The 140,445-nt window shown below is 51.5% G+C and overlaps 2 protein-coding genes and 1 long non-coding RNA gene across 7 annotated transcripts; 1 reads left to right on the top strand and 2 right to left on the bottom strand.

Moving 5' to 3' along the window:
• Window positions 1-26,103: 26,103 nt before the first annotated feature.
• fignl2 (fidgetin like 2) lies at window positions 26,104-60,511 on the top strand. 3 transcript variants are annotated; one of them, XM_069187069.1, is made up of 3 exons: window positions 26,104-27,162; window positions 40,915-41,067; window positions 58,455-60,511. In XM_069187069.1, exons 2-3 carry the CDS (start codon window positions 41,043-41,045, stop codon window positions 60,509-60,511), a joined length of 2,082 nt encoding a protein of 693 aa, XP_069043170.1. In that variant the 5' UTR covers window positions 26,104-27,162; window positions 40,915-41,042. The 3 variants fall into 3 exon arrangements, with proteins under 3 accessions (XP_069043170.1, XP_069043173.1, XP_069043169.1); XM_069187072.1 differs by lacking the exon at window positions 26,104-27,162 and adding an exon at window positions 27,169-27,412; XM_069187068.1 differs by lacking the exon at window positions 26,104-27,162 and adding an exon at window positions 39,178-39,781.
• A 4,594-nt stretch (window positions 60,512-65,105) lies between these two features.
• LOC107077036 (uncharacterized) lies at window positions 65,106-70,297 on the bottom strand. Its single transcript, XR_001478168.2, has 5 exons — window positions 69,928-70,297; window positions 69,501-69,723; window positions 68,293-68,410; window positions 67,683-67,915; window positions 65,106-65,252 (listed from the first exon to the last, which is right to left on the bottom strand). It is a non-coding gene; the product is annotated as an uncharacterized lncRNA (long non-coding RNA).
• Window positions 70,298-74,979: 4,682 nt separating this feature from the next.
• Window positions 74,980-127,763, bottom strand: slc4a8 (solute carrier family 4 member 8). 3 transcript variants are annotated; one of them, XM_069187058.1, is made up of 24 exons: window positions 127,467-127,763; window positions 109,449-109,530; window positions 108,320-108,454; window positions 105,979-106,114; window positions 104,868-105,028; window positions 103,344-103,526; window positions 100,398-100,486; window positions 97,205-97,362; window positions 96,481-96,568; window positions 94,818-94,964; window positions 93,943-94,043; window positions 93,168-93,342; window positions 92,045-92,178; window positions 91,468-91,713; window positions 91,180-91,285; window positions 90,933-91,094; window positions 90,109-90,222; window positions 88,960-89,121; window positions 88,303-88,554; window positions 87,775-87,843; window positions 86,062-86,373; window positions 84,742-84,845; window positions 83,168-83,285; window positions 74,980-81,043 (listed from the first exon to the last, which is right to left on the bottom strand). In XM_069187058.1, the coding sequence occupies exons 1-24, from the start codon at window positions 127,509-127,511 to the stop codon at window positions 81,038-81,040; spliced, it is 3,285 nt and encodes a 1,094-aa protein (XP_069043159.1). In that variant the 5' UTR covers window positions 127,512-127,763; the 3' UTR covers window positions 74,980-81,037. The 3 variants fall into 3 exon arrangements, with proteins under 3 accessions (XP_069043159.1, XP_069043161.1, XP_069043162.1); XM_069187060.1 differs by lacking the exon at window positions 83,168-83,285 and having other exon boundaries at window positions 127,467-127,762; XM_069187061.1 differs by lacking the exons at window positions 100,398-100,486; window positions 103,344-103,526; window positions 104,868-105,028; ... (2 more) ...; window positions 109,449-109,530; window positions 127,467-127,763 and adding an exon at window positions 98,551-99,284.
• Window positions 127,764-140,445: the final 12,682 nt, after the last annotated feature.

The following is a 140,445-nucleotide window of genomic DNA, read 5'->3' as shown; positions in this document are numbered from 1 at the left end:
AATGAAGTGAGGATCTTCATGAAAAAGCAGAATACATTCTTCAACCACATGGTTGGGTAGTCTCTTCCAAACTTCCACAACTTGTATTTGTACTTCCTGATCTTAGTTTTACGTACATTTCCAAATACAGTAGGTTTCATTTATGTCATGTGGTTTCAACTGGGATGTCAGAGCCTGTGAGGGTTTTGAATGTTTGAATACGTTATAGTGCCATCTTTTAGCCTTTATTATGTTGGACATTCCTAGTTTGCTAATATATCTTACTTGTGCCTGGCTATCAGGGACACAGATATGGAAAGACGGACAGGGTGTCTATGGTACCCCAGTGTTTGTTAGCTTATTGGAGAAGGCTGGACAGGACCAGCCTCTCATTTTGGGGGAAAGACTCCTACAGCCACAGACAAGATAGGACAGACCCCACACCCTCCATAGTGCCTCCCAAGTGGAAATCCTGTTAGCCTCTGACCTTGCACTTCACCCTGAAAGCCTTCAGAGAAGTGCAGGGGTGCTCCCTGACTCCCCCTTTTTAGGAAAAAATAAACTCTTTCCAAAAGCACAGTGCTACTCACTGGATCACTTTGTTCAAGCATGAATGGCTCATTAAACTAAGAAGAGGCTCCCTGATAAGTCTAACAAGCAATAGCTATTGCACATCCAGACACAGTGAGTGATTAGTTTCCTTTAAAAGGTGGCTGAGCTGAAACGTCCACTGTCTTGGAAGGTGCCACATGTGCCCTGTTTCCTAATCTCTGTCCCACACGATGCATATACAGGGAGAGGGGTGCCCCTTCTCCTCGAGCCACAGCTACGCGCTGACCCTGACATCACGGCTCCTCCTGTGCAGTGAGAAGCATCCTCTGTGTGGCTCTGAGGATCGATTTGATTACAAGAGTGCCGCTGTGCCTCCCAGCTGGGATGGAAGCGAAGTTAATGGGATTGCAAATGTCTGGGAAAGAGCAGTAATAAAATTAGTGCACAAGCTGTCACCACAAGGAGGAACCGACTGACAGGTGGCACAGATGAGTGGCCATGCTACAGCAAAGGCATCACAGGCCAGTGAACCATTCACCATTCCAGGAGGATTTCTGATTCTGTGGGATGATGATTTATTCTGTGGCAGTAATGTTGCATCTGAAAAATGGTTTTTGGGGGAGAGATTTACATAAGTACATAAGTATTTGAGGAATAAAAAAGTAGTTCAGTACAGTGCTACACAAGCCTTCAAGGGCACTGCGCACTTCGCGAGCTGTACGTACAGGAAATGTTACTCCGTAAAGCCATGAGCCCCAGAGATGCCATTCAGATCCTCCTGCTTCTACAGTACATCTGCTTTCTATCTAATTTATCCAGTATAAGATCATAGGGGAACAGGAGCTTATCCTGGCAAGCAACGGGTGCAAGGCAGGGTACACCTTGGATGGGACACAGACACAAACGCATATTCTAAATGAATTAGGCCATACTAGTGCATTGTAACATTTGTACTATATATAATTGTATATCCTATCATTTTGTTAGCCTTTCTAATTGCTAATCCACTATAATTGTCTATAAAATGTAAGTGATGTGCTATAATTAGATTATTAACACTTAACACTTTTTTATAAGTAGCCTCTTCAGGATCAGTATTTCTCATTATTATGTAGAGTTTAAGTTTTTGCTCCCTGCTTGCAACACCCTGCACTAGTCTGAAGTAAGAAAGGTTTGCTGGTATCTCCTAAAATGGATTAGTCTCTGTAGGCCCTCTCCTTGCTCTGCCAGCAGCTCCGATCCTCTGCATGGCCATGGCGTGAGGAAGGGTGGAAGCAGGCGCTTGGGGCAATGGCCTTGTGATGTTTTCTCCCAGCTTCCTTGCAGCTCCTGCCGACGTGGAGTGCTCATCCTCTGTTTCCTGCTGGGAGTTGCATCGCCCTGTTTATAGGGGAGTACGGGTTATAGGATTGCTTTTGAAGGTGTTTCTGAGCACCTTTCAGAAACGCAAGGAGCAAGAAAACTTTGGTCGCAGTTGAGCACGGAGGTATCAGCTCCCACAGAGCAAAAGCAGGAAACCCTCCCCCCCCTCCACTGGGCTGCTTTTTTTCTAAGCTAAAAGCATTTAGTTTCTGCATTCAATCCTCTTTGCTTCTTTTTCTTCTAAAGCAAACCAGTCATTAACCTATGCTTCTTTGACCAGGTGCTTGTGCTGCACCAGACTGACCCAGAAGGCTTTTGCAAATCTTCAGCCGCAAAAAACGGATTTTAATAACACCACAAACGATGACTACTAATTCTGCCCCTACAAAAACATCCCATTGAGATTTAAACAAAAAATCCACAAAACAAAATGGCAGATTAGGCTTTAAACCCCAAGTAGATAATCCACTCATCGCAAAACTTAATGCGCTCCAGTATCCCCCCGTGATTACAGCCCCGTGATGCAGGATCTCGAGCTCCAGGCTTAAACAGGAGAAGAAAGGCAGGGAAGATGGAACAATGGCTTTAGGAAATCCCTTTCCTCAAATTCAAGGCCACGCATTAACGGACAAGCTGACCCTGCTCTCCCTCTGCGTTGGTCCCTCTTTGTAGGAGCCTGATTGATGATGACTGGGGTCACTGAAGCCCATGTGGAGGATTGGGGTGTCTTGCGTATGTGCTAAACGCTGGCATGTGTGCGTTTTACTGTCATGAGATGGCTGGAAAAGGGGTCCTGCAGTGGACCTTTTCATGTATTTTTCTGTCTCTCCTGGTGTATCGGTTGAGCCCCATGTTCTGGGACTGGCACTGGGGGATTTTCGGTGAGCAATGAAATACAGGCATCCCAGGGAGAGGCTTGGCCTTGACAGAGGTGGCGTCACACTGCTAATGACCTACTGCAGAGCCGATTCCCTGTGACCACAGGTGGAGGCGGTTTTGGTCCTGATGCCCTCAGTGATGTGAAGCTAAAATTTTTCAGTCCTGAACCCTGCCCTATCCCTCATTCTGGTCCTGATCGCTCCCTATCCCCCTAAATCTCATCCTGCAGCTAACTCTGTCTCATACACTAGCCCTCACATTAACCCGAAATCTAGCAGGGATACTCTTCCTGAACATACTGTAAGTCTGACCCTAGTCAGGGCTTGAACTCTAAGAAAATGTTGTTAAAAACTAAGCGTCTCACCTTTGCAGAGACAGGTGCTGAATGCTTTTGCCCAGGAAAAGCGTTCAGCTGTTCACTGCTCTTGGTGTGAAATACTCATTTTGTATGGAAGTGTTATTGAGTGTTGGGTTTCACACACATTCTTTTCTTAACAAAAGCTAAATTGTCTTTTGTAATTTGTTATGACCAAATTGTGAAAAACAAAAACAACAAAAAAATAACACAAATGTTTACAATATAACATTTCATGATCACTGCTGGGTGATTCATCAACAGTACTCAGGAGTTTTGGTGCAATTTAACATTTAGTGTCATTCCACTAAGGCCAATTTTAAAATTAGATCCCATGTGTCAGAGTGTTGTGACACATGGTCTTACTACCCTGTGCTCTTTGGCCGGCCTTGAGCCTAGTTTTGTCTCCAGTCACATACTTGAGAGCTCACTAGATCTGCGTTTTTTCACCTTTACTGCAGACTGCACCCCTTTAATTCTCATAATATGTTCTCAGGCCCCTGATCACAAATTGTTGAAGCAGGTTTGTTCCTTAAATCTTAGATATATCATAACTAAAGAATGAAAGATAATCATTATTTTAATTTTATGCTGAAATTGAGAATCCATGAAAAATGACGCACTCTTTTTAAGTTTACCTTAGAATACCTAGGTTTGATGAAACAAAGTAGTTATACTTACAGTACGTGCCTGAGCTTCATTTGTGTTTTCGATGATTTACCTTCCAAGAAAATCAGAAATCTCGCTCCCCCACGGCCCTGGGGGGGGTGTGCGCCCCAGGTTCAGAACCACTGCACTAGCTGTAGCGCGTTGCAGAAAAGCTTTGCCATACTGGAATAAGAGGCTGGAGCAGCCCGGTGCTGCCCTTCTGAACGGTGGTGCTGAGAAAGCCAGGTGGAGGTCAGTGCTATTCCGATCGCTCCCCATGTCCTTCGGAAAGACACCAGATACCGGCCGGCCACTCGCCCTCCAGGACCCCTGCCTTGCTTTACAAATTAAAAGTACAAATGAGGTTCCTGCACTGGGCAGCCACCCCGAACAGCCCCAGCCCGTGCACCTCGGGTATTTATTTAAGGAATTGACTTTATTGATCTGGAGTCGATGGAGAAAAAATCATTGCAGGAGCCGTCCGATCTTTCTCCTTGAGGAGTTGCATTTTTCGGAAGAAAAGGTCTCAAAGTGAATGTCACCAAATTACAAGCTGTGCCTGTTTGATGAAAGACCTGAAGTGTTAAAATACAATACACCCATTCCAGAGACCATTCACATCAAGATTTTTTGTCTGACAAGGCATTCAGTTGTTTTGTGCTTAGGTCCTTGAACTCCAGGATTGCTTTAGGGATAGTTGATTGAAAGAACTTATTGCATCTGCCCGCAGGTGTGTTCCTGGAACTGGATTCAAACACAGTTCCCGAAAAGAATTACAAGAAAGACGAGAGGCTCCTCTGACTCTTCTGCGTGTAATATAGTTCAGAACAATCCAATAAAATCCAATCCAATAAATTAAATCCCATGCTTTAATTGAATTTAAGTTGCACTAAATACAGCATTCCTCAACAGGAGAACAGTAATTGTTTTGGTAATGGGCTGTGATGTAAAGAGGCAATCTTGCAGTCTAAGCAAATACATCCCAGCCACTGAGTGCCACAGTTAACAGCTGTAATTCCTCTGGAGCCACTGTGTATATGCACAAGAGTTGCAGAGTCTTCTGATGTTGTGTACAGGGAGAGATTGATGGAGATAAAGTGCACTGAGCAGCAGACAGCACAGAGCTCTGCCTGTGCGTACTGTATGTGGGCTTTGGCCAAGTTCTTAACAGAAAACCATCTGATTCACTCCTGTGGGATGTTAAATACCTGGGAGGAAGAACAAATATTGGTCGCCCGTAATAGTGCACACTTGGAAGTAAATGCTTTATTTTAACATCTTGTGCAATTGTAGTCCATTCATGTCGTCTCATGTGCAGCTTCTGGCACTAAGTAAATGAGCCAAGGTTCCAGAGCAGCTTGATTATAGCCACTGGAAATTATTGTTTTCATTAAGAAGAGGTTCTGTTGACTACAGCTCAGCAAAATTAGATTCAAGACACTTAATAAACAAACAAATAACCAAACTAAGTCGTCTTGTTTGGCAGTGAGTGGGGCTCTGATGTTCAGGTCTGCAGCGGAGCATCGTTCCAGTGTCCTGAAGGCAAGTGGGGGTGAGAGAGAGGGAAGCGGGCGTGGATCTGTCTTCGGGTTATTTTCTGGCCCGGTTTGCTTTCTGTGGCTCAAGGGGAGTTTTCATGAGGGCAGTGGGGCTGATACTGCCAAACCAGGTTGGGGAACTCCTCGCACAGGATGAGGAGGCCCAATTCACGTTTCTTCTTCCAGGAGAAAGGAAAAAACGCCTTTTAGTTTAATAGAGAAAAAGAGGCAACAGTAAAGGATTCCGTACACTGTTAAAGCAGAAGCACTCTGTTTTTAGTTAACTGATAACTCGGTTGTTGGGCCACATCCTAGTGAATGCAGTAGAGGACCATATATTTTAGAGCTTGTTTGTCGTAAAGGTGAGAGGAGGGCAGCCTGGCTGTAAGGAGAAGGCTGACTGAATCCCTCTTATTCTGTGAGGAATGAGCCAGGGAGCTGCTGCAAGGGAGCAGGAGGGATGTAGAAGAAATACGAAAAGGGATACCCAGGACATGAGATGTACATGTACGGTACATAAAAGAGCAGAATTAGGTGAGATTATGACCTAACCTTCCACCTGAACTTCTGCATATGAAGTCAGGTGCATGGTGGAGGCATATCTTTCTCTGGAAGTGTAAACTTATCAACATTTACTGTCCATCCTTATCTTACAGCTTGTAAATATAATCCACCCAGTTTTCCTTGGGAGGAGGGTAGCAGCATGCCACTTGTCAAAGAGCCCAAGGCAGGACCCTGAGAGCAGGACGCCAATTTAAATTGATCAATCAAGTCTACCCAGCATGCCTTTTGCCGTGCCCACAGAAACCGTTTTGAGCATGGGGGCAATACTTAGTCTCCAAACTTGGAAATGCGTTTAAAACTAAGAACAAGAGGAAAGTCTTTATCCAAAGGATGGTGGGAGTGTGAACCAAGCAACCCAGCCATGTTATTGAAGCCAATATCCTGGGTTCTTTAAAGAAACAGCTGGATGAGAATCTCACATTAATTAACTACAACTTTAACAAATGGGCAAGATGGTTAGAATGGGCTCCTCATTTGTGACCTATCTTTCGCTCTTATGTGATGGAATATGAGCATGTTTTGTGTTCTCTTTCCCAGTGTCAGGGACTCCTCTCCTCTCGAACGCCCTGTCCTGTCCATCTGGAGTGTGGTCTCTCTTACAGAAGATTCAGCAGCGAGTGTTTTTTCTGCTTGTGCACACAAGGACGGGTGAAGAGGGCAGCTTTTAAATTGGTCTTTACCCTGCAGCCTTTCCAAACATGAACCCCAGGATCCCAGGCATGCAGCTGGCCCATGATTAACAACTAGTGGACTGCTTTCTTACTGTCTTGGGGACTTCATCCGGTAGTGAAGAATGGAGAATTCCGGCTTTGTAGTAATGATTAGAGAATGCTCTGCTTGATGTGTTACAGGAATAAAATTTGCTTAAAATAAAAAAGCTGATGACTTAAGACTGCGGATAACAGTGGTTGTCTTATCATTACGACTATGAAACAATTTGCTGTTACTCTGACATTGACCTGTTTGTTACTTAAATGGGTTACATAAATGTTTAAAAAGTCTTTAGTGTAAAAATAAATGTCACTTTCTGCTTGGCCAAGGCATGGGAGCAGGAGTCAGTGTCGCCACTCCCGCACGGTTTTCAAGGCACAAAAAAAAGCCACTCTTCCCAGCTTCAACACAAAGAATATTTCCTTTCTCTCCAAGCTGTCTCCAGATGTCAAAGCATCCTTGCCGTGATTGTACTGGCACGTCTTCCAACAAATGAGCAAAAGAAAGTGAGCTTAAGCCCTTTGTTTCAGAGGTTAATGTTGTGTTTCTGTGTGTTAAAGAAGGGTGTGTGTGTGGCAGGCTGGCATTTGGTGGTGTCATGCTGCCGTGCTGTCAGCGCCTATCTGGGATGCCCCCCCTTGTTACCCCTCACAAGTGGGTGGAGTGGGTGGGGGGGTGGCCACTTTGCTGCCCCGGCTGCACGGCGCTCCTGGGAACAGGCGACCGGGAGAGAATGCCGTCTCTGGAGAGGTGGAGGGACGCTGTCAAGGAATGCCAGGCTGTGGCAGGACACAGAAAGGGCTGATGAAAGGACAATGGAGCGGGGGACATCTGTCACACGCCGCCGCACTCCCCTCCTCACACAATAGGGGCAGGGGGGACTGGCCAGCGGCAGCCTCCTTTCTCTTCTCCTTTTCTTGCCTCTCTCCGGCCCCCCTCCTCGATCCCTCTTAGGCGACTCCTGCTGCACACAATGTGTCTTTTGTCGCACGCCCTCCTGCCCCCCCCCAACCCCCCAACAGCATCAGCAATATTTAACCCTTCAAAGGCTGGCTTGCCTCTTTTTTCTTCCCTTGAAAGCAAAACAAAAAGTTCCAAACCCCAGTTTGTATATTAACAACACGGTCTCATCTGCGCTTACAGTATCTAATCTGCGCTTACAGTATCGTTCGTATTTATGAAGCAGCAAACAGAAGGACCCCCTATGTATGGAAACAGGGTTGGAATTTACTATTTACTCAGCGTGATGAAATACTCTAAATCTTTCTTAAGTGCTCCCTTCCAAGTGATGTCTCTTCTTGTTTCTTGTTTTGATGAACACACATTCAGTCTCTCAAGCAGCAGTTACTGCTTGAGGAGACAATCCATTTGTGTTGGAACCGTGCTCTCCTTTGCCAAAGACTGATTAAGTCACTACTCTTTAAACCAGTGGAGGGCATGTTTCGGTATAGGGTTCTGAATTAGGGTTTCTGTAGTATCATTTAATTTTATTTGTCGGAAAGGTTTCTCCCACAAGAACTGTCTGAAGAAAAAACTAGAAGGGCACTCCTACACGGTCAGACCAGCTGAGCCGCTCTACTGGCTGTGCTTCACAAGCATTTCAGGGCTCTCTAAATGTGGGATGTGTCCAGGAGTGGGGGAGACTTGTAGTGGGCTCACTGCCCCACTTGTGGACCCGCGTTTGGATCTCCGTATCGTGGGGCTGTGGCTCCACGTTTGGCGTGTGTGTGTGTGCGTGCGCCTGCCGATCAAGCGAGCAGCCCAAGCGTGCTACAGAAAATCGCTCCCACTGGTTTTGTACCTGTAAGCATATTGACGTGTCCGAGGACATGGAAACGACAAGCCGGCGGATATATGGATCTGCATCGAGCGCCATTGATGAACCTGTCCGGAACTCTCAGTAACAGGAGGGCGCCTGGAGGAGTGTAATTAGAGCTAGGTTCCTGATGAGCTGGGTCAATTTCCCTCCTTTCAGATTTTGTTCTTTCCATGTGATAGTCAGAGATTGCAAATTGACCATGTGTCGGTTAAGACTTCAAAAGGCCAACGAGTCCATCCAAAGTCGATTAAAGTGAGATCTCTCTCTCCTTCTGCCTGTTCGGGGAGCGGGCAGAGATCCAGGAGGTCTTCTTTCAAAGGACATGCTTGTATAATGTGAATTCTTACTGGTGGTTCAAATCTTCCCTGCTGTGCCTGATCTAGCATGTGTTCCCAAGCAATCTTTCAATTGCAACAAAGTTTCTGATCCTTTCCATCGCACAATACTGAGCATGCTGTGCTGAGAAAGGTCTGCCTCAGTTCGAACCTCTGATCTTTCTTCCTCTTTCCAGTACACTTTCCTCTCTCTTTCTCAGCCATTTATTGTGCACACACCTCTTCCCCCTTTCTTTCTTCCACTCTTCCTCTCCTTGATTGTATATCATCTCATTCTAGGGTGACGACAGAGCTTGATTACAATGTGGCTGGTTGTGCAGAGTAGCACTTGCTGATTTATATGTCTGACTGTTTTGTCCAAAGGAATATACATTTGCATGCATTTAAACAGCCGGATGTTTTACTTGGGCAATTCAGGTGAAGTATTTTGCACATAGGAACAACAGCACCTGTCTCACCTGGGATTTGAACCCAAAACCTTCCGGTTACAAGTCCAGAACTTTGACCACTGAAGCCCCTAAGTGCTTCGGTCTTCGATCTCCTCACTTGGATTGTGCGGGGTCAAATCCCACGTGGGAACTCTGCTGCTGATCTCCTGAGATACCGCACTCAGGTTACTCTGCACCACTACTCTATGAAATTCATCTTTGCAGATGGGTACCACAGAGCATACATCTCTACAGATACAGGTAATGGTATCCCTTTTACATCACTTGAGGCTGAAGTACCAGCCACATCAATTCCTGCATTTTTAACTCAGGCTTTTTTACAAACGTGCCGCCGAAAGCTCCGCATTATGATGTAGCACTGTGGGTTTATAAGACTCCTTTGTGCTGTCAGTCATTACAAAAACAAACATTTTTCCCCCCTCTGTTTCCCAAAGCAGCTTTGACCAATGACTGTTCACCCTGTCAAGCCTGGGGCCGAGCGGCAGCTCTGTTACAGGCTGTGATGAATCCTGAGGGGACACGACGCGGAGACGGCATAATTTACGGCTCCCAGCGCCAGAATTCCTCCTCCCATGCTTGGCTAGGCTCCGGAATGCTCTGAGTGGCAACAGTAACGCGGCATCTTTGCGGCTAATTGCTACCAGCTGTCAGAGCTCCAGGAACAAAGGCACTTTTGAGAAAGGTGACCCCCCGCGATCTGAAGGGAGCCGGGCCTGTGTGCAGTGCAGGGAGGACTGCGCCGTGTGTTTTTGTGTGCAAGTCCCCCAATCAAGCGCCCAGTATGGAGTTTTTACATAGAGTCCCAGTTTGAGAATCACCAGTTATGCTTGTTACACTACCTCTCTTCGTTTGGAAACTCCAGCTGTTCGGCAGATGAGCTCCTTGTTCAAACCCTAGGTGGAGAAGTGAGGATGATGATGACGACAACATACACGCGTCGTCTGAAATGCACAGTGGCCAGAGGGCACCGGAGCTGAAACCAGGAGAAGCTCTCCCTGACGATGCTGCACACGGACGCTGGCAGGGATCAGGCACATCTTCTCCTCACTGCAGAAGCCTGCCTGTGCTCACTGATTTGGACTGAGGTGACAAACTAATCCAGCACCTTCAGCACAGGCCTGCAGAACTGAATACGCTGGAATACGCTGCGCAGTGGGGCTGTGCCATTGTTTCCTGTAGCTCTATTGCAAAAACGTAGAATAATTGCAGTGCAGACTATACCTTGCATCTCATAGCAAACCTGTTGTATTGGATGATTCAGTTCACTTGGCACTTTGTGTATGTGTGTCCCTTCTGCTTCTCTGAGTGTCTCCATGTTAAGTCAAGTTTGCAGTGCAGGCACCAAAGGAATTTTTTACCAGTTTGTTAAACTCATCTTGTTCTTTTCTGATGGGGGTCCCTGTGTGTGCTTGGTCAGTTTTGTCTCAGGATTTTGTAGGGGCCATTTAAGTGCTGGGTACAAGTGCCTGCACTTTGAAATTTCTTTCCTGGAGTTAGACTTATAAAATTGCAAAATAGCCCACATTTTTTTGCATGGTGCTGCAGTATTTGTGCTCTAATCGTGAAGGGCATGAATGCAGCCTTGTGTAAGATGATTGTAGTGGAGGCCTCAGCCTGCAACTCTGAGCATGTTAAAGAGGGGCCAGTGCGTGCAAGCGCATGTGTAATCTTTACATAAATTATAGTTTTATCACTGTGCCAGGAGCGCAGCATGCACAGAGCGGACCTGTGGAAAAGATGGAAAAAGGAATTTCTGTTTGACCCATTTGTCATGAGACAAATGCAGACGCAGTCACAGACACCTGCCTAAAATGAGATAAGATTCCCTACTTCCCAGTTTAAATAATCTCAAGTCATAAATATTTAAGTAAGCCTGTCATCCTGTGCATATATTGTGTTATCTCTGGAGGAAAAGGCAAGGATTGCAGTCCAGTCTGCAAAAACATTGGAATTTCTGCTCTCAGCAATGATAAGCACGGTGTGAGTGTGAAACCTCAGGTGCACAAATGTTATAGCCACTTTAGTCTCACATTTACGTTTGTTCATATGTACGGTACAGTATGTGTTAGGCATATCCTCTAAATGTCTCTGTGCACAAGCCCTGTAGGTGTTGATGCAGTATCCAGTTTGTGTTTTGCATGGTTGTAAGCTAAAAGGTACTATGTGGAAAGGTCCAGATAAGATACTTTGCATTGTGCAGTTCTGCTCAGCAGGTAGAGAAGTCAGACTCCCATTGCACTGCAGTTTGTTCCCATCCAAGCTGCAGGACTCTTGTACATAGGCTAGCATCAGGTCCTGGACATTTCATGCTCATGTCTCATTTCTTTAGAGGAAATTTGCACATTTCAAATGTCATGCTAAAATTGTATTCAAGAAAGTGCTCACTGTTGCTCTTCTGTTTCTTCAGTACAAGTAAAAAGTGCCACACAGCTGGGAAAAAGAGACGGTTCAAACTACTGCACAGTGGGTAATAGATGTTCATTCTCCCTCTGTATGAAATAGAATGTTTCCATTTCATTCCTGCAAGTTCCAAGCGCTGTGCAGTTACCTCTCTAAGAGCTTACTTAAAGCAAAAATAACCCAGTTTACTAATAAGGTGAAAGCATATATGATGGGGAGAAGGGATTAAATACTATGCATAATTCTGAAGTCCATTTATGTGGAAGTGGAGGTGAGACAGTGAACAGAAGACACTTCTCTACACTGAGGTTTGTGGGAGCCGATATCCAGGTGTCTTTGAAGAAACAGCTGGATGAGATCCTCCAATCATGATAGGAGACATTACATTACACAAAGAGTGGTGGAAGTATGGACAAAGCTACTTCGCTATTTTGCTAAAGCTTCCTTTAAGAAACAGCTGGATGAGATCCTCCAAGCAAGACAAGAGACGTTACTTTACACAAAGGGTGGTGGGAGTATGGAAAAAGTTACCCTGCCATGTTGTAGCTAATAGCCTGCCACCTTTCAAGAAGTACTGGGATTGAATCCATGTATCAGTTACCCACTGTACTGCTATAAATACCAAACAAGCTGGAAGGGTTTCTGTCATTCATAGTTGTTCTTATGTTATTCTCTTACGCCCTTATTTATGAAGCATCTGTGCACTGGAACAAGCACCTACAGTATGCATCTTTGAAACATGGTCCCTACGGAGTCTGAAGAGAGCAACCTTCAGGACCAGCTGCTGCTGGAATAGCAATGCTAATGTGGGAGAGAGAGAAAACGGGTAGAGAGATACATCAGTAGAGAGATACAAATCCATCAAGAGTTAGAGTAACAGAAAAGAGGAGAAGTTGAAAGCTAGCTTTCACAAGTGAGGAGAAGAAAAGCTGGCTCTGCTGTGATGGACAGAGAGCACAAATGAGAGAGAGGCTGTGGTGGTTGTCCTTGACTGTGATGAGTCTTGATACACTTAATAGAGCAACTGGCACCATCTGCGGCAGCAGGAACGCAATTATCCCTAAAACGTTCCTGCCGCACTTCAGAGTTGAACAGCGCAAGTTAATAAACGCGGCACACCTGGGGTCTGCTAGACCCCAGCGCCCCCTCCTCCCTCCTCCTTCTCTTTCTCCTTTCATGTTCTGCTTGGCCACTTGGTGGGGAGCCGACCTGTATCCAGTGTGAGGATGGGACAGAGAGGGTCGCAGGCTTTCCTGTGTTGAGCGCAGCGGTGAAGGGAGCCAATGACGATGAGCTTGATAATTAACGCTCAGTTAATGAATCTTGATAATTAATCTTCAGCTAATGAGAAGATTAGCTCATGATGAATAATTTATTGAGCGGGAGCAAGGGAGAGAAGGAAAGGTCACTTTACATTTCCAGACAGATCTCCCAGAGAGGGAATAAAACAATGGTGTAATGCCTAGAGGTCTTTGCATCCTGCTGCCTCCCAGCAAGACAGAAGAGGATGGCCACAAATCCGGAGTTCTGTTATCACAAATAACTCACTGACCTGGACTTGGATTGGCGCTGAGAGCCCAGGCTGGGGCGTGCTTGTGGAAATTAATTTTTTTTTAAAAGAGGAGGCCCTACAGTGATCTTTGATTGGATGGCTGACCTGGAGAGAGAAGCGGATGTTTTTATCCTGATTGACAGGACAGGCTGAGACCCCCACCAGCACCACTATGCTCCTGTTCTTCCCGTGCCCTCCTGGCGCTTGTGGTTTCCAGTAAACCGTGACTTTGCAACCCTTGGCATTTCAGCTGCTGTGGGCACTGGAGTCGCTGCATGGTTTTACATTGCTATCCTTCTGATAGAGGGGAGAGGTCATGGACATGAGTGTCACATGTCTGTGGAAGGTGTGAATGTGTTGTCCCCTCTCACTCTCTCTCTCCCTGGCTTTATCCCCCACCTTCCATCTCAGCCTCTCCCTGACCTTCGCACCCTGTTTGGCGCACCTGTCCGTGCTTCCCTGTCCCTGATGGTGGGGGTCGCTGGTGACGTGGGCTGGCCCTGGATGTCTCTTGAGCATAATGTATCAAGTTAATTCCAGCAACTTGATCCAAAGGCACTGTCATGAGACAATAAGACAATTTAGACTTTAATTAAGAAAGTGGCACTCCCAGGGACCCCTTCAGCTGTAAAAATAAAGAATGTGTGAGCTGCAGCTCAGGAGGATGCTGTTTATATGCACGTTTTGGGGTGCATGTGGGTGCTGTGATTTACTGGAGGTGTGCTGGGGTTGATGAGCAGGGGATAGCTGAAGGCTTCATCCAGCTGAGCACAGGCTGAGGGTGTCAGGGAGCTTCCTTCAGTGCAGAGAGTGAAGTGTGTGTTGGTGAATGAGCAAGACCCTACAGCACACTAAGAGATCTTCCAGTGCAATAAGACACCTGTCTTGCTCATATGACCTTTCTGAGTTATGGTGCTTTAAAGAGCAAGAAGGATTATGGGATACATTCACCATGCTAGAAAGCAGAGTCGACTAAGTGTGAGTGTACCCAACTGTGGAGCTCTAATGAGGGAGAAGCAGCTATCCATGGCTGCTGACGTTGAGTTTATACCAGCCAAGTAGAACTGGAGTCTCTGTGAAATGGTCAGAGATAATTAATAGTTGCATCCTCCAAGATATAAAAAATTAAACAAATGCTATTGTTTCACATATTACCTGTTTTAGAATTATAATAATTTGCATTTGCATAGTGCTCTACATCCCAAAGGATTCCAAAGAGCTTTGCATATACAAGGGGACCCATTTCATCCTGCACTTGGTGACAACCAGCAGCCCCGCTGGACAGCAGATCATGGGGGGGATGTGTGAAAAACTGCTGTGCCAGGTAAACTAAGAGTTTCAAATTAACACTCCTACTCTTATGAACCACGTCAAGGAATGTTTAATGACCACAAATGGTTGGAACATCAGATTCTCCTTTAAAGGGCAATATGGATTTTATTTGGCCAGGAAACAGACACATCACATTAGATATAATTTTAGCTTTTTTGGTCACAGAACAGCATAACGTTTTTTTGGTCTCTGAGATCTGTCGCCAATATCTCATGCATCTCTCATCCCAACCTATTAAAGGTATTTACAGGTTTAAGTGATAGCAGGTCTTGCAACCCAGGCCTGAAGTAAATTAGTTACTTTTGGAAAATGATTCCACATCTTTTTTTCCACTGTTTTTTTTTTGCACAGGGGGTCATTAAGCTATCAGAGATGTGGTCTGTGAAAGTGAAACACTGTCCAGATACAATGAATTCCTCTGACCTGGGGGAGTGGAGAGAGAGAGAGAAGGCAGGAGGGAGGGAGAGGGGGGAGGGAAGGAGAGGGAATGGGAGATCAAAAAATAAAATAACATTCGCTCCAAACAACAAGAATCCAGTCCCGCTTGTTCTATTTTGAGTTAATGCTGCTTTATCGGATGTGCTGGCTGTTCTCAAGACCATAGCCCACTGGGTTCTCAGGAGAGGACAGTGATGAGCACGGAGGGGTTAAGTCACCTTTGGGACGTCCTATAAACCATGTTATTGGCTATGATCACTGTCAGGAATTCTGAAAGGGGTGAGTAGTTGGACCCCTGTGCGAGGCCGTGAGGAAGGGAGTTCGAGCAAAGTAAATCCAAGATTCCAAATCCAAGTCGTTAGGCAAGAGCGAAGTCAAAAGTAGGAGAACCAGGTCCCGTAATGAAGGAGTCAGGTCGAGAGTATTAGAGTGCACAAGAGAAAGCTGTGGAAGACTTCTCAATAGTGAGCGTAGGTCAGCCAGTGAAGAGTGTTTAAATATTGGAGACAGAGAGATGTGGTTGGATAATTAATTCCTGGATGAGCATGTGTGGAGTTTAGTACACATGGGAACGCCAGGGCGCTAACGGGAGAAGGTACGAGTCGTGACAAGTCACCAGACCTGTGCCTGGATATCTCCACTCTGCTGTGTGGTATAATTACTGGTGGCTTTCCAGGTGCATCCGTGAGGCTGAAATCCAACATCTGGGATGTGATTCCCGACAAAAGACTGATTTCCCTCCGTTTCCTGAACATCCTTAACCCAGACCTCTGGAGGAGCAGAGTAGGCGACAAATATGTCATAATTGGTAGGGTGGAGCAACCGCAGCCCCAGAGTCCTGGGTTCGATTCTGGCCCCCATGCGCGTGTCTGTGTGGAGTTTGCAGGTTCTATTCACATTCACATGGGTTTCCACTGGGCTACTCTGCACTGTATCCTCCCCTTCTGTTTATTCCAAGGAGCAAGGTGGCCAGGCTCCCTGCTGTTGCCTGGCAATGAGAGGAGGGGCTGTGGCACTGTAGCCAGCTCAGGGTAAGCGACCAGACAGAACTCACACCGGACTCGCACCAGGGGTGATCACCGAGCCCTCTGTGTTATGTTCTGGCTGAGCTTTATTAACAATTTAATTGAAGTGCCTAATTGGTGAACCATTAACATACTTCTCCAGGCTTTTGGATAGTAATGGAGTTAAGACACTTGGTGCACAGCTTCGATCTGCAAGATCTCTCTAAATCACTGACAGCAGCTGAAGACCTTTGGAGTGTTAAATCGGTCCATTTAAGCTTGTAATGAATCCACTTAACTAACGAGCACCTTGGATGGGAATGAACAGGACCCACCAATGACGCTGGGGGGGCCTGTCAGGACAACAGGCCAGAAGATGGAGAGACTGGATTCAAGAGAAGGCATGGACCAGTTCTTAGTCCACTCTGTTTTTCAGGATTTTAGAGACAAAGCAGGACCACAAACCCATTAGGATTCTGGCTTTTACTATTTATTCCACATTCTCTTTATTTGGGTATGACATCACTCTCCCTAGACATATCAAGGTATCTGTTACTCATAGCAGGTGAAGTCCTGAGCCCAGAAACATGGCTAATTGTGGAAAAGCCCTGAGAATTTGTGTGCGTATGTCCTGGGGTGCTGGTACAGGACATTAATTCATCAGGTCTGGGATTTACAGTATCTCAAGGATCATGCTTCCCAGTGTGCTGGAGAGCTGGGGTACCAGACCTCTGCAGAAACCCCACCAGCTTCTTTGCTGTGTTACTGAGCTCCAGGATGCAGCTGCTCAGCTAACAAATTGATTGCATTCTGATTAATGATTTTTTTTTCTTTATAGGAAGGGATCAACAGGCTGTCCTTTGCAGTCATGTTCATTCTCCAAAACATGGCAGGCCACTTCCATTCACCTTTAGCCCTGGGGAAAGCTGTGACACACACAGGCTGCCCTTGACCAGGTGCAACACTTGTGCGCAACATCAACAAGTAGCGGAGCAGCAACCCATTGCATGACTGTGAGTCTGTCGTGAAATCGGGCCTCTTGCTAAGAAAAGCAAACTTGAATTGGCAAAACAAGTTATGTTACAGCACATTTGAAACCAAGCTGTTTCGGACATATTTTAAACAGTTTCCGCTTCATTAGTCAATACAGCTGCTGATGGTTTAGAGGAACGCTGGGCTGCTTCAGTCCTCATGGGCCTGGCTAGGGTCCTGTAGGTTTTAGAGCTGCAATTAGAAACCAATAAAGATCTCAACAAGCCAGTGATTTGACTTCTTGACCGGATAATTAGTTCCCACTAGAAACTAATGGGATGTGGCTCAAGGGAAACCTGAGTGTGCCTCCACAGAATATTTTTCTTCAATGATTTTAAAGGCTTGGATACTCTTGACCTTGCTTACATACATAGAGCTGCTTGCTATAACATATATACTGTATATACAGTATATCATTGCCTGGGTGGTGCAGGCTCCTGTTCTGAGGCTGGTTGAGACAAAGGTCTGCTTATCGGGATGCTCCCAGCTGATGTTCCCCCCATCTCTGCTGCTGCTTCCCTCCCTTTGTCACCCAGCACAGCAGCACTTGATCTCCAGAGGCTCTTGGCAGCTGCACCAGATTTTAACATGTCTACTTCAAGCGCCACAGACAGTAAAGGCACTTGCTGCAGGTGCAGGCTGAGCTCTGCAGCGCAGATGTTGCCGTTTCGAGTCTTGGTCACCTTACGTGCTGGCTGTAACAGGGGTCCTTGAGGTGGAGGAGCATGACTGCCTGGGTTCAGGGTGAGTGCCAGTGGCCCCTGGGCTGCCTCCAGTAGCCACAAGCCCTCTAGACAGGCGCTGTGGGGCTCATGGGGTGTTGAGAGATGGGCAGCTCTGAAGGACAGGGGGCGTGGGAGCAGCTCGTCTACCCTTATCACTGCCGAATGTCAGCGGCGGGCCGCAGTCGAAAGACAACTGTTGTCGCTTCCAAATCGGGTGAGTAGAAGATAAAAGGTGTCCGGGAAGAATCCAATTAAAAGGAAAATCTGGTTAGGAAGAGGTCATCTCCACTGGTTTGGACACAGCTGTGCTGGTCTGAGCAGCTCAGGGCTGCCTGTAAGCACACTTCCAGTAATTGCCCAGTGGGTGAGGAAGGGTAGCAGCTGCAATTGTTAGTTTTACTGGGATTTTTCTTTTTCTTTTTTGGGAAAAGAGGGCGGCGGGGGTTGGAAACATTCAATAATTATCGATCGGGAGACAGACGACTTTTACTGGATAACCCATTTAATCTCAAAAGCTGATTTATTGTAGCTTCTCCAACAATCCCATTAAATCCCCGTCTAGCTAATCAACTCCACTCTCTCCTGGCGGCCTAATCTTCTGTAGGGGTTTGCAGTGCAAATCCCCGAGTAACTGGATTAGACGGGTGCCGGAAAGGGAGAAGTTTGTCTCAGCTGAGTAAAGTAAGCATTGGACTGGACCTTAGCTTGCTAGCTGACTTGTTTCTGTTCTCAGAGGGAGACCTCGAACTGCGGTTATGCTTGTAGTGGAAACTCTGCCATCTGCAAGGCCAGACAGTGCTCCAATAGGAATTAGGAATCCTGACGTGAGGGTCTGGGGATTCCTTTGGCTACTCTGACATGGTCCAGTCAGTGGCTCCCAAATTAATAATCTGTCCATCCATCCATTTTCTAACCACATTTTCCAATTCAGGGTTCGTGAGGGAACCACAGTCTATCCCAGCAAGCAACAGGCGCAAGGCTGGGTACAGCCTGAACAGGACACCAGTCCATCACGGGACACACTCACACCAGTGTAAGTCAGTTAACTTACCAGCATATCTTTGGACTGTGGGAGGAAACCGGAGCAGCCAAAGGAAATACAATGAACACAGGGGAACATACAGACTCCACACAGACAGCACCCCTGGAATTGAACCCAGAGCCTCAGCGCTGCGAGGCAGTAGTGCGTACCCCTGCACCACAGTGCTACCAACTGTAGGAATTATGTACTGCACAATGAATAATATTTATTGCTAATGCAGGCAGTCAAATTATTAAAGCAGTGTCCCTTTTCTGTTTCACTCTCAGGACTTTTTTTCCTGTTGCTTCAATCTGTCTATCCCCTTTCTTTTTCTTTACTATCTCTTGCTCTCTCTGTCGCTTCACTTTCTGTGTCCCTCTGTCCATTGGCTCTGTCCTTTCTCTCTTAGTCTCTCTTTTCATTCTTTTACATTCAAGCACCTATAAAAAAAACCCATCTCCAAAAGGTTCATAAAGCACTTGAGACCTCCGGGTTCCGTTGTCCTCCAAGGGCTCTAATGATTTGATCCTGTGAAAAGCTGTTTGGCACAAGTGAAGCGTGGCCACAGCGAGCCCTAGCCGAAATCCACTCGTAATGAAATTGAACTCGTAAAATCTGGGCGGTTTTGTCATTCCAGCTGGTTTATTGGTGTTTTTCTCAGTACTGTCATATCCCGCTCATTCTGCCAAACCTTTATAGATCCAGAATCATTCCAGTTGCTTTTGTTGCCACTGTTCTAAATGATCGTGGCTCCATTTTTTATTTTCTGTTGTGAAGGAAATCGTTAATGAATTTCGGGTGACTTGAGAAATTTGGTCAATTTGGTGTAATAATGGGACTGGTGTAAAATGAGGTTTAGACCTTTTCAGTTTTTTTTTTTCATGATTGGATAAAACTCGTAAAGAGAACCTGATCTTTTAGACTTGATCGGGATTCATTTTCCCAGGAGTAGTCGTTTTCTTCCTTGTGACCCCGGGTCAAAGCGTTTGTCTCTGGGAAGGGTACAAAACAGTGCCCTTGAATTCATTTCTAAATTCTGTCCCAGCATCACATTCCAGTGTGTGTTTGTGTTCGAACTGGTGGGGCATGCATGCATTTTGAAAGTAGCATGTCTTGGTTGGGGTGAAGGTCTAAGACCTTGCCTAGTGTGTTCATTTCTTAGCAGTCAGGAGGCTCTGCTAGCACCCCATCCACCTCTGTTAATTAAACTGAGAGCTTGTGATTGACTGGTGGCATCAGACGGAAACAGGATTCTGGTTACGTCAAGAGAACCTCCCTGCATTTTTCCCTTGGTCCTCTTTGCCTCTGTGCGCATTACAGTACATGTGCTGAACACCCAATTTTCTGTGAAGAAACAGACGTTTTTCCAAGAAAGAAAAAAACAAGTTCTCAGTATCGGCAGTGCAGTAACCTGCTCCTGCCACTTCTGCAGATCTTCCTTTGCTGGCAACCTGTTGGTGTTATCCGAGTGATCCCGGAGCGGCGGAGGCCATCTGATTGCTCTGCGAGGATCAATGCCAGCTTTTCCAAGAGGAATTGATCTCTCACCCTGCGATGGGACGTGGCCTCTTTGCTCCCTAGTTGCTCCCTGGGGACAGGCAGGTCTATAACTCCTGTAACTCAGGAGTCATTTGGCTTCCTGAGGTTCCTAAACCCATCAATACTAATCGGCAGACCCTTCGCTGCTGATGGTCTGTCTCCACTGGCTTCTGTCCTCTGCTGTATCTTTGATTGCAAGAAGCTTTGCCAGGAATTTAACCTGGGATTTTCCCCAACCAGGAGCACAAGATCTACAACAAAATTGATTCGGCCACCAGTCAGCCAGCTCGATTGCCAAGGAACAGCTGCAGGAATACAGAGTGCCACCCTCTTAACGATTGTTTTTTAAAGCTTTCTCAAGAAGGTTCTTTTCTGATTGCCAGTTAAAATAAGCCAGCTCAGGAGATCTCCCAACATCAGTGTCAGGATGTCATCCTGCATCTGATCTGGCATTTGAACCATGTTTCCTTGCAGAAATTGTGAGTTTGATGCCTTAGAGATAAGTGCAGATACAAATTCCATTTATCGTCTTAATTGCTTTATCTAATTCAGAGTCACAGGGGAGCAGGAACCTATCCCAGAAAGCAATAGGCACCCTAGATGGGACACAGACACAAACACACTCACACCAATTTTCCCAGAAGTCGATTAACCTATAAACATGTCTCTGGACTGTGGGAGACAACCAGAACAACCAGAGAGAACCCACACAAACACAGGAAGAACATGCAAGCTGCATTAAATAGCACCTCAGGAACTGAACCCAGGCAGCAATGTTAACCACTGTGCCCCTGATGCAAAATCCCTTTTTTAATTAGTTCAGACAATTTCACCCTCTCCCAGCTGCCTTTATGTAGATGTGTTCAGGTTTCACTTAAAGCCACTAATTTAGAGTGGTCAGGTAGAGCACTTCTTCTATTGACTGCCCAAACAATTGAAGTTGTGATTCCCTGGCCACTGGAAGCCTGGTTTCTTTTCATTCCAGTTGACTGGACGGGTGCTGGATTGAGGATTGACAAGCGCTGACAGGATATCGGTTCATGCAAAGGAAGCGGTGGACTTATTGGCAGGCCCTGTCACCCTGATGGGCAGAAAAATGAGCCAAGACAGAGATCTCTCTCTTAACAGCAGCAACCCCTGCATCGTACACAGGCAACCACAAGCAACTGGCTGCAGAGCTCTGCACTCTCATGCCCAATGGGGCAATGCAGGCAATCTGTAGATGTGGTGGAGACCTGGAAGGCTATAGGAAGTGTCATCAAGGTTTTTATGAGCCTAAACCTGGCAGCTTATTTATTACTGTGTGTGATTAACTGAGGATCAGGCATCTTTTGGTTTTGAGAAATGTTTAAACTGCCTCAAATCATGCAGCTGATTTGAACCATGTCTTTAACATGCAACATGCAGCTTGAGACGAGAGCAAAGGTTTTGGCACCGTACTGTAGATTCCAACCAGATAGGTTGGATGTTAATAAATTGCACAAAAAAACAATCAAGCAATGCATGTGTTTCATTAAAAAAGTCTGCAGTGTCCTAATTATTGCAGACAAGTGCCGTTAAATGGAATCGGAGCGCAGGAGGACCATGCTGGGATAGTATCGTTCTGACTAGGGTTAAAAACTGGGGGAAACGTAATTGCAGGACTGGACTTCGTAATTAAGATTGATCACCCCCGCTGGTGCTGAAGCTTGGTACAGTAGGCCTGTCTGGGCCCTGCCCTGCCCTGGAGGTGAGGGAAAGGGAGAGTGGTCTGGCTGCCTTTCTGAGCCAAGAGAGGCTTGGCTGGTCAGGGACTCTGTCTCCCCAGGGATTTGTGAACATTGTTTCAGAGAGTGTGGAGGAGTGTTGGTGAGTGTAGGAGTGACAGTGGGAGTGTGTCTGTGGGTGTGTAGGAGTGTTAGTGGAGGAGTGACAGTGGGAGTGTGTCTGTGGGTGTGTAGGAGTGTTAGTGGAGGAGTGACAGTGGGAGTGTGTCAGTGGGTGTGTAGGAGTGTTAGTGGAGGAGTGACAGTGTGAGTGTGTCAGTGTGTGTGTAGGAGTGTTAGTGGAGGAGTGACAGTGGGAGTGTGTCTGTGGGTGTGTAGGAGTGTTAGTGGAGGAGTGACAGTGGGAGTGTGTCAGTGGGTGTGTAGGAGTGTTAGTGGAGGAGTGACAGTGTGAGTGTGTCAGTGTGTGTGTAGGAGTGTTAGTGGAGGAGTGACAGTGGGAGTGTGTCAGTGGGTGTGTAGGAGTGTTAATGGAGGAGTGACAGTGGGAGTGTGTCTGTGGGTGTGTAGGAGTGTTAGTGGAGGAGTGACAGTGGGAGTGTGTCTGTGGGTGTGTAGGAGTGTTAGTGAGTGCTGGAGTGACAGTGTGTGTGTAGGAGTGTTAGTGGAGGAGTGACAGTGTGAGTGTGTCAGTGGGTGTGTAGGAGTGTTAGTGGAGGAGTGACAGTGTGAGTGTGTCTGTGGGTGTGTAGGAGTGTTAGTGGAGGAGTGACAGTGTGAGTGTGTCTGTGGGTGTGTAGGAGTGTTAGTGGAGGAGTGACAGTGTGAGTGTGTCTGTGGGTGTGTAGGAGTGTTAGTGGAGGAGTGACAGTGGGAGTGTGTCAGTGGGTGTGTAGGAGTGTTAGTGGAGGAGTGACAGTGGGAGTGTGTCAGTGGGTGTGTAGGAGTGTTAGTGGAGGAGTGACAGTGTGAGTGTGTCAGTGGGTGTGTAGGAGTGTTAGTGGAGGAGTGACAGTGGGAGTGTGTCAGTGGGTGTGTAGGAGTGTTAGTGAGTGCTGGAGTGACAGTGTGTGTGTAGGAGTGTTAGTGGAGGAGTGACAGTGGGAGTGTGTCTGTGGGTGTGTAGGAGTGTTAGTGGAGGAGTGACAGTGTGAGTGTGTCAGTGGGTGTGTAGGAGTGTTAGTGTAGGAGTGACAGTGTGAGTGTGTCAGTGGGTGTGTAGGAGTGTTAATGGAGGAGTGACAGTGTGAGTGTGACAGTGTGAGTGTAGGAGTGTTAGTGGAGGAGTGACAGTGGGAGTGTGTCAGTGGGTGTGTAGGTGTGTTAGTGGAGGAGTGACAGTGTGAGTGTGTCAGTGGGTGTGTAGGAGTGTTAATGGAGGAGTGACAGTGGGAGTGTGTCTGTGGGTGTGTAGGAGTGTTAGTGAGTGCTGGAGTGACAGTGTGTGTGTAGGAGTGTTAGTGGAGGAGTGACAGTGTGAGTGTGTCAGTGGGTGTGTAGGAGTGTTAGTGGAGGAGTGACAGTGTGAGTGTGTCTCTGGGTGTGTAGGAGTGTTGGTGAGTGTAGGAGTGACAGTGTGAGTGTGTCTGTGGGTGTGTAGGAGTGTTAGTGGAGGAGTGACAGTGGGAGTGTGTCAGTGGGTGTGTAGGAGTGTTAGTGGAGGAGTGACAGTGGGAGTGTGTCAGTGGGTGTGTAGGAGTGTTAGTGGAGGAGTGACAGTGGGAGTGTGTCTGTGGGTGTGTAGGAGTGTTAGTGGAGGAGTGACAGTGGGAGTGTGTCTGTGGGTGTGTAGGAGTGTTAGTGAGTGCTGGAGTGACAGTGTGTGTGTAGGAGTGTTAGTGGAGGAGTGACAGTGGGAGTGTGTCAGTGGGTGTGTGGGAGTGTTAGTGTGTGGAGGAGGCACTGACGTGTGGCTTTTTGCCAGTGTGTTGGCTGAGGCCTCAAAAGCTCAGCCACATGACCAGGTAAGAACCGATTTGCTGCACTGCAAGGCGCCTTTACAGCCAAGTGCGCATATTCTCTTTATTTTCCCCCCTGTGAGCGTCGCCTTCGTTGTCACGCACCTGTAGCTGCTCTGTGAACCCCCTGGCCCTGCACTCTCCCTGTGTGCCCCCCCACCTTGATTGTCCCCCACCAAGAGAATTCCCGAACCTCCTTGTCCTCCACCCTGCAGAAGGGACGCAGCCCGAGGTCCTGATGTCAGTGACTCTCCAGAGGGAGGCAGATGCCATCGCTCAATCCACGCTGCTTCGGATTAAAGAGCCGGCTGCCTGATTTCTCAGCACAGGGTAATAAACACCCATCCGTCGATTAGACCTCAATAAACTGGAACCGGTTTGTCCGTGATTATCCATCCCTCCACCATCTCTGCGTTCACTCACTAAAGAACTATGGCACTGCAGTGCGGGCTGAGCCACGCAACAGGCGGCAGGTTATAAATCGGGTTTCTAAAGATCTCATTAGTTAAAATATCAATATTGTTTCTCTTACCTCATCCACACAGGCCCGACCACTCCACTAAAAAGACTGTCAATCTCCGATCGGTCGGTGGCGCCGTCAGCCCCCCTATAAAAAGTTGGTGCAGATGTTTGTCATTACCTTTATTGATAAGCGCAGGATCAATAGTGTGATTTATCCTGCAGGGAGGGGCTAAGCTTTAGTCACTGGCTGAACGTGGCCCCTGATCAATTAGGCATGATGGCAGCACTAGAGAATAGTGAGACCCTGACGATTTTAACCAAATTTCATCAGCACTGCAAGAATATCAGGTTTGTTTTATTTAGAGATTGCACATGGAATAGCACGTGACCTGCATGCATGCCCAAAGCCAGCTGACTCTCACACTCTGGGCTTTCATCCTTTTCTTTTTCGCAAGCGTCCTGCTTTTAAAGAAACCTTCGCTGTAAAGTACTGCATAATACTGCATGATCCCTCCACCGACTCCTGGATCTGCCGCGGGGTCTCTCCCCAGTGGGCCGTGCCTGGTACCCCTGGGGGGAATCCCCCCCTGGTACCCCGGGGGGCATCCTCACCAGAGTCCCGAGCCACCTCGACTGGTTCCTCTGAGGTATTACATTTCGGACAGACCCTCCACGTGTGGGCCGCAGGCGGGACAGCGACAGGTGGGAAGCTCCAGGACTCCTGGCAGGGGGGCGGTCAGTGTGGGTACGGGGAGCAGCGTGGACTTTCCCCCAGATCGCAAAAGCCTGTGTTTCCCCTAAAGGACAGGGCACCCCGGCTGTGCAGTACCCCTGTTACCCCATCATCTCCCACCCCTTGGGAATCCATCTGCATGAACCTTGTGGAATCGGATGTGGTTTCTTTTCAAGTTCTCTTTGGGAGAGCAGCTCCACTGTACTGTAGGTTTTATGAATGAGTTCCTAGCTTGCAGTAGTGCTTGTGAGAGTCACGGATCACAGCCCAGGGAACCTATGTACTCCCAGCACGCTGGGCTGAGGGCAACAGGTTGCAGGCTGAAACCTGATAGAGCTTCACCGCTCGATCTCTTCGTCTTCTGCTGCAAAGTGATTCACTGCCTGTGACCGGGGCTCATTAGACACAGGCTGGTAATCGGGGACGTGGGGTGAAGAGGAGACCGGCGGGGGCTCGAGCTACCTGTCAGCAGCCAGCTTTCCGAAACGAGCCGGAGAAAAAGCTCGGAGCTCCCAAACCGGGAGACAGCGGGAACAGAGTTCTCGTTTGACGTGACACATCTGCGCCGCGCTCGATTGCACTCCCCTCGCGTGACTGCTGCCTCGACCCCAGAAGACATCTGAAGACTCGCCTCTTCAGTGAGCAAGCCTGCAAGGCAAAGGCACGCAGCTCTCCTCTGCGGCACGCTGGGCCCTCAAGCCCTCATCGGTAACTCACTCAGCTCATGCCTTCCCACAGGGTGACTTTATACAGAGCACATCTGGAGAGAGCGGGCAGCAGAAAGTGAGGAATTTAAAACGGGGGATCAGGTTAAGAACAACGCACTTCGAAGGGCGCAAAGAGCCGGGATCGAGGGTGGACCCTGAGCAGGCAGGGCTACAGGAGCCAAACCCTGGTGCCCTTGGGTATCACTGTGGGAGATGATCTCTGCAGCAGTGGAGTGGGGGAAGACTGGCCTGGGGGGCAGACTGAGAGGGGAGTGGGGTATCACAGAGACTGAAGGAGCTGAGTCTCTTTAGTCTGAAGGGAGTGTCCCGCACTGACAGGGTGGAGGAACTGAGTCTCTTTTGTCTGAAGGGAGAGTCCCACACTAACAGACAGGAGGAACTGAGTCTCTTTAGTCTAAAGGGACTATCCTACACTGACAGCTGAGGGAACTCGGTCTCTTTGCTCTTGAACTTATGAAAGAGAACTACAAGAGGACCTGATCAATGTTTTAAAAATCCTCAAAGGCAACAACAAGGTCTACCCAGCAGATTTCTTCAGAATCAGCAGTGAGACACAGGAATAAACTAAATAAAGAGCAGGAGGCACGTCTCCAAGCAAAGCCTGGTGGGAGTGTGGGACAAGGAGCCCAGCCAAGCTGTCAATGTGGATACTCTGGCTTCTTTCAAGAAACAGCAGGATGAGGACCTCAAGTCAGTTAGCTACTAACTACCAAGCCGAATAACTTATTGTAATAAAACACTGAAAATAAGAATAATATTTAATAGCCTGTTTTATAGTCATTATTAGACTTATAATTAGACGTTACCATTGTAGACGTATTAGTGCTGATCGTTGTTTTCAGTTTCGGATGTGTTCAGTTGCCTGTCTTTGACTTTAGCTCTTCGTGCCCGGGAAACAAGAGTAACGCATGTAATATTTCAGAAAGAAAATTACAACAGTGGGGAAGAACGATACACATACTGTACACGGAGACGTGATGATTACGGGAAACAGCATTGACACCAGCAGTGTCCCATCAGAAGCCTACACCTTTAAGAGCGGCTGGAGGCAGCGGGGGACGCATGCGCTGTGGGGGCGCGCGTGTGACTTGACCGGGGCTGGTGATTGACGTGACCGCGTGCCCCGAGCCCCGCGGGATGCTCTTTCCGTAATGGCTGCGTTCCAAGAAAACATTCCCTGAAAATAACAAACTTGGATTCAGTTCAGAAATGTGTCAACGGCTTTGAGGTTTTCAGGAGCGCAGATAACGCCGCACAACTTCCTTGTGTCGCTCTGAACCGCTGGAAACACGACCCGAGGGGCTTTAGGAATCCAATGAGGTCACTTTAGAAGGCGAACAGGTAATAATCTGGTTTTGAATTTCTCTCCGTCTCCTATTTTTTTTGGGGGAAAGGATGAATCGTGCCACCCCCCCAGAAATATACTGAGTGAACCTTCGGTGTGTCAGCTTGCATGTGCTTTTCATTTATTCCATTCTGAACAGAATTTAGTTCTCGTATGTCTTCGCTGATGGGAAATGAGCATCGCATACAGAGAGTGCATTTTTGACGAATGACTAAAAGGTGCTTCTGGAAGATCTTGGGGGATGAGGTATCTTATTATTTCTTTATAATTCGAGACAAAAAATGCCTGAATGTTTTGCTGCATGAGAATTCCTGTGTGCTTTGCCCGCTGCTGGTTACTTGGGTAACGGGCTCGGCCGGGAAGCGTGAAACGTGTGCCGTTCTCGGGCTGGACTGGTCACTCGGCCGCTGCGTCCCTCCCTGGGTCGGAGGCGACGTCGACAGCGGTGTGGCCCGTCCGCGGCGGGGGAAAGGCGCCGGACGCCGGGTCTGGACCACCGGATCGCTGCCAGAATGTGGCGCCTACAGGACGGGACCTGCTCGTTCACTGACACCCGAGTTTTTGCGCCGTAGAGTAACTTCTGCAGCCCCGTAAATAATCCAGCCTGAGTCGATGTTTTTATCCCCCCAGGTGGTTTAGTTGAGCTCTGCGGTGCCCGGGAGGGACGTGTCGGCGTGCGAATGACCTGTTGTGTGATCGCGCAGCTCACTAGCTCGGGTGATGAGAATGAAGGGAGTCGAGACCTGTCTGTTCACGGCGCGAAGGCTGGGCTGTCACTGTGCAGGGCTTTCCCGCTGGTGTTGAAATATTACCGGGGTAATCTTCAGGGTGTAATATAGTAAATCAGGATTAACTACCGTATGGATTATCCCGCCACCCCCCTACCCCCGTAATATACAGTACAGCGGTGATGGTGGCAGTAACTTTTCAGATCGCAGATCAGTTACAACAACGCTATTGTGTTACGTGAAATCGTGGTGTTGCCTTGGGACTGCCGGTAGACCACGCAGTTTGTCCCGGTGTGTCTCCGGTCGTGCTGTCCGCCTGTCCCGTGGGCTCGGGAGAGCTCATCAATTTCAACAGCGGGAGGCGGTCGATAGCGCAGTCCTGCGCTTTTATTACTGTATAATGTCATCAATTAAGACCCCCCATCGCCCTCTCCCGTATACACACAGAACAAGTGGAATCACTGTTGGAGACGTCTCCGTTGCCCCTGTCCGCTTTTACTTTTCCGTCGCGTTTCGTCGATGAGAATCGTTATTCCGGTGAATGTCACCGGTTTCCTTAAAGGAGACCCAAAGTACCTGCTCTGCTGAGCTCTCCAGAAAGAGGCTGAGCAAATTAAGCACTAAGCAAATTTATTTAACAAACGACACAAAACCTGTTTAGAGGTGGAAAGGAAAAACTGAGGTCGCCCCCCCACGGGCCCGGGAGGGGAGAGCCTGCGGTCCTGTGGGCTGTACACGCAGTGCCCTTCCGTGATCCTGTTACTGTCCAGCACCTGGGCGGCTGGGCTGGACTGGGCTGGCTGGACATTCCAGCTCACCTCCATCAGCCCTCCCAGCCGTCTTCAATCCACTTCGGCCAGTTCGGGGTCATGGAGGAGGGGGGGTCCAGGAGTCTATACACACTGGACAGGACAGCAGTCCATCACACACACACACACACACACACACACACACACCGGGGCCAGTTTCCCCAGAAGCCCATTAACCCGCCAGCATGTCTCTGGACCGTGGGAGGAGACCCACTCAGACGCAGTGTGAACACACACACTCCTCACAGACAGCCCCGCGGGAACTGAACCCCGGGCCCCAGCTCTCCGTGGCCGCAGTGCTGACCGCTGCTACTGTGCGTCTGCTTGAATAATCTCCAATGAAAATGCCAGCGATGGAGGGGCAGATAGGCTTCAGATGTTGCCTGAGCCCCTCCGTGCGTGTGGGCAGTCTCCGACTGGGGTCTTGTGACATTCCTGTGAAGGCCGCTGGGAGCCGGGAGAGCACGGCTCCACAGCTGTTCTTTCCTCTGTGGAATAAAGGGAGGAGATGCACCAGGCTCCTTGTCACGTGTGCCGAGAGGTGCCGCAGCAGGCTGATGAGGTTGTGGGGCGCCCGGGAGCTCCCCGAGTCTGCTTCTGGAGGGCGGCAGGTGTTGTGGGTGTCCTGACACTCGGGGGGGGGGGGGGGGCTCAGTCAGGCGACCCGGCTCCGCCCTGATTGAGGCTCGTTTCGGGAGCTGGCCGACGACTGGGCACCCCTGGGGGCAGGATTTGGGGAGCCCTCCTGTATCACCAAGGGGTTTGACATTGAGGTACACTATTTCGCAAACGGACTCCCAGGCTTTCGTTTGAAAAGCCGGTGTCCGGCTGCGTCCAGACCGCCAGCAGCGGCCGGAGAGGAAGGGCAGAACAAGGGCGGTCATCCTCATCAGCCTCTTGAGCTATAGCATTAATAAAGGTGAGCGAAGATGAGATCTGTGCTGGGAGGACAGGTGGAAAATTAAACCCATCAATCAATCCCACTGGTGTCCAGCGCTGTCAGCTGCCCAGGGGCCGTCTGAGCCGCTGTCCCCCCCTGCCAAGCCTCCGGAGCAGGGAGTGGGATTTCTAGAGCCGCTGGGCCGCTGTGGGCTGCAGTCCGGCATGCAGACACCCGCCCCTCTTGTTGCGTCTATCCTGACCGTCTCAGCGGAGGAGAGGCCTGGTCTCCTGATCGGACAGCTCCGGTCGGTCACGCCCAGCCCTGCCGTCTGCTCTGAATGCACACGTGCAGTTGTGAGCTCTGTGAGCCAGCTGTCACTGGTTCGAGGCTGGCCATGGACATCTGGGATTCGTCGGCTGCTGGCGGCAGAGCAACCCCTGCGGCTTGCTGGCTGTCTCGCGGTGATGATGTCACCGAGAGGCGCCGAAAGGTGAATGGGTGGGGAGCCTGCGTGGACTTCCTCATTCTCGTCACGTGGCCCAGAGGTCATCACAGCCATCCCAAGATACATGTGTGATTCCAGATCTACTGGGCATTTAGGCAGAACATTAATAGAGCAGCACAGTACTGGGGCCCTGGGTTCAATTCCAGACCTGGGGTGCTATCTGTGTGGAGTTTGCATGTTCTCCCATGATCATGTGGGTTTCCTCCAGGTCCAAAGACCGGCTGGTAGGTTAACTGGTCTCTGGGAAAATTGGCCCAGGCATGAGTCTGTGTCTGTGTGTGTCCTGTGATGGACTGGCATCCTGCCCAGGGTGTGCCTTGCCTTGCCTTGCGCCTGTTTCTCGCTGTTTCTCCTCCGTCACCTGCCCTCTCCCTCCATCGCCCTCTCCCTCTTCCTCCATAACCCGCCCTCTCCCTCCATCACCCTCCCTCTTCCTCCATCACCATCTGCCATTCCCCTCTCCCCATCTATTCTTTCACGCGCCTTCCTCTCCCTCCATCTTTCTCATCTCCCTCTTTCTCTTCCCTCCTTTCTGTCCCCTCTCCTCCCTCCCTCCCTCTTCTCCTACCCTTCTCCCAAAAAGCCCCGCTGCTCCAGGCGAGTGAGCGGGGGCCGGCGTGATTAATCACTGTCATAAAGCCGTCGCGGAGAGAAAGAGGCCGCTGAATAAATGTGTGTCAGCAATTAATCTAACTCTCATTAACAGCGTGGCAGCTCCGCGCGCTGGGCCGCGGAGTGCGTAGCGCCTCGGACCAGCCAAGCCTGGGAATGGGCGTCCTTTTTTGGTGTTGGGGGGTGGGGGTGGGGGTCTGTTCTGGCTTGAGATCATCTACCCTGAAACCACTCCCCCCGACAGCCCTTTCATCCTCAGCGACGGCTGAAGGTGGAAAACACTAGAGGAGGAGGAGGATCCAGCAAAAGACACAGAGAGGTTCTCCTGATTTCCTGATCTTTGCAATCCCATCCATCTATCTTCTAATCCAGTTATCCAGTACAGGCTTGCTGGGCGGCCAGAGCCTTTCCCTCCATGCAGTGGGCACAAGGCAGGGTACAACCTGGACAGGACGCCTAGGCACACACACAGACACGGATACACACATTTGCACCAGGACCTTTTTCCCCAAAAAGCCAGTTAACCCACTGGCTCGTCTTTGGACTCTGGGAGGAAACAAGCACCTGGAGGAAGCCCACATGAACCTGGTGAGAACATGCAAACTCCACACAGACAGCATCCCCAGGATCTGAACCCAGGAGCCCAGCCCTGCAAGGCAGCAATGCTGACCACTGTGCCACTGTGCCGCCTTCTTTCCAATTCTTGTTCTTTAATATAACCCAAAGTCCTGCCGGTTCCACAGCAACTAGCGTCTGAGGCGCTGTGCAGTTAAGATCGGAGGTGGACTGCTCTCCAGAGGCAGCGCGGCTCTCCAGGATCAGACCCGCTCATGCCTGTTTGAGACGCAGAGCCAGGGCGTCGCGCTGTCACGCAGAGGAAACTAATGTCCGCCCCTGGCTGGGCTGCCATCGCCTTCTGAATGAATGGCTGGCCTGCAGAAATCAGCCCACCTGTATCAATTCCTGCCTGCCAAACAAATCTATACCCCCCTCCCTGCCCTAATCTGTCTTGCTCCTGTGTGTCAGGCGGGGGGGGGCTGGGGCTGGAGGGTGTGCTGGCACACCCACGGTCAGTCCTGCTTCCTCACGGACTTCGCTGGTGAGGGCAAGGCGGCACACTGCTGGCTGCTGCTCATGCTCGTGGGCCTGTTGTTCAGGAACCTGGAGAGCCCCAGTCCTGTAGGTCATCCTGAAACAGGGAGCCCCAGTCCTGTAGGCCATCCTGAAACAGGGAGCCCCAGTCCTGTAGGCCATCGTGAAACAGGGAGCCCCAGTCCTGTAGGTCATCCTGAAACAGGGAGCCCCAGTTCTGTAGGCCATCCTGAAACAGGGAGCCCCAGTCCTGTAGGCCATCGTGAAACAGGGAGCCCCAGTCCTGTAGGTCATCCTGAAACAGGGAGCCCCAGTCCTGTAGGTCATCCTGAAACAGGGAGCCCCAGTCCTCTTAATTGAAAGGATTTATTGCCTGTTTCATCAGCAGCTTACAGGTGTTACCATTTGTTGGGAAAGCAGGTGACCTGTAAGACTAACTGGACAGCAGCTCTTGCTCCTCCTCCCCCTGTCAGGGTCCCTGTGCCCCTTACCACAGCGCTCCCTCCCACACTGTGGGAGCTCTGGGGGAAAGGCTGTAGTGCTTCTTGTCTGTGGATCTCTGTTTCCATGGAGAGCGTGCTCTTAGGACCTGGCCACCTAATGGTCTCATCTATCCATCCATTCTTCTCCCCGCCTCTTCCAATCACAGGGCACACAGACACTGACACGCACACACTCACACCAGGGCCACTCTCCCTAGAAGCACATTAACCTTCCAGCATGTACTGGGACTGCAAGTGGAAACTGGAGCACCCTTGAGGAAACCTATGTAAATGCAGGGATTTCATGCAGACTCCACACAGATTGAAGCCCAGGTCTGGAATTGAACAGTGTGCCACCCTGGACATAATCCTTTCCACTTTAGTAGGGTACTGAGGGCGGGGTATTCTGCTCCGTGTGCAGGATAGAGCAGAAAAGATCCCTGAGGTAGAGTCGGGCTGGAGTGCCTGTCGTGTGAGGGGATTCTGGGACACGAAGAGGCAGAGGGTAAATCCAGGTGTGTCTGGACACGGCCTGTGGGTCACTGCCCAGTTGTCGGGGTACAGCTCCCTCAGCCTGCAGCCCTAGCAGGAGGGCTGATTTACCTTTTGGATTTACCAGCAGGGCTGCCTAGCGCTTCCAGTCTAATGGCTCGGTCTGCTGTTGGGGGAGGGGGGTTAATTATTAATAGATTCCAGTGCGTGGAAACTCAATTACCGGCAGATTACTTGGGGAGGTGTGGAGAACCGGCGCGATCTGTCACACAGATTGAATAAGGGAGAGAGAGTGTGTGTCCTCCCTTGCCTGATGACCGGGGAATCGGAGGTCTTTAAAGCGTTTTTTTTTTCCTAGTCTCGCCTTGAACGTTCCCTCTTCATCTCTCGGTCTTGATTGATCAGGGAGACGCGGAGTAAGAATGCTGGGAAGTGCAGAGTGTCGTGGATTGCTTACGAGACAGAGAGCCCTGCCTGTCCCTCCACCTGTCTCTCTTCACTGTCCTTGTGTCTTTGTCCACCTGGTTGTACTGTCCATCCACACAGCTGTCTGTCTGATCTAACCTCCCTGGCCATCTGTCTGGCAGGCAGGAAACAGCCAGTGAGGCCTCCCCTGGCATGTGTCTCAGGCTGGACACTTCTGTCCTGTTGTGTTAGTGCTTCCACAGTCTGGCTCCCTGTAAAATGCTACACATCAGGGCAGCTTGTGAAAGAGGCTGTTCTTCGCACCGCGAGCCAAGAGCTGAAGAAAGAGGGCCTCCATAAATCCCTGCCCTTTTACACTGATATTCACAGGGCTCGCTTCCAGCTCTGTCGCTTTTGATCGTCCCGGGGGATGAATCCCTGCAGTGTTGTAGAGGGGTCTGAAGGCTGTGAATGGCCGAATCAATCAGGACTGAAGAGTTTTAATAGTCGGAGTCAGACAAGTGGCTATTGTGCCTCCTCTGCTCTTCTGCACCGGCCAGGAGGAAGTGTGTGTGTGCGTGCCAGAGCTCTGCACGGCTCCCCCTCGTGAAAAGGGTGCAATATCAGAAACAGGCCCCTGTTCCAGTGCCGAAGTGGACTGCCGCCCCCAGAATGAGGTGGGGTAGGCTAATCCGAGTTTGAACCCTGACCCCAGCACCCCCAGAATGAGGTGGGGTGGGGTAATCCGAGCTTGAACCCTGACCCCAGCACCCCCAGAATGAGATGCGGTGAGGTAATCTGATCTTGAACCCTGACCCTAGCACCCCCAGAATGAGATGGCGGTGGGGTAATCTGAGCTTGAACCCTGACCCCAGCACCCCCAGAATGAGATGCAGTGGGGTAATCTGAGCTTGAACCCTGACCCCAGCACCCCCAGAATGAGATGCGGTGGGGTAATCTGAGCTTGAACCCTGACCCCAGCACCCCCAGAATGAGATGCGGTGGGGTAATCTGAGCTTGAACCTTGACCCCAGCACCCCCAGAATGAGATGCGATGGGGTAATCTGATCTTGAACCCTGACCCCAGCACCCCCAGAATGAGATGCGGTGGGGTAATCCGTGTTTGACCCCAGCACCAGTCCTCTCTCTATCCCTGCTCCTCATCTACTCCCAACATCCATTGCTGCCAGGTCAGTTGCTTTCACGTCTCCCGTCTTTCCCCCTGCCACACGGAGCAGCCGGCTTCATCTTGGATCTTGTGCTGCGGCCCAGCACTGCTCCTGCCCCAGCCCGGGCCCTGTCAGAGGGACAGGAAAGCTGGGATGTTTTCCAGAGGCACTGCCAAGTGTGTTGGCGAAGCGGGCTAGTTCACCTCTGCAGCACACTGTGATCCCGTCTACACTCCATGGAGCTGATTAAGGCTAAGTAGTGCTCGCTGGGGAAGTGGCACACGTGACAGTGTTTATTGAAAATCGAGCTAGAACATAAGAATGGTTATATTCAATTCAGTTCACTTTTATGTGTATAGCGCTTTTTACAATGGACATCGTCACAGAGCAGCTTTACAGATTTCCAGGCCTGAGCCCCCCAGTGAGCAAGCCTGAGGCGAGTGTGACGAGGAAACACTCCCTCAGACTGAAGTCCCCATCTGGCCGGCTCCGGGTTCATTAAACCGTACAGCTGTGGAAGTCGTCTATTTTGTATTACATGGTGGGAAAAGCAGACTAGTGTTATTAGTATTATAAACGAGATAGTAGCTTATTGATCCCAGGATCTGATTGTTTCTTGAAAGATTCCAGAGCATTGGCTTCAACAACAGGCTCGGAAGCTTGTTCCACACTCCCGCCTCCTTGTCTACAGCTGACCATCTTTGTTTACTTGTGTGCACACACTCACAGCTGCCTTGGCATATGTTCATATGTTCAGTACACTGAACGGGGGAGCGTGTGTGGAGCATAGGAGGGGAGAGATGGGGGAGCGTGTGCGGAGTATAGGAGGTGAGGAGGAAGTGAGGAAGAGGGGAGCGTGCGCTGAGTATAGGAGGTGAGGAAGAGGGTGATCGTGCACGGTGTATAGAAGGTGAGGAAGAGGGGAGCGTGCGCAGAGTATAGTAAGTGAGGAAGAGGGGAGCGTGCGCAGAGTATAGGAAGGGAGAGACAGGGGAGCGCACGCGGAGTATAGGAGGGGAGAGACGGGAGACCGCGCGCGGAGTATAGGAAGGGAGAGACAGGGGAGCGCACGCAGAGTATAGGAGGGGATAGACAGGAGACCGCGTGCAGAGTATAGGAGGGGAGAGACGGGAGACCGCGCGCGGAGTATAGGGAGGGAGAGACGGGAGACCGCGCGGTAGTATAGGAAGGGAGAGACGGGAGACCGCGCGGAGTATAGGAGGGGAGAGACGGGAGACCGCGCGGAGTATAGGAGGGGAGAGACAGGGAAAAGCGCGCGGAGTATAGGGAGGGAGAGACGGGAGACCGCGCGGAGTATTGGAGGGGAGAGACGGGAGACCGCGCGCTGTATTTGGGTGTTGAACATGTGCGAGTGCGCAGTGCAGGAATGTGCTGAATGCTGGAGAGTGTGGAATATAGCAGAGGCTTGGCTCTCCCAGGACCTGTGTGTGGGGTGGGGGGAGGGGCTGTGCTGTCACCCTGACCCTCTGCTGCCCTCCCGCACAAGTGGATTAGCTCACCTCTGGCTTTAATTAGGGGGTTAAACTGCTGTCATCTGGCTCTTCTTTCACTGCTGGAGTGGAGGTGGAAAACAAAAGAGCCACTTCAATGGCGCCCCGCCAGGGGACCCTCCTTCGCCCTGCTCCGGAATCGCAGCCCCTCTCAGCACGGAGCGGCGCGGGCCGTGTCAGTGCCGCTCCCTGACCAGGCCAGTCCTGAAGGACGGCACGCCCTTCCCAGGAGCGCGGCGCTGTGGAGTGCAGCCCACACTCCCTGCAGGCTTTAGTGCTGGGGTTCAGGTCAGACACTTTTGGGCTTCGCTGTAGATGATGGTTGCCCACATGGCAGGAAAAAGCCTGCCAGGTTGCATTTTTAGGACATCTTGGTGTCTTTCCTGTGGTTCAGCCCATGCACCTGCTTTACTTTCCCTTTGCCACTCTGAGCTGTGACCATGGCTGACTGCAGCTTACCGTACCTTTGCAGCGGTCTGCCCAAGGTGGCGTTGGCCAGTATTTCCTTTATGCCCCGCTGCCCCTCCTTGTGACGTCTGGGTAATCAGCAGGGTGAAGTGCTCTCCTGCTCTTCCTGCTACCGCAAGTCCAGTGAAACTGGATGGATGCTGCTTGGCATGTTTCTGCCACGGCGATAAAGGGAGAGGACCCCCAGCACCCCTCCTGAACTCCAGTCAGCTCCGACTCTTCTGATCTGGCAATTTTCAGCTGTTAAACAAGGAATCGCAGTAATAAACAGCTGAGCTCCACTGTTATAAAACCCCTCAATCCCCCCGGGCAGCTGCAGGGCATCGGGTTTCGTCTGGCCCTCGATACCCCTGAAAAGGTTTTTCAGAGTTTTGGTGGCTTTTCTTTGCCCCACCAGCAAAGTGAAATGACATCCCACTGCAGAGACTGGTCCTTATCAGCCAGTAACACGGGGCATATTCAACACTACACCAAGATTTTGCTCAAAAAGATGACCAAAATCTACTTAAAAGTCTAGTGCCCAGTATATACCTGACTACAATACAGTACATAAGAGATTTCGTCACCATGGGCACTGCTGGGATCGCAGTTCTTCAAGGTGTTCATGGCTACAAACCCCGCTAGCGCACACGGGAGTGAGTGAGGAAGTGCTAGCAGACTCCCGGGCGTCACGTATAGATTGTACCACATCACAGGTGACGCAGCCTCATACCAGAGGATCAGCGCTGAATGAAGGGGAGGTGCGTCCCTCACCAACAGCACGCCGAGAGGCCACGGGGGGCACTGTGCTGCCACCCTCTACCCCCTGGCTGAATGCCACCGCTAGGGGAATCCCAGTCACTGTTGGCTAGTGTTGGGCATGACCCAGGTTCGAACCAGTGACACGTGGGTCACAGAGCTCAAGGGGCACTTAGATGCACAGTATGCCAGTACCGGCTGAACCACTGTGGAGCCCCCCTTGATCGCACCAGACTCTCTAAAGAGGGGCTCACTGGGCTGAGGGTGAACGTCTTAAAATGTCAGCGAGGCAGGATACAGGTCACCCCTATCCTGACGTGTCTGATAGAGGAATTCATCTCTCCTGGATAATGTTTCCAGGAACCTGCCCATTCCTGAAACCTGCATCGCTGCTCCTGGCTGCACGGTGGCTCTGCATCCAAGGCTGGAAGCTGTTCCAACCGGGATATGATACTACAGAAGATATATATTTTTTAAATAATGGAGCAATCTGTATGTGGATGGAGTGTTTGCAGTTTACTGAATCCCAGGAAAAGGAAAATCCTTAAAAATCATGAAGCTCTCCCAAGACAGATGGCTTTTCCTCTCTAGCTGATTGAGAAATGGAGTCTCAAGGCCCTGAGGGAATCTACCAGCACTGCTCACCTGTTCCTGGTTTTCATCCATATGTTGTCCAGATCTGTTTCACACTCCCACAACTCTTTGAGTAAGGAAGCCCTCGGTTTTAGGGGCTGAAGGAGGGCATCTCGTCATCAATGACAATGAAGGAATGCTCAAACCTGGTTTGTAGTGTTGACTGGCGTTCTGCTAGCACTAGTGAAAGCCCGAGTTAGGTGTTAAGCCTTCAGTGTTTACAAGTATGGGATGGAGAGAGACGTTCATGTAGCAGTTTTGTCTTTAGTAACATCTAACATCTCTTGGAGGCTGGCGGAGTGAAATTCAGTAGCCTGTTGGCAGCGATTGGCTCTCTGCTCAGAAAGCTCACCTCTTAGTAACAGTAATTTGGCGTCCAGAGGCTACAGCAGGCCCACAGCTGGGGGGGGGGGGCATCCTTCATCTTCATTAGGCTAATGTCCCGTGAAGACCTAATCCCCTTTTAAAATTCATTCCTCTGTTGTAGAATCACCTCTGTACATGGATGACTAACCTGATTGCTGCGCTCAGAACAGTACAGTAAGGTCCGTTGAGTATGAAGCAGACCTCGATCGTGCTGCAGTTTCTTCCTTCTGTTTGACCTGTTTTTGGGGTGTTCACGGGGGGCGTTCATGAGCGGTTCTCTACCTGGGGAGGCCAGGTCCAGGAAGTGCACAGGGGGGAAGCAATGAACAGTTGCACCACGCCGCTTTTCTTCAATCAGAGTTTATGTATCGAACGCACAACGATACAGCGACAGCAGGAGTTGCTGGCGATGACATGCCGTGCCCCCCTGCGCTCTCAGGCCCTCAGCCCCTGACTCGTTCGTCTTCTGACCGCTGCTCCGCCAGCGCTGGGATGGCGGTGGCGCAGGTGTGCGTGTGGAAGGAGCGTGCGCGGGTGTGTGGGCTGTGTGTCGGCGGGAGTGTTTACGGGGCTGCGTAACCCGAGCTGGCCGCCGCGGGCCCTGGTCTAAAAACAGCCCGGCAGCTGGGCAGGGCCGGGGCAGGGCCGCACACGCACACACGCACACACACACACGGGCCCCTCGGAGCCTGCTGCCCCACACGCCCTGGGGACCACAGCTGGCACGGGCGGGCCAGAAGCTGCTCTCGGGCCGTGCGTCCCGGAACCAGCAAGCCTCCCGCGAGCCCCTCGCGCAGCCGCGTGCCGGGAATGTCGTTTCCCGTGACGGCCCCCGGGTGCCCGTGTGCCTCTTCCCGCTGGCTCGGCCGCTCGGCCCCTCCATTAAACCCCTCTTCTGTCCTCGGACAGACACCTGCCGAGCAGCGCAGAGAGCCGCGAGCCCCGGCGCAGGTCTGTCGGACCCGGCAGGAGACGGGGCCCGGGCCGCTCGTGGTTCTGGACAGATGAGCCCGCCACGCGCTGTGCTTGGGGGGGAACTGCGATCCAGGATCGCGGCTGGTCGCCCGCATCCCCTGCCGGTCTCCTCTGCTCCGCGCTCCGCCGATTGATCCGGCGGGGGGATCAATAGGATTCATTGAGGATAATTGGACTTCCTATAAGTGTGAACTGAAGCACAAAGCCCGAGCTCTGGGGGCGCAGCGCGGGGTCGATGGGTCGAGCTCGCTCCCCTCCACACCCCTCCCTCCCCGTGCAAAAGGCACACCGAAACCGCGAAAGGGACAGTCCTTCCCGAAAACTGCCACCCCCCCCCACCTCCTCCCACTGGCAGCATTCTTCCCCGATTCCCAGAGCCGAAGTCAGCTCGTTCGCTGTCTGTCCTGCTCCCCCTCCCCTCTGTCTCTGGCCAGGCGAGAGGCTACAAGCCCTCTCTCTGCTCTCCGCTCTCCGCTCTCCACTCTCCATGCTAGATTGGTCACTTCTCTCCACTCCCCTCTCCGCTGAAATAGTTTGAACAAAAAGCAGCGAGTGGGAGAGGGGGATGGGGCGGGAGAGCAGGGGGGAGGGGAGGGGAGACTTGTGTGCTGCTCTGTGGCCGCGGGGAGAGGGAGTCCTGTCCTGCCTGTGGAAAAGATCGGCAGGTCGCACAGCTCAGTCTGCTCAGCGCGAGGGGCAATCGCTGCGCCGCTGGGGTCCTGGGCGCTGAAGCTCGGGCACGAGGAGGTAAGCCGGCGCCGGGCAGGTGGTCCCGTTCCGGGGCGTGTTTGGTAGGACCCCCTGTCCCCGGGAGTGGTCCTCTGCCCCTCTGCTCCGCAACCGGAGTAGAGACTGAGCTCTGGAGGGAGGGAGGGAGGGGGTGTTGGGATTCCTCTTTGCAATGGATGTGCAGCCCCCCCGCCTCTGTGTTTATCCATGAGGAGAAGTGGGAGCGCCGGCACGCACGCACGCATGCACGCACGCACGCACGCGCCGCCTGGCCCCCGCCGTGTGGTCAAGGCTCCCAGGCCCGAGCGGACCTGCCCAGATCCCGGGACATCGCGGGTTTATTTTTTGGGAATGCCTCAGCTGTTGTCCCTGTCGGTATCGATCCCTCCAATTAAGAGCAGGGCCCGGCTTTGGCGGGGCTCATTCCTGTTTTTAAAAGGGTGTCTTGTGGACACTTGGCCATGCTCACACGCGCCTCTGTCCTTCGGCTCGGACTGGGCTGAATTGCAAGGCGGTGTGTTGTGGCGAGCCTGTCCTGTCCTGTGGTTCTGTGCTGTCCTGTCCTGTCCTGTGGTTCTGTGCTGTCCTGTTCTGTCCTGTGGTCCTGTCCTGTCCTGTCCTGTGCTGAGCTGTGGTGTCCTGTCCTGTGGTCCTGTCCTGTCATGTCCTGTCCTGTGGTCCTGTGCTGTGGGCTCATTTCTGCATGATCCAGCCTGGTTTCTGTGCCTTTGGGGTCAAAGTGTAGCTGTCTGTGCAAGCTGGAGCAGTGCTCTCGTCGCACACATTTAAAACCCTTCCAGTCAAGCCAGCTGCTCCTCGGTCGTTTCCTTGCTGTTTATTTTTTAAGCGAAAGGGATGCTTTTGCCAGAGCAGAGCAGCTCCTTTTGCTCAACTGATTTTGTGCGCCTGTCTCCTGGTGCGATTGATAAAGCCCCCCTTTTGCTTCTCCTGTGCTGTTTGGATACTTCTCAGCAATCAGCTAAATGCCTGCTTTGCTGGCCATTCCTAATAAATACCATTCTGTGTGTGTGTGTGCGCACACGCGCGCCCGTGCGCGTGTGGCTGTGTGTGTGCGCGCGTGAGCGCGTGTGTCAGTGTGTGTGTGTGTCCTGGAGGTCCTGGAGCACTGAACCGCTGGCTTTCCCATTCAGTTGCAGGGCTGTTGGCTGTGGGAGACTCACCGATCGCAGGCAGCACGAATGGAGCGCAGCCGGACTGGAACTGATCTGGGATTGATTGTGCAGAAACTACCGTCTTAAAAAGAGACCAGTGCCACAGAATGCTGAGTCCCATTGTCCCCTATAGTAAGTACCATGCCTCCTTTATTTTGCCTTACCTTTCTGCATGCATGCATCCTAAAAGAAATCGTGGCAATTGCAAACGGACAGAAATGCCGGGCTTCAGGTTTGGCTGTGGCGCGGAGCCTGGAATGTAGTTGAGCAGCATTAGCAAACCCGAGGGCTGGTCGTGGTGCTGGGGGTCCGGGGGGCTTCTTGCGATAAGAATGCGATTCGAACGTTCGCGCGGCTCTGGTGCGGATGGGCAGCGAGCAGGGGGCCGCGGGACGAGAGAGAGGGATGGTCCCGCTGCCCCTGTGGGCTGTGCTCCAGTCTCCCGTGTCCGAGCCGGGACTCCACATCTCCCTGTCTTCCCGGGATTTGACACTAGACGGGCTCCAGGAAGCCCCGGACAGGCTGCAGGGATCAGTGAGGATCTGGAGAGGGGAGGGGAGGTGGTGGGGTGTGTGGGGGGGCTTCTCTGGGACCCTCAGATTTCATTACAGGACACAGAGAGAGAGAGAAAAAGAGAAAGAGAGAGAGAGGGAGAGAGGGAGAGAGGACTTGCTAATGACTTTAACAGCTGAGCTCCCGAGCCGCCCTGACGGGTGGAATTTCACAAGCGCCGCTCACCTCTCTTGTTCTCCCACTCTCTCTCTCTCCCTCCTCTCCCCCATGCTCCCTGTCTTCATCCCTTCTTCTCCTGCCCCTCCTACCCCCGGAGCCTCGGAGAATTCCCAGCCCGCCCCCCCCCCCCCAGCTCCGAACACTCCCACCACTCCTTCAGCGTGGCGGAGAGCAGCGCCAGAGTCTTGAAAGTGTCTCGGGGAAAATAAGGCAGCATTGTTCAGGCAGCAGCATGGGGCAGTGCTTCTGCGACGCTGGCCGTGCGTGGCGTTGTGTGTGGTGTGCGTACTGGGCAGGATGTCACGGCGGTGTGTGTCTTGAGGGCTCGCGGAGCGAGGTGGAGGGCTGCGGACCTCCGCGCGGGGGGGTCAGAGGTGACAGCGGGAGGGACTGCCCTGCAGGCTTCCGCGAGTAGGGTGATGTCACACGGGAAGGAGTTGGCCTTGTTTTTTTATTCTTTTCCAAAAGACGCATGCTTTTCGTGTTTTCCCTCCGCATCAAAGCTAAACTCCCGGCTTCTTACTGACCTCCTTCCTCGGTGCCTGTTCGTTTCCAGGCCTCCGACAAGGAGCCAGCCGGATCGTAATAAGGCACAGTCCCTCTACGGTTGGAAGGCGTCCGTGTGGATTTCCGAAACGGTCCATATCATCCCGCCTCCCTGCCGGAGTTTTTCGGATACATGGTGAATCAGGAGGCGGGAGCTGAGACAGGGTTGTGCAGAAATAAAGGACTGCAAGGGGCTCTATCCAGAAGCCTGGAAATCCCTTGAGATCGACAGATCAGATCCAGTCCCATTGCACTGCAGTGTGGTCCAGTCCACATTCCGTACATATATACTGAACACCGGGTTCAGGCTTGTTACGCTGATGTGGGGAAGTGTGCACAGGCCATCTTCAAGTCAGTATATTGTCTCTTCTACCTCTTCATTCAGTTCCTACCTGAGCTGTGCCGCAGGTTTAAACCTGAAACCGATCTTCACGGTAGTTTTCCTGGTTACCCTGGAAGTCTGATTTCCTCACTGCAATTGTCCTGGTCTCCCGGGTCATGTTAGCTGTGCTGCTCCTATGGTTTCCAATTTGGGATGCAATCAATAGATGCTTGCGTTACCCGTGTACATGGACTAGACGGACCGGGCAGCTTGCCCTGAACTCCCCCTTCTCTTCTGTGTGGCTGGGTGGGCTGTTGAGCCAGCCGGCGCAGTGATGTGGCAGTCAGTGGTGGCCCTTCTGTGTGGAGTCTGCATGTCCTCCCGGTTCTCTGGGTGCCAAGCACACGGTGACACAGGGTGTGATTGACTACTCTAAATCGCCCCTTTCTGCGTGGGCCAGCGGCGGATCGGCATCCCGTCCAAGCTGATAGCAGCCTCGTCTTCCCACTCTCATCCTGCGTCGTGTGCTTCCGGGGTGGGACAGCACGGCACAGGTTCCTGCAAGTCTGGAACTCCCCGCTCCCCTGCCCTGGCTGGACAGTATCTGTGCAAAGCCTGATCTGCACGAGACACCAGGTAGCGGAAGCTCACTTGGACGTGCAGTTGAGTAGTGTTGATCCGGGGCCCATTGCAGGCAGGCAGGGCCAGTAGGGGCCCAGCAGGAGCAGGAAGCCTGTGTCCTTCCTCAAAAGAGAATGAAAGTCATGATCTTCCCCAGCGCTCAGCTGTTGCAGAGTGCACATGCTGCACACGGCACCACATGCCACGGCTATTTTCAGAGTAGCCACAGCACAGCTGCGCTAGCCCACTGCCTCCTGCACTGACAGGCCTTTCTAGTCTTGAGCACAGAGGCCTGCGAGGGGACCCGCCTGAGACAAGTATTCAACCACGAACCACAGTTCACAGGGGGATGTGCCTTTAAGAAACGAAACAGGAGGCACGTCTTTACCAAAATAGTGGTGGGGGTGTGGAACAGGCAGCCCAGCCACACTGTTGAGATCCTGGAATAAATATGCCTCCTCTCACTTTTTTTTGTACTCTTTCTCATTTTCTTAAGGATAAGGCAGGGGTTGGGGTCCCTGAGTGGGAGACGCCATTAGTTGTGTTTTGCTCTTTGTATATCCTGAAAGGATCTGTGGTGCGCTCAAGCTAAATTAACAGATGATCCTTAACAGGATTACTGCTGCACCCTGCCCCTTCGGCACGCCCCACTCTCCAAGTTAGAGGGACAAGACGGATTTCGAACTGTGAGCAGTACAGAATTCGAGGCGGCCGTCTCAGTGGCTCGCTCTGCTCTTGTTTTGTAAGGCTCACTGACAGTCTGCAGCACAAGCACAGGAGCTTTGGAAGCACTGCACATCCTAGTTTCAAGATCAGCGCTTCTCCGTACGGATATCCAGACACGGGAATGCAGGTTTTTTCCAGCTCCTGATCCCTCTTCTCAGCTTCCCTCCTTGCCGAGTCCATGCTGGCGCCCGCCGCCCTCTCTCCCCTGTCCCGACGGGAAGGAAGGTGTGCTGGCATGCGAAGCAGTTTCTTCTTTCTCTGATCCATCCTGAGCTCTCGGGCCGCCTGGAATCCCCTAATTCCAGGGCTGAGGTGCGTTTCCGAAGGGAGTCGGGGCAGGACTGAGCTCTCACTCGCAACTCCTGCAAATATTTCATGTGCACGTCTCAACGCGTCACAGCTGTGGTGTCGGTTTGACATACTTGCCGAGCACACATGAATTTGCCAAGCGCTCGTACGCCCTGTAGACAGGACTGGCGCTGTGTGCAGGCTGTCTGATACCCCTGACTCTCCACGGCTTTATCTGCCTCTCAAGGTGCTGTGAACTGCGACCTGTTACAGCGCTGCTTGCGCTAAATGTCCCCCAGGTGATTCTGGAAGTCCCTGACCCGCAGACCCGATTGCTCCAGCACCAGAAAGGCAGCTCGTGTCTCTTCGTTAAGCACCCAACGGGCCAGGAGGGCCGAACCCCCTCCTCTCGTCCCTGAACCATTCCTACGTTCTGATCACAGACACCCCTAAACTTTCCGCCTGGGCTCCTAAACGCCCTTCAGATGTCTGTGCCGGCACCCCCCGTGTTGCCCCCGCTGAAGGCCTGGCAGACTTTACAGCCTGTGAACCGGTCGGCCAAGGTCAGGAGCGATCTCTCGGCCCCTCACACAGCAGCCCCAGTAGACGACTCGCTTGTTCGAAGCTCGGCTCCAAGCTGCTCACTCTGCATAGTCATCGGCAAACGCTGGGTATCCAGTTCCCAGTCCCGAACGATTCCGATGGGAAAACGCTCTGGTTCAGTCTGCATGAGGAACACGGCTCAAACTCAGACCCCCTCAGACTGTCTTTGGGTTTTGTTTGGAGGGCGCTACTCTTCTGCCACTGTTTGGTCACGCATTTTGACTTGGTCTTCTGCTGAGGAACCACGGCTCATTTTAAACCTCCCATCGTTCTTGTTCCTCCTGTCTTTCTTCCCCATAAACCTGTTTTTGTCATTTTTAAACACCTCAATTATCATATTTCCCACAGGCCCTTGCACAGTGCCTTGTGGCGATCTTGTCAGTGAAACAGGCTAGTAAACATTTTAATTTTAGAGCCATACACAGGGATCTCTCCCAGGCCCTCACCACATTCTGTTTCTAGAGAAACTTCACTTAGAAGGTGACGAGAGAATACTGTATATAGAAACTCCCGCGAGAGAGACAGACCATCAATATTAGTGGTATAAATACAAGTGGCTCTCCATCAGAAGAATGTGTAGAAGAATGGTATCTTCCTGAGTATATTCAATGTTGTTGGGATGTGAGTTAAATGTGGGCCCATGTTGAGATTTAGGGGGGCCACTTGCAGTGCCCCCCAGGTTTGAGTGCAGTCTCCCCAGTCTTTTAGCCCACTGCATGCTGCTAGAGTCTTGTTGTTGCTCTGTCCCCCACACCTGGTTTCCAGTTCACCGGGAGTGTTTGTGTCCTGCAGGGCAGCATGGCTGCCAGATTAGCTGCAGACAGCAGAGACGTGGCTGTTTGCCTTCCACAGCTGTAACAGGGCTGTAGCTGACCGGCGCTCGGGGTTGAGAACGAACTCTCTTCTGTTCACAGGGCACAGAGCGCTTCTGTCCCTGTACGGAGATGCAGTTTGCAGTTTTGAGAGCTTGAGCAGCATCGAAAGCTGCCCAGATTGGCGCGTGACGGGCGGTGGGGGCTTTGACCGCCGGTTTCGGGCGCTGTAGCTGAAGCGTGAGATTTGTTGTTGCTCGATGCAGGAACCGAAGAGAGCCAAGGGGGGAGCTGCCGAGAGGAGAGAGTACAGAACGATGCTGGGGTTCTCTAAGAGCGGCAGTTCCATTTTTAAAACGGGAGTCTTTATTTAGGAATGGGGAACCACTTGCACTTGTCCCACGGCTATAGTGCCGAGTCATGAAAGACCGTACAGCTCTGCCAGGGAGGCACGTGCGCCGAGTGCAGTTTGAGCCACGTGGTCTAGGCAGCGCGGGTTCGAGCCGGGGTCGGGATGGATCCGCCAGGGCTCCCTCGACTCCCAGCGCCTTGCACGCTCTCCTCCTCTTCCTCGATCTGCCTGTGTGGGCGCAGGGGTTAAAGAAACGACTGGGCCTCCCCGATCGCTGGGTATTTCACAGAAAAGGGCAGGGGATGTAGTCGGACTCTCTCCTGCGCCTGTGCCCAGTCTCCTCCCTTACGGTTTAAAAAGTGCCTGTGTCTTCTTCTCCTCTCTGAAATACTTTTGCTGTCGCTCCGGGAGGACTGTAGACGGAGAGCTGTAGCTGTCTGGCACCCGTGACCCGGCTGTGCTGTCCAGGCTGGTTACCTGGGCACCCTTCTGGAGACAGTTAAGGCCTTAATAGAGCCTCATTTGTATCCTTTCTCCTGTTACTGTTTGATTCAGATTTTGGCAAATTCGTTCATAAACTCCAAATCGCTCTTTGCGTTTAACATAAGAACAGGGTTTACGGCCGGGAGGAGCCATTCGGCCTTCAAGCAATTTAGAAGTCAGTAATTAATTGATTGATTCATTAACAACATGACTAGGTAATTTGTTCCAGTCCCCCACAACCCTTTGTGTAAAGTAACTCCTCCCGTTGTGATTAGAGGATCTCATCCAGCAGTTTCCTGAAACATACCAGGGTAATGTCTTCAAAAACATAGTGGGGCAGCTTGCTCCATGCTCCCATCACCCTTTGTGTAAAGAAGTGGCTCCTGTTCGTGGTTTTGAATGCACTTCCCTGTAGTTTCCACTTGTGTCTTCTGGTTGGTGTCCCACTGCCGATTCTGAAGAGATTTGCTGGGTTAACTTTATCAGTTCCCCTGAGGTTTCTGAATACCTGTACCTGGTATCTGTATAGTCCTCTCTCTTCTTCTGTCGCGTGCAAGCTGAGTCTTTCAGAAGGGTTGCGCTGTGAGGTCTTTGGTGGACCTCGATGTGTTTGAAGATGTGCTGTGCCGCACATGGACCCAGAGCATTCAGTTAGCACAGCACCTTCCTGGTTCTAGTCTCTGCCCCGGGACCTGGGGAGCTCTCTCCTAACCTTACACTGGTCAGCCAGCATTTAAATACACTAGTGTGTATATGTACAGTATGTTGGGTTGATATAGTGATACTGATTACAACAGAATTGCTAATTAGGTCTGGCAGCTAACTGCAAGATTTAAGGATAGATTTTATGCACAAATGCTAGCACAGTAGTTACAATAAATCCCTCGCAGTGCTGGGGCCTGGGGTGCTATCTGCGTGGTATCCTCCAGGTAGTTTCCGGCTACAGTCCAAAACCACTGGTAGGTGAGAACGCTGGCCCTGGTGTGAGTGGGAATGTTTGTGTCCGTGTGTGTGTCCTGAGACGGACTAACGTCCCATCCAGGGTTACCCTGCCTTGCTGGGATAGACTCCAGCTCCCCTGCGGCCCCGAATTGACAGAAGCAGTTGGAAAATGGCTGCATGGGTTGCTTTATGCACAGACATGCACAGATTTTGTTGGCTTGACAGATGCCTGTCAGATGGCTCTCGTCGTGTCTCTGTCACGCTGGCTGCAGAGTGAGGCTGTGTCGCGCCAGGAAAATAGACTCCCATTCCACTGCCATGTGATCCACTCCAGGTTTTCCCTAGTCCTGTGCTCCTGTATGAATCGTTGAAGAAGTCTAAAAGGGGAATTAGAAGTGTCATTTTTGTGCGTCTGGGCTCGTTTTGCTAAAAGGTAGCACATGCGAAACATTGTGCATCTGATATCGGCTCATCAGCTGCAGCATGGAGTCTGATTCCTGCAGGTGACCTTCTGCGTGTCAAAAGATACTTATTACTCCATTTTTGCATATGTTTTTTATGAAAATGAAGTGCATTGGTTTTGAATATTGATTGTATTTTTCCAGTTAGATTAATTATTGTTTGATGCCTGACCTTGATACAGTCAAGTGATTTTGACAGCAGCCCCCTGAGTCAGAGAGTGGGGACAGAGCATCACCATTTAACCTGCTGCATGTCAAGCCCTGCTGGAGATCACATAGACAGACACAGAAAGGAGCCGATATGCACCCTTATCGAGAGAACAACGCCATCTGCTAGCGACTGGAGCCCGGTCCTCCGGAGCGATGACGCGGGGTGTCGTGTGGGCCGCTCAGGGGCGCGGCGGCGAGGGTCCGACACGCTACTGGAGAGGGAGCTCCACCGCCTGCTCGGCCTCCCGGGGGGACCGATCCCGACAGGACGGTGCTCTCCGGCGAGGGGACAGTGAGACCGCTTCGCTCGCCAGACCTGGGTGACGTGTGGGGCTCGGAGAGCAGTGGTCCGTCAGGGGCTCGTCCAGGTTCTGGGATGACGCACGTTAATCGGCATGATGAGTTTACCACCTCATGTCTGTTCGATAAAATGCCAGGGCACTTGTTACAAAAAAGGTTGTTGTCATCCCGATATCTAACATGAATCTCAGTACATAAATGTAGAAACATCATTAGTAGCTAAGTCCATAAAAAAGACATTGTGTTGGGCCATAGCGCCCACTGGGAATGCTGAGGGTCCCTTTAAGACTGAGAGAGGGATTACTGAGAAGCAGGAAGACATGGAGTGGGGGGGTAGAGGGAATTTGGAGAGATCAAGGAGGAGGGATAGAGGGAATATGGAGAGGCAGGGAGAGATCGGGGAGGAGGGATAGAGGGAATATGGAGAGGCAGGGAGAGATCGGGGAGGAGGGATAGAGGGAATATGGAGAAACAGGGAGAGATCGGGGAGGAGGGATAGAGGGAATATGGAGAGATGGAGGAGGTGGGATAGAGGGAATATGGAGAAACAGGAAGAGATTGGGGAGGAGGGATAGAGGGAATATGGAGAGGCAGGGAGAGATCGGGGAGGAGGGATAGAGGGAATATGGAGGGAGAGATCGGGGAGGGGGGATAGAGGGAATATGGAGAGATGGAGGAGGTGGGATAGAGGGAATATGGAGAAACAGGGAGAGATCGGGGAGTGGGGATAGAGGGAATATGGAGAGGCAGGGAGAGATCGGGGAGTGGGGATAGAGGGAATATGGAGAGATGGAGGAGGAGGGATAGAGAGAATATGGAGAGGCAGGCATAGAGAGGAATAAAGCCACAGAAAGAGAGAAAGGGATGGAAAAGAGGTAGAGGAAAATGAGCAGTGGTGGGGGGAAGGAGAGGGAGGGAGAGAAAGGGGAACAGATGGACAGGAGGGTGATTGGTCACCACAGAGCTTTAGCACAGCTGTTCTTTGATATATTAGTGGACACAATGACCTCAGGCCAGCCTGCAGCACAGAAAATAGAGACCCTGCGTCTTTTCCAGAGAGGGGGGAGTCGGGGGGCTTAAGGCTATAGCCTTTTGTGGCCATGAATGAGCCAGGAGAAGGGGGGTGTGTGTGGAGTGGGGGTGGTGACTTTCAGCCCCACGCTCCTCGTCTCTCACGCAGGAGAAAAAGATGGACTTGAAAAACAAATACCTGTCCGTCAGGGTCTGCAGGCAGTTGATTACTGGGCACCAGCGTGCTGGAGCTGCAGCGGCTCTGATCCTGTATCACAGTAGATTGCTCCTCTGTCAAGCCTCCCCTCCCTCTTCAGGAATTGTGACTGATTTCTTCCGGAAAAGACGCAGATTCGATCTGAATTTCAGAAAGACGTTGGGGGGGGGGGCGTGATTGCGTTGTTGTTGTTGTTATTGAATCTTCTGGGCCTGGAAAGAAAGCGAGAGAGCGAGAAAGTGTTGTCTTTGATTAATGGTATCCCCGAGACAAATGCATAGATTTGTAATAATTTTCCAGCAATGTGCAATTATGCACAGCTTATAAATTACAATCACCGCTGTCAGGCGCAGTCATTATCGTTAGCTAATGGCAGCTTTGGGGGCTCAGCGGAGGGACCTCTCGCTGGCCTTGGGGAAGCTTGAGTGGCTCAGCGCACTCATTACCTGTCTGTAACGAGGGGTCTCCCCAGTTCAGGGAGCCCCCCCCTCTTCAGTCCGGCGTCCACAAAAGGGGCTTTCCGTGTGGATCAACGGGCCCTGCGCTGCTCCTGCGTGGCCTCTCTCCCCTCTCGCGTGCAGTTCAGCTGCAGCTGCCGAGCCCGGCGGTAGCCGTCCACATCTGGGTGGATCCGGAGATTTCAGTGAGGGATCTAAACCCGGGAATAAGCGCCGCGAGCCTTCGGACGAGGCGCAGGGCTGGGAGCGCTGGGTGAGGTCAGTCTTGGCTGAACGAGCCGGTACTGGACGTCCCGCCGTGGCCCTCTGTCAGCCCCGCTGCCGCAGGACAGCAAATGTCGTCTTTTCCCATTTCAACCCCCAGGCTGAAGCAAAAAGCCTGTCCAGATTTCTTGGAAGTGCTCGTGTCTCTTGAAACGCCGAGAGAGTCTTGAGGGTTTGTGGGGAGCGAAGCCTTCTGGCGCAAGAACGTTTTTTTTTTCTCCGCTGACATCAGGCAGTCCAGCGCGAGGAGCCTGTGCTCTGTTGAGGCTGAAGCAGAGAGGCAGTAGTACACGCACGCCTGCGATTGATCTTTTCAGAAAATCATAGGCGATCAGGTGAAATAAGAGCCCTTTTGGCCAAGGTGGATGATTCAGAATTTTGTGCGTGCATCAGCCTTTTTAGTGACCCCAGCTCCTCTGCCCAGCAGGGCTGGAGTGCAGTGTTATTTGGGACTGATAAATCCCTGTGTGTATTCCCAAGCCCAGTTCCCAGACACCAGGCAACAGCACGTGTATCTGCTTGCTAATCTTTACAGGCCTCATTTCTCAGCGTGCCTGTCCTCTAAGCACTCACAGGCGCATTACTGAAATAGTTTGTGGCAGTGCTGAGCAATCTCTGTGCACAGGTACGGTGTAGTTTTTGCATGACAAAGGGAATGGAGTCCCTGCTTCACCTCGCTGCAGGAATTCACCTTGTGGTGCTGTTAGACTTGTTCAGCGGTGAGGAGCAGGTCAGTGTTGCGTAAACCTCTGAAGTCTCTGGAAGAGGCAGAGATGTAGCCTGTTCGTGCTGTGCGCAGGGAGTAGAAAGTGCAGGCACACGTGGTGCTTTTAGCAGGCCGGCAGCCTGTGTTGGAGGTGGAAATGCCCCCCGGTAGGCCAGCATGGCCGCCCAGAGCTCTGCCAGCTGCTGCAGGGCTGTTAGCACCAAGCCAGCCCTGCTCGCCGGTCTCCCTGCGCACTGATCTCCCCATCGCTCCCATGAAAACGGATCAACCCAGCGCCTGGGGTGCAAGCATGGTGGTGATTAAGTGGATCATAAACGAGCCCGGCTTCTCCTGTCTGGGGCTTAGCCCACGGGAGGCATGGCAAGGGGAGGAGGGACAGGGGCCACTGGCCCATCGCAACCGTTCTGCAAGAAGTTCACAGTCCGACTTGGGTCCCGTCTTCATCGCAGAGCCAAAAGCGAGTCAAAGCAAGTCTGGCATTCAGGTCCTGCCAACCAGGCGGTCAGGGTATCGGTGTGATCAGACGCCCACCCGTACCAGGCAAGACCCGCGTTCACATGACGGAATGTGGTTAACACTCGTCAGCTCCTTGTCTAGCCTGTGGTCTAGACAGCCCTGTCTGAGCTGAGTTCTGGCTAGGCTGTCACTGTGCTGCAAGAGGGATCGGAACACAAGCACGGGCACAAACGAGAGGGTGCTCAAGCCAGCCAACATAGGCCAACAGCGCTGGTCCACAGTGGTTTTCTGGCATGGAGCACCTGTCCTGCACCCTGTGTCTGCAGCGAGGGAACAATGCTTTGCACATGTCCTGAACCCCTGGGGGTTTCAGACTCTGCCTGGGGCTCCCAACCAAATGTTAAATGCCTCCTTTTTAAAATTCACTCGCACGAAAGCAGGACTGGACAAACCTGCCACCCAACATGTCAAGTACAGGCACATCGGTGCTTTTCCTTCAGAACGAAGTGACAGACGAACCATAGGGCATAAGTGGAAACTGGAGGGAAGTGCATTTAAAACCAAGAACGGGAGGCACGTCTTCACACCAAGGGTTGCGGGAGTGTGGAGCAAGCTGTTCAAGTCAACACCCTGATGGCTTTCCAGAAACAGCTGGGTAGGATCTTCTGTCTCCTGTTCCTTTCTGCATCTTCCAGACAAGCGCAAAGAAAGAGTGACCGCACTGCTACATACTGTATCTTCAGAAGATCTGGGAAGGACACGGTAAAGTTACATGGAGCTGAGCAGCAGGAATTTGTTTCCAAGGTCTTCCCAAGCCAGCTGGCTCTTTGGCTCTGCCCTGTCCTTGCAGCGCCCTGCTAGGCCCGAGACGCTCGTTCCTGCAGAATGGGAACTTGCGTCTGATCCTGTTGTGGGGTGCGTGGGAATGATCCTGTTGTGGGGTGCGTGGGAACTCGAGCCAGAGGGGATCGGTCACCCCCCGGTCTCATCAGCCGGCGCACAGCTCCTTCCCAGGAGCAGGGGTCTGAAATACTTGGGCATCAGCAGGCGGCTTTTCACCTGCAGATTCACAAACTGAACCTTGAGCTCAGCAGAGCAGAAGAGTCTCCAAGGAGAACCGTGAGCTCTGTTCTGGTCATTAAGTTAGATTGGGAGGAAAGGGGGTTGGGATTGCTTGTTAAATATACCATGGCTCTCTTTAAAGACCCCATCTCCTGATTGCATTGATCCCACTTGTGTTTACAAGCAGCCTCCAACAATCTGCCTTTTAATAGCCTGCTGTCCCAGGAGGCATGTTGCATCCATGTAAATGTAGGTACCTCCAGGCCAGCGCGAGGGGGGCCGGGGACTCCAGGGAGCAGTCCTGAGCACAGTGGACAGCAGTGTTTGTCTGCATGCTTCCTGCCCTCTCGGGTTTCACAGCTCGGAGCACAGACCCCAGGAGAGAAGGAATCTGTGCCTGCGGAACATTTGCTTTCTGCCGTAACTTGGAGAACCAACTTGGTAAATTTGGAGAAAAACAATACAGAGATGTAATTTCTTGTGCAGGCATGGAAAACTCGATGTGTGCCCGATTTTCTGCACGTATGATGTACGGTGCATACAGTATATAATCAACCCCCCCCTGCTTTGTGAGCATCTACGTCAGGTCCTGTGCAAAACACAAAAGACCCTCGTTAATTCCATGTGCTGCCATGTTTGTGTCCACTCTGGTGCTTGGCGTTTGACTTTCTAGTCTCGGTGTCGAGGCGGATAGCGATATAGTAGGGCTCTGCGACTCATGTGGGCCCAGGCTCACTCCCCCTGCACCCACTCTGCTTCCAGGCTGGAGCAGGGAGAGGGCGCCAGCTGTTCCACCGTCACGCACAAACTGCTGGGCAGCCATAGTAGCCTGTCCAGAAGTGATTTCATGATGCTAGGAAGAAGAATATAGAATATAAAGCAAAAACCCTATGTTGTAGTTGAAGGCCATCAGAGCGAATGTGGTAAGAGACCTGCCCTCCCACAGATAAAGAAGGGACAGGGAGCAGGGGACCCCTAACTGTGTCCTACCTCTCCCTCCCAGCCCGATTCGCTGTCCCATCATCTGACTCAGTTACGACTAAACCGCCAGGGCAGCACACCAATGGCAAGAGAGACCAGAGAGCAGAGGAGAACCATACTTGAGTGTCTTATTCGGCCAGAGAGGCGTTTAGTGGCTGTCAGCTACAGATTCTACAGCAGCCCTGAGCCCCACTGGCTGTGAAAACAGACTTTCTTCCATTTACAGCTAGAATTACCTCAATTAAGCTAATGAGCAACAAGACTGCGCCACTCAGGCGAGTCTCCAGCCCTTCCACAGTTAATTATTGAAAGACGCCCGTCGGATTGCCCTGGGACTGGGACTCTGGGACCTCTGCTCTCCTTGGCATCTGGACCAGGGAAATATAAAAGCTCTAGGAATCCTGTTTGTGGTGCTTCGACGTTTTCACCCGTGTTTCTGATTCTGACAATCAGCAGCTGGGAGCTGCCTATCCCTCTCTCTCGCACGAGTGTGTTTGCACCAGAGCCGATCCTGCTCCCTGTCTGAGAGCTACCGAATGGATTGACGAGGTCTCCCTGAGTAGAGGCGCCTCTGACAAGGGGATCCCTCTTCCGTTGTGTCCTCTCCGGCGTGTCTGATAGTGGGCTCAGGGGCCGATTTCTTGCTGCCGTTGTCCTTTCTCCTGTTCTCCGGGACAGGTGTTGAGCGCTGAAGGGGGTGTGGGAGACATGCAGTGAGGAGCACATCAAGTAAACTGCGGGACGGTCATTTTGAGACACAGCCCTGTGCCTGGTCGCGGGGAAAACAAAGCTAAATCAAACAGCTCAGAACGGGTAATGAGTCTATTACTGTGTAGCCTAGCAGCCTGTGAAGGACACATCTGGGGAAGCACCCCCCCATCCCCTTTAAAGCAGGAAACACTGGACTGGTCACACACCCGGGACACACCCCCCATCTCCTTTAAACCAGGAAACACTGGACTGGTCACACACCCGGGACACAGCCCCCATCTCCTTTAAACCAGGAAACACTGGACTGGTCACACACCTGGGACACACCCCCCACCTCCTTTAAACCAGGAAACACAGGACTGGTCACACACCTGGGACACACCAAGATTAAATTTCAACCTAAATGAGGCCCTTTTAGCACATTGAAAAGTTTTATTTTAAGTGTTAATAGGACATAACAGGAACATGCAGCTGTGCTGTTCTGTCCACTGCTGTGATGCAGCAGTTTGTTTTCAGTGATCATGTAAATAGACAATGACGAGGCTGGGTGTGATCTTGGGATGGCACGCTGTAACTAGGAGCCGTGTGTACCAAGACACTGGATTAACTCCATTATTCTTGCAAGCATGGCCAGGGGATCATCAACGACCAAGAAAGAGCACCCCCTACTGGTCCATCAACACCACTCGGAACTGCTGGTTGCATTCCCGTACCGACCAGCCCTGGTCTTCTCTGGCTCATGAGATCCGGCAGGATCTGGGTGCCAGCGTGGCAGTGGCCGCTGCCCCAGAGTGCGTGTAGGGAAACTATCAGTGTGCCCTCCAGAGAGAGTGAGCTCCTTCCCCACCCTCAGCGTACAGACCCTGAGGGCTGAGAGCTCCGGGCTTGTGTGTGTGTGGGTGAATCCTCTCTCTCACCGGGGCTTCAGTCCGGACTGCAGTTGTACTGGAAAGGTCAAGCAAAGTCAGAACACATGAGCTGATCTCTCTACTGTTGGTTTTATTTGATCCAGCCTCATGTCTTGGGGAGGAGAGTGTCTGTGTGTATAAATATACTGTATATGACCTTACAGTGTATATATTTGCACAAATCTTAAAATATGTGTGACAGCGCTGCTGCAGACTGTGAAATCTGGTTCTGGGCCGTGTCTTGGGGAGAGCATGCGTGTTGCAGAGCGTTATCGCCCTCTCTCACGCCGTGCTCTCTCCGAGACGCCGCAGGAATCCGGGAGCAGGGTGTGAGCGCGGGGCCCTGCTGATTTGAATGTGCAGGAGGAGAGCGCTAGAGGCCGTCTGGCCAGCTCGGTCCTGGGGAGAGTGGACTCGAGCCAGAACAGATGCCGGAGAAACGCTCAGTCTCCCTCCAGCCAGGGAGCCTGAGAGAGCCCTCCATCCCCTGGCGGACCTGGAGAGACAAGCCCAGTGGAATGTGTTGGTTGTCGGCTTCGTTTCTCCTGCGCGCTGCGCGGCCCTCACCCCAGGCAGCCTACGTGACAGTTTAATAAAGCCCTGCTATGCCAGGAATGTTGATCCAGCAAGACAAACCCTGCGCAACGGCTGTTTTCACACGAGCAGAGAGCCTCCCAGGGCATCTGCTCTTTTCTGGAGAGGAAGAAGGCAGCAGTGCTGGAGGCTCAGGGACCAGGAAGGGCTGCCCTCCGCCCCACCCTGCGGTTCTGCACCGGAGCCCATCCGATTCTCCCTCCTCCTGGAGCTTTTCTTTGTCGGAGACACAGAACTGGTTCATCTTTTTTTTTTTGGGGCCAGTTTAGTTTGGTGAAGCCCATTATAGACCCCTTCCCCACCCCACTGCCCCCGGGCACGTGGGTCAGCTATTTTCAGGTCAGCCAAAATATTCCACATTTCACCGGGAGCTTCAACCACTGATCGGAAGAATCGTGTTGTTTTTACCAGAGAGAGAGAGCTCACAGGGGAGAAACACGCTCAGATCTGGGCTCTGATTAGCCCTTTTAAAAACGTTTGGGATGGTTCAGGTTTATTGGCCAGTAAAACCAGGATAACTGACACTGAAACAGTTCCTGCTCCGTTTCGACTGTGTTCTGTATATTCCAGAGGGTCCCCGATTGCCCTCCCGAATCACTCTTAATTGTGAATGCACTGCCTGACCATCTGAGCCACCTCTTGCTTTCTAAAACGAGAGCCGATTTTGCTGATTTGCAGTCATCAGCCGTGGTTTGGATGAGGAGAGCCAGCAGAAGAGAACAGGCTGTGAGCAAACAGAGAGGGGGGGGTCTCCAGTTTTCCCAGCTTGTTTGTTTATTCCCCGGTGCGGGAATACTGATTCGGGATATCGCAGGGAATGGAGGTATAGTGGGCTGTTTTTAAAGAGGCATCCCAGTCACAATGCCCCACACCCCCCAGCAGTGTATGTGCAGTTGGAAGGCATGTATGAATAGGTCACTATTCCGCAGGGCCGGCCCTCCTCCCCCGGAGTCCCCTGGGCATTGCTGGAGAAGCAGCGCTCAGGCTCAGGCAGGAGGGGGCTGGGTTTCAGAAACATGCACAGGACGACAACAATAGCTCCTGAGGGAGACGCGCAGATGCTGTCGGGCCCAGAGCGGTTTTGTCACGGCCGGGGGGTGGGGTGGGAGCCCTTGCGCGGCCATATCTGGAAACGCAGGGGTTTTTTTTCCGGGGGGCGGGGGGGTGGCAGGCGGAGGTAATTCGATAGATGACGGTACAAATGCCCCTGCTGTTGCTTCTGCCTGTAGCGAATACAGACCGTCTCCGGCAGCCCGGCTCTGCACAGGCTCCATCCGGCACCCAGCTGCTCCGCCCCGCGGCCGGCGGGGTTCGGGCTGTCCGTCTGTGCGGGCCGAAAGCCGATAGCCTCACGGAGAGGAGAGGCAGGAGTTCAAAGGCCAGGCCCCTCCCATGTCCTTCCCGAGAAATTCTCTGAAATCGCCGTGGACTGTTTTCGTGGGTGTGCGCGTGTCATGATCCGGGACCAGCTCTCGCGGAGGCTGGGCTTCTCCGGGTTTCGAGGACCCGAGATAAAACAGTGTGGTCCTTGCAAATGTAATGTGTCGACCCGGTTCACAGAGGCTTGTAAAGTTTGCCAGTAAGGGGCTCAGAGAACATGGAGAAGAGGTCAGGCGATAGGCTGACGGAGGAGAGCGGCGCGATGGTCTGGCTTGGGGCGCCTGACCGTGTGGAGTTTGCATGTCTCTTTGCCTGAACCCCCCCCCTCCTGTATTTCCATAGATTTTGTCTGCAAGCACTGGGGTCCTGTCTCCCTTCTCCCAAAGATGCACTAGTCTGGAGCTGCTGTCAAGTGAACTAGAGAGCCCGAGGAGTTCAGTGAGCAGGGTGACCTGTCATCAGTGAGAAGAAACAGCATCAGGATGCTCTCTAATCAAACACTTAAAACTGTTTCAAATGTTTGCATCCTTTTAGATATGGATATTTGAGGGCATTTTTGTGGAAATCAGTTTGATTTCTACATTAATTAACGCAAACATGGTCACAGTTCAGTAACAAATAAAGCCTGTAAACAGAAACCCTGAGTGGTCAAACCGTGCACACTGAAGGCATTACATGAAGCTATCAAGACGCTTGGCTGGGCTTAATGAGAACTGGTTCTCCGAATTGCTGGCACAGGTGGAGAGCTGTGTGCAGATACGTATCTGAGAGATCTTGCTTACCAGAAAGGCTCCTCCAGGACAGCCCTCAGTATTAAAGTTATTCATCTCGCTGACAAGCGCTAAAAGGAGGCTCTAAAGGTGGAACAGCTGGAGACTGCAGCTGGTGCTGCCCTTGGATAATGACATGTTTGCAAGCGCCTTGTGTGTAAAATGTTGTCACATCTCCCATTTTAGGTGTAAATTGCTTACAGTATTTCTCTCTTCCTCTCTCTCCTCTTCCTCTTTTCTCTCCTCTCCCTCCCGTCCTCTCCCTCCCCTCCTCCTCCTCTCTCCTCTCCCTTCCCGCCTCCTCCTCTCCTCTCTCTCCTCTCTATCCACTCTTCCTCCTCTCTCCTCTCTCTCTCCTCCTGTCCTCCTTCTCTCTCTCCTCTCCCCTACTCCTCCTCTCTCCTCTCTCTCTCCCCTCCTCCTCTTCTCTCCCCTCCCCTCTCCTCTCGTCCTCCTCTCTCCTCTCCTCCTCTGTCCTCCTCTTTCCACTCTCTCCTCTTCCTCTTTTCTCTCCTCTCCCTCCCCTCCTCCTCCTCCTCCTCCTCTCTCCTCTCTCCTTTCCCCTCTCTCTCTGTCCCCCAGGTCTGTTGAAGATGCACTGGACCCCAGAGCATGCCCAGCCCCTGACCCAGTGGCCCGAGCAGCACCTGGACGTCTCCTCCACCACCTCCTCGCCGGCCCACAAGTCCGAGCTGTACGCCGCGGGCCGGCAGCGCTACAACTACGCCTGGGCCAACGATGACATCTCCGCCCTCACCGCCTCCAACCTGCTCAAGCGCTACGCGGAGAAGTACTCGGGCATGCTGGACTCGCCCTACGACCGCGCCCCCGTGCCCGGCTACCCCGAGCCTGGCCCGTTCGGGGGCCTCAACGGGCAGAAGAGCGATGCCGAGCCCTGGCCCATGTCGCACGGCTCCGACGGGGGGTACTCGCTGGCGCCCCCACCCCCCGGACACGAGGTGTTGGCAGGTTCGAAGGGCGCAGTGACTTCCGGGGTGCCCTCCGGCCCGAGCGGCGTGTCCATCTCGGACCCGGGGTACAGTGCCGGGGGCTCGTGCAGCGGCCCTCCCTCCCAGGAGTACCCCCCCCCCGCCTATAACGGCACCTACCTCTCCTCGGGGTACTGCTCCCAGCCCGGCTCGGCACTGCCCCCCGCCTCCCTGCTGCAGCCCCCCTCCACCCTGGTGCCCAGCTACACCCCTCCCAGCACCGTCTACAGCTACCCCCCCAGCTCCTACCCGCCCCAGCCCGGCCTGGCCCCTGCCTACGCCGGCGTCCACCCCCCGGCCTCCTACCTGCCCTCCGGCCTGGCCGCCCCCACTCCCCTGCCCCCGCCGCGGCCTGCCATGGTGGGGGGCAGCTACGGGTACCAGGGCCACGGGCTGGCGGGGGGGCCGGAGCCCGGGGGCGCCCTGAAGAGGAAGGCCTTTGAGCTGGGGGTGGAGGAGGAGGGGGAGGAGGGGCCGCGGTACCGCAAGTACGGCTACGAGCACGCCAAGCCGGGGGGCGGCTCGCCCTACAGCGTGCCCCCCGACAAGGGCGAGTGCCGCGGCAACGGCTTCAGCGCCAGCAGCGCGCCGGACCCCCAGAGCAGCGCGGGGTACAAGCCGGGCAAGCCCCCCTCGCAGCCGGGGCTGGGCGCGGACGAGGTGGGGAAGTACGGCGGCCTGAAGCCCCTGGTGTCGCCGCCCTACAGCGCGGCGGGAGAGTACAGCCCGCCCGCGGCGCTCGGCAGGGAGAACGGCGGCGGGGCGGAGCACGGCTTCGCGCACGCCCGCCTGGCCGCCAAGCTGCCGTCCGAGGAGCTGCTGAAGGCGGCCGACCCCCGGGCACTGGAGCTGGTGAGCGGGGAGGTGCTGGACCGCAGCCCCGCCCTGCCCTGGGCCGACCTCGCCGGCCACGCCGCCCTGAAGGCCGCGCTGGAGGAGGAGCTGCTGTGGCCCGTCCTGCGCCCCGGCCCGGCCAGCCGCCCGCCCAGAACCATCCTGCTGTTCGGGCCGCGGGGCGGCGGGAAGACCACCCTGGCGCGCTGCCTCTCGTCCCAGCTGGGGGCCGCTTTCTTCCGGCTCAGCGGCGCCGCCCTGGTGGCCAAGTGGAAGGGGGAGAGCGAGAAGATCCTGAGGACTACCTTCCTCCTGGCCGGCTGCCGGCAGCCCTCCGTGGTCTTCATCAGCGAGCTGGAGGCGGCGCTGGCCCCCGAGGAGGGGCTGCAGCCCCAGCTGCTGTCCTACCTGGAGACGGCCCAGCTGGGGCCCGGCGGGGGCGCGCTGGTGGTGATCGGGGCCACCGGCCGGCCCGACGCGCTGGAGGAGGCCGCGCACAGGCGCTTCTCCAAGCGCTACTACGTGGGGCTGCCGGACGCCGCGGGCCGCCGGCAGGTCCTGCAGCGGGCGCTGGGCCCGCAGGGCTGCTGCCTGACGGAGCGCGAGCTGGCCGGCCTGCTGCAGCGCACCGAGGGCTTCTCCGCGCGGGAGCTGGTGCAGCTGTGCCAGCAGGCCGCCGCCTCCGCCCACGCCCTGCCCGGCATCCAGCCGCCCTCCCTCACGGACTTCGAGAGCGCCTTCTGCAAGGTGCGCCCCCACGCCACCGCCAAGGAGCTGGACAGCGGCACGGAGTGGAGCAAGGCCTACGGGCACTGAGTCCGCGGCCACGGGCCGGGCATCGCTGGCCTCTTACCTTCCCAGTACTGCTTTCCCAGCCGACAGGGGGCGACCGCTTGTGGGGTTGTGTGTGTGTGTGGGGGGGGGGGGGGCTAGGCTTCATTGTTGGTTTTTCCTGGTGAATGTGCCATCACGTGCTGTTTTTCCTTTTCCTATACGTGTATATATATATTTTCCCAAAGAGCCAAATCAGTGGACGTTTTTTCCAGGCTGGGGGGGCGGGGTGGTGAACGGGGCAGTCTTAGTGACTACAGGTTGTAGATTGCTACTCTCAGGATCCTATTTATTACCAGTCTGCAGCCACGGCGCCGGGAGGCGCTGGCCTGGGGTTGTGGGGGAGGGGGGAGGGGTGTTTGTGTGAACTGGCCTCGGCCTCGGGACTGCAAGACAACCTTCCCCGCGACAAAGACCGCTGCCGCCGAGCCACGGGTCAGGCGGTAACAGCCCCCCGGGGTGCGCTAGTGCCCCCCCCCCCGAGCCCCTCAGACCTTCAGCAGGGGTCCCCATGCTGGACGGGCCCGGCTGCGCCCGGATCGCACAGCGGAGACGCACCAAAGAGCTTCTCCTGCCCGCAGAAGAAGCAGCCCTGCAGTGCCGAGCGCAGCGGTCCGTTACTGCCGGGCCGGGCCTGCAGGTTCTCTCCCGACCGGCCGCTCATCTCGCCCCTCTCTGGGCGGCCTGGCACCTCTCCCAGGGGGAGAGCAGTCGCCCAGTTCTGGGACAGCGCCCTCTCCAGGGAGATGGGTGCAGCGAGCGTCGGCGCCATCACCGTGGCGCGTTGCTCCCCGATCTCGTCCACGGGCATTGTGGGAAGGTTTCTTACAGTCCCGAATCGCAGACTGTTGACGTTTGCCGACGTCCTTTCGTTTTTTGGAATTTTTTTATTCTTAATATATGTAGTCTTGTTTCAAATACTCAGGAAAAATTTCTTTACCTCAGAATGAAAAAAAAAAAGGCGCAGAAGAAGAATGAATGTATAGTAACTGTACGGGACCTCTCGTTCACTGTCCGAGAGAGAGGAGGACAGAGGAACCACTCTGCAGCTGAGCCTTCTCAGCAAAAAACTTGAAACTCTTACCAAGGCTAACATTGAATGTAATTCAGGTATTTTACAAAGGATATCCTTATGATGCCATAAATCCATGTTTTTTGATTATATATATATATTTTTCCCCATCCCACTTTATTTTTACTGTAGAATTTTGGTGGAGTGATGTTTGTCTTCATGAAGTGTTGAGTAGATTTTAATCAAAGAATCTATTTTTCTTTTACGGGCAAACCGTTTTTCCCGTTGTTCTGAATGGGCCCAGACGTGGGGTAGTCCTGCAGAACCCCGGTCGGTCTCGGGGCTGTGGTCCAGAGGGAACACTGGCTTTCTACAGCCCTGCCCAGCCTTATTTATTCAGTAAGACGTGTGGAAGGTGAGGGTTTTAACACCAGTCCCAATCCGTGCCATAGTACAGAACCTGTCAGGAAACGGATCTGGTTTGCTTTGTCTTCCTTATCTGTGTCATGTGCCGAAGACTGACGTAACCTTTCTGCCAGCAGCCATGCACTGTCCCTGCGGTCGGTAGATTCTCATACAGTGGGGGGCATCCTTGCAGCTGGGGTGTGGAGAATGATAACGGTTTAATGTGATCAATAACGGCTCGTGTGCACATATTCGAACAAGGGGCCTGCTTGCCCACAGTCATGTGCTAAGAGGTCAAAGCGAAAGATCCGTGTTCTGACTGGGCCCAGCAAACCAGCAGCACCAGAGAACCTCCAGGAGAGGGTTTTCATCCCCCCAAGGGTGTTAGGCCAGAGGGCGTCAGTCCAGAGAGCATTAACCTGGAGGGCATTAGTCCAGAGGGCATCAATCTGAAGGGCATTAGTCCAGAGGGCATTGATCTGGAGGGGAGTAAGTCCAGAGGGCGTCAGTCCAGAGGGCATTGATCTGGAGGGCGTCAGTCCAGAGGGCATTGATCTGGAGGGGAGTTAGTCCAGAGGGCGTCAGTCCAGAGGGCATCGATCTGGAGGGAATCAGTCCAGAGGGTGTCCAGAGCCAGACCGCAGGCCAGAATGACGAGAGCTGCTCACCCCGCCAGCACTACCGCAGCTGCCTCGAGGGGGTGGGCTGGGTCGAGGAAAGGCCTATCGACATGAATCTGCCTGGCCACGCGTTTCACAATGGGGAGAAAGAGATAAAAGAGCTTTACCCCTTCGCTGAAGATTTTTGTGAGCTCTTGTTGGCAGCACCTTTAGCGGGACACCAGCTACCCTCCCTCCAGCCGCTGCGGGGAGAGGAGGGTCTGCCTGCGGTGCAGGAGTGACGGATTGCAGGGACTATAGGCGTCGGCCCCCTTGCACGCGAAGCCTGGGGCTGTGGGCTCCTGATTGATGTCCAGTAACCCCACATTACTATTCAGCTGGTCCTGTGCAACTGCAGGCCTCCGTCATGCTGCAAGACCAGGTCAATCAGAATGACCTTCACTGGACACATCGATCGGCAGGGAGGAGGGCAGAGTAATCGCACTCGGGCGTCCATGGGAGAGCATCTCTTCGCGATGCAAGTCCACGAGACGAAGGGGGCTCTTCGTTCGCTTCTCGTGCGTTTTTACCAGCACCGAAACAGGGCACTGAGAAAGCAGGAGAAGCCAGCCCAGGGGTTCTGTCCATGAGAGACACTGTCCCCTTTTGGGGTCCGGTCCTGCCCATGATCTGGCTGTGACGCTCACAGACCAGGGCCGCCTCCTTCCAGCTCATCCCTCAGCGCTTCGGAGCAGGGCGGCACCTTCCCTGACCCGCCCCAGCAGAGCTCTTTAATTGCCCCTATAACCGCCCCCACTAATTGAATGTGGGTTTTGCTGAGCAGCTTTTAAACAGTCTGGGCCTTGCTCTGTAAAGTGTGAGATCTCCAGGAGCGCTGTGGGCTAGCTGGTGGACCGAGAGCTCCAGGGGCTGGGTATGGCCCGTCTGACTGATGACTGGCGAGAGGGGCCACAGTGTGTCCCCTTCAGCTCAGCGATTCTGTGTTAGGGATGGGGGAGGGCTTTGAGAATGTATTCACAGGAGCACTGCAAGGTAGAATGGAATTCAAACCTAACCTGCATATTAAACCTGCCTCTGTCAAGATGCAGCACAGTGATTAATGCCTGAGACAGGAGATACAACCATTTACTGTTCCCACCAGTAAGCAGGTGACCGTTTTGTTTTCCCAAAGACATTGCCAAGTTTTATGCAGTAATTGACAGAAGCCTAATGATGATCATATTTGCAAAAAAAAACAATTATGCTATAATCGACTATGAAAATCATTCTTTACATGAATGTCCCTGCAGGATCTCCTGCTCAAGTTCACACAGGTGCCAGGCTTAAGAGCCTGTAAGAGCCCCCGTAAATGTGAGATCCTGTGGTCACCTTCATTGTGACCACATTGTGCAGACAACTCCCCCAGGACCAGGACTGGACACCCTGCAGACACACTGACCCCCAGGACCAGGACTGGACACCCTGCAGACACACTGACCCCCCCAGGACCAGGACTGGACACCCTGCAGACACACTGACCCCCCCAGGACCAGGACTGGACACCCTGCAGACACACTGACCCCCAGGACCAGGACTGGACACCCTGCAGACACACTGACCCCCCCAGGACCAGGACTGGACACCCTGCAGACACACTGACCCCCAGGACCAGGACTGGACACCCTGCAGACACACTGACCGCCCCAGGAACAGGACTGGACACCCTGCAGATACACTGACCCCCCCAGGACCAGGACTGGACACCCTGCAGACACACTGACCCCCCAGGACCAGGACTGGACACACTGACCCCCCCCAGGACCAGGACTGGACACCCTGCAGACACACTGACCCCCCAGGACCAGCACTGGACACCCTGCAGACACACTGACCCCCCAGGACCAGGACTGGACACCCTGCAGACATACTGACCCCCAGGAACAGGACTGGACACCCTGCAGATACACTGACCCCCCCCAAAACCAGCACTGGACCCCTGCAGATACACTGACCCCCCAGGACCAGGACTGGACATCCTGCATTACACAAAAGAACTGTTCTTTGAAATGTAAGGAGCACATGTTGAAAAAAATAGAGATATTTAGAACTTTATGCAAAACCAAATGCAAGTGGAAGCAGTCCGAGCTCACGAGGCTGAAGAACAGGAGCAGCTCACCACAGCTGCTCTCTCCACTCGGGCACAGGACTTCGCCAGCCAGCTACGAGCTGGTCACTCGCGTGCTCTTCTCAACAAACTTCCCAAATTTCAGAGAGTGTTTTTATTATCCCCGGGGTGGGGGGGGCAAGTTAGTTTGTTTTTTTTAAACTGAGCGAGCAAAAAACGGTTTGTCCATTGAAAGTGGTATTTAATTTTTATTTTTTTAGTAAATTTGTTCCTGTATCTTGTACATTCTCTGTAACCATTTCTACCTCATTTTTGCGACATATTGTACATGAAAATATTTATTTCATGTCTTTTTTTCAATGTCTGTTTTAAAAAAAAAATGTTCTTGAACTGTATTGGTCTACCTCAGAAGAGACTGTATTTTAAGAGAGAAAGTATTACACAGTATTAAAGAGATTACGTCAATAAATGAGTATGCGTCTTCTCTTCCCTCCTAGTGCGGGATTTCACAGTACCACCCCTCTGCCCGTGATGAGCAGTCAAGCCTGAGCACTGCAGAGGAACAAGTCAAAGGTTTATTCCATACTGAAAAGAGAAGAAAGAAAACACAATGTTTTGGCTGTGGAGCCTTCTTCGGGTGTGAGCTACCCACCTGAAGTACTTAAGCCTGAGCACTGTTCTGTAGGACTGGAAGCAGCCATGAACTGCATGATCAATTAAGTAATTAACATCCTGGTTGCATGTAGGTCCTGGAGGCTGGAGGGATTGGTATTGGAGCAGCCACCTCATCTGCTGACACAGGGTTCTGTGCTCAATGGTGCTTCTTTTCTTTCTGACTCATCCCAGGCCTAAATAAACTAAATCGGCATGATTCATCTCTTAGCCACTAGATGTAATCATTCCAGCTCAGCTCTTAGGGACCTCAGGCAGCTTGTTAGCGGCTTAATTGGACCAGTTGAATATGCTTTCCGGGCTTTTCAGGTGGTACTGCTTTAAAGAGACCTGGACACCTTGAGACAGCAGCAACAGGACTGGACACCCTGCAGACACACTGACCCCCCCCAGGAGCAGGACTGGACACCTTGCAGACACTGACCCCCCCTCAGTCAATCTCAAATCTTGGAAGGCCAGAGTCCTGCAGATTTTGCAGGTGCTTTTCAATTAGCAACTTGACAAAAACTCACATAGCCAACCCAGTGAATATGTTCAGCATCGGTATGGAAACTCTTCTGCTGCCGCCCCTGTTGTGTTAATGAGCTCATTGGAGCTGCGGGGCACATTTCGGAGGCTGAAAGGCGCCTGACCTCTGGGAAAATTGGCTCTGTTGTGCCTGTGTCCCCTGTGATGGACTGGCGTTCCATCCAGGGTGTATACTACCTTGTGTCCATTGCTTGCATCTTATTAGAGCATGGACAGCAACAGCACATAATTTGTTGTGAAATTTATATGCGATTGAGCATATATATGTTCTTTTAAAAAAACAAAAGATTGACCTTCAATAATACTGCTGTAATGGCTCTTTGAATATGAGGTCCACATCACAGCTCACTGGACAGGCCTTGTCCAAGAACTGCTGTCCACTACAGTACAGCTCTGTCCTGCCCCTGTCAATCTCAAGAGTGGAAAAGACCGCAGGAACTAAGGAACTAAGGAAGTGGTCCGATGACTAAGAGAAAGAGTCATGCCACTGGGAAATTCCCAGTTCAAACCCTGCAACTCTGCCACTAACTCTGCACGCTGAGTAGCTGTGTCCTGCTCTGCCATCTGCTCTACCCTCGGCATTAGAGAGGACAAGATCTCATTGTCAGACTCTGCTGTGGTGGCCCCTGATGAATTGCCACTATTATTACAGTAGCTAACAACTATTAGCCTCTACACGCACCTAAAGGGGCTCCAAAATGTGTTTTATTCTCTATGCTTTTTCAGCGAGGACCTAACCTCTGCTTCGTTCTTTAGTCAGTGCACGCTGACACAGCTCTCTGCTCAAACCTCTTACCAGTATAATTGTTAATTTAGCTGAAGCCTTGAATCAAGGTAGCACACATTCAGGACAATCACTGAGGTGTAAAGGAAATAATCTTGTGCAAAACAGTATATTATGCCCAGAATGGCAGATCTGTTCATTTCTATGAATCCCCCTGGGTACGTGATGGGGCTAAATTACTGTTATTATTAATATCTGATGAGCAGCACAGTGGTACAATGGTTACCACTGGTTACCAATGGATCCACGGTGCTGTGGCCCTGTGCTCAGTTCCTGGGGAGTTTATATGTTCTCCCCATGTTCATGTGGGTTTCCTCTGTGCTCTGGTTTCCTGCCACGGTCCAGAGACTTGCTAGCAGGTTAACTGAATTCTGGTGTGAGTGTGTTTCTGTGTCATTGTGTGTCCCGTGATGATCTGATCCTCTGAAAAGATTCTGCATGTTCAATCAAAGCCATGGAAATGTCTTCTGAACAGCCAGGAAACTACACAATCTACTTCACAAGCCTGACTTGAGAAAGAGGAAAACCCCTGTCTCTGTGTCTAACTGTGGTAAATGAAATATTCTAAGAAACTAGATCACAAAAGAAAGGATAGAAAATATACCAACTTCAACTTGGGTCTTGTGTTCCTTTTACAGTATGATAGCATCTGTGTTCCATCCAAAAACGGGCACAACTCTCCTTTAATCCATAAATAGGGAGTTTTCAGCAAGTATTTTCCAGCTCCACTCTTCCTTCTCAACACACCGGACACTATACAGTGAGCTTGATTTTCAAATAGAACAGTGGAGGATAATGATCCAGCCATCCGTTACCAAATCCTTGTGGGAATCTCGGAAAACCCTGAGCCGATCACTGATGCACAGGGAGTTAGGCAGCACTACACCCTGGATGGGCCCTCCCCAACTGTCCCACCGTACTGTTCAGGTAGAAACAGGACGCGACTGGAAATGCTAAACCTCACAGCAAAAACATTCCCGCCTTAATCAAAAGATCAGACCTGTGGATTCTCATCGTTTCCAACTACGTACAGTATACTCCTGGCTGTCCTTGAGCTGCTGGACGGTGCTTGAGAGACGCTGGTCAGAGAGACTTGAAGGTGCTGAATGACTCCTCACCCAGCCTGAGCTGCATCAGCCCCAGTCACAGGACTGAGAACAGATCCAGCACCAGCGGGGGCCTGGAGAGAATTCCTGGTCCTCTTCACACAGGGATCCTGGCTCTGGTCTGTGCCCAGGATGTGCAAGGCCATGTGCAGGTACAACTCAACACCAAATAGATATTTAATAAGCAGGCAACAGGACTGAAACTGTGCAACACTCCACTTGACTCAATTACTAAGTTCAGCTGATTACTGCAATTTGTTTTGAAAAACCTAAGGAAATTAATCCATTTATTTAGTGAGATCATTTATTTCCACTATCCTTGGCACTGAAAAGCTACTGTAGCTCCCTGTATTTTTGGGATTATGTGTGTCTGTGACCCTGCAGCGATGGAACAGCACAGTTAATTATTCCCTTCCCGCTCCTAATGAGAGCCAATTAGGTGAGAAGTGCTGGTAATAGGATAATAAAAGATGCTAACGAGGGCTGTCATCCAGCCTTCCTGCTCACTTCTCTGCACGAGTCCTCAGCTGCTTACTTGAGTCTGCTGACCTCGCTCCAAGTAGCGGAGGCCTGCTCAGGCTCCTGATCTTCTCTCCAGCCTGGACCAATGTCTTTGTTCACTCCACTGTTCTGTATCACCACTGAGTAAAGACCTGGAAACAGAGGATTATCAGCTACTTCTGAGACCTGGAGGACAGCAGCCCTCCTGGAGCAGGAGTGAAAATCAGTGTTAGAAGGTCAGACTGAGGCTGGCCTTAACCCGACTGATACTTATTTACACTACACCTACCAGAACTGTACTCAACTATACCATACTGTCACCTGTCAGAACTACACCACACCATACTGTAATCCATTTATGACAACTATACTATACTAAACTATACCATGTTCTGTAATCTATCAGAACTACACTATTCTGAACTATATCATACTGTACTACACTTATCAAAACTATACTATACTTAAATATACCACCCTGTACTGCACTACACTATACTGTACAACTGTACATCATACTACACTACATTTAGTAAAGTACTGTAACTTTACTGAACTATAGTATACTGTGCTGCACCTATCATAATGATACCATAATAAACTACATTAGGGCAGAACAATGGCACAACGGTTAGCTAGCATTTTTGCCTTGTAGTGCTGGGACCCTGGATTCATTTCCTGGGTGCTGTCCGTGTGGAGTTTGCATGCTCTTCCCATGTTTTCACAGGTTTCCTCCCACAGTCCAAAGACATGCTAGTGGCTTAATTGGGAAGACTGAGTGTGAGTGTGCTTGTGTTTGTGCCCATTTGCCCTGCGATGGACTGGCGTCCTGTCCAGGGTGAACCCTGCCCTGTGCCCACTCTTGCGGCACTGAATTGCACTAAAATGTTATTATACTGGGAATAATACTGCCAGACACTGTTCGCACTGGAAAACACTGAGAACGGGGGTGACTCTCGGGAGCCCAGCTCTCATTGGGCCCCAAGGAGGCACAATGACAGAAAGCAGGGCACACTAAAGGAGTGAATACATGAGTGAATGAATGAATAGGCGAATGATGAAATTAACTCTCTCAGAGCTCACTGAGCCCCCAGGACCAGGGGCTCTTCTGCGTCGCAGGCCGAAGGGGTTTACAGAAGCAGAAGAAACTCTTCTCTCCCCCCACAGGATGGACTGCTGCACAGCTCCACAGGCACACCGAAATAACACACAGAAACCTCAAACAAGAGGGGAGAGACTCACGGGGAGGGGGAGGGTCGCAGGGACCATGTGCTCCCTCGGCCTGCTCTGGAATACCTGGAGCTGCTCCTGGTGGAGATCAGCCAGACCTGCAACCAATTAGCTCCAGCTCTGGTTACGGCGGCTCTGCACAAGCCCTGATCAAAGATCTGCGCTGGAGAAGATGAGCTTCAAACGGCTCAGGCTGATTCGACTGGGCACGTCCCCCTCTCAAAGTGCACTTCGGCTATTCTCCAAAAGAAAACAAATGTCAGATTTCTGTTTCTGATCAGTGAGATGTGCTGCACTCTAACTCGCCCAAATGCACAGTGCCTTCCGAACCGCGTTTCGCTCCTGTGACATGCCATCACAGCAACAGACACGCGCCTTTGTGTCTCAGAAACCCCAGCCTCCAGAAACTGCGCTAAATCATGTTTCAAGATTTACTCACCCACTTGACAGGCACCTTTATCCAAGGTGAAACTGCAAGTCATTTATTCGACATCTCAAACACCAGAGGTAGGAAACTCCAGGATCCACAGAAACCTGCACTGGAGTTAGAGCAGGAACCCATTCCACAGGGGATTAAAAACTGGAAATGGCAATGCATTCCAGCACAGCAACCAGTTCCTCATTGCTTAAATGCCCATATTTAATTCACCCATTTCATTAAGCAGCTCATACAATCAAAGACCTGTACTGGAATTCAGTACATGGTCCAGGATGTACTGTAATCAGCACCAGTGTAGACACAAGGAACAGACTGCAACACAAAGTACGTTAAGAAAGCTACAAGAAGCCCTTGGTCCATCTGGCCTATTTGGCAGTTAGTAACTAATAGATCTGAGGATCGCATCAAGTTTCATCGGCTTCAACCACATGGCTGGGCAGCTTGTTGCACACTCCCACCACTGTTTGTGTAAAGTCGTGCATCCGTCCTGATTGGAGGAACTCGCCCCGCAGTTTCTTAAGAGAAGCCTACAACAACATGGCACGGAAGCTTGTTCCAGACTCACACCCGGGCCACAGCAAACCACGAGACAAAGTCATGTCAGCAGGAAAGCCACGCCGTGTGATGACACTTGGAAGACACAGGAGCAGATCTCAGTGCCCTGTCTGGGTCCAGTAGCACCGGTCCCTAATGCGCACACTAGGGAAGGGTGTACAGAATCCAGTGTATCCCCACTTGACTCCCCTGGTCTTGCTAGAAAACTGTATATTCCTGTCCAGCCCTCCCAGGTCAGGAGACACTGGCCACTAGCGCTCTCGTTGAATTCATTTAACCACTCATTTCATTGGACTCCTCTCAAAAATACTACAGGTCAGGAGGTATTGAGACACATCCACCATTTTATAGGCTACATAACCTGAAATCCCCCCATCACTTTGAATTTTTGCAAACTGCTCATATAAAGTAAGTGTTTAATTGACTAATTGAGAGTAACGTTTGACAGCAACAAAAGGAAACCCAACAGCACTGTGTGCCCCTCAAGGCTGAGGCATCAGGACCGCTTCGGACGGGCGAGTTTTTACAAAGATAGGACTGGGACAGGCTGAGCTGCTGGGATCCTGGTTTACTTTGCACCAGGCAACAAGACACGACTGCCCTCTCCCCTCCCCCGCTCTCCTGTCCAGCCTTGATGCTGACAAGGTCGACACCAGAGGAGAGCCGCTCACTCTGGGTGAGTTAGGGCCGTCAGCTGCTAGCAATCAGGGCTATTTTGAAGTCAGGGACACATGCAACCCCAGGGCCAGGCAGAGACCCCCCTCCCCACCCCTGAGCCTATCTGCACAGCTGGATTAGTTCCAGATGTGGGGCCTGCCTGGGCAGATAAAGCCCTACATGAAGAATTACCCCCTTCCCCTCGCCACACTCACGCACACACAACAGAAGCTGGGCTAGCTACACTGCAGAGCGCTAGCTGGGCTAGCTACACTAGTTACACAATGCGAGGGCTTGCTCACATACAAATTACTGAAAATGTAGGTTCTCTCCTCTGAGTCTGTGGGGTCAGTGTGTCTGCAGGGTGTCCAGTTTCACTTTGGTTTTGAAGTGGGATATTGTGGCAAGTACAGTAGACTCTAGTTCAGTATAGACTTGTCACAGGGATGTACTACAGGGACTTACTACAGAGTGTAACACAGAACCTTGTCGTTTTTATATTTGTGATATGACAAGACCATATCAACGGAAACTGCAATTTCATTAACATGGAAACTCGAGACTATGACTGTGTGGAAACTGCCAAGTGCTGTGGTGTGCTTTTTTCTACTGTTGAAAGTAAGCCCTGTGTGTTCCTTCATTGACATTGTCAGTCTGGTTCTCGCCCCATTTGAAGAATCGTGTTTTAGAGCCCCCAGACTTAAGACTTGAGGTCTGAGTCCTCTATTATACTAGATAGGTTAGTCTAAATAAAATATCCCTTCAGTTCAGAGTAGTACAGTGCAGAATGATATAGCTCGGTACAATATAATATTAGTTCCAACAAAAGTATATATAAGTATGAATGTATCATTTTTAGATGTGCAAAGGGTTGTGGGAGTGTGGAACAAGCTATTCAGCCATGTTGTCTGGCTCTATTTCTAATGTTGCCTATCAGGTTAAGGGCAGTCTGATAGCCACTCATGGCCCAGGAGGGCTGCTGTCCACCTGGTTCTGTAAGTAGTTGATAATGTCCACTGAGTAAAGACCCAGAAATAGAGGTGATATAGACCAGTTTAAGTGAACAATAGGCCTAAACCGAGCCACTATGAGGCCCGGGTGGAAAGGAAACCAGGAGACATGGCAGCAGTCAACAGCAGTGTGTTAGATGCCCTAAAGAAAAAAAGAGAGAAGAAAAGAAACTCTCAAACGTTGTGTTTCTTCTATTTTCAGCATGGGACAGACCTTTACTTGTTCCTTTGCAGCCTGCACATGTTGACGCAGCTCCCTGATTGAACTACGTCTGGAAAAACTGGCCCTGGTGTGAGTGTGTGTGTCTGTATCTGTGTGCCCTGTGATGGTCTGATGCCCTGTCCAGGTTGTATCCCATCTCGAGCCCAGTACTTCCTGGGATACGCTCCTGGGCACCGTGAATTGCAGAAGAGGTAACTGAAAGTGATAGTGACTGCAGAGAAGGGATAGCAGAGAGCAGGGATTCTTGAGAAACTCTAGGGAAGAGCTTTCCCCAGCAGGGGACGTGTCGAACTCGTCAGCCAGTTCTCCAGGTAGCTGGCAGGCAGGAGTGAGCGTCAGTCTTTGTCTGAAGAATGGGCCCATTGACTGGCACCCAGCTACTCGACAGAAGGGAGCCCAGGCCTGGGACTGTCAGGTTGCATTAGGCTGTGATTGACAAGGACATGATGGTTGTCATTAACTGAAATCAAGAAGCCAAACATGTTGGAATTCCCTAACAAGAACCACCCCAATCAGCCCAGGACAGTCTCTATCCACGCTCACGGGAAATGGGATGTGAAGAGTGGAATGCCTTCAAATGGAAATGCCCTGCCCCCCCCCACCACCCATCCAGGGGCTGAATTAAGACTGGGCCGATGCTGGCCTGGGGGTGTGTGCGTGTGTGTGGGGGGGTTCTGACATCCTGTTTCAGTTACAGCATTTGAGTGACAGATGGAGCTGTCGTTCAAACGTGGAGAGACGAAAACCCTAAAGCTGCTGGAAAAAGAAACAATCTACACACATTATAAAACATATACACGCACAGATCCTGCGTTGTGACTGGAGTAAACAGAGGCAACCTGCACACAGGAGGCACTTCCTTACACTAAGGGTGGTGGGAGTGTGGAACGAGCTGCCCAGCTGTGCTGTTGAAGTTAGTAGCTTGGATTCTATCAAGAAACAGCTGGATGAGATCCTGCAATCAGACCAGGAGGCATTCATTTACTCCAAGGCTTGTGTAAAAGATATGTTGTCGAAGCCAGTTCCCTGGATTCTTCTGCAAAATGTCTTAATGCGATCCTCGGATCAATTAACTACTAACGACCAAACGGACTGGATGGGCGGAATGGCTCGCCTCGTTTGCAAGCTGTGATGTAGAGATTAAACCGACAAAAGTGTAAGACACAGACCGCGACAGAAGAGGCATTTGTATGTTTTTTTTTTGGCAGCCGAGAGAAGAAAGCGCGAGAATCCCTCTCGATCCGCCGCGGGTGTGAGTGGAGCTCAGATCAGATTCATAACCGTCCGCGTCCCTCCGGACCCGTGGATCTGACACCTAAACAAGAGTCTCCCTCATACACCACAAAAACCTGAATGTTCCGTCTTACACCCGAGCTGTTTCAGGACAAGACTCCAACATGCAAACGGCATCATACGCAGGCGGACTCGAGCAGTGGTCTGGCGTTGTCCAAACTACACGCCAGCCAAGGGGAAAACCGCTCAGTTATTAACTTCCCACTAATCTACAGCTCGAATCGCTGTCATTTAAAACAATATTGTTAACGTTTTTAAGAGAAATCACATCATAATGTTTCCTTCAACGCACGAACACCGTTTTAGTCGAGATGTAATTTAATTCAAACCTACCCGCGCAGTCCGGTGTGCTTCACTATTGGTCCTCTGCTGCCACCGTGTGGTAAACATGTGGTACATCAACCCGGACACATACTGTACCTGGTATTACATCCCATTCATCCTGCAGCACTAACAGAGGCTAGTCAGAAGTGATTGTCCTGATCACATTTGCCAATACGTGTTTTACGTCTGAATGTTCGTTTCTAGAAGAATAAAAACGAAGCTGTTCTAGACAAGCAGAGAAGCTTGTACAAAACGTCCAGGTGGATGCTGCACATTGGTGGTGGTGGAGGGGAGTCCCCATTACCTGTAAAGCGCTTTGAGTGGATTGTCCAGAAAAGCGCTATATAAGTGTAAGCAATTATTATTATTATTATTAAAAAGTCTGAAAAGATAAAAGAAACATCTGTTTCAGGTTGTTTCGAGACCCAAGTCCTCCTGTGTGTGACCACAGTGTAGCAGATCAGTGCATGATATTGTGGTGATGTCATGGTCTCGTGATGATGTCACCGCATGATGTTACTGAAGAGGAAGAGGTGTGAAGACCAGCTCTAGATAGATCACTTAGTCTGTTGTGGTAGTCTGACCCATTCCGCAGACATTCACGCCTACAGCAGTATGATGTCCTCCAGGCTGAAGGCTGGACAATCAGAAACACTTTGCTGTCAACTCAGATGGCTCCTGTATGAGGTAACAGTTGTTCAGTTCCTCCAGTGTACAGTCAGTGAACTGTCTCTCAGCAGCTGGAGCTGGTGGGTGAAGAGGGAGGATTTAGGCTCTCTGATCTTCAAACTGGGGTCTGTGGATTTTGGAGTGAAGATTCTGCAGTGACATCACGACATCATGCACAGAGGTCTGAGCAACAGACTTCTCATCTCTTTCTACACAGCTAAAGGAGGACATTTGTCTAAAATGAATTTGTTAAACAAATTCTTACTCTTCGTATACAAGACAGAAACATTTTTCTTTGATATGAAGCCAGAAATACAGTAGTTTGGTTTTATTTTTTTTATTGTTTTCACATTTGTATAATCAAAAATACAATATGCCTATTAATGGTACATATCTTAAACAGACCAGTCATTTTTCTCTTGATTTATTTGCTGTTTGTAGTTACCACATCTGTTACTGTCTTATTCCATTAATATAGTGCCCCCATCTCCCTCTCCCTCCTGTTCTGACTTGACCTGAGCCCAGGCAGCAGACACAGCCCAGAACCTACTGTAGCAGCGCTGGGAAAGGACACAGAAATGCCCCTATCTGGCAGCCAGGAATAGAAACCCATCCTTGTGCTGGACCGCAGAGTTAGGGAGAATATTTGTTTCCTCTGTTCTAAACTTCTCTGTATTAAAGGTATCCTCATTCATTCATGTATGAATATCTCTGCTTTAAAGACATTCTCCCTATATTCTAAGCTTCTCTGTATTGTAGGATCTGTGTGTGTTAGAGATGTCCTTGCTGTGGTATAGGGTCTGTGTGTGTTAGAGATGTCCTTGCTGTGCTGTAGGGTCTCTGGCTATCCTTTTTGCAATCTACATTTTCAACAGGACATCAGGACAATGCACAACCAGGGACCAGTCTTCAGGACCTCTTTATAATACATCAGCTCTTACAAGAATTCACTTTACTGACCTCTGGAATCACAGTGGATAGTTTTACCTTGAACAAAGAGTCATATGGAAATAAAATAGACCTTATCTACATATGACTCTTTGTTCAAGGTTTAAAAGTATTAAATGTACTGGTTCACTCTGTCTCCAGCAACGCTCCTCACTTATGCATTAAGGGCAGTGAATTCTGTTTGTTTAAACCTGTGTCTGTGACCAAGATACTGGTTTAAAATGTGTTGAACACTATTTCTCCAGGGTTTTTAGTTAACGAACGCATTTAAGACTCACGATTGGAATCAATTATTGGTGCACCTCTATAAAACATTCTCTCAGAGTGTGTGTACAGCATCAGTCTGTACAGTGGCATGTTCTGTCAGTGCATGTTTGCCCACACACTTCCTGCTCCCAGGGTTAAACCATAGGGTTACTGTTTCTAAAAAAAAGAAACGCTTATACACTACTAATGAACTAAGAAAGCCATTTGCTCACTTAAGGGAATTGCAGTCCTTGAGGGCAGTAGAGTATTCTGATTTTTTGTAATTTAACAAATCCCTTGCTTCTTTGCAGGGATTAAATCCCATCACACCTGCCTGGCTGGGAGCTGCAGGACCTGGGTGGGGACCCCTGCTGAGAAGAGCTGAAACTGTCCAGCTTTGGGTTTATTCTACAGCAAAACCGATAGTGGGGCTGTCAGACACAAATCCCGGAGGAGCTGTGATGCTCTCTTTATTGTACTTCAGCTCAATTACTCCATTGATTGATTGGATAAACATGGTACTTCTCTTTGGGCCTGCGAGTGCTTACAATAGGGACCTCAGGAGGACCACTGTGTCTGCAGGGTCTCCAGGACCTCACAGAGCTGCAGGACCTGAAGACCAGGGAGACGCTGTTAAATTGGGCCCATTAAGCCTACAGTGAGCTCAGCTGGAATCAAAGCTTATATAATCAGGCCTTATACTAACCCTGGAGGGCCGCAGTCAATGTGTTAAGACTTGGAAAGTGTGTGTTTTTACTCCTTTAGCAGGTGAACGAGTACAATTTTGTCAGGAAAGGCTCAGCTGTGGTCCTACAGAGCTTACAGGGGCTTGGGATTCTGCTTAGCGGCAGTGGGGGTGACCTGTATTCACGTCCAGATTGGGGCCCTCTGGGGGCAGGGGTGCCTCTCCTGTCTTTGCACCAGAAGCAGAAGGAGCAGTGCCCGCGTGCAGCGAGCACGAGAGGGGCGTGCAAGAAACAGGCTGGGGCCGAAGCAGGAAGGCAGCACAGCCAGCTTCTGCCGGACAGAGGTCAGTGTCCCACAGCACGCCACGGCCTAGACTAGCGGTGCCCAGCCCTGGCCCTGGCAACCCACACACCTGCTGGCTCTCAGGAGATCACTGAGCCTCGCTTCATCTGAGGAGCTGCTTCGCTGGAACATTTGCCTTTTGTTTCTACTCACAAGCTTGGGATCTTATTTCACTTACAAAATACAAAGGGTTCGAGCTGAAACATGTTTAAGAGCCGAGAACAAACGGCTCCCGTGACTCCTGTCATCGTTATCAAGCCAGTGGAGGGCTCGACGGTGTACCCGAGGGCTCGGCTGCCAGAGAACCAGCAGGGGTGTGGGTCATTAGTATCAGGATTGGAAACCTCTGGTTTACACTGTAGAAGTGGTCGTATCAGGTCAGATCCATTCGGCGCCCCGAGGAAGAAGAGTGGAATCTTATAACTTCACTCATTTCTAATTAACACTAGCTACCGCGCTATTTTTCGATCTAATCAAATCTGCTGCCACATCATTGCGGTGTCACGAGAGCACCTTTACAGTAATAAACCCCCTGCACAAACAGATACACACACACACACATACACACACACTCACACCAGGATCAGTTTTCCCAGAAGCCAATCAACCTCCCAGCATGTCTTTGGACTGTGGGAGAAAACCGGTGCACCTGGATGAAACCCACCTGAAGACAGGGAGAGCGTACAGACTCCACACAGACAGCACCCCAGGTCCAGAATTGAAATCACGGCCCCAGCGGTGTGAGGCAGCAGTGCTGACCACTGAACCACTAGCCATCGTGCTGCTGCCCTCCCCAACTTGAGCATCTTCAATTTATTCATTTCAGTAAGATGACCGCCATGATGGAGCCATAAAGCCCACCTTGAGTACTAATTTTAACCATCTTGACACCAGGGAGAAGCTGTAAGCCCGTCTGACATGTTGTATCATTCGGTGATTATTGTTCAGATGCAGGGGTGGGCCGCACCAGTCCTAGAGCATCGTGTTGATTTGCGCATTCCAGCACAAATCAGACCCCTTTGACCTAACTGAACCAATGATGCGGATGAGAGGCCCCTGTGTGACCCAGATGTTAACTGGGTGTTGATTGAAAGGTGTCTATACCGGCTGTCATGGATCGGGGGGGGGGGGGGGGGTGCCCTGCCCACCCACGCTACAGACCAGCCCCTGTGACCCGCAGGGGGTCCCCAATTTCTGCTGCTTTTCACCGCAGCTGAGCTCTCGGCTCGCATGAACCAGCAAGCTGCTCGACTGGGACCTTCACAAGCTGTTTTCCTACTCAAGACGGGTTGAGATTTCAAGTTACTTTAGAAAGACGACACTTATAAAGCAACTCCTACAGGCTGAGCAACTGAAAACGCTGAACCAACTCAAATGAGACCCATTATCAGCGCTGTCGAGGGATTGGTTGTTTAAGCGTTCAGGTGGAACAGAAACCTGCAGGTCTGGGGGTTCCCCAATACCAGGAGTGGATTAGATAACCCCAAAAAACAGCAATATCTTCTTCCATCAACATTAGCATGATAACTACGGGAATGTGAAACGCTACCCTAGCTAGACAGAAATAAGGGTCTCTAGAGGCCTTTTCTTTTGCTAAAGTCTAAAGGATTTTCACCTTACAGAAGAGGCACTGGAAATACACACACCTGCACAGCACTGTCTTCACCACGCAGAAGATGTGTAGTGTTTCACAACGTCGCAAGAACTTCACTGCACGACAACATCAAAGATAATTAGAATTACAGGAACGACACGTCCATGTAAAAAAAAAACTCCCAGACGCCCGACGCACTGTTTTCACCAGTCATTCTCCGACCGCATGAATCTGCCGAAATAAATTTGGCTTTACTGAAGGCGCCCCAAAATGATTTATTTTCATCTTTACAACAAAATAAATCAAGATCTATTTGCTCGGATATAGTCTCTACTGTATGTATAGTGTCATTTTTTAAATTCTCTCAGAATAAAAATAATAGGCTCCATTTCTACAAACCACACGACTGTTCTGTGGAATTGACAACGGATCAGAAAAACAGGTCAGAGCTTTTCCTTCTCGTCCCGTTTCTCTGTTCCCTGAAGCATTGCGTTTAGACGCCCGAGTCTGTCCACTCACTTGTCAGTGAAGGGAGGAACAAGAGTCTGACAGGTCCTGGAGCAGAGCTGGGGCGCCGTGGGCTCAGGCTCCCAGGACAGACGCTGCTCTTGCAGGCCTGAGCAAGGCGCTGCAGTATACTGTGCTGCTGTCTGATGTCGCTGGCAGAATTTTCTAAATTTCTTCTCTTTAGCTTGTTGCCAGTGGGTAATAAGATATTTTTTAAACATCTGACTGAGGCAATCAGAATGTTTTCAAATCTTTCTTATAGTGCGCAGAGAGACTGAATCTGACATATTTCTGCACCAAGTGGACCTGAGGTGGGATTGGCTTATGCATGCTGTATTCTTAGTTGTTATTTTTCAATGTTGTCAGCCCTGGGGTCAGAGACAGGCACTGTTCATGACCCGGCAGTGTGCATGTGCAGTACGTGCCTGGTGGCTGATGAGTGGATAAGAAGATAATTAAGGTAACAAACAAGAGGAGCCATTCTGCCCATTTATCTTGTTTGGTAGTTACTAGTTAATTGATCCCAGGATGTCATCCAGCTGTTTCTTGAAGGAAGCCAAAGTATCAGCTTACAACCACATGACTGGGCCACTTGTTCCACACTCCCACAACCCTTTGGGTAAAGAAGTACCTTACCCAAAAATACAAATACTGTGTCCCAACTCGGATTTGAACCCAAAACCTTTTGGTTAGGAATGTAGAGAAATTCACCACCCCTCCAGACTGCTACCTCATCACCCCCTCACTGCTGCCTCACCACCCCTCTTCACTACCTCATCAGCCCTCCTCACTGCTGCCTCACCACCCCTCCACACTGCCTCACCACCCCTCCTCTCTACCTCATCACCCCCCTCACTGCTTCCTCACCACCCCCTCACTGCTGCCTCACCACCAACCTCATTGCTGCCTCACCACCACTCCACACTGTTGCATCACCACCCTTCCACACTACCTCACCACTATGGGTCTGACTATTGGACATAAAATCTGCTCAGCAGATATTGCTTTCTCAAGACTACAGTACAGGATGTGTATTGTACCTGCAAAGTGTGTGTGCATGCTTAATTGCTTAATTGTTTAATTGCTTAATTGCAAGTTTCTTAATTGACCCTGCCACTGATTTGTTGAAAAAAAAAAGAGGAATAGCTGCAAGAAAGACTTGTGGTGGTGGACATGGCCACAGATAACCTGCTCCAAAGGCAGGTTACCCCAGGTCTTCTGCTCCAGAGACAGTCCAGCTTTAGGGTTAGATTACTGGAGATTCCCTGAACCTGTTGCCTCACAGATAGTCTTTCATCCCCATCTACAGTATTTTGCTTAAAGGATACGTTACTAGTTTACACTGCACAAAACAGACAACAGTGACTGTAAAGTCCCATGGTAAATATGATGACACCTTCGTACTGTATGAGTTATTGATTCCATTTAAAGTTCATTTAAATAAATAAAAAATAAACAAAAATATAAATACTATAAACACGCTTGTGCTGACAACAACATAATAAAGAAAAAAACTGCTGGACTACTGCTAGCAGTTGTTAAGAAATTAAAACATCTTGAAACAGAATAAATAATAAGTATAAATATATACATAGAAAAATAATAACCTGGAAAAGGGTGACATTGTGTTCCTGTTCAGTTTCTCATGGAACAAACACAATCCTAATGTTACCAGTATATTTTTTGCCATTTGATCAGCGATGGGATGTCACTGTGATGGCCTGACCGCATGCGCCTGGCTCGGGGTTCGAAGGACTGAGTGTAGAACTGCACCTCAGTCCCACTCTGTCTGGGGTGATGAGGACCTCCCACTCCCCCACCCAGAAGAGGAAAAGTGGATAAATTTAGAGATAAGGCGGGGGGGTCAGTTGGGGAAGGGTAGGGTAGTAAAGATGTTAATCCAAAGATCATGGTGTGGAGGTTGGGTAGGGGGGGAGAGGGGGGTCATCCCTGCTGTTGACCATCCTGGCTGAGACTGTCTGAGCCGAGCTCCTCTTGTCCCTGAGTCCCCCTGCCTCGGGGGGGTCCCGACACAGCTCCACACTTCAGTTACTGTCATTCCTGCGGAAGAAACACCAGAGAACAAACAGACAGACACACACACACACAAACAAACAGACACAGCTAGAGTCACTACACAGGTGTGGAACAAGGTGCAGAGTGGAACTCTGGGAAAATGAAGTCCGCACAACTGACAAGAGTTTCAACTTTGTTCTTATCTGCTGGAGACAAGAGTCAAAACAGTTGTTTCTCCCTAGGACAGCATCCCTCAGTTCCTGTCCTTGAGGGCTACTGTGTCGTCTGTTTTTTTAAATCATTAATTGAACACAATTTTGTTGTCCACTCGGAATAGTCAGATTCTGAGGTCTCGGTTCAGACTCCTGAGAACGAAGAGAACGTGAACCTGCAGCCACGCCCACCCGTTAGAGCCTTCGTCATTTTCCTGCGCCCGGCAGCAGAGAGCGCCGACTGACACACGCCTTAGGCAGCCAGTCGTGCAATGCTTCTCGGGGGACTTCGCTTGCGCTAAAGGGCTCGTACAGGTGTGTAAAATTTAGCCCCCCAGGGAATGTGTATGCGCTGGCAAATCTCCTCTCTTGCAAAGAGACTATCTCTTGTTGGACGCTAAGACGGTAATGTTGGTTTACATGACTATTAAAATGATTAAGAGGTGTTGGCTTACTAACCTCTGACAATAACAGAGGTACAGCATCATATACATGTAGGCTGGGACTTAGAGCTTGTTTGTACCTTCGCTTATAACGACAAGAATAAAATGGAGCCCGTTGTTTTTGTGTTTACACCTGTCTCCCAAAAATATTTAGAGCGTTTGCAAGGGGTTAGACCAATAAGAAATATTTCTACCACATGAATGAAAGATTTTTAGACAAGGCACGAGGGCAGGCTGTGAGCTCCTTCCCGCTCTGATCCGGGAAGCAGGAGTTAGTGCGAGCGCGCATGAGCTGGGTGGGGTGTGGGGCATCGAGATCGCCCAGCGAGACTTGTGAAACCCCGCCGGAAGGCGGTGAGGGACGCTGCCGCATGGTTTCCCACAGAATGCGTGCTTGATGGGTGTGTTCAAGGGAGCGCCATTTCCAAAGCGGGCAGTGCGGCGGCCTACTGAACAAGACAAGCTCTGCATGAGCTTTGTGTAGTGCTGCAAAATTATTCCCCATACATTTATGGTGATCATGGCTTTATGTACAGCTCTCAGCAAGCTGTATCTCGCCTTCCAGTGGTGCACGCCATTGACTGTGCCGTCTCGACCTGTTAAAATGCTGCTTATTTCATCCACATTCAGACCTGTCTGTACTCTCGGTATTTGTAACCTAAGATCTGTACGGTGTATTGGTAGTTTTTCTTTTTTTATTTTCGTTTAGTTGTGAACTATTCTGTAATAACGTGGACGCCTCCTGCCCGCTTTAGAAACCTGCGTCCGCAAGCGTGCGATCGGGGCACGGCGATGATGCAAAGTTCAGGAAGCTGCAGTGAGCGTTCCCGTTCGGAGCTGCAAAGGTCCCACGGTACGAGAAGGATCAGTAACGACAGCCATCGTTTCCAAACGTTTCTCCCTTCGGCACTGTGTTTGGCCACTGGACAGCGAAGAGCGGAGCCGCGTTTGTCGCTTTCACCAGCACACAACAGCAGAGGGGGACCAGCTGAGAATCGAGGTGACACTCTCCCCCAGAAGCAGGCTCCTTGTGGGTCAGTTGTCTGTGTGGAGGCCATTTTTAAAGGCTGACTAACTCTGTAATAAAGGCTATTTCAACACGCGTTGAAAATCTTTAGACTTAAAAACTCTGGAATGGCCAATTGAGACTTGGCTCAAAGGTTAAGTACTCCAGTAGGACTGGAGTGGGAGGGGGTACAGAGGTTATGGACACGCCCTCTGACACGCCCCCCGGTCAGAGCCCTTCGCCCTGTGACACGCCCCCCTCATTGTATTCATCTGCCATATTAAAAAATCAGGACCTCACAGCCTGGCTTTGGGGGGAGACTGCAGGTCCCAGAGTAGAAATAAGTCCAAAGGAAAAAACGGGAGTAAAGGATAAACGGGATGAAGCTTAGGGATGCAGAGTGTGAGAGAGGCAGGAATCGGGAGGAGAGAGCTGGAGAAGAGAAACGTGGCCTCTGTGAGGGTTTGGGTTTCTTGCAGGGTGAGTGGTGAGGAGGAGGTGCCCTTGCCTTTTTGGTGGAAACGGGGTCGTCCTTGAGATCTGAGCTGTCAGGGGTCATACTGAGAGCTTTCCACACTGTTGTTTTAGACATTTCGTCAGAGATATTAATGTCTGATGGGTCACACCTAGAACAGAACGTCACATTGTAACACCAGGGAGAGCGGGCCATGCAGAGCAGGACAGGCACAGGGGCAGGTCTGCCAGGGGCTGAAGTCCACAAACAGAGCACGGGGACAGGGCTGCACCCCTGCCCCCCTCTGGGGTGGGCGGTATGTTAGTTCTGTGCTGAAAGACTCGCTTCCACAACTCTTTCACCTTTCTATACTTACTGCCTGCCCTGATGTATGTGTATACTGTACCTGTGTGTGTGTTACGTGTGTGGTGATGGACTTTAGAGTGGATGTGCGTGATTTTGTGTGTGGAGCGGAGGTTGTGCTTATGTGCACGGTTTTCTGTGTGTTTGTCTATGTATATGTCTGAATGTGTGTAAAGGTTTTGTGTGTGATTGTGTATACAGTATGTGCATGATTTTAATTTGCGTTTGTGTGTGTGGAGTTTCTGTGAGAGTGTTTGTCTCTGGTACAGTTTCATCCTGCACTAGTTGTTACTTAGCCCAAAGTTTCTCTGCCTTTACTAACAACAGCTGTTATTGAACTATACTGTGAAGACCTGCTACAATTAAAATCATCAGCATTAATCAGCCGCCTTCTCTTTTTATCACTGCATTATTATACTGAGGTCTCAGTGGTGTTAATATTTTCTTTTTTATATGATTATAAACTAAAATGTTAGTGATCGCCAACAATTTGTTATTAGGGAGCACAAGAGCACTCACTGATAAAGGAGTTTGTGGACATTCTGCCAGTATAGATGACTTGCTGAATTGCTTTCAGGCTGTTTTTGTGATTCTCTCATATATAAACCTGGATGACTAAAAAATTTCCTTCACTTGAACTGCAATAAGACTGAGCTCAGGCTGCTCAGCACCTCCCATCACCTACATAGGATGTAATCTGGTGATATTATGTTGTCTCTGACTGACGCTGAAAAGCTGGTCATGAAAAGCTGATCTAAATCCACACTGAACAAACTCCATTATTTTCCGAATTCAGCAGCCAGAATCCTGACCAGGTTGCTTGCAGGTGATCACATCACTCCTGTCCTGGAGCCCTCGCACTGGCTTCCTGTCAGGTTTCAGGTCGACTTCAAAATCCTCATGCTCACCTATAAGGCTCTACATGGCTTGGCACCTCGGTTCCTGACTGACTTTTTATCTGTTTACTCCCCACCTCACAGCCTTCATTCACCTACTCTGGTCTTCCATCCCCAAGGACATCAGAGAGTTAGCTATACCCTGGATTGGATTAAACGGCTGTGCAATCTGGTGTGAATCAGACTACCTTCTCTATAAATAAGGTGGTGGACAGAAACTTGGTGAGCTCAGAATCCCAGATCTGTTTATATTAATGGTGACCTTGGAGGGGAGGGGCAGGGAGCGGGGGCATTATGCTGGTGTGTATCAGTGGGGGGGTCAGAGGGGGGCAGTCAGTGCAGCCCCCTCCCACTTCGATCCCTGCTCACCTGGAGCTGTTGCTCTTCTTCTGGGGGCTGTGCAGGAGCTGGCTGCTCTCCATGGGGATCTGCACCACCTTATCCTCCCCGTGATCCAGCATCTTCTCGGACTCCTGAGGGAGACACCCCGACAGTGAGAGTAACTCCAAATGTGTGTCACACGGGTTAGCAGACTCATCAGGCATCATCAGGCACGAAACTACAGAACGCTTTTTGCCATTGTACAATATAAGGATAGGGTCTCTCCATATTCACCAGAGATGAACAGGGCATAACTGTGCCTTTAGAGCAAATGAAATTAATATGGCAATTATGCATTTCACCTTTATTGAGCTGAATGTTGACGGTTAATGGTCATGTTAATATTTTGTAGAAGCAAAAGCTGCTTCATCATTTAATCATTAACAAATGCAAAAAGCAGCCACCCATAAAATGATGTTTACGGTATATATGTTATAAATTTGTGATATGTTTCAATCATTGCTATGTCTCCACAGAGTAAATAAGCAACAGCCTTCCCATTTAAGGGCAATTTTAAAATCCTATTTTTACTGACAAGTGCCTATTTGTCTCTGTTCTTGGGGTGTTCATCTTGATTAAAACTGAAAACAGAACATGTAGTTTGGTTCTCTCTCCACTAGGTGGCAGCAAATTACACTTTTCACTCCCTATATCGAAACGGGCAATACGACCCAGGAACAAGTAAAGGTTTATTCCATGCTGAAAAGAGAAGAAAAGAAATACATTTCAGTTTTGGAGCCTTCTTTTGGTGTAAAGGCTGTTAGTCTCGCTGTGTCTGTGTGACAAGCCCCCATTCTTCTAGGTCTGCCTTGTCTTCTGTTTTTAATTCTGTCTTATCTGTTAATTACATGACTGAAATTATGCCTTTTAAGCTTGATTTAGACAATTAAAGTCATTACTGTGCTTACCAGCTGCTAGGGGATTAGAGGGGCCAGTAAAAACGTTTTGACAGTAGAAGTTGTACACCACTGCTCTATCTATTTATAGCACTGTACACATTCTTCATTCCTTATACAATAAGGAACCTCAACCAACCCCATTCCACCATTCAGTTCTCTCCAGCGACGTGCTGTGGCTCAGACAAATTCAGGAGCCTTTACACAAAGAGTGGTGGGAGCCTGGAACAAACTGCCCAACCATCACCCTGGCTTCCTTCAGAGGAACCGCGGGATGAGATCCTGGGACCAGTTAACTACTAGCAGCCAAATGAGCTAGGGGGGGCAGAGCGGCCTCCTCTCGTTTGGATGCGCTCATTAGCGGCCACGCTCGCGAGATGCTGTGAAATGGCAGGACTTGAAAGGTCGGCACCTCCTCGGCCTTCGCCTTCTTGGTGGCGTCGTCCAGCTTCTTCTTCTTGCTCTCGGGCATCAGGTCATCCAGCCAGCTGAGCTCCCGCTTGGAGAAGCAGAGGTCCATGAGCTTGCGGATGAACACCAGGGCCAGCACCATCATGGGGAAGACGATGGCGGCCGGCGAGGTCTTGATGACCCACAGGAGGACCAGGCAGGTGAGCTGGATCAGGGTGAACAGGTGCACCTTCCTCAGGGGCACGTGGCGCAGGTAGATGAAGTCCGGCTGGTGCTTCGGCGGCATGCCGAAGAGCTTCAGGCGGTCGAAGAACTGCGAGAGAGGAGAGATCAGTGCGACCGGCTTCCCTTAGAGGCGCGCGAAATACAAGAAAACATTCCCAGGCCTTAAAAAAATGGCAAGCACCTTCCCAGAGCCTGGAGCTTCCCGAGCTCGGACCCGGGACAACTGACCCTGGCAGGCAGAGGGAACCAAGCCTTTTTAGTCCTGGGCAGAAAAGAAGATGAGGGGACCTGATCCAAGTAGTGAAAATCCTCAAAGGATTAACGGAGCCGACTCAGCTCTTCAGAATGAGCAGTAGAGCAAGAGCAGTAGGAGCGTGGAACAAGCCATCCAGTCACGTGGTTTAAGCCGATACCCTGCTTTCTTTTAAGAAATAGCAGAATGAGACCCTTAGATCAATTAACTACCATACTAAAAGATCCAGCTAGGTCGAACAGCTTCTCCTCATTTGTTAAAGACTTCTCATGTTCTTATGATCACCTGTAAGGCTCTACACGGCTTGGCACCTCAGTTCCTGTCTGACTTACTATCTTCCTACTCCCCACCTCACAACCTTTGTTTGTCATAGTGGTCTCCTCTTCATCCCTCAAGCTCATCATCACTTTTATTATTACTACTACTACCCTGGATGTTCCTAATAGACACCTCTGAAGAATGTCTCCATGTGTTGCACAATTAATAGACATAGACCCCTGTAATCTAAAGACTGAAGTAGGGTTCCCCTGTGTGGATCACCTTAGTAGGATCCACCAGTAGGAGTTTCTCTGCTGATTTAGGACACCAACAATAACCAGAAGGACAGGGATTCCCCAGCACCAGGGCAAAGGTCACTGGTTTGAGCTGTGGTTACATTGTTTCAGGGGTTTGGTTTAGTGGGTATGGTATTGTTAGTCAGCCAGAGCTCTCTCGGCACTCAGCGACCCTCTGCAGGCATGTCGTGCTGCCTATGAGGGATGTGCTTCTCCTCCAATCATCACTCATCCTACAGTATGGGGCACTGCTGCCTGTGAGGGACATGTCTCTCCTCCAATCATCACACATCCTCCAGTACAGGGCAGTGCTGCCTGTGAGGGGCATGTCTGTTCTCCAATCAGTGATGATTATGCATGAATGGGATAGGGCTATCTGTGACATGTGACTGGAGGGTGGGCCTTCAGTTTCTCACTCTCCTGTGTGTGTGGTAATGGAGTTTGCAGCTGTGAGACTTGAAGAACACACATTTAACTGTTCCAGTTTGGTCGGGTTAAAACCTATTTTTTTTCCAAGAATAATTTTGGAAGCAGCACATCTCCCTGGCAAGCTTCAACAGGACAGCATGCCCTGTGTCACTGTGCCCAAAGCTGTGACTGTGAGACACCCCAGCAGGCTCTGTCCTCCAGGTACAGTAACTGCAGTCTTGACATCAGTCCAGTCCTGCTGTCCACACCATACCTGAATTCCCTTTAGAGATGAGGCACCCATGTAGAGGAACACTCCGTACAACACCGGCATGGGGATGAACTGCAGACACATAGACACACAGAAAGACAAAAGAGGCTGGTTAGGACTGGAGCACATCAAATTAGCACCTGTGTGTGCATGTCTGTGTGGACTCTTTGAAAACCTAGACTGGGAGTTACAGTTGTAAGGAACAAATGCTGGACATGTTAGAGTACCTAACAGCCAGGGGGAGCAGAGAGGAGACCGGAGGGAGCTGGGAGAGAGGAGGAGACCAGTAGGAGCAGGGAGAGAGGAGGAGACCAGAGGGAGCAGAGAGAGAGGAGGGGAGCAAAGAGAGGTAGAGACCAGGGGAGCTGGGAGAGAGGAGGAGAGCAGAGAGAGGTAGAGACCAGGGGAGCTTGGAGAGAGGAGGAGACCAGAGAGAGGTGGAGAGCAGGGAGAGGTAGAGACCAGGGGAGCTGGGAGAGAGGAGGAGACCAGGGGGACCAGGGAGAGGAGGGAGGCAGTGTGGGGCCCCACCTGCAGAGCCCCGGTCATGAAGACAGAACAGCCCATCAGCACGAAGATCAGCAGCCCAGTGAGCCGCTGCTCCCGGATGCCCAAAAACTTGGGCTGCTCTCCCGGCGCCGAGCACTCCGACTCCAGCTTCAGGCTGTTGACGTGGGAGATGGACAGGACGGTGGCCGCCACGAACCAGGGCAGACCCATGATGGAGCAGATGCCCAGCATGAACCCCACCATCAGCAGGTCCAGATGATAACCGCAGCCCTTCTGCAGGAACAGGGAGGAGAGAGACAGAGCTCCAGCCCACGAGCACAGGCTGGTACCGCCCACCATGTAGACACGTGCAGCAGGTGGGAGGGAAGCCCTCATGCAGAAGAAAGTGCACCCCTTAGAAAACATTACAAATGGAACAGAAGTCACTGTAGGCTTGCAGGTATCAGGCATGTCATAGAGATCCCTGATCTGTCAATCCTGGCCGGGCAACTCCTACCACTGGTGTGACACCACCTGCACATGATAGGCACATTGAGATGGGTTTTTGAATGGATGCTCATTCTGGTTGATGCAGCTGGGATCCCCATCATTCTGTCTTCTCAACCCTTTCAGGTCAGATCAGTTACAGATATGACCCCACCCATCACCCCGCCCCCTCAACCAGATCATCCACCCTACCAGCAGCTTGTGCTCCTTGCGGTTGATGATGACGGCGGTGATCTGCTGGTCCATGAAGATCAGGATGGTGCAGAGCAGCGCAGGGATCGGTGCCACCACCACTGTCCACCAGGGGTTGGGGCCGATAGGATTCATGATCCAGCCACGGTCGTCCCGGGTCGGCTGTGGGGGAGCAAGGAGGGGGGAAGAGGGCACTGCTGGTGTTACTGCTCAAGAGTTGCCAAGAAAAGGCCATCTGGTAAACCCATAGCCCTGGCTGCTGCGAAACCTCTACAGTCAGGGGGATGGAACTAACTGGGATAGTCCAAGCATGGACCGATCCAGCCCTACGAAGGCAATAGAGGTTTTGAGGTTTTAATCTGTTCTTTAATTTGAAATCCATCCATCCATTTTCAGGACAATCCATCATCCAATTCAGGGTCATGGGGAAGCCAGAGCCTAACCTGGCAAGCAACAGGCATGGGGTGGGATACACCCTGGATGGGATGCCAGTCCATCACAGGGCATAATCTGGAGATGTCAATGATTTTTCTGGTTCGTTCTCTCCCAGTTTGGGATCGCCAACTGCTCATCAGGAAGTCAATGGTACTGTGATTCAGTCCATTGCTTTGACCTCGCTAAGAATATGGTGTTCAGTTCTGCTCTTTGTGCTGCAAGAAAGCATTGAAGTACAAAGCAGAGTGGGACAGACTAGGAGAACTGAATCTATTTGGCTTAAATCCAAGAAGATTCCATGGGAACTTAATTAGATAATTAAAATCCTGAAGCGCACATCCTCAGGGCACTCCAGCTCAGCAGCAACACAACAACCCAGGGACACAGATGGTCGAAAATCGTAGACACCTCCTTGCATAGAGGGACTGTTTCTGAAACTACCGGAAGCCCAACAGAGAAGCAGATTGGTCCCATCTCACCTGGGAAATTTCCCGCTCTGTTCCAAAGAACACTGGTCGGCAGACACAGCCTCTGATCCAGCTGGAGGAGTGAACCTCACACACAGCCTCCCACCATGTGCAGTGACGGAGCGCTGGGTTAGTTGCTCAGGGTCTTAATTGATTAATTGGGCTTAGCTACGAATCAATTAGTATTCTACTAAGCCAGTAGGCTCTCTGGTGGTGGATGGGCTCCTGGAGCGTGGCTGTGCCTCACCTTGAACTTGCTGGGCACCTGCAGCTTCTGGGAGGGGATCCCGATGGCGTAGTCGATGCCCACCATGATGACGATGGTGAGGAAGACGGCGAAGTCGCTGATCATGGACCGCACCTGGGGGGAGGGTGGAGGGCGGAGGGCATCAGGATGTTGTGTGGAGATGCAAGAAAGGTTTGAAATGGGTTTCAATTTGAGAGGAAAAAGGACATTTCCAGAGAAAACCAAAGAAGACACATACAAGGTGCACCTGACACAGCACTCTGAATTCAAGCAGTTTGACAGGTAGTTTCATAGTCTGAGTACAGCTCTGGTAACCCTGTTATCACCATGAATGGGTGTTCAGTACTGGCCATTGCATAGAAAGTGCTTCCACGCACAGCACAATGGCCATATCTGATAACATTGTTCCTGCCTTTTTTGTTATTTCTAAATTGTCGAGTACAAGTGGTGTCTGTTTAAAATGCCCTTAGGCCAAGTCAGGGATGAAGGCCAAGCCAGGCCATGCCACATTTCTGCAGAGGAAACGTCCTTAAACACACAGGGGTCGTGAAATCTGACAGCACCCCGACAGTAGTGGTGGTTGTGGGGGGGTCAATACAGAGGTCAGAGGTCAAGGAGCTGGCTGTGTTTTTAATGTGCATTGTAAGTAATCCCTATCTGCTCTTTAGAGCTCACATTTGGACCCTTCAGAGCCTCTCTGCAGCAGGATTTGAGCACTTCTGCAAGTCACTAACAGCAAAAGTCATTCCCAGTTAAGGCTCAGACCTCTGGAGGTCACACCCGAACTCCCAGCACCGTCTGAGACGAGCCCCGAGAGATCTTACCCGGGTGGGGAAGTAGCGACTGGTCTTGAACTGCTTGAGGAAGGTGGACAGGGCAAAGGTGGAGAAGAAGAGGATGGCAGACCAGAAGAGGACATCCGGGGTGTAGGGACCGTGGTGTCCACAGGCTGTCCCCACGAACTCTCCCTGGAGCTTCAGACACTCCTGCAGATATTGTCAATCAATCAATTCTTAAGGATTTCATTGTCCTTAGAGTTAGCATTAGTGATGTTAGAGCTCTGTGCCTTACCGTGACAGTGAGGTTTGCCCAGGGCACATAGGAGGCCGAGATGTTCCTCTCGCTCCAGTACTGAAGAGTTTGGTTACTGGGGTTGTCAGGCTCTGTGCATTTACAGCTGCAAGACATCAGGCACAGGACGAGACTGCATCAGAAACAGCAATCCAGAGGAGACAGACAGAAGACAGCTGGACTGTGAGACAGAGGATAGCTGGACTTTGAGACAGACACAGACGTAGGACAGCTGGACTGTGAGACATAGAGAGACAGGTAGGACAGCGAGACAGGAGCCGTCCTCACTAGTAGAGGGTGAGCTTGTCCAGGTCGGAGTGCATGTTGATGGGGTAGAGTTCCCCCAGGTGCAGCAGCTTCTCCAGGGACTCATAGATGAAGATGAGGCAGATGAGGGCAGCGAAGGCCTCCTCTGTGAAGCGCGTGATGTAGCAGACCAGTGTGCTGGCGTCCGTGGCAACCAGCATGAGGCAGAGGAAGGCAGTCCAGAGCCCGATGCAGGTGCGCAATGACAGGTAGGAGAGGCCATAGTCTCTGTGCAGCAGAGAGACAGGGAGCGAGGATTAGGACAGCAGAGGGAGACCAGGTAGTCGTGTGTTTAAACACAGTAGGAGGTAGTCTCCTAATTCGTGTCTAAACTGGTCCTGAAGAGCCACAGACCTGCAGGTTTTATGAACAGGCTGAAAGGGTCACTGAACAGAGACCTGGAAAGAGTGTTACCTCTTCCTAATTTAGGAATAGATTGATCCAATTAAGCCGCTCCCGGTTCTGCTGGAGCAAGAAGCAGGTACACTAAGGCTCTCCAGGACCATGCTGGACACCCCAGTACACAACGCAGTCCTGAGCCCGACGGCCAGACACTGACTTGCAGAACTTGAAGAGGATCTTCTCGAAGACCAGGACCGGACCTGTGCTGCCCAGGATGGTGAGTGGCTGCCCAGCAAACAGGGAATAAGCGATGCCTGTCATGGAGGCGCCCAGCAGGGACTCAATGGCACTCTGGGAAAGACAAAAGGCAATCCAACATGGGAACATGTGGCCAGCTAATCACAGTAGCATGTCAGCACCACAGATACACCTGGACTACTCCACCACAGCACCACAGATACACCTGGACTACTCTACCACAGCACCACAGATACACCTGGACTACTCCACCACAGCACCACAGATACACCTGGACTACTCCACCACAGCACCATAGATACACCTGGACTACTCCACCACAGCACCACAGATACACCTGGACCTCCTTCCAGTCAGCTACACTGCACACACTTCCAGCTCCCTAATTGTTTAATTGATAAGCAGCAGGATTAATCTAGCAATTAGGGATGTGGCTGTATTAGAAAGGCAGTGGAAAGGGCCACATGGGGAGTAGATACGCAATGCAATATAAAGTGAAACAAATTTACCCTTCAGGTCACTGTGTTCCAGAAGGTACAGAATTAAGAATAAAGCCCTTTCATCTATCTTTGCATCTTATTATGCATGTTTCATGCTCTTATTTTGACAAAGAAATCCAAGAACCATAATCAATTTTTATCAATCCATTCAATTTGGTACCGCCAATTGTGTCTTTATGTCTGGAGTCAGCGCAGCAGCCCCTATACCCATGCAGGGAGGGTGCAGAAGGGCAGAAGGGCTCCTCTCACCCCAGGATGGACCCCACCACGTCTGGACTGCAGAACTCAACCTCTTCTCAGAAGGCGCTTCTGGGCAAAGTCATTGCTGCTGTCAGACTCGCAAATTGCACATCTCCAGACTAAGAAAGACACAGCTTGTGGAGGAAATGAGTTGTACCTGTCTGGTGAAATGGGACATCCCAGATTAAAATCCCACAGCACGTCGCCTGTATTAGTGCTGGAAACGTGCTCTGCCATCATGCCTCCCTGAGACTGGCTGTGTGAGTGGTGCGTGTCTGTTGTGTGTGTGTGTGTGTGTGTGTGTGTGTGTGTGTGTGTGTGGAGGTGTGCGTGCATCCTTACAATTTGGCCCTCGGTTGCTTCTCCCAGCAGCCCCCCGAAGGTGATGACAGGGGACATGCAGGCGCAGTACAGGAACAGGAAAGAGGCCACGCACTGCAGGTTCAGCCCGTCCCGGTAGTCACTCAGGTAGAAGGGGACCTTTCTCTTGATGTCCAGGATCAGCCCCCCGAACAGCCTGCCAACACATGGATTACCATCAGCATCTTGTTGCCACTCGAACCCGGAGACAACACCGTGCCTCTCGCATGGCATTCTATTCTGGGTAAATTCACCCAGTTTACCCCTGATTACTTATTTAATTGATGCTCAATCAATCAATTAAACCTTAACCACTGAATTGACTAAATACCTATCTAAAACCTATCTATGGGCTAATTGGCACATAATTGATTGTTTGTTAATTGGTTAATTGGCTCTGTGTATCACAAACCTGCCCTGCTATCTTCCTTTTCACAGTCCAGCATGGCTTCATCAATCCAACAGTCATTTGGTTTTATTAGATCGTTTATTCATCTCTTTCAGATCTGGCACTGGCAGAGATGCCAATTTACCAAAAAAAGCCATCCTGAAGTCTGAGGTCTGCAGCTTCCCATGAGCAGGATGAGCCAACTCAACAGGGGGATAGGAGTCTGGACGAGGGGAGGAAGAGTTGGAAGGCATGGAAAAAGACAGGATAATGCAGAAAGGGAGGGTGAAAGAGACAGAAATACAGAGAGGTGAACAGAGAAAGATGAGAGTAAATGAGGGTGACAGGGGTTTGCTCGGGCGAGCTCACCTTCCAGTCTTCTGCAGCTCAGGGCCATGGTGCTCTCCGTGGGGCTCCACTTCCACCTGGCACGCCATTCCATTTGGCATCCCTGGCATCTTCCTCTTCTCCTGCAGGGAAAGGGCTGAGGTCAAGTGAGGCTAGGTAGAATTGGACTCCTTCAGCACTGGAGCACAGGACTCCTTCAGCACTGGAGCACGGGACTCCTTCAGCACTGGAGCACTGGACTCCTTCAGGACTGGAGCACTGGAGCACTGGACTCCTCCTGCACTGGACCACTGGACTCCTCCAGCACTGGAGCACGGGACTCCTTCAGCACTGGAGCAAGGGACTCCTTCAGCATTGAAGCACTGGACTCCTCCTGCACTGGAGCACTGGAGCACTGGAGCACTGGAGCACTGGACTCCTCCTGCACTGGAGCACTGGACTCCTTCAGCACTGGAGCACAGGACTCCTTCAGCACTGGACCACTGGACTCCTTCAGCACTGTAGCACTGGACTCCTCCAGCACTGTAGCACTGGACTCCTCCAGCACTGGAGCACTGGACTCCTCCAGCACTGGAGCACTGGACTCCTCCAGCACTGGAGCACGGGACTCCTCCTGCACTGGAGCACTGGACTCCTCCAGCACTGGAGCACTGAAACACTAGACTCCTCCTGCACTGGAGCACTGGACTCCTCCAGCACTGGAGCACTGAAACACTAGACTTCTCCAGCACTGGAGCACTGATGCACTTCAAAGGTGCTTACCTGGCAGGACTATATACTGTATTACCAGCATTGCTAAAGTAGATATAAAACAAAGCAACACACAGTACATCACACCCCCATCCAGCAGCAGACTGTACAACAATACGCTCCCTTCAGCGGTTCCGGGTGAGTACCTGTGAGGGGACATTCTTAGGGGGCTCAATGCGGATGGAGGGGTCCCACTCTCCCGGGGGCAGAACTGTCACCTGGTCCAGAAACTCATCGATACCCGCCAGCAGGTCACTACGGTCTTTCGCCTTGTACGCCACATCATGGAAGATCTGAGAAGATAAGATTGACAGCAACACAGATCAGTAAGTGACGCCTGAGTGTCACACTTGTCTGTGAGTGTCACTCTGTGTTAGTGTGTCTGTGAGTGTGTGTCTGGGTGTGTCAGTCTGTGTTAGTGTGTCTGTAAGTGTGTGTCTGAGTGTGCCAGTCTTTGATAGTGTGTCTGTGAGTGTGTGTCTGGGTGTGTCAGTCTGTATTAGTGTGTCTGTGAGTGTGTGTCTGAGTGTGCCAGTCTTTGTTAGTGTGTCTGTGAGTATGTATCTCTGTGTGTCAGTCTGTGTTAGTGTGTCTGTGAGTGTGTAGGAGAACAAAGCACAGGAAACTAGGGACAGGACAGAGTGGGAGCGCCCTCTGGCTGCAGAGGGTGTGACAGTACCCCCCCCTTCATGGGCGGCTCCTGTCGCCCATACAAAAAAAAAGAGCTGCACAGCACCGGGGGGGGGAGGAAAAACCTCATTTAACAGAAAGGAAACCTCTGGGAGTCCACGGCTGAGAGCTGCCCCCTAATCCATGGTATAAACCTTTATTGGGTAGAGGAAGGAGGGGTCAGGTAGAACTTCGGAGACTTAAAACAAAAAAGACATGTACACAAGCACAAACCACAACAACAATAAACCTGGGAAACTGAGAAAATAAACCACAAAAAACAGAGAGGAACCAAAAGTTCTGAGACACAGGGGACAGGGGAACTAGAGAGAAGGGGAAACCAGGAAGTGAAAAAATCAAAATACCAAGCAAAAAACTAAAAATAAAAAAATTCCGGGAAAAATACCGCAGACTGGGCAATAAGCACGCTCCAAATTCTATCACTGATATCGGAATGGACAACCCGAGGAAAGCCAGGCACCCGGCCCGCTCACAGGCACGTATGACCGGAGTAATATCCAGCAATGAGGATAGGAGGGCCAGCTCAACAGTCAATCACGGATACCGGAAAGACAACCCGAGGAAAGCCAGGCCGAGGCCCGCTCACAGGCACGGATGTCGGGAGAAGCATCCCGCAATTAGAATAGAAGAGCTGAGAGAAAAGAAAGCCCAGATAGAGAAAAAAAAAACTGCGGAAAAAAAGCGCTGCTCGCGGGGTCAGTAGGGGGCTCAGCATTCTGTCATGGGTGTCGGAAGGGACGAACTGTGGAGAGGCGGGAGAGCGGAAATAGACCCGGTGAGACGGGGGTGAGCCCAGGCTCAGCTGTGTCGTATAGAAACCTAGGCCCTCAGGCAGCGGACATGGGGCGACCTGGTGCTAGGCGGGTCTCAGGACATCCGAACGTCAATGCCAAGCGAAGGGGAAGGAGTGACCCGGAAATATACAGCCCCAGAGAGAGACACCGGAAGGAGAGCAAAGCACAGGAAACTAGGGACAGGACAGAGTAGGAGCGCCCTCTGGCTGCAGAGGGCGTGACAGTTTCTAGGTATGTCAATCTGAGTTAGTGTGTACTGTATGTGTGTATCACATTCCGTTATTGTGAGGGTGGATGTGTGTGTGTGACTCAGTGGCCACGTTACCTCATCAGTCATTATGGTTGCCATGGATCTCCCAATTTCATGATACTGCTGTGCTTTCCCATCTGGTCCCAGCAAGATGAACAGGAACCTGCCACAGTCAAGGATGATTAACACCAATGAAGAGCAATTAACAGCAAAACTGCCAAAATTCAAACATCACACCGCTCTGTGAGTGAATTTTCACTTGTGAAACACCTCCACACACTTGCGTGTCAGAGAAGAATGTCTGTGAATGAAAGTGCTGTTCATTCTTATTGCTTTGCTGACACTGTAATTCACCAATGAAGCTCTCTGAATTTGAGAGAGGAGAGACAGAGACAGGCTCCAGTGAGAGACAGAGAAAGAGACAGAGACAGAGAGGAGACAGACTTAGAGAGGGAGACAGAGACAGATAGAGGAGACACAGACTTAGAGAGGGAGAGAGGAGAGACTGACTTAGAGAGGGACACAGTAAGAGAAACTGAGAGACAGAGACAGAGGGAGAGAGGACAGAGGCAGACTGAGAGAGGGACACAGTAAGAGACACTGAGAGACAGAGACAGAGAGACAGACTGGGAGAGGGTGAGAGGACAGGCAGACTGAGAGAGGAACACAATAAGAGACACTGAGAGACAGAGGGAGAGAGGACAGAGACAGACTGAGAGAGGGACACAGTAAGAGACACTGAGAGACAGAGAGAGGGAGGTACAGCAGTGGGGTGAGAGAGATCAGGGGTCAGACAGACCTGGTGGGGATCGGGACCTCGGTCAGCCCGGTCAGTAGCACGGCGGGGGACAGGCGGACGAAGGCCACAATGGGGCGCTCCAGGAAGTCCAGCTCGCCCACCAGGACGTTAGAGGCCTCAGCTCCACTGGGGATCTTCTTCATGAAGTGAAGGTCGACCTGAAATAAGGTACGTGAGAGAGTGAGGGAGGAGAAGACTGAGAACAACACAGCAGACCTGTGGCATTATTCATCCACCTGTGGCCACCTGGGTCTCCCCACAAGGGGGCACTGTGTACCACTCTTCAGCACCACTGCAGTGATCTGCCTGCAGTGGCACCATTAATGACTTAACAGAGACGTGAAGGGATGACGGAGAAGCACATCTATCAGCAATCAGCAGCTCCTCTGGAGTTAGTGGGCAGTTTGTGAGTTTTAACCCTGCTGTGCTTGTGCACAGTCTTGCTTTGCTTGTAAGTCAATCCAGGTCTTTATCAGTGGAGACCACAGCCTGTTTCTATGCTTTCTATTCACTGAGCCTGTCCTCTCTGGGCAGCCAGGTCTGTCTGTGTCCAGTATCTATGTCCAGGCTGTGGTCACTGAGCCTGTCCTCTCTGGGCAGCCAGGTCTGTCTGTGTCCAGTTTCTATGTCCAGGCTGTGGTCACTGAGCCTGTCCTCTCTGGGCAGTCAGGTCTGTCTGTGTCCAGTATCTATGTCCAGGCTGTGGTCACTGAGCCTGTCCTCTCTGGGCAGCCAGGTCTGTCTGTGTTCAGTATCTATGTCCAGGCTGTGGTCACTGAGCCTGTCCTCTCTGGGCAGCCAGGTCTGTCTGTGTTCAGTATCTATGTCCAGGCTGTGGTCACTGAGCCTGTCCTCTCTGGACAGTCAGGTCTGTCTGTGTCCAGTATCTATGTCCAGGCTGTGGTCACTGAGCCTGTCCTCTCTGGGCAGCCAGGTCTGTCTGTGTCCAGTTTCTATGTCCAGGCTGTGGTCACTGAGCCTGTCCTCTCTGGGCAGCCAGGTCTGTCTGTGTCCAGTTTCTATGTCCAGGCTGTGGTCACTGAGCCTGTCCTCTCTGGACAGTCAGGTCTGTCTGTGTCCAGTTTCTATGTCCAGGCTGTGGTCACTCAGCCTGTCCTTCATTAGGATCTTTCTTTTACCCCAGCCAGATACTCTGCTAGTGTGTATTCTTTTTAGGATCTGGTAGCAAATGTGAGTTTGTGTTGCGTTTGTGTGTGTGTCCCAGTGGGTGCCTGTCCCTCGCCCTCTACATCTCTGCTCCCCGCCATCTCTTTCTCACACCCTCTCCATCTTTCTCCTCTCTGTCCCTCCCTCCCTCTGTCTCTGCTCTCAGTCTTCATCCTCACCCTCCTCCCTCTGTCTCTGCTCTCAGTCTTCATCCTCGCCCTCCTCCCTCTGTCTCTGCTCTCAGTCTTCATCCTCGCCCTCCCTCTGTCTCTGCTCTCAGTCTTCATCCTCGCCCTCCTCCCTCTGTCTCTGCTCTCAGTCTTCATCCTCCCCCTCCTCCCTCTGTCTCTGCTCTCAGTTTTCATCCTCGCCCTCCCTCCCTCTGTCTCTGCTCTCAGTCTTCATCCTCCCCCTCCTCCCTCTGTCTCTGCTCTCAGTCTTCATCCTCGCCCTCCCTCTGTCTCTGCTCTCAGTCTTCATCCTCGCCCTCCTCCCTCTGTCTCTGCTCTCAGTCTTCATCCTCGCCCTCCTCCCTCTGTCTCTGCTCTCAGTCTTCATCCTCGCCCTCCTCCCTCTGTCTCTGCTCTCAGTCTTCATCCTCGCCCTCCTCCCTCTGTCTCTGCTCTCAGTCTTCATCCTCGCCCTCCCTCTGTCTCTGCTCTCAGTCTTCATCCTCCCCCTCCTCCCTCTGTCTCTGCTCTCAGTCTTCATCCTCACCCTCCCTCCCTCTGTCTCTGCTCTCAGTCTTCATCCTCGCCCTCCTCCCTCTGTCTCTGCTCTCAGTCTTCATCCTCCCCCTCCTCCCTCTGTCTCTGCTCTCAGTCTTCATCCTCGCCCTCCTCCCTCTGTCTCTGCTCTCAGTCTTCATCCTCGCCCTCCCTCCCTCTGTCTTTCTCCTCGTTGCCTGTATCCTTCTGGATGAACTTCACGGCTTTGTGCCCCCAGACAATGAAGTGCGATTCCAAGAGAGTGAGTCACCACTGCACCAAGCTCTGTGCCACACACACACACTCAGCGCCCAGCCTGGAAACACACACACACACACACACAGCACCCAGCCTGGAAACACACACACAGCGCCCAGCCTGGAAACACACACACAGCTCCCAGCCTGGAACACACACACACACACACACACACACAGCACCCAGCCTGGAAACACACACACAAAGCGCCCAGCCTGGAAACACACACACAGCGCCCAGCCTGGAAACACACACACAGCGCCCAGCCTGGAAACACACACACACGCACATGCACACGCACACAGCACACAGCACACAGCACACAGCACACAGCACACAGCACACAGCACACAGCACACAGCACACAGCACACAGCACACAGCACACAGCCTGGAAACACACACACTCAGCACCCAGCCTGGAAAGAGGGACCATGCTCTGTGTGCACATCAAGTACAGTATGTGGGTGTGTGTCTGTTATTTAAGCTTCTTGGAGGCGTTGAAGCGTGACCTTGATTAGAAAAATAAAAAAAACTAAAAAAAATCAAACGCCAGCCAAAATAACATTTAAAATCCTCTCCCTATCAGTGTCATAGTATCCCTGAAGAGATTGTAAGTGTAGATGTGGGGCAAGGAATATCATACAGGAGAGGTTCCTTTAATTTTCCATGGTTCCCAGTGTGTGCATTGCCTGGAACTTGACCTTTGATAAAGTCTATTTAACAGCTTAACCTTAACCCCATCTCCAGCCCTAACCTTAACATTAATCTCAGCCCAAAACTTAATTTTTCACCAGCCCAAACCCTAACCTTATCCTCGGCCCTAACCTTAATCTTTACCCCCATACCCCCAACCCTAACCTTTCTCCAGCCCAAACCTTAAACTAACCCCAGCCCAAACCTTAACATTAATCCCAGCTCAAACCTTAAACTAACTCCAGCTCCAGCCCTATTTTTAATATGAATCTTTACCATTAGTCCTAACCTTAACCTTAACCCCAGTCCTAACCTTAATCCCAGCTCTAACCATCTTGGCATGAGATGGCAGCTGGGGTACCATACCTTGCTCAGGTCCACTTGGCTGCTCTCCTGGTTGACCCCGTTCTTTACCTCTAAGGTGGCTGGGGGTGCCTGAGGGGACAAAGTCTGACCTGGGGAAGAGGTCAGAGGTCAGAGGTCATCAGTATCTGTTGACAGAGAACAGGACAGAGAATCTATCTTTCTATCACTCTCTCCCTCTCCTCCCTGCCCATTTACCCCCCTCCTCTCTTAGCCTCTCCTCACCTTCTCCACCTTCTCCTTTTGCCCCTCCTTCCTCTCTCTTCTCCTTTCTCCCCCTTTTCCTTTCTCCTTTAACCCTTCAACCCCTCTCCCTTCTCCCCTCACCTTTTCTCTTCTCCCCCTATCTCCTGTCTCCTCCTCTCTGTCTCTGTTCTCCTTTCTTCTCTCTTCTCCCACTCTGTGTATCGCTTCCTCTCTCCTGTCTCTCTCCTCTCTCCCATTTGCCTTCTGTCCTGTCTCCCCCTCTCTCTGTCTTTCTCTCTCCTCCCTCTCCTCTCCCTCTCTCTCTGTGTATCTCCCCTCTCCCGTCTCTCTCCTCTCCCCCTCTATGTCTTTCTCTGTTCTCTCTGTCCTGTTTCCCTCTCTTGCTCTGTATCTCCCCTCTCCCGTCTCTCTCCTCTCCCCCTCTCTGTGTATCTCCCCTATCCCTTCTCTCTCCTCTCCCCCTCTCTGTGTATCTCCCCTATTCCGTCTCTCTCCTTTCCCCCTCTCTGTCTTTCTCTCTCCTCTCTCCTGTCTACCCCTCTCGTTGTCAGTTCAATTCCAGGTGCTTTATTGGCATGACCATTGAATAAATAAGTTTTGCCAAAGCAAAACAAATACAATTAACATAAAACAATCTACAGACATTAACAATACAGACACATCATAAAATATTTACATACAGACATATGGAGCATTATTGGGAGACAGGCTCACTGCTCCTGACAGGAGACAGGAGATCACATACTGGGCTGCCAGTTCAACTGAGTTCCCTCCTCCCTCTCCCAGTAGGATTGGGACCTGTTGTGATTCTTGCAGGTGTGGGAATTCTTGGATTAGATTTGTAAATTTGGGGAAGAATGTTTCTCTAATCCCAGAGTATCTGTCACAGTGCAGTAGGAAGTGCACCTCTGTCTCTATTTCTCCCCACTGGCAGTGGGAGCACAGCCTGTCCTCTCTGGACAGCCAGGTCTGCCTGTGTCCAGTCTCTATGGCCAGGCTGTGGTCACTGAGCCTGTACTTTGTCAGGGTCTGTTTCCGTTTGCTTGTGTATTCGGCTTGTGTGTGTTGTCTGTAGACTACTGTAGCATTCCACTTTATGTTGTGTTTGTGTGTGTGTCCCAGTGGGTGAGATAGTGCTGCTCAGTGTGTGTTGTGGGTATGTGTCCCAATGGGTGAGATAGTGTTGCTCTGTGTGTGTTGTGTTGTGTGTGTGTGTCCCAGTGGGTGAGACAGTGTTGCTCAGTGTCTGTTGTGTGTGTGTGTCCCAGTGGGTGAGACAGTGTTGTTCAGTGTCTGTTGTGTTGTCTGTGTGTCCCAGTGGGTGAGACAGTGTTTCTCAGTGTCTGTTGTGTGTGTGTCCCAGTGGGTGAAACAGTGTTGCTCAGTGTGTGTTGTGTGTGTGTCCCAGTGGGTGGACAGTGTTGTTCAGTATGTGTTGTGTGTGAGACAGTGTTGTTCAGTGTCTGTTGTGTTGTCTGTGTGTCCCAGTGGGTGAGACAGTGTTTCTCAGTGTCTGTTGTGTGTGTGTCCCAGTGGGTGAGATAGTGTTGTTCAGTGTGTGTTGTGTGTGTGTCCCAGTGGGTGAGACAGTGTTGTTCAGTATGTGTTGTGTGTGAGACAGTGTTGTTCAGTGTCTGTTGTGTCTGTGTGTCCCAGTGGGTGAGACAGTGTTGTTCAGTGTCTGTTGTGTTGTGTGTGTGTGTGTCCCAGTGGGTGAGACAGTGTTGCTCAGTGTGTGTTGTGTGTGTGTGTGTCCCAGTGGGTGAGACAGTTTTGTTCAGTGTGTGTTGTGTGTGTGTGTCCCAGTGGGTGAGACAGTGTTGCTCTGTGTCTGTTGTGTGTGTGTGTCCCAGTGGGTGAGACAGTGTTGCTCAGTGTGTGTTGTGTGTGTGTCCCAGTGGGTGAGACAGTGTTGCTCAGTGTGTGTTGTGTGTGTGTCCCAGTGGGTGAGACAGTGTTGTTCAGTGTCTGTTGTGTTGTCTGTGTGTCCCAGTGGGTGAGACAGTGTTTCTCAGTGTCTGTTGTGTGTGTGTCCCAGTGGGTGAAACAGTGTTGCTCAGTGTGTGTTGTGTGTGTGTCCCAGTGGGTGGACAGTGTTGTTCAGTATGTGTTGTGTGTGAGACAGTGTTGTTCAGTGTCTGTTGTGTTGTCTGTGTGTCCCAGTGGGTGAGACAGTGTTTCTCAGTGTCTGTTGTGTGTGTGTCCCAGTGGGTGAGATAGTGTTGTTCAGTGTGTGTTGTGTGTGTGTCCCAGTGGGTGAGACAGTGTTGTTCAGTATGTGTTGTGTGTGAGATAGTGTTGTTCAGTGTCTGTTGTGTCTGTGTGTCCCAGTGGGTGAGACAGTGTTGTTCAGTGTCTGTTGTGTTGTGTGTGTGTGTGTCCCAGTGGGTGAGACAGTGTTGCTCAGTGTGTGTTGTGTGTGTGTGTGTCCCAGTGGGTGAGACAGTTTTGTTCAGTGTGTGTTGTGTGTGTGTGTCCCAGTGGGTGAGACAGTGTTGCTCTGTGTCTGTTGTGTGTGTGTGTCCCAGTGGGTGAGACAGTGTTGCTCAGTGTGTGTTGTGTGTGTGTCGCAGTGGGTGAGACAGTGTTGTTCAGTGTCTGTTGTGTGTGTGTGTCCCAGTGGGTGAGACAGTGTTGCTCAGTGTGTGTTGTGTGTGTGTCCCAGTGAGTGAGATGCTGCTGTGTGATCTGTGCTGCGATGCGGTGGAATCTCTCCCTCTCTCTCCCCTCTGCCCCCCTCACCACTCTTGTCCAGGGAGTGGGGCTCCGACTGCTTCCTGCCGGCCTCAGCGAAGGAGCGGACCATGGGCAGCAGGTTGTTCCTCTTCTTCTCGATCTGGTGGTGGTGCCTCTTCAGCAGGGCGTCTCTCACCTTCACCCGCACGCTCTCGTCCAGCGACCCCTCCTGCTGGTCCAGGATCATGTCTGCACACGGCAAGAGAAACAACTGACAACCCTTAAAAAACATTGCTTTTAGAGATAGAAATTTCAAACCCGCACAGTTCTATGAACCAAAGCACTCAGTTCTTTGAGCCAAAGTGACTCCCTGTGACTGACAGGCAAAGGCAGATTCTACCAGACAGGGCTGCAGTGATGCATGATGGGATTTACAATTCCAGAAGGAGACCCCCGCGCTGTGCTGGAACCCTGCAGCACTGCGAGCAATGGCGCCCTCTAGGGAGTGCTTTGAGGTGAACTGTCTGCCAGCAGCCTCGCAGCGCTGGGCTCAGTTCCAGACCTGGGGTGCTATCTGCGTGTTCCCCCCACGTTCCTGTGAGTTTCTCCCAGGTGCTCCAGTTTCCTCCCACTCTTGAAAAAGATGCTGGCAGGTTAATTGGCTTCTGGGAAGACTGGCCCTGGAGAGAGTGTGGCCGTGTCTGAGTGTGTGTGCCCAGTGATGGGCACCCTGCCTTGCGCCCATTGGTTGCTGGGATAGGATCCGGTTCCCCTCTGACCCTGAATTGGATTGCTAACACATGGACAGGGATTTCCGGTTCAGAGTACGATAAGTACTTGGGAATACAGACTAGAATGGGATCTAGCATCAGGAATATAGAGCTGGAGTATCCAGGCATGCAGTAGTAGTGCACTATCAGCCAAGCTGCTGAAGCAGGTTCCCCAGGATCGGTCAAGAAACAACTGGACAATTTCCTCCGGTCAATAAACTATTAACAGTCCAATGAGCAAGACAGGCTGAGCGGCCTCTTCTCATTAGCAACCTTTCTTCCGCTGTCATGAATCTCATCCCTGTGAATGTTCCTGTAAACATGCTTTCTCCCCTGGGTCTGGATATACACCCCTGGCTCTGATGTGAGCTCGGGCAGATCAATCAGCGCGATCAGCGTCCATGCTTCTGGGGCGCCGTATTCCTGCACGTCTTCCAGTCAATCTTCCCCTCGTCCTCAGGATCCCTCACGGCTCTTTGTGTCTTTGTGTGAGCGGGGCGCCACCCCCCCCTCCCCCCAACCCCCACCGGAATTTACTCATGCTGCAGTCTTCCTGAGCGGGCGGCATGAACGGCTCTCCGGAGAACACAGATCCAGAACGTGTGTGTGTGATCATCAAGAATCAGGGCTGGCAGGTATAAATGTCTGACCTTTGTTAAATGCAGTGTATAGCAGCTGCTGTGACGATACAGAACTCGTGTAGCAGCTCTGCTCCCCTCCACGCATCAGGAAATGGGCTATTTTGTCACCTCTGGAGCGTGATGGGAGTTGTGTGACAGTGCATTCTGGGACGTGTGCCGGCGTGCGCCGTGGGACTGACCTGCGATCTCCTCGATGCTCCCAGCGTGCATGTCCAGCAGGACGCTGCCGTTGATGATGCAGCTGCGCAGCTCGAAGAGGCTGTGGAGTGAGAGCGTGGCTACGTAGGGCTTGCTCCAGCGCTCTCCACCGTCCTCCACGTCCTCCTCGAACTTCAGCCACCTGGAACCACAGCACCGCCGCTGTCACACCCTGACTACCCACCGTCACTGCTGTCACACCCTGACTACCCACTGTCACACCCTGACTACCCACTATCACTGCTGTCACACCCTGACTACCCACTGTCACACCCTGACTACCCACTGTCACTGCTGTCACACCCTGACTACCCACTGTCACACCCTGACTACCCACCGTCACTGCTGTCACACCCTGACTACCCACTGTCACACCCTGACTACCCACCGTCACTGCTGTCACACCCTGACTACCCACTGTCACACCCTGACTACCCACCGTCACTGCTGTCACACCCTGACTACCCACTGTCACACCCTGACTACCCACCGTCACTGCTGTCACACCCTGACTACCCACTGTCACACCCTGACTACCCACTATCACTGCTGTCACACCCTGACTACCCACTGTCACACCCTGACTACCCACTATCACTGCTGTCACACACAGACTACCCACTGTCACACCCTGACTACCCACTGTCACACCCTGACTACCCACTATCACTGCTGTCACACCCTGACTACCCACTGTCACACCCTGACTACCCACCGTCACTGCTGTCACACCCTGACTACCCACTGTCACTGCTGTCACACCCTGACTACCCACTGTCACACCCTGACTACCCACCATCACTGCTGTCACACCCTGACTACCCACTGTCACACCCAGACTACCCACCGTCACTGCTGTCACACCCAGACTACCCACTGTCACACCCTGACTACCCACCGTCACTGCTGTCACACCCTGACTACCCACTGTCACACCCAGACTACCCACCGTCACTGCTGTCACACCCTGACTACCCACTGTCACACCCAGACTACCCACTGTCACTGCTGTCACACACAGACTACCCACTGTCACACCCTGACTACCCACTGTCTCTCCACTACCCTCTCCGCCCTCGTCCTCTCTCTCACCTGGCTGTCTCCTTCCACTCAGCGTCCTTGCCCCCACGGACACAGATCTCGTCCAGCTCGGTGAACAGGTCATGGGGAACGTGTTCCTCATCCTCCTCCGTGCCCAGGATGAACTGGACTCTCTGGGATGGGGTGTCTGGAGATGGTGGGAAAGGGGGGAATGAGAGACAGGGGAAAGGAGTGGGGTTATAGGAAGAGGGGACAGAGGAAGGACAGAGGGGAGGGTAGAAAGAAAGGAGAAGAGGAGAGGTGGGGGAGAGAGAGAGACAAACAGGCTGGAATGTGTAATTCTGGACTGTGACCTGTCTGAACTCTGATTGACAGTCCTAACAAAATGGTTACAATGTTACCGCACCTCTAACAAATGCAATGCAGGTCTGAAGAAAATTGCTTTTGCCAAGTGATCTGTCCATTGAGCAAATCTGTTTTCACAGTCGCAGAGCAAACTCAATGAATTGCTGCGTTGCTTTAATTAGCCACAGTGTCAATCTGTGCTCCAGGGCAACTGCATTACGCTCTGTTCCAGCCCCTCCCCCCCGCTGGGATACAAGGACAGCTTCCATTCCTTCGCTCTTCCACTTTTTAAATCAACCACCCCTTTAAAAACTACAACATCCACGCAAATCACTGACTCACACAGACTCCTGCACCCAGAAAAATAAAACAGGCATTTTGATTGCCTTCTGCCTCCTCCTTTTAGTGTTTCATCTTTACTGTAGCATACATTCTCAGCTTTATGTGACCTGTCTGCGTCAGTGTCTGTGTGTCTGTAGTGTCCCTGCCTGTCCTGTGTGTGTTAGTGTCTGTAGTGTCCCTGCCTGTCCTGTGTGTCAGTGTCTGTGTGTCTGTAGTGCCCCTGCCTGTCCTGTGTGTGTTAGTGTCTGTAGTGCCCCTGCCTGTCCTGTGTGTCAGTGTCTGTGTGTCTGTAGTGCCCCTGCCTGTCCTGTGTGTCAGTGTCTGTGTGTCTGTAGTGCCCCTGCCTGTCCTGTGTGTGTCAGTGTCTGTGTGTCTGTAGTGCCCCTGCCTGTCCTGTGTGTTAGTGTCTGTGTGTCTGTAGTGCCCCTGCCTGTCCTGTGTGTCAGTTTCTGTGTGTCTGTAGTGCCCCTGCCTGTCCTGTGTGTCAGTGGCTGTGTGTCCATAGTGTTCCTTTGGGTGTCAGTGTCTGTGTGTCTGTTGTGCCCCTGCCTGTCCTGTGTGTGTCAGTGTCTGTGTGTCCGTAGTGCCCCTGCCTGTCCTGTGTGTGTCAGTGTCTGTAGTGCCCCTGCCTGCCCTGTGTGTCAGTTTCTGTGTGTCTGTAGTGCCCCTGCCTGTCCTGTGTGTTAGTGTCTGTGTGTCCGTAGTGCCCCTGCCTGTCATGTGTGTCAGTGTCTGTGAATCCGTAGTGCCCCTGCCTGTCCTGTGTGTCAGTGTCTGTGAATCCGTAGTGCCCCTGCCTGTCCTGTGTGTCAGTGTCTGTGTGTCTGTAGTGCCCCTGCCTGTCCTGTGTGTCAGTGTCTGTGTGTCCGTAGTGCCCCTGCCTGTCCTGTGTGTCAGTGTCTGTGAATCCGTAGTGCCCCTGCCTGTCCTGTGTGTTAGTGTCTGTGTGTCCGTAGTGCCCCTGCCTGTCCTGTGTGTCAGTGTCTGTGAATCCGTAGTGCCCCTGCCTGTCCTGTGTGTCAGTGTCTGTGTGTCTGTAGTGCCCCTGCCTGTCCTGTGTGTGTCAGTGTCTGTGTGTCCGTAGTGCCCCTGCCTGTCCTGTGTGTCAGTGTCTGTGAATCCGTAGTGCCCCTGCCTGTCCTGTGTGTCAGTGTCTGTGAATCCGTAGTGCCCCTGCCTGTCCTGTGTGTCAGTGTCTGTGTGTCTGTAGTACCCCTTTCTGTCCTGTGTGTGTCAGTGTCTGTGTGTCTGTAGTACCCCTGCCTGTCCTGTGTGTCAGTGTCTGTGTGTCTGTAGTGCCCCTGCCTGTCCTGTGTGTCAGTGTCTGTGAATCCGTAGTGCCCCTGCCTGTCCTGTGTGTCAGTGTCTGTGTGTCCGTAGTGCCCCTGCCTGTCCTGTGTGTTAGTGTCTGTGTGTCCGTAGTGCCCCTGCCTGTCCTGTGTGTGTCAGTGTCTGTGAATCCGTAGTGCCCCTGCCTGTCCTGTGTGTCAGTGTCTGTGTGTCTGTAGTGCCCCTGCCTGTCCTGTGTGTCAGTGTCTGTGTGTCTGTAGTGCCCCTGCCTGTCCTGTGTGTCAGTGTCTGTGTGTCCGTAGTGCCCCTGCCTGTCCTGTGTGTCAGTGTCTGTGTGTCCGTAGTGCCCCTGCCTGTCCTGTGTGTCAGTGTCTGTGTGTCTGTAGTGCCCCTGCCTGTCCTGTGTGTCTCTTACCGTGAGAGGGACCCTCCTCTGGCGCTGTGCCCCTCATTCTCTCCCGCTTGCGGTGCCTCTGCCCATGGGGTCGGTGGTGTCGGTGACTCTGTCTCCCCAGGGGCATCCGCACCCCCACATACAGAGTCCTGTGACCTGAGAGAGAGAGGGGAATGAGGGGAGAGGAGACGGGGGAGAGGAAAGGGTAGGAGGAATATGGGGAGAGGAGAGGGGAATGAGAGGGGAGGAGGAATGAGGGGAGAGGAGAGGGGAGGAGGAATGAGGGGAGGATAGGAGGAATGAGGGGAGAGGAGGCAGGGAGAAAGAGAAAAGAGGAGAGGAGAGAGGAAGAGGAGGATGAGACAGAGAGAGATTGCTCTCCCAGTGACCTGTGTAGAAACAGGCTCGCACTGTGAATGGAGATGGAGGGGGCTGTGTGATCGCCCACTGATAACAGCCTGTCAATACAGCAGATCGCTGGACTGCTCCAGGCTGTGTGACAGCTCTTTCACGGTGTCCCCCTGCACTGTGGCAGACCGGAGCGACTGCACAGCCTTCACTGTCACTGCCGTGGTCACCCGCACTGCCACCACGGTCTGGCGTCGATCAGAACAGGGAAGCCAGGTAAATCAGGGTAAATCAGGGTAAATCAGGGAGGAAGAAGTTGCCAAGTGGTTTTAAACTTCTGCAGGGTTTTCCCCAGCTTGTTGAACTATTGCACACATCATTCGCTAAGCGGTGTCCCGGATTCTGCGTTGTCTTCCTGCTCGACTTCAGAAGCCCCCGTGCTTTACCTGCCTTCTGCCCCTGGGAGGGGTAACATCGGGCGTGCCCGCGGCTGGAGCCTGCCGTGCCAGATGGGCAGCGCGTGTCCCTCTCTCCCCCAGTTCCTGCTGGGCCACAGCTCCAGCCAGGGGGCACCTGCCCGGATCGCTGCTGCAGGCCTGGTGGCGTCGTGGGAGGGGCCTTCAGAAATGGCAGAGGGCACTCCGACCTGCTTCCTTTCCCCCGGGAGCCCCAGTGCATCTGGCAGAGCATCAGCTGCTGGTGTGCAGAAACATGTGTACCCCGCCAGCAGGGGGCAGTGTAACGAGGGTGTCTGCTGGCTGGGGGTGAGAAGACAGGTGTAGCACGCAGGCAACTCACTCACCTTCTAGCTCCTCCTTCTCATAGTGGATGTTGAGGACCGAGCTGGTTCCCCCCTGGTCCACCACCGCCTCCTCGTTCGGTCCCTGTGGGACAAGACAGACAGCAGACGTGCTGAGGCATGGGGCCTGGGGCTGACCTCCCCGCAGATCCTCTCGGGAATACCTCCCTCCCTGCGCCTCTGTGATGCCAGTCACCCCTCCTGCCAGCGCTGACAGGACACCCCACCCCACCCCCGGTCACTCGCTCTTCCCCCACTCCTTCGATTCGAGCAGGCAGGGATGCGCCAGCAGCGCCCCCTAACTGCAGCTCGGCTGAGAAAATGACAATTTTCTCAGCTCCTCAAACAGAACTGGCGGTGTCACACCGAAGACACGTCCCCACACTCTATTTCCAACGCCCTTACACACTCAAAACATTTACCACAGGGCTCGAAATCAAGGAAGTGTACTGAACAGCACAACAGTGTGGTTAAAGAGGAAGCTCTCTTTCTCACCGCGTAAAAAGCACCACACAAAATACCAACTTATCAACATCAACGCGTGTTCCTCTAGCTTACAGAGTAATAGTGACTGGGGGGCTGCAGGTTCAAATCTCAGAAGAGACAAAGCTGTTGTACTCTTGAGAAAACTATTTCACTCCAGTCTCTCCAGCAATTACTCTATCAATAGTGTTGCTGTAAATAAGGACGTTCCCACATACAATATTTTCAGGAACAGGGTCCTGACAGTTTTCAGTCAGTAAAGTGAAATCAGTGCGTGTACAAGAACCGAAACAATGTAATGCTGTAAATGGTGTGACAGTACAGGAATCCAGTAGATCGACAGAGACAAGTGCTCCAGCTGCATGAAAACCAAAACACAGGAGCAAGAGAAAGAGACGTGCTGTAGAGCCCCGGCCCTGTCTCCCTGGCCAGCCAGTCCCTCCTCATTTCTCGACCACAGATTTTCACCTGCCTCTCGTCTCACGGATTCCCTAGCAATGCAACAGAGGTAAAGCCATCTTCCTTGCTGCAAACAGCCCCTGCAGTGTTCTGCAGTTCACTGCATGCAGCAGAGCCATCAGGTCACGGGGCGTGTGGCCCTAAACCCTCCACCTTCACGCCGCTCAATGTGGGAGGGAGTTTTATGACTTGGGGGTCAACAGCTGGATTCTGGATTTCCTGACTGGCAGACCACAGACTGTGAGGGTCAGTGGAAAGCTTTGTTCCTTGCTGACCGTCCATACAGGTGCCCCTCAGGGCTGTGTGGGCAGACACAGCTGACTCCCTCTGCAAATCTGCCGAAGACGCGGCCATCGTTGGCCGAATCAGCAGGAACAGGGATGAGGTCAGGAACCTGGTGGAGTGGTGCCTTGGGAATAATCTCTCCCTCAACGTCAGCAAAACCAAAGAGCTGGTCGTCGACTTTAGGAAGCAAGGTGGGGACCACACCCCTGTTCACATCAACGGGGTGGCTGTAGAGACGGATAGCAGCTACAAGTTCCTGGGTATCTTCATCACTAATGATTTAACGTGGTCCCAGTGAGTAACTGGAGCTACAAAGAAGGCACAACAGCGCCTTTACTTCCTCAGACTTCCTTTCTATCAATCAACTTATTGATCAATGCACTAACAGTCCAGCATACAGCGGTGTTGTCGGCAATGAAATGCTTTGTCCGGGAGCTCATTAAGAGGGATAGAAGAGTAGAAGGACAGGAATTTATAGGGATTAGATTAACATTAGGATACAATAAATTACCTCATTGCAATTTACAATACAACTTAGTACATTCTACAGGTGCTCTATTGAGAGTGTGCTCACATGTGGCATTGCAGTGTGGTTTGGCAGCAGCTCGTTGTCTGACTGGAAGGCGTTACAGGGGGTGGTCGGGTCAGCCCAGTCCATCACTGGAGTACAGCTTACTGTACCTCTATTGTGGACACCATGCTGAGCAATTAAAACATGGCAAAACCATGAACAGACCAAAAGGAGCTCCTGCAGAATGACTGCAGTAAATTCTCAAAGGGGCAGCCACATGGCACAGAACTGCATTAAAAGCACTTGCACCTCTAGTGACTAAAGAATACGGTACTGTTACGAGATCGGCTTCCTGTCACCAGAGGGCACCCCGACTGCAAGCCTCAGCCTCAGTCATTATGGGAAGGCGTGAACCATCGATAACCAGTCACACTGCTCGTCTGCCAGCACACCCCCAGCCAGGCATTCTTTAGTACTGCTCACTGTAGCCACTTCGCCCAGTGTTGGCTCTACCTGTTGAGCGACACTTCCTGCTCCGCGTATATTACTTCCCGGTGATCGGACAGGGCTTCCCTTTACACTACGGCTTCTGGATCTCGTCTCTGGCACCTCCCTGGCGTGTGCACCTTTTTCTTGGATGAGTACCCTAGACTATTTTGCTGTTTAAACAATTTTACTCGCTCTTCAAGACTAACCAAGGATATCCCTCCGTGACAAATACACGGATACGGATCGGGCTCCTCTTGCATAGCAGTTTGATCCAGTCAAGGGTTTATCTGCTGCAGGTGCCTGTACTGCACTGATCAACCCTGGAAAAGACAGACGTCTTTAATGTTTTTCACTTGACTTGCTGGCCTGTGCTGGTCTGCTGTCCTGTTCTCGTGCTCTGTGTGGGTCTAGAGAGGGCCGATGCCTCTGGTCTCAGCAGCCCGGGCACAGAGAGAGGTCACCGTGCAGCACAGGGCTTCAGGAAGGAGGTCATTTTCAAACCAAGAAAAACGATTGGAATCGACTTAATTATCCCCTTTCCCCACTCTGTTAACGTTGCAGACTCTAATTAAGAACTCTGAATATGAACCCAGCTATCCAACACCGTGAGCAGGACATTCAAGGCTGATTAGGGTTTACAGCTCCTTCTCAGTGTCGATATTCCTGCTGCAGTGGTCTGTAAGAGAGAGAGACAATGACTGGGAGACAGGGAGTGCATGAGTGAGGGAGTGAGTGAGAGAGAGAGTGAGGGAGGGAGTGAGGGAGGAAGGGAGTGAGAGAGGGAGGGAGGGAGAGAGTGAGTGAGTGAGGGAGAGAGTGAGGGAGGGAGGGAGTGAGTGGGGGAGTGAGTGAGAGAGAGAGTGAGGGAGGAAGGGAGTGAGGGAGGGAGTGAGAGAGTGAGTGAGTGAGGGAGTGGGGAAGGGAGTGAGGGAGGGAGTTAGTGAGAGAGAGAGTGAGGGAGTGAGGGAGGAAGGGAGTGAGGGAGGGAGTGAAAGAGTGAGTGAGGGAGGGAGAGAGTAAGTGAGGGAGGGAGTGAGTGAGAGACAGAGTGAGGGAGTGAGGGAGTGAGGGAGGAAGGGAGTGAGGGAGTGAGAGAGTGAGGGAGTGGGGGAGGGAGTGAGGGAGGGAGTGAGAGAGTGAGTGAGTGAGGGAGTGGGTGGGTGAGTAAATGAGTGGGGGAGTGGCTGAGGGAGGGAAGGAGTAGATGAGAATGAATAAGCCAGGAAATGTGAGAGTGAGTGAATGAGTGAATGAGTGAGTGAATGAGTGGGTGAGTGAATGAGTGAGGGAGAGAGTGAGGGAGTGAGAGAGAGAGTGAGGGAGTGAGTGGGGGAGTGAGTGAGAGAGAGAGTGAGGGAGGGAGTGAGGGAGGAAGGGAGTGAGGGAGGGGGTGAGAGAGTGAGGGAGAGAGTGAGTGAGGGAGGGAGTGAGTGGGGGAGTGAGAGAGAGAGTGAGGGAGTGAGGGAGGAAGGGAGTGAGGGAGTGAAATTAGAAATCTAATCCCAGAGTTCCCACACCTGCCAGAATCACAAAGGGTCCCAATCCTACTGGGAGGAGGGAACTCAGTTGAACTGGCAGCCCAGTATGTGATCTCCTGTCACAGCCTGAGGAACAGTGAGTCTGTCTCCCAGTCATGCTCCAGCCGCCTACAGTACATGTCAATATTATATAATATGTCTTTGTTGTAAATGTCTGTAACATGTCTGTAGATTTTATTTTACTTCTATTTTTTGTTTTGTTTAATGTAAATATCATTACTTTCATTTGCTTTGGCAACACTGATTGTACCCATCGGTCATGCTAATAAAGCACCTTGAATTGAATTGAGTCGGTGAGTGAATGAGTGAGGGAGGGAGGGAGTGAATGAGTGGGTCAACGAGTGGGTGAGTGAATGAGTGGGTGAATGAATGAGTGGGGGAGTGGGTGAATGAGTGAGAGAGTGAATGGGTGAGTTAGTGGGTGAATGAGTGCAGGAGTGGTGAATGAATGAGAGAGTGAGAGTTACTTTAATTTTTTGTTTTGTTTCATGTGAATTTCATTATTTTTATTTGCTTTGGCAACACTGATTGTACCCATCGGTCATGCTAATAAAGCACCTTGAATTGAAAATTGAATTGAGTGAGTGAATGAGGGAGTGGTTGGGTTTTTTCTAAATAGGGTAATGCATTAAATTGAGCTGGTTCTGGCTCTGCATCAGCTAAAACAGCTTGGCAACTCACTGTCCTACATTAAAGTCATCGATCTGGGATTGACTGCCTTTACATAAACCTCACACCTAGACACACACACACGAGGGGCTCCCTGCAGAAGCATGGTAACACACACAAGCACACAACATACACACAGTCACACAACTCACACACACACAGGCAAAAAACATACACACACGAGCACACAGACACACACACACACACACACACACACACACACACACACTGGCCCACAACATACACTCGTGGGATCACAACTCACACACACAGGCATAAGAATGCACTGACACACAATGTACTGTACACACAAGGGTGTGCATACACATCCATACACATGGGTGCAAACATATCCACACACAGGGGCACACACACACACACACACACACACACACACACACACACACAACAAGGGTTCACACACAGACTCACATAGAGGTAAACACACATACACAGGGGCACACACACAAACAGACACACACACACAGACACGGACACACACACAGGGGTTCACACACAGACTCACACAGAGGTAAACACACACACAGACAGACAGACACACACACAAGGGCACACACACACACGGACACACACAGGGGTACACACACAGACTCACACAGAGGGGTGAACACACACACTCAGTTGGAGAGCAGTGTGGTCCTGCTGCAGGCAGGCGAGTGAGATCGGCGGAGCAGTCTCTCTGCCATGACAACACCCCCACATGCCTGCGCACACACTGCCTTCCCTCTGGGCTGCAGTACGGATCCGCACGGACCTCCTTCCACAGCCACCCTGCTGACGGAACGTCATCGGAAAGAGTTTCGGAGTGGAAACGGAGCCGGGAGGCCACACGAGCGTGGAAGGGAAAAGTGAATATTTTTAGAATTTCCTCAAAACCATTTTGTGTAACACTAATAAAAGGCTGACAGTTTGGAGGTGCTGAAGTGAAGCAGCTGGAGTCTGAGTGGGCCCCAGTCTCGACCCGCGGAGTCAGAGCTCTCTGGGGGGTCAGGGCTGCTGCGGAGATTTCTTCTCTTCCAGGAAAATACACTGCAAGAAACCCCAAGCTGAACAGAGCAGAGTGACACCCAGTTTCTAAAAGTGTTCTGCATCTGTGTTTCTCTGCCTGTCTGTCTGCCTCTGTCTGCCTATTCATCTGTCTCTGATTCTCTCCATCTGCCTGCCTGTCTGTCTGCCTATTCATCTGTCTCTGATTCTCTCCTCATGCCTGTCTGCCTGTCTGTCTGCCTATTCATCTGTCTCTGATTCTCTCCATCTGCCTGTCTGTCTGCCTGTCTGCCTATTCATCTGCCTCTGATTCTCTCCTCATGCCTGTCTGTCTGCCTGTCTGCCTATTCATCTGCCTCTGATTCTCTCCTCATGCCTGTCTGTCTGCCTGTCTGCCTATTCATCTGTCTCTGATTCTCTCCTCATGCCTGTCTGCCTGTCTGTCTGCCTATTCATCTGTCTCTGATTCTCTCCTCATGCCTGTCTGCCTGTCTGCCTGCCTGTCACTGTGAAGCCCACAGCCGGGCAGGTGCAGCTGCTCTGGTCCTACATCACAGTGAGTCCGAGCTTCTCCTGAGCTCAGATTGTGCTTTATCCCCTTCCTCAGAAAATAAAGGATCCACACCACGGGAAAGACTGGGTTTCTGGCGGACACAGTCCAGGCTGAACCATTAGCACTGTGACAAACCTGAGCACCGAAACTGAGCCCCCCCAGCGAGCCGGATCACTCCAGTGCCCAGATTACAGCTCGTTCAGGAGGGGTGGTTAAAAAAGCTCAAGTCAGGAACCAAGGTCAGCCGTACTTAGGAAATGGACAACAGCCACACTTGGGGCCTAGAGGCTGCCAATACAGAAGCCCACAGCTGGACAGTTACTCAATCATACATGCAAAACCTGTGTCTTACCTTACTGAGAGGCGAACCAGTGTCTGGAGACACTCCAGCCCTGTCTAACAGGACACGGCCAGGAGGGGAGACTGGAAAATCTCAACTCTCTGCTCTCAATAAACAGCTTCCCTTCCTCCTTCTGCCTCTTCCCTCTCTCCTCCTGTTCACCCCCTGGGGAGTCCATCAACCTGTCGCCTTAGCTGTGAGCGTGGAGCTCAGAGTCTCTCTCTCTCTCTCTCTCTCTCTCTCTCTCTCTCTCTCTCTCTCGCAAATTCGCAGGGCTCTTCCTGTTGTCCTCTGTCTCCCTCCTGCCTTCACACTTTTCACCAGCTGATCACTGATGGGGAGGAACATGCAAGCTCCACACAGACAAGTGCCCTGGGATGGAATCGTACGCATGACCCAGGCTGTGTTCCACCCCACTGTGCCGCCACCAGCTCTCCTTTTAAAGAATATGAGATATAAAGAATGTGTTTAAAGAAAAGTACTGTATGTGCTGCTGTACTACTGTAAGAACTGTAGATCCTCAGTGATCTGAGGCCAATGGGTGATACGCTTCAATAGTGCACGTCCCTAGAATCTAGCTGCAAGCTTTTCACACGTCCCAAAACATGGGAGCACATATGTCACACCCTTTATCAACCCCAGAAATCAACGTTTCCGAGGAAAACTAGTACAGAAATTCTGAATTCTGTCCTCCAATCTTGCAGAGTCACTGTATGAGCTCTGAGCTGCTGATCAGCAGCTCCCTGTATTCTGTCTCTAACCAGACAGCGGTTCTCTAATCTCTCCAGCCAGACTGAGCACAGAGGACCCGCTGGAGAGCGGAGTGCTCTCTGACAGGCTTCGAACAGCTGAGGTGATGTAATCCATCCGTGCACTGCACACTCAGGGACACAGGCACCTTTAATTCAATTCCAAATACTTTATTCATTCCTAAGGGGCAATTTAAGAAGCATTTTAGTTCCTCCATTTGGCTTCTGTCAAGCAGGAGTCATGATGAAGTCACTAGTTTAGTTCCTGCTTTTTTTGGATTTGTGACTTACATTTTCCATCCAATACTTATTAACAGACTAAGAAAACACAGACGATTTACTCAAACTTCCATTGCCTCCATCCTTATAGGCTCCACCCCAAGACCATCTAGATGGGCCAAATGGGCTCTTCTTGTTTGTAACCTTACAGACTCCACCCTGTATCGACTCCACCTCCCACTGTCTCCACTCCTATATCCACCTTTTATCATCTTCATCAGCCCCAACCCCCCTGACTCCACTCTTCATCAGCCCCACCCCCTCTGACCACCCTTCATCAGCCCCACCCCCTCTGACTCCACCCTTTATCAGCCCCACCCCCTCTGACTCCACCCTTCATCAACCCCACCCCCTCTGACTCCACCCTTCATCAACCCCACCCCCTCTGACTCCACCCTTCATCAGCCCCACCCCCTCTAATTCCACCCTTTATCAGCCCCACCCCTCTGACTCAACCCTTTATCAACCCCACCCCCTCTGACTCCACCCTTTATCAGCCCCACCCCCTCTAATTCCACCCTTTATCAGCCCCACCCCCTCTGACTCCACCCTTTATCAGCCCCACCCCCTCTAATTCCACCCTTTATCAGCCCCACCCCCTCTGACTCCACCCTTTATCAGCCCCACGCCCTCTGATTTCACCCTTCATCAGCCCAACCCCCCCTGACTCCACCCTTTATCAGCCCCACCCCCTCTAATTCCACCCTTTATCAGCCCCACCCCCTCTGACTCCACCCTTTATCAGCCCCACGCCCTCTGATTTCACCCTTCATCAGCCCAACCCCCCCTGACTCCACCTTTTATCAGCCCCACCCCCTCAGACTCCACCCTTCATCAGCCCAACCTCCTGCTGATATAAGCCCATATAGACCCCACCCATGCATTGGGATCTCTTCCCTTGGCTACACCCCTACATGATTCCAACCAATCCCCCTCGCTGTTAGTGATCAGCCAAACAGATACTCCCCTCCTGGGAGTTCCTGGCCACAAGCAAGTGGCCCAGCCCAGACTGGAGCTAACTATGTCCTTCTGGCTGTCCAGTGCACCAAGTGGAGCATCTACCTCTACCTTCATCCTCAACTGTAATCCTACTTTCAGCCCAACTTTTTAGATCTAAGCTGAATATGTTGTGGGGTTTTCTTTCTTATGGGCGCTTGAGAAGGATGCAGTGAGAGAGACTGGTGTCTTCAGGAGACAGGGTTCAGAGGCCAATGTAGCTCAGCACCCCCACCTCCCCCTCTCTCTTCCCCAGCAATGTCTCTCCCTGGTTTGGTCACCTCTGCTGGACACTTACTGTGCTCTTGATCTGGCAGCTCACTCAGGAACGCGACTGCATGCCTCATAATTGTATGAGAGTAATGATTCTTTAACCTCCCCACCACCACCACCATGCTCTCCATCCTACACTAGTTTAAAACATTTTCTCTAATTAAAAACGCACAAAGTGCACTTGTGCTGCCAGGGAGCCCTAACATCACTTAGCTACTGATTCATCAGAGTGCGTCGGGAGAATCGATTTTCCATTTCCTGCTGAGAGGTAACATCTGTCTGCCTGCAGCGCTTGCCTAGCAACTTCACAGCAAGGCCTGGGCTCAGGAGAAACACACTGGTTTATATGGGGTCATCATGTAAGACTTAAAACTCCTGCCGTTCTCTGTAAAAACTGAAATCTTTACACTTGGAATCTGAATATAATTAATTACATGTCTCATTTCAGTCACACTAACACAGTGAAGCTCCAAAGTACAACTGTCTCTCTCCTTTCATTATCATAGACAGTAATAACTGAATTCACACATAGACACTCTGTGCACACCTGACTGCTGTAGACGCTGTCAGTGTCACTGCTGTTTCTCTCCTGTCACTATCAGTGCTGAATTCACACACAGACACTCTGTACACACCTGACTGCTGTAGACGCTGTCAGTGTCACTGCTGTCTCTCTCCTGTCACTATCAATGCTGAATTCACACACTCTGTACACACCTGACTGCTGTAGACACTATCAGTGTCACTGTTGTCTCTCTCCTGTCACTATCAGTGCTGAATTCACACACACACACACTCTGTACACACCTGACTGCTGTTGTCACTATCAGTGTCACTGCTGTCTCTCCCCTGTCACTATCAGTGCTGAATTCACACACACACACCCTGTACACACCTGACTGCTGTAGACACCCTTTCCTAACGTTCCCCCTCAATCCACCAGGAGCAGCAGTTTCTCTCTCCTGCGCTGCTGTGCACTGAGGCTTTGGTGCAAAGAGCTCAGAGATCCTTTTGTGATTTGGAATGAAAGGCACTTTTCAGATGCAGTTTACCGGCTCAGTATTTACCTCTTTATGTTGCTTTAACCATGAATCTTTCCTCATTCCTCCAGCACTGAAATCCCCCAGCCTGAGGTCACTGATTCTCTTCCCTCCTGTCTTTTTCGGCTCTGAGACTCCGGGCTGACAACCCCCCCTCCCCCCCTGTGCGCTCAGCACCACCTGCCACATGTTCCTGACAGCCTGCCCTGCCGGACCCTCTTGGAATAAAGGAGTCCTGTCATGGGCAGACCTCTCCAGGGGGGAGGCTGGCACACTGCCGGCAGGGCAGAGGGATGGGAAAACTGCCTCAGCCGGATTTACCGTGGTGAATTTCGCAACGTGCCGCTCAGGCGTCTGGCTGTGGTGCCACGGGTGGGCATCTGCAGCTCCCAGTCCAGCCTGCCGACAAGCTGAGAGGGACAGGGAGACGATGCAGAGGGAGAGGAGCAGGGAGAAGGGGGAGAGGAGCAGGGAGAAGGGGGAGAGGAGCAGAGAGCTGAGAGGAGCACAGAAAGGTGGGGGAGAAGCAGGAGAGGAGCAGAGAAGTAAGGGGAGAAGGGCAGAGAGACGTTGGGGTAGAAGAGTAGAGAGAGGAGAGAGAGAAGCAGAGAGAGGAGAGAGTGAGAGGAGCAGAGACAGAGGGATGTGGAGAGGTGTAGAGAGATCGGTAATGGTTTCGGTGATGTCTCTAAATGTCATGTTGATCGTTTCTGCTTTGGAAGCACTGTAATTCTTCAGTCATGCCCACGAAGCCCTGTGAATCTGAAGAGAAATTGCGATTGGACAGGGGAGCAGAGAGAGGAGGGAGAGGAGGGAGAGGAGGGAGAGTGGGGGAGAGAGGAGTCCCTGCTGCCTCTCCGACAGCCCGGAGAAGACTCTGCTCCAGGGAGCCTGACTCACTCCTGCTGCGCACTCCCTCCTCATTCACCTGATCAATAATTCACGGCCCTGGCCGAGGCCCCCCGCGCGCGGTAACTGGAGAGGCCTCCGCGCCGCGCCAGTGCGGTTACCGCGGCCGAGATCTCGCCCGTGTCTTCCAGGCCGACGGCGGGACTGCGCCTGAGCCAGGAGTGCCAGCCGTGGCAGCAGAGGGCTTCTATAGCAAGGAGACACGATGCTTGTTCACCTCCAGGAAAGGGGAAAGCTGACGAGCTGCACGTGCTAAGTGCATGAATAAGTAACACTACAGTCACGCGATGTCATGTCACTTGTGCACAGGTCAGGCAGAAACAGCAGCTCCGCAGCACTAATTACTGCGCACATCTCTGATCGTGAGAGTGCCTACGTATCGCTGTGTGAGTGTGAGAGTGTGTGTTAATGTGATTGTGTGTCTGGACGTGTGACTGTGTGTTAGTGTGATCGTGTGTGTCTGGGTGTGTCAGTCTGTGTTAGTGTGATTGTGTGAGTCTGTGTTAATGTGATTGTGTGTGTGTGAGAGTGTGTTGGTGTGATTGTGTGTCTGGGTGTGTGAGTCTGTGTTAGTGTGATTGTGTGTGTCTGGGTGTGTCAGTCTGTGTTAGTCTGATTGTCTGCGTGTGAGAGTATGTGTTAGTGTGATTGTGTGTCTGGGTGTGTGAGTCTGTACTAGTGTGTCTGGGTGTGTGAGTCTGTGTTAGTGTGATTGCGTGTGTGTGAGAGTATGTGTTAGTGTGATTGTGTGGCTGGGTGTGTGAGTCTGTTTTAGTGTGATTGTGTGTGTGATACAGTGTGTTGGTGTGATTGTGTGTCTGGGTGTGTGAGTCTGTGTTAGTGTGATTGTGTGTGTCTGGGTGTGTCAGTCTGTGTTAGTCTGATTGTGTGTGAGAGTATGTGTTAGTGTGATTGTGTGTCTGGGTGTGTGAGTCTGTACTAGTGTGTCTGGGTGTGTGAGTCTGTGTTAGTGTGATTGTGTGTGTGTGAGAGTATGTGTTAGTGTGATTGTGTGTGTGAGAGAGTGTGTTGGTGTGATTGTGTGTCTGGGTGTGTGAGTCTGCGTTAGTGTGATTGTGTGTGTCAGTCTATGTTAGTCTGATTGTGTGTGAGAGTATGTGTTAGTGTGATTGTGTGTCTGGGTGTGTGAGTCTGTACTAGTGTGTCTGGGTGTGTGAGTCTGTGTTAGTCTGATTGTCTGTGTGTGAGAGTATGTGTTAGTGTGATTGTGTGTCTGGGTGTGTGAGTCTGTACTAGTGTGTCTGGGTGTGTGAATCTGTGTTAGTGTGATTGTGTGTGTGTGAGAGTATGTGTTAGTGTGATTGTGTGTCTGGGTGTGTGAGTCTGTGTTAGTGTGATTGGGTGTGTGAGAGAGTGTGTTGGTGTGATTGTGTGTCTGGGTGTGTGAGTCTGTGTTAGTGTGATTGTGTGTGTGTGAGAGAGTGTGTTGGTGTGATTGTGTGTCTGGGTGTGTGAGTCTGTACTAGTGTGTCTGGGTGTGTGAGTCTGTTAGTGTTATTGTGTGTGAGAGTGTGTGTTGGTGTGATTGTGTGTCTGGGTGTGTGAGTCTGTACTAGTGTGTCTGGGTGTGTGAGTCTGCGTTAGTGTGATTGTGTGAGAGTATGTGTTAGTGTGATTGTGTGTGTCTGGGTGTGTGAGTCTGTGTTAGTGTGATTGTGTGTGTGTGAGAGAGTGTGTTGGTGTGATTGTGTGTCTGGGTGTGTGAGTCTGCGTTAGTGTGATTGTGTGTGAATATGTGTTAGTGTGATCGTGTTTTTCTGGGTGTGTGAGTCTGTGTTAGTGTGATTGTGTGTGTGGGTGTTTGAATGTGAGAGTATGTTAGTGTGATTGTGTGTGTCTGTGTGTGTGAGTCTGTGTTAGTATGATTGTGTATCTGGGTGTGTGAGTCTGTGTTACTGTGATTAGTGTGAGTCTGTGTCAGTGTGATCGTGTGTGTCTGTGTGTGTGAGTCTGTGTCAGTATGATTGTGTATCTGGGTGTGTGAAAGTGTGTTAGTGTGATTAGTGTGTGTCTGTGTGTTTGAATCCGAGTGTGTGAATTATGATTAATATAGGGATACAATCTGATAAAATCCCACAGAGACCACAGCTCCTGACATTCAGACGCTGAACATTTCAGAGAGTCTGGAGCAGTGAGTACTGACATTATGAGAGTCCATGGGAATTTGTTTTCCCAAAGACAGGAAGACAAAAGCATGTGTATGTGTGTACTGCACAAGCACTGTGAGAACAGAGATCTGCAGCTCTACACATTGCACACATGCGCAGGTAGACAGACATCTACACCTCTTACACACGCACACAAAGTTACACAGGAACTGAGAAGCACATGACAGGCACACAGGCACAAGTCCACAGACTGTACTTGTGCACTGCACAGGTGCACACTGGCACCGCAGACACACACACGCGCAGAGAGACAGATGTATGTACCCGTTACACATGCACATAGAGCTACACAAGAACACACTGGCAATGCAGATAGGCATACCACTGGCACAACAGACACACACACAATCACTAGAAAACAGAGAGAGCCCCCTCCTTGAATTTGAATACAGACAGCCCTGGAGAACCAGCACGTTTAAATATGCTAATCCCTCCCCAGAATAGTTTCCATCCCATCACATGACCAGCTGTGCTCTCCAGTATTAAACTTCAAAGACACAGACACTATCTGACGCAGACAGGCAGTGAGAGGGACGGGAGACACAGAGGGAGCAGACAGAAGTAGTGGAAGGGATGGGAGACACAAAAGGAGCAGACAGAAGCAGTGAAAGGGGATGGGAGACACAGAGGGAGTAGACAAGCAGTAAGAGTGATAGGAGACACAGAGGAAGCAGACAGAAGCAGTGAGATTAATGGGAGACACAGAGAGAGCAGACAGGAGGTGAGAGGGATGGGAGACACAGGGGGAGCAGACAGAAGCAGTGGGAGTAATGGGAGACAAAGAGAAGAGACAGGAGGTGAGAAGGATGGGAGACACAGGAAGAGCAGACAGAAGCAGTGAGAGTAATGGGAGAGAGAGCAGACAGGAGGTGAGAGGGATGGGAGACAGGGGGAGCAGACAGAAGCAGTGGAAGGGATGGGAGATACAAAAGAAGCAGACAGAAGCAGTGAAAGGGGATGGGAGATACAGAGGGAGTAGACAAGCAGTAAGAGTGATAGGAGACACAGAGGAAGCAGACAGAAGCAGTGAGAGTAACGGGAGACACAGAGAGAGCAGACAGGAGGTGAGAGGGATGGGAGACACAGGGGGAGCAGACAGAAGCAGTGAGAGTAATGGGAGACATAGAGAGCTGACAGGAGGTGAGAAGGATGGGAGACACAGGAAGAGCAGACAGGTGGTGAGAGGGACGGGTAACACAGGGAGAGCAGACAGGAGGTGAGAGGGACGGGAGACAGGGAGAGCAGACAGGAGGTGAGAGGGACGGGAGACACAGGGAGAGCAGACAGGAGGTGAGAGGGACGGGAGACACAGGGAGAGCAGACAGGAGGTGAGAGGGACGGGAGACACAGGGAGAGCAGACAGGAGGTGAGAGGGACAGGTGACACAGGGAGAGCAGACAGGAGGTGAGAGGGACGGGAGACACAGGGAGAGCAGACAGGTGGTAAGAAGGATGGGAGACACGGGGAGGACAGACAGAAGCAGTGAGAGTAATGGGATATCTTGCTGAGAAGGGAGAGAGAGAAGAGGTTGTGAGAGGTAAGGGGCAGAGCACAGAAAGAGAGAGGGCGAGAGAGTTAGGGAAAAAGAGAGCTCTGATCTTCTAAATTTAAGCTCAGTGCTATGGGATAATATTTTGGCCAAGCCGATGTGACTGTGCCATGGCAGCAAAGTCTTTTGTAGACCTGAGCTTCAAGGAGGGACAGGTGGGAGAGAGGAAGAGGCTGTACACTACGTGCCACTTGGACACCACAGAGAGTGTGTGTTCGGGGCAGCCTGAGTGCACACCACAGCCCTGAGCATGTCTCTGTGTTCAGTGCCCCTGATGTTGCTCCACATCCTGCAAAGGGTAGGCTGCCGCTGTGCAGGGCAGTGCCACGCCCACGGGCCCGCTCACAGACTCCAGAGAGTAGTGCCCACTGCCACAGCCCTTACCCCAGAGGGACAGGGCCAGTGGTCAGGGGGGCGGTCGGTTTCACACCTGTCTGCACTGGTCTTTCCCAGGCTCCCCACACGCCCTGCTTACACCACACTCTGACTGCCCCACGCTGCGAAGAGCAGGGGAGAGGTCACGAACCAGAGGCCAGCTGGCTCCCGCTCCTATCCGTAGGCTGCCAGCAGCAAGCCGAGCCGAGGAATGTTGCGCACCCCTGTCCTGAAGGATCGTGGGCCATCACCCACAACCACGTGGCTGAGCAGCTTGTTCCAGACCCCCACAGTGTCACGATCGGGATCCCTCCTTTCGTATTTGAGTCGATCCTGTGCCCCTGCCCTCTGTTTGTCCCTCCTTATCTAGGCCGGGTGCTCTCGCTACTCCTGGCTCAGCACTGGGAGATGGACGCTGGGAAGCCCGCCTACCAGCGGGCCCAGGAGAGACCTGACGGCATAGGCTTCCTCGTGGCATCCTGACCGTCTGAGTCCGGGGCTCGGAGCCCCTGGCCTCGTTACCCTGGTTTCATTCCCTGTCCCTGTTCCGGATCCCGCTCCGGATTTAAACCTTGTTTGCCTCGCCTCGGATGGATCTCCCGGTTCCTGGACCCTGGACTGCGCCCCGGATTCCCCCTAGGACTGTTTGGACTCGTTTGCCTTCGCCATGCCCCCCGAGCACTGGATCACCGTCGTCACACCCCCCCGTCTGTCAACCTGTCCTGATCCTGTTGTACCTTTCCCTGATGTCCTTCTCCACTTACTTCCGGATTGTACCGTCTGCATAGGGTCCTGAACTACGCTTCACAGGAGCCTGGACTGTTCCACACAGCCCTGTGTGTAAAGAGGTACTGTACCCCCATCCTCAGTCTTAAATGCTCACCCCTTAGCCCCCACTGGTGTCCTGTGGCTCACACTCCTTTGGGTTTATTAGGATTTCGGACCCTCAGCCCTTCAGTCAGCCCCCCTGACTAACTGCCTGGGAGTTCCTGGTAGACGTGTGCTGGCAAGAGGGGACACCCGTGCGTCTACTGAGAGGGGGGGCACCCCTGATGGGGACACCATTGAGCTGTCAGAGTGTGGGGGTACCCCTAGACAAGGACACCAGTGAGCTGTCAGAGTGAGGGGTCAGTGTGTCTGCAGGGTGTCCAGTCCTGGTCCTGGGGGGGTCAGTGTGTCTGCAGGGTGACCAGTCCTGGTCCTGGGGGGTCAGTGTGTCTGCAGGGTGTCCAGTCCTGGTCCTGGGGGGGTCAGTGTGTCTGCAGGGTGTCCAGTCCATAGTCCTGGAGGGGTCAGTGTGTCTGCAGGGGGTCCAGTCCTGGTCCTGGGGGGTCAGTGTGTCTGCAGGGTGTCCAGTCCTGGTCCTGGGGGGGTCAGTGTGTCTGCAGGGTGTCCAGTCCTGGTCCTGGAGGGGTCAGTGTGTCTGCAGGGTGTCCAGTCCTGGTCCTGGGGGGTCAGTGTGTCTGCAGGGTGTCCAGTCCTGGTCCTGGGGGGTCAGTGTGTCTGCGGGGTGTCCAGTCCTGATCCTAGGGGGGGGTTCGTTAAGCCAATAACGAGCTGATTGAGGTCATTGTAAACCCAGCTGAGCTGTAAACCTGGTCAACACTCCAGTCCAGACATCCAGACAGGACAACGCTTGATTTATATTATTCGCTGCCCCCTTGTCCAGAACACTTCTTTTCTCATCTAACACTCGTTTAAAAACCTGAAAGTACCACAACCCAGCTGCTCGAACCCAGGGCCACACCTGTACTCTCAGCCGCCCATCTCCTGCGATATAATTGATTAAGTGTGATAAGTACTGTACCATACATTAAACTACACATACTGTACTCTGCAGGGGACATCTGCTCTGTCTGCTGAGCTGTTATTGATCTTTTCAAAGTAAAGTACAGATGTCCTGCTGAATTAACGCAGTTCAGACAAGAAAACGTCTAATGTATGGTCAGAATGTCTTGACAAAATGTATGGTCACTGGCCTTGGGGCAACCGTGTTGTGAAAGGCGCTATATAAAAATAAATTGAATTGCATTGAATAATGTTATGAAGCCGTAATAATCATTTAAAAATCACCATAATGGATCGGAATAAAAAAAACAAGAGAAAAATAGTTCTCTGTATATTCATAACAGTGTTTATCATTAGAAATCGCCCGGGGCAGCTCGCGCAGGTTTGAAAAGTAACGGATCTCCGCGTCGGAGCGGGTTTCCTGCGCGGGGGGCAGCGCGCGCTGTCCTTCCCTCACCGAGGAAGACATCGATCAGCTCCTCTCTCCCCCTGCGCACCCCGGTGTGATCGGTTATGTAACGGGTAATGACCCGTTACTAATCACTGGAACTGGTCTTCCTGCCCCGACTTCGCACCCTGCCGGGCCAGGCCGGCGGGAGACAAGCCGTCCCTGAGGTTTGAGCGCTCCGTCTCAGCGGAGCAGCGATGTCTCTTCAAGGTCACCGAGGAAGACGACTGAGGTGGAGACTGGCTACCGGCTCCAGTCGGGGGACTGGGCCGACTGGACCAGCAACATGTCCGAATTCTAAACCAGAGGGTCGGCTTTCGGAGCTCTTTTCATCTTAATTCCTCACATTCCGAGTTTTTTTTCTCAGCACACCGATGATGACCTAATGTGTACGTTCCCACTGAATGCAGTAGGCCTGATGAAAAAGAGAAACGATCTTTACAGAGAACCAACGCGGGGCAGAACGAAAAACAGACAAATTGACGGAACACTCCATCCCTCCGGTATCGATCCCCACCGCAGTCACCTTTCCCCTCAGCGCGAGGGGGCCAAGGTCTACAGAGACGCTGCTGCACGTGCCGCTGTCGGCGCGCGCCGGCAAATAAATAACACCGCACGCGCGGACGCACGCAGGCAGACACACATACACATACAAACAGCATGTATGCAAATCTCTCGCTCTCGCGCAATTGTCTTCACCGGCGACAGGCGAAGGAGGTCGTGCGTATGAGCAACGTGCGTGCAATATAAATAACGCACAGTACATGCCTCTCCAGTACAAACAAATACGAATGAAAAGACACGGGGAAACGCAACACCGCCCACGCTGGGGCACTGCCGGGAAGTGTCACCATCCGTATCTTATTCCTTTCCAAACGGGAAAGTGCTACTATGAGTGCCCATCAGGCGGCATGGCAAACGCGCGCCGCAGGACAGCGCCGGCCCGCTGTCCGTGCGGACAGACTCCACAGGCGGCGCCTCGGAGCCCGTCCGCTACAGACAGAGAGGGGAAGAAAGAACCTGTCCAGCGCCGCAGGTCTGTGGTCGCGCAGTCCCGACGCCCCCAACTCCCCTGCTGGATCGATCTTTACCTGGTAGCTCAAGATGCACTCGGGGTCGGTGCTTCCCGCAGGCATGTCTCTCGGCTTCTCCGGACCGCTGTCGAAGGCGCTTTAAGCTGTCGAGGACGTGAAACACAGAAGAGCTTCTCGGTCGTTATCCGGCATCTATCGGCGGCGGGGTGGGTTTAAACAGCGCTGCGGCCAGAAAGCATCCAGTCGCCCGCGCCCGCTCCCTGCCTCGCTCGCCCTCTCTCTCCGGTGTGTGCGCGCGCTGCGCTCCATCCCTCCGCGGCTCGAGCCGGGGCGGCTGCCCGAGCATCACGGCGCCGCCAGCCAATGGGAGCGCAGGGATCCGCTCTCGCGCAGCATCGCTGTTGCTAAAGTGAGGAGACACTGAGGGGGACAGCGTCCTGCGCAATTTTGATTTATTTTGTTCCAGGCTAACAGCCCAAATTAACGCTTTTTATATTTCCTTCATAGGATTCTTAAATATTGGTGCACTGAAGCTAAAACCGTACCTCGGTAGATGTAGGTGTCTCTTTTAGCAGCGCTGTAAAAGAAGCGTTTAGTCCCTCAAGATTTCTGAGACACTATGGTCGCTTTGTCCACAAGATTCCTAGGCGAGGATTGCTCTTAGGTGAAAAACCATAGATTATCTAAAGATGATTTATAAAATCAAAAATGCTATGCCTCTCTTTAATCCCCTTAATTACTTATTTACAGCTTTGTCTCGCTGTCATCCTGTCACCCCTAACATCCCTAACAGGACCCCGAATTCTTATGTGCTTATCGATACCACAGAGCTAACCTGGGGACTAATCTGACTACCAGCAGTCCAGGCTGATCCGCAGGCCAGAGCCAGAACCGGCTCTCTAACCCGGAGCTCAGACCCGCGGGCCTGCCCCCTCAGCCAGCGGGTCCTGCAGGACCCAGACCTGCCATCACAGGAGAGGTGGCCCTCTGGACTGGGGGGGTATAATCCCGGTTGAGAGAGAGCAGGTTTTTGCACATATTTGCTCTAAACGATGCAGGACGTATTTGAACACATCACTTTTGTCATCGATCTCAATTGAATAGTGACTTGTTCCACTCAGCTCTGCAGATTGAAATGGCTCCCTATAAAATGTGCAGGAACCCCTTGCCCTTTCAATCTGTCCACCCAGACAACTCAGTCGGAAATTCCAGCATGTAGCCCATTCCTAACCTAGACTTCAATCAGACATTCCCAAGAGGAACTGTCCACTCATCTTCTATCAGCTTTATCCCATTCCGGGTTGTCTATCCCGACAAGCAACAGGCGCATGGCAGGATACACCCTGTACAGGACATCAGCCCATCACAGGGCACACACACACACACACACACGTACACCAGGGTCAGTCCATCACAGGACACACACAGACGCAGACACACACACACACGTACACCAGGGTCAGTCCATCACAGGACACACACAGACGCAGACACACACACACACGTACACCAGGGTCAGTCCATCACAGGACACACACAGACACACACACACGCACACACACACACACGTACACCAGGGTCAGTCCATCACAGGACACACACAGACACAGACACACACACACACAGACACAGACACACACACACACACACGTACACCAGGGTCAGTCCATCACAGGACACACACAGACACAGACACACTCACACCAGGGTCAGTCCATCACAAGACACAGACAGACACAGACACACGCACACTCACACCAGGGTCAGTCCATCACAGGACACACACAGACGCAGACACACACACACGTACACCAGGGTCAGCCCATCACAGGACACACACAGACACAGACACACTCACACCAGGGTCAGTCCATCACAAGACACAGACAGACACAGACACACGCACACTCACACCAGGGTCAGTCCATCACAGGACACACACAGACGCAGACACACACACACGTACACCAGGGTCAGCCCATCACAGGACACACACAGACACAGACACACTCACACCAGGGTCAGTCCATCACAAGACACAGACAGACACAGACACACGCACACTCACACCAGGGTCAGTCCATCACAGGACACACACAGACACAGACACACACACACGTACACCAGGGTCAGCCCATCACAGGACACACACAGACACAGACACACACACTCACACCAGGGTCAGTCCATTACAGGGCACACACAAACACACACATACACACATACACACACTCACACCAGGGCCAGTCTTCCCAGAAGCCAATTAACCCACCAGAATGTCTCTGGACTGTGCGAGGAAACTGGAGCACCCGGAGGAAACCTACAGGAACACGAAGAAAACATGCAGACTCCACACAGACAGCACCCCAGGTCTGGAATTGAACCCTGGACCCCAGCACTACGAGGCAGTAATGCTGACCACTGCACCATAGTACCGCCCCCAGGAGTAATCACGAAACTTAAATCCCTCGCCTGATCCCAGAATTGAATCAGAAAAGTTTTTCTTTCTGGTTTTAGACTGTATCATCCAGAGCCGTATTTAAAACAGGGACATTAATGTCCTGATTGGGTGAACAGAACACTTTAGAAGGGACAAGGGTTTGAACTTACTAGACTAAAGGGAATCGAGATGCTACTTTGGCATACAACCGCAGAGCCAGCTCCAAGACCGCTCGGAAAATACTAGGGAGAAACTCGACACCCTTCCCATGCCTACAGTACCTGCCGGCTCGCGGCTGGGGTCGCGGGACACAATGACAGGTTTCCGGCGAGCCGCAGCGCCGGGAAAGAACCTTTCTTCGCCATGTTCTATCGCGGGGAGAGAGCTCCCCCGTGCGGTGAAATAGAGAAAAAACAAGTCTTCCCCGTTACTCGTTACGGTGGCCAGAAGAGGGCGTCTTTCCACACCGATGTCGGAGAACGCAGCCCTGAAAGATTCAGTTGCCGCGGCGTTTCGGGACAGAAGGTGCTTCACACACACACACGCACGCACACACACACGCAAGGCCTAAACGAAACCAACGAACGTTCAACAATAAAGACACATGCGAAACATGTTGCCGCCAGCGGAAATAACGATACAGTACCTTGTCATCGGTGCTTCAGAGATCTCCGGGCTTCTGTGGGTGTGTGCAGGCGTTTGTTCGGTGTTTTTCGCATTAAATCACAAAGGCGGCCCACAGTGGAAACTCCAGACCGTGCATACTGTATAAACTGTATACATGCGTATAATGACGATGTAAAATGCTACACTGATTGACGTACCAGAAGTGGAATGAAAGACTAAATCTGAAATTCAATAGCCATCTTCCCCAATAGCAGAGAAATATGAAAAATAGGCTCGCAATCACAACCAAACGCACAAAAAACACCAGCCACATTCTTCCTGAGTGATTCTCCTGCTTGGCGTTAGGAATACGAGGAGGAGAAATCGATCGTTCCTCCAAGTAATGACTCTCCCTGGTAATTGAAGCCAGGTGCTTCCTCACACTCAGCTGAGAGCTCCAGAGGACAAGAGCCACACTGACACCAGGGGACCGAATGAGGCAACAAACCCGAAACCTGAGACTGTCTGACCTAATGGACAGAAAGAACAGTGAACACCCGCACGGATTCACAGCTGACCCCACTGTCAGAATATGACGTCAAATTCTTGTGGAGGCACTCTGTTACACAACGGGTGGCGGGGGTGTGGAACAGGCCCCCACGGGCCAGATGGTTGGAACGGCTGCTCCCGATTGTAACCTTTCTCGTGTTTTTCTGTGCTTATAACTGGAAGACTGCATTTCTCCAGGACCTGAAGGCTTCTTCATTAACAGCTGGAGTAACTGGAACCCGAGTCCAGAACCATCTCTTACCCAGGGCTTTGCAGTCGGTGCCCGAAGAGGCTGGTGTGACTACAAGTGTTCATCCCAGCTCAGGTCTTAACGACCCACATCAGCTCGTTAGTGACATAAATTGGTCCAGTTGAACAGCTTCTCCCAGCTACTTGGATGCTGCTGCTGGAAGGAGACCTGGAGAAAGAGCAGACACAGCGCCCCCTCCAGGACTGCGGCAGTACTGCCACAGAGTGGACAGCCATGCTACACTAATCCTCACCATGCTCCCAGAGCAGCAGCAGTGCGTGGGGAGTCCATTTCTTTCAACATGCAAGGCCATCATTTATCTTCATCCACTGATCTGAAGCAGCAGCAGCTGGGATCAATGAAGCAATTAAGAGCTGATCAGATCATCAAAGCCCAGTGTATTGTCAATCCCTGAACTGCAGTGTGCAGTCAGCGCCGAAGCTGCCTTGCTCCTTGCTAGATGTGCAAGACTCTTCTTTTTTCTCTGGCTTTTTGGAAAGCTGCAGCTATTTTTGCCCGATTGCTCGGTATTTCGCCAACAGTTTTTTTAGTGGAAAGCTGATTTGAGCTGTTCTGTTGTGTTCTGGGACAAGCGGAGCAGGGCGCTGAGAGGATCCCATGAGGAGGTAAAGGCAAGACTGGTAAAGGCAAGACTCCTAAAGGAGGTAAAGGAGAGCCTGGGGTGTTCCCTGGGCCAGTTTGGAGCCTAAGTCCACTATACAAGTCCCCAAGAGCTGCAGGCCGGCTCCTGCCAAGCAAAGGAAACCTGCAGGGCTTGTGAATAAGAGGATAGACCTGGAATAAGAGGATAGGCTTGTGAATAAGAGGATAGACCTGGAATAAGAGGATAGGCTTGTGAACAAGAGGATAGACCTGGAATAAGAGGATAGGCTTGTGAACAAGAGGATAGACCTGGAATAAGAGGACAGGCTTTTGAATAAGAGGATAGACCTGGAATAAGAGGATAGGCTTGTGAATAAGAGGATAGACCTGGAATAAGAGGATAGGCTTGTGAATAAGAGGATAGACCTGGAATAAGAGGATAGGCTTGTGAATAAGAGGATAGACCTGGAAAATTCAGCAAATGATTGGTGCACTTGAGGTATTCACTGTTTCACACTGGTATTCACTGTTTCACAAACACCTGCAGACACTACTGACAAGTAAGGTCCAGTGTCCAGTTTAAATAAAACACCCAAAGTTAAAATTCCTTATTCTTTCCCCCATGAGTGACATTGAATTCAATGATCTGTCGAAAGACTCCAGCACCAACTCAAGTGCAGGTCTGGTTGCATGGCCTGCCTTCAGTTATGCGTTCTAGTTGATTTTCCTCCCAGGGTCTGCCTTAGTATGAGTGGTGCACAAAGTATTTTCAGACATTCGAAGTCTATATTCCACCATAGACTGGTAGCTGCTGGATCTGTGCTGGTGGTGTTTCCTGCTTGCAGAGAGGAGAGAGAGAGAGTCTTGCCTGGCATTGCAGGGGCTCACAGTCCGCACTGCTCTCAGGCAACTCTGCCAAAGCTAGCGTCCTGTTTAAAAACAGTTTGTCTTCTTGACAGGGGGAAGAGCTCAGTTCATACCGGTTATAGCCTGGTTCTAAGTATACACAGTGTCCAGCATGTCAAAATAAAAAGGGTCCGACAGCCTAATTTCTTTGATCATGATGTGAAAATAACGGTGGGTTCGCAAATACAAAATTTCTTCAGTTCCCAAGAGAATATCTTGTATCTTTGATGGAATTCTGTAATTTACTGGCTCACTCTCTTGGCCCGGTGTTTTCGACAAACTTTAAGTCCTGACTTGGACAGCTTGCAGTCACATGGGTAGGAAGTCTGATTGCCAGTTTAGTTGGAGAGATGATGAGGAGCCAGTGAGTAAAAAAAATGAAAACAAGTTGGGTTCTTGCTTTTAAAGGTACAGTATAACGTCACAAGTTGGTGACTGGCTGGGGAGCTGTCAGGTTTGGTTCAGGTGTCCAACTTGCAGATTCCTGTTGGTGGACCTTCCTTTGGGTAATGGATAGTGACCTTGGACCTGTGGTCTTGGAACAAAAGATATTTTCATCTTTTCTTCCAAGCAGGTGGGGAAATGAGCTGCAGACTTGATGGAGCCCATCTGCACTATACAAAATTACACCGTTCAGCTTTGATTCAGCTTTACAATGTCTTTTATCAGAGGAGCCTATTAGCACATTCCTGTGCCCTTACACAGAGGTGCACCAGGCTGCTTGGTCAAGGCGCGCAAAGATTATTAGAAGTCTTTAATAACATTTAATTCTAAGTGACATAATATGCCTTGTCACTACACACCTAATACTTGAGGCAGGGCTTCTCAACATTAGGCCCTTGGTATCAGCTCCACTGCATGAGTTTAGTGAAAACAGCACCTCAGATGCTTTGCTGGATACTGTTATTATCCGCTAAAGAACTGAGGAAATATTTGCACTGACGTCCTGCAATGGAGTGGATTGGAAGGCCAGTGTTGTTGTGAATCTGGACATTCCTGGCTAAACTCCAGTCTTGTTCAAACTGGCCTCCCCCTTAATTTCAGATGGGAAAGACGTTTCTCTCTTCACCACCTAACCTTCTGTGTGTCACCCAGCGGGGGCTGTACTTCAGTGGTGGGTGAACTGTGTCCCCTCCCATATAGCTTTTGGACTCCTTGGCGTAAATCAAAGCGATTATTTTAACTAGGACGCAGCACACACTACTCCACAATGGGAATTTCACCCGAGGAAATACTTACCTCCTCACCAGCTTTCAGAGTTCGGTCCGAGAAGTGGACAGTCACAGCACAGCCTGCATACAGGCCTTCATTGCAGCACTGGGTGTACTTAAAAACATTCCTGCACAGATCTCATGACTTCTTCTGGCTAACTGTGCAAAACACTGGGCTGCATTGCACAGTACAACACCTCTGTCACAGTAAGCTGTACAGCTGATGCTTGCCAGTAAATCCTCTCAAGTTTACACAGGGTCTCTCCAGCAAGCCCTGCTATCCCTACTGCAGCTGCCAGGAGCACAGGAATAAATGCAGGTCTGAGTATGAAGAGTAACACAATGTTTTGTGCACAAGTGTATTATTGTATTGACTAGTTAAGTCTGATTCAAGGTCAAAATCCTCATGAATATTACCTCACTCGGGCAAACTGAAAACTAAAGTTTCTGTATTGTTTACAAAGGAGAGGAAAGGATCCAGCCCAGTGTTCTCGCTCAGAGGATCTCGTCCAGACATTTTTGAAGGATTCCAGGCCAGGGAGAATTAGCTGGCTAGTGCAGGAAGAGCTGTTCTCTGACCAGGAAAGGGTGTATCCGCACACGGTCAGTCAGATCCACTGCTGGGTGATACACTGCACGGAAGTGTTGATTTAACTGACGACAGGTCCGGGGGTGAAATGTTTCCCTTCTGTTTCAATGTTTAGTCTCAGCAGACTCCGGGGCTGACAGACAGCTTTCTCTCTGAATCTAAACTGATGGCTTCTTGTTTCTAATATGTCTTATTTTTTGCTGAATAAGTTTCTGTACTGCAGGAGGGGGGGGGGGGGTTATGGTGGTGTGGTGAGGCAGCAGTGAGGAGGAATGGTGAGGCAGTAGTGAGGAGGGGTGGTGAGGCAGTGAGGAGGGGTGGTGAGGCAGCAGTGTGGAGGGGTCGTGAGGCAGCAGTGAGGAGGGGGGGTGAGGCAGCAGTGAGGAGGAATGGTGAGGCAGTAGTGAGGAGGGGTGGTGAGGCAGTGAGGAGGGGTGGTGAGGCAGCAGTGTGGAGGGGTGGTGAGGCAGCAGTGTGGAGGGGTCGTGAGGCAGCAGTGAGGAGGGGGGGTGAGGCAGCAGTGTAGAGGGATGGTGAGGCAGTGTTGAGGGGTAGTGAGGCACTAAGGGGGGTGGTGAGGCAGCAGTGAGGATGGGTGGTGAGGCAGTGAGGAGGGTTGGTGAGGCAGCAGTGTGGAGGGGTGGTGAGGCAGCAATGAGGAGGGATGGTGAGGCAGCAGTGAGGAGAGATGGTGAGGCGGCAGTGTGGAGGAGTGGTGAGGCAGCAGTGTGGAGGGGTGGTGAGGCAGCAGTGTGGAGGGGTGGTGAGGCAGCAATGAGGAGGGATGGTGAGGCAGCAGTGAGGAGAGATGGTGAGGCGGCAGTGTGGAGGAGTGGTGAGGCAGCAGTGTGGAGGGGTGGTGAGGCAGCAGTGTGGGGGATGGTGAGGCAGCAGTGTGGAGGGGTGGTGAGGCTGCAGTGTGGAGGGATGGTGAGGCAGCAGTGTGGAGGGGTGGTGAGGCAGCAGTGTGGAGGGGTGGTGAGGCTGCAGTGTGGGGGATGGTGAGGCAGCAGTGTGGAGAGATGGTGAGGCAGCAGTGTGGAGGGGTGGTGAGGCTGCAGTGTGGAGAGATGGTGAGGCAGCAGTGTGGAGGGGTGGTGAGGCAGCAGTGTGGAGGGGTGGTGAGGCTGCAGTGTGGAGGGGTGGTGAGGCTGCAGTGTGGAGGGGTGGTGAGGCAGCAGTGTGGAGGGGTGGTGAGGCAGCAGTGTGGAGGGGTGGTGAGGCAGCAGTGTGGAGGGATGGTGAGGCGGCAGTGTTGAGGGGTGGTGAGGCAGCTGTGAGGACAGATGGTGAGGCGGCAGTGAGGGGGGGTGGTGAGGCAGCAGTGAGGGGGGGTGGTGAGGCAGACACACAGACCCACCAGGACCAGGACTGGACAGTGTTATAACAAGTGCCATTTGAACAGGTTGTTTCCAAACAGTGAAGTTTGTTTTTTGCAAAATCTATTGTCATTATTAACACACAAACACCTGTGAAGTGTTTCATATACTGGCGAATGTGTAGGCTGTAGGTTTACAGGTAAATGTTTTTGCAGTTGCACTAATGCGCGACTCTTTACTACACATAACACTTTTAAGCTAAAATTTAGGGTGAGTTAGAGGTGGGAGAGGGCAAGCATATTTTATTATGTTGATGATAAGGCGTTTTTGGCCACCCCGGAAATTCAGGTTTACTGGAAATCACTCGGTAGAGAACTGTAATTAATCAGAAAACACGTCAGCCTCCGCCCGCCCCCCCTGTCCCGCCCATCCGGACCATTGATTGACCAGCTGCGCCAGGATATCCCGCCTCCAGCACAGTCTTCGCAGCTCATTGGACTCCGACAGCTGTCCGTCATCTTGAGCGCCAGTGCGGGGTTTGTTTATAGTCCGCTGTACAGTGGCGCGCGCTACGCCTCCTGGTTCCTCAGAAGCGTGCCGTCTGGCGTGGGTTGATGCGTGCAGGGGAAACGCAGCTCCGGAGCGGAGTTTTAGGTGAAAAAACGAAACCGGTGAGGCGCACTTACTGTACACCCCCCGAAAGAAGACCTGAAACCCGATTACAATGTCACCTTTCCTACATTTATGGAACCGAGAGGCGCGCCGTCCGATTTATGGATGTGTTTTTTGAATGTCTTGTTAAAAAAAAACATATTGTCGCCGTGCTAATAAAAAAGGTGTTAAAACAAACCGTGTTTGCAGTTCTGCTAATTCAACACAAATGCCTGTATGTGTGATAGTCTACGGACAGAGATGTATTCTCGTATTCTTTTTGATTTTAGTCACGGGAAAAATAAACCTTTGCTGACAAAAAGTTGGAAAGTGCGGGAGTGAGCGTGGTTCTTTTTGTTATGTTTTTGTTCAGCGTTTTCATTTCCTCGAGCTGGTGTGGGTATTTGTCAGACTCAAGACGAGCTTTTATTTCTGTGGTACTGTAGGTGAGCAAGACCGTGGTCAGCGAACGTGAACGCATCGGTCGACGCCGGACTCGTAAATGACTACAGGTGGGGAAACTCCACGCCGCGAAATGTCCCGTTCGGTTTCGGTCCACGGGGGTTCGCTTTCGCTCGCCTGTGGCTCCTTCTCTACGGCCGACCACAACCGCAGCCCGGACCGCTCGTTGCGGTCCCGTTGTCATGCCGGCGATATTTTTGTTTTCCAGAAGAGAACAAAAAAACAACAACCTGTTTTTATCGTCCTGTGCAAACGGCAGCGCCGCACGAGCGAGCGAGGGCAAAGTAACGTGACTTACAGGATTCTGCTGAGCGGAGAGCTGGAGACGCGCCGAGTCAGTGTCTCTGCATGCCCCCAGCTGCTCCTGCTCTGTCTGTGTACGGCGACCTGCAATACTGTATAGAAATCTGCTACTGTACTGCCGCTCCTCAAGGCAGCGAGCGAGGCTGGGGCGCAAGCAGTGATAATAATATACAGTAAGCAGCTGGTTAATTGCCACTGGATGTGTGTTAATGTCACTCTATTGGCCCTATACAATTTCTTGCATTAGGAATTCGTCTTTTCACAGACCCCAGCTTGCTCTCCATGAGACACACAGACAAGGAGAGAAGCTTGGGGCCAGAGCGCAGTGTCAGCCATTTATACGGCACCCCTGGAGTAGTTGGGGTTAAGGGCCTTGCTCAGGGGCCCAGCGGAGTAGGATTCCTCTGCCAGCTGCAGGATTTGAACCGGCAACCTTCCAGCCACAGGCGCGGATCCTGAGCCACAGAGCCAGGCTCCACCCCTCTCCGTTTAATTGATGGCTTGCTTTAGGCGGGCATCTTGCTTATTTTGTGGGAGAAAAAAAAATGAATTCAACGAGTGAAATAACAAAAAGTCAAATTTCCACCGTCGGTACAACAAGAAGCTGAAACTCCACAGTGTTGGGCGGCTGCCGAGTGTGCCGAGGTGTGCGTGCTGATACACCACACACATGCAGCGTGTTCAGCAGAGTCCCCACCTTGAAGTCTGATCTAATCTGGTCACGGAAACTGAGCTGGGTGGGCCTGCCTGGTACTGCTGTGAGCTGTGCTGGTGGGCAGGTTTGGGGGTGCACTTCCTCCTGCTCAGGAATTTCCACACCAGTGCCTCTGTAATGGGGGACCCTGTGCTGCAGGAGGTCTCGTCCTTAAGATGAGATGCTCTGCTGAGGTCCTGCTTATAACTTGGTCATTAGCAATCCCAGGGAACTGTTTGTCTGCACCATGATCCTGGCTAAACTCCTCCCTGCGCTGTACAGTCTGTCCTCCCTACAGCTCCCCTTCATTCACCTGTTGCAGCAGTTTCTCCTCCCCTGAGCTGCCGTGCAGTGGGGTTCCTAGTGCAGAATGGCCTCTATGTGTCTCCCTGGTGGGCTAACTGGTACAGAATGGCCTCTATGTGTCTCCCTGGTGGGGTTACTGGTACAGAATGGCCTCTATGTGTCTCCAGGTGGGCTAACTTGTACAGAATGGCCTCTATGTGTCTCCCTGGTGGGCTAACTGGTACAGAATGGCCTCTATGTGTCTCCCTGGTGGGGTTACTGGTACAGAATGGCCTCTATGTGTCTCCAGGTGGGCTAACTGGTACAGAATGGCCTCTATGTGTCTCCCTGGTGGGGTTCCTGGTGCAGAATGGCCTCTATGTGTCTCCCTGGTGGGGTTACTGGTACAGAATGGCCTCTATGTGTCTCTCTGGTGGGGTTAATGGTACAGAATGGCCTCTATGTGTCTCCCAGGTGGGGTTACTGGTACTGAATGGTGCTGTGCATCTCCCAGGTGGGGTTTCTGGTACAGAACGGCCTCTATGTGTCTCCAGGTGGGGCTGTGAGTCCCCTCCTATATGTGAAGCCCCACACAGTCACCAGCCAATTGAATTAATTACACAGCAGCCGCACACATGCACACAGATCCCCGCAGAAGTCTTCTCCCATGAAGAGTCTGCGATGCCAGGCACAGACTGCGATAAGGCAAATCCACAGCACAGCTGCCGCCCTGCAGCGCAGCCCAGGCCAGTCAGCCTGTGGGATTTGCATACGCTGCACCGCAGAGAGGTTGGCGAGACAGTGATTGCTCTCCGGGCGATTAGAAAGAGCCACAGCCCTTGTGCTAAAGGATCGAATGGAAAAAGGAAAGTGTGGAAATCAGGAGTGGTGGGCAGGGTGGTCTTTGAGGCCAGTGACTACAGAACCTCAGGGAGGCCAGGGGAGCCTGGGCCCAGTCTGCTCTAGGCCTTCCACAGCGGCGCGGAGGCACAAGACGCAGTGGCAGGATGCGATGGGGGCGTAATCTAATGGGCTGGTAAATAATAATAATAAAGTCAGGGTCCACCTTGGACAGGATGCCAGTCCATTACAGGTCACACACACACTCACACCAGGCCCGTCCATCACAGGTCTCACACACACACACACACACACTCACACCAGGGCCAGTTTTCCCAGAAGCCAGTTGACATACCTGTGTATCTCTGGACTGGGGGAGGAAACTGGGGCTCCCAGAGGAAACCAATGCAAACATGGGGAGAACATAGAAACTCCACACAGACAGCACCCCAGGTCCAGAGTTGAACCCAGGGCCGCGGTGCAGCGCAGCATCAACGGTGATCACTGCGCCACCGTTCCCGACCTGGGCTGCACATCCCCGGGGTGTTATTCAGCAGTGTCGTTGAGTCGTGACCCATGTTAATAATAATTATAATAATTAATAATAATTGTTTACACTTATATACCACTTTTCTGGACACTCCACTTAAAGCGCTTTACAAGTAATGGGGATCCCCTCCACCACCACCAGTGTGCAGCCCCACCTGGATGATGCGATGGCAGCCACAGTGCGCCAGAACGCTCACCACACACCAGGTAATTAAGTCTTTTCTCTTCATTCTGATCGGCGTGCCAATTAACGGGCTCAGTTAAAGATCTCAGTCTGAAAAAGTGCCCAGAAGAAGGTCTGCACTCAGCCATGCCATCTGTAGTATATCTGCAGGCAAAACTACATGACTAGTCCTTTACTGTAGTAACGCCTGGCATTAAGGTACTAAGCACACTTTCCAGCTAACTGTGCTGTTCTCTAATTTACCGTAGTACATTGGTTTTCCATCCAAACATCCTTTATCCAACTCAGGGTTGCAGGGCAGACGTATCCTGTCCTGGCAAGAAGTGGGCGCAAGGTGGGGTACACGCTGGACAGGATGCCAGTCCATCACAGGGAATTCACACACTCACACCAGGGCTCACACACTCACACCAATTTTCCCAGAACCCCGTTAACTTGCCAGCATATCTTTGGACTGACTGTGGGAGGGAAATGGAGCTCCTGCAAGGAACCCAGCATGAACATGGGAGAACATGCAAACTCCACACAGACAGCACCTCGGGAATTGAACCCGGGATCCCAGCGCCGCTGTGCCACCCTGCGTTGAGTTCCTCCC

Source organism: Lepisosteus oculatus, chromosome 1 (assembly GCF_040954835.1).
Source record: "Lepisosteus oculatus isolate fLepOcu1 chromosome 1, fLepOcu1.hap2, whole genome shotgun sequence".
NCBI classification, from domain to species: domain Eukaryota; kingdom Metazoa; phylum Chordata; class Actinopteri; order Semionotiformes; family Lepisosteidae; genus Lepisosteus; species Lepisosteus oculatus.
This window is presented reverse-complemented; position numbering and strand designations above follow the sequence as displayed.

Excerpts from the sequence above, each read along its gene's own strand:
- fignl2 (XM_069187069.1), top strand. The coding sequence starts at position 41,043 with ATGCTGAGTCCCATTGTCCCCTATA. Across the intron at positions 41,068-58,454 it reads GAGTCCCATTGTCCCCTATA|GTCTGTTGAAGATGCACTGG; the intron begins GTAAGTACCATG and ends TCTGTCCCCCAG.
- slc4a8 (XM_069187058.1), bottom strand. The coding sequence starts at position 127,511 with ATGCCTGCGGGAAGCACCGACCCCGAGTGCATCTTGAGCTACCAG. Across the intron at positions 97,363-100,397 it reads GCCAAGTGGACCTGAGCAAG|GTCGACCTTCACTTCATGAA; the intron begins GTATGGTACCCC and ends ACCTTATTTCAG. Across the intron at positions 88,555-88,959 it reads GCAAGGAGCACAAGCTGCTG|AAGGGCTGCGGTTATCATCT; the intron begins GTAGGGTGGATG and ends CTGTTCCTGCAG.